Raw genomic sequence first — 142,345 nt, forward strand, 5'->3', positions numbered from 1 at the left:
TAAAAAATAGATTTATTTTGTTTTATATGCATAAATATTTGTCTGAAAATATGTATGTGCATCACATGTATGCTTGATGCTCAGAGGCCAGAAAAGGAGGGCATCAGATCCTCTGGAACTGAAAATATAGGTGGGTATGAGTCACTGGACATGGGTGCTGGTAACCACGCCCAGGGTATATACAGATGCAGCCATGGCTGCTAACTACACCACTCTCTCTCCAGGCTCAAGACTCCGGACTTTTTTTTTTCTTATTTCAGTTGTACAACTTGGTTTGACACTCAGCAGGTTAGTCCTCGTCCGCCTTGACTGTGGGTAGCGTTTTGAATGTGGTGACAGGCACGTGAGTTATTAATGTGTCGAGCTTGTTTGAGGAGTCCTCGTGTTTGTTACGCCCTTTGCGCAGGTGTGCACGGATACAGTATGGAAGATTGCGCGTCCCTGAGCCAGCCCAGATGGCTTCGTGGAGCCTTTATCGACGTGCACGTCTGGAGTCCCGATCTTCGTGGCAAATTTTTGAATTTCTTTGAGTATCCGAGGGACACACGTCTGGAAGCCTGATTCATGAACGCTGTTGTGGATGCTGTCATGGTCTATTTCTGGGGTCACCACCTCGTTGACGACAGAACAGCCCTTCTTCTTTCCACCACTCTTCTTGGTGGGGGCCGCTCTGCCAGGCCCAGGTTGGAAAAGAAGACCTTGGGCTTTTAAAGTGTTGGAGACTTCTAAAGTCTGACTGGATGTACTTTAAATTATAACAATGTCATGAGACTTTGAGGACAAGGTGTAGAGGGCTATGGCTTAAAAGTGATGTGTTTGGGTATCAAGTCGACAAGGAGTAGAGCTGTAAAATGTTAATTATGAACCTGACAGAATCTATTTTTTAATAATTCACTTTTTATTTTCTTTTTCTATTTGTTTTTGTTTGGTTTTTCAAGACAGGGTTTCTCTGTCCTAGACTTGCTTTGTAGACCAGGCTGGCCTTGAACTCACAGCGATCCGCCTGCCTTTGCCTCCTGAGTGCTGGGATTAAAGGCGTGCACCACTACCGCCCGGCACTTTTTACTTTATATGCATTGATGTTTTGCATGCATGTTTGCGTGTATGAGAGTTGGCTCTCCAGGAACTGGAGTTCCAGGCAGTTGTGAGCTGCCATGTGGGTGCTGGGGAAAGAACTTCAGTTCTCTTGAAGAGCAGCTAGTGCTCTTAACCACTGCACCATCTCACCAGATCCCAGAATCTAGACTCACCAGGGAGATGAGCTTCGGGGATGCTTTTGGGGTATTACCTTGCTTGTCTTAATTGGTGTGAGAGGACCCATCTTGATTATTGGTGAGGCCATTCCTGGGCATGATATTCTGGACTGTATGAATCAGAGAGAGCAAGCTGAGCACTAGCATCTATCCATTCCTCTCTTCCTCTGATGCGGATTTAAAGGACCCATTACTTCAAGCTCCTGATGTTCTGCCTTCTAGCCACACAGACTGTACCTTCAACACTGAGCTAAAATAAGCCCTTTCTTTCTTAAGTCACTCCTTTCCAGAATATTTTCTTAAGGCAACAGAAAAGAAAAGAAACTAAGGCACCATGACAGCTGTCTGAGCTTGTGCAAACACAAACCAGAGCCTGTGTCTCCTAGTCCCAAGGCTCAGTGGCTTCTCTGGTTCTTCAAGCAAATCTAATTGGGAAAGCTGGGCTTGGACCCCACTGCTTCATCATCTTTGCCACTTCCCTCCCATTCTGTGTCCTCGGTCCAACCTCGATGTCTTTTCAGTGGCAGTGTCCCCCTGCAGAGGACTCTGCCATTCTACTCTTGGCAAGACTGGCTCTTCCATCTAGCTCAACCCCCTGAAGTGCCACTTCCTCAGAGAGCTTGTCCTTTTCTGAAGACACTCCTCAGAGCTCTTGGCCTGCCACCCCAATCTCCAACCTGTACCTACTGCCTCTCCTTGCATGGCACATGACAGGAATCTAGGAAGTGGAGGTGGCTCCTCCAGAGAGATGGGGCCGTTTCCTACCATGTCTCAGGGGGATGGATCCTTAGGGGACTCTTGGGGTGCTGAGTTGGGGGTGTGGTTTGTGCTCCTAGGGAGTTAGCAGGAGAGAGGCTGCCTTCGGTATAGAGTACAGAATAGCACCGATGACCTGACCCTGGCCAATTGATCTTAGCCTCTGCCGGCAGCTGTGTGAGAAATCCCTTGGTCTAAAGCCAGTCTCTCTTTCCTTCCAAGAGAGAGATCCCTCAGCTGTTGGGCAAGGGGGCAAGACCAAAAATGGAACCACACCTGGCCAAAAACGCGGCCCATGGGATCCAGTTCACTTCAACAGCTCTTCCAAACTTGGATTCATTTGAAAGATTTATTTCTTGCCATGAACAAAGGGAGGCATCTTTAATGAAAGGCAGAGAAAAGGAGGCTGAGCCAGGATTAGAAGTGGGAAAGCTGAAATGAGAAGGAAGCGACTGCCAATGCTGTTGGGAGTGAGCATGTAATTTGGCTCTGAGCTTCCTGGCAGCCCATGCGAAAAGGGAAGCCCGATCAGCTACAGAGTTCGTCTCATTAGTAAGGAAGACTCTTGCTTGTTCCTCGGGGGACATGTAATTTGTTCCAGTCCTAGTTTTTCCAGGCAATAAATCCTGAATGAAATTTCTCTCTTGAGGTTGTAGGAGATATCATTAATTGACGGGATAAATAATATGCTTGTCTTACAGTAAATATGGAAATGACTCCCGAGGGACCTGGAGGGCACCCACCATCCAGTTCGCTGGGTATGGGTATTCTTGTTTGTTTGTTATTTATTATTCATGAGACAGGGTCTCCTCATGTAGCCCTGGCAGTCCTGGATGGGCATCGTTATTATTATTAGATTTCACATTGACTATTCCTTCTGAAGAGCTAAGACTATTCACAAATCCCATCTCAGTGCCTTCACAGGGACAGAGGGAGGTGAGGAAGAACTTGGCATCCTCTTACAAGATGTTGGTGAACTCTCTGTGTGGGATACTTATGGGAGGAAGCAAAGGAGATTCTTGGTTGCTTTGTGGGAAAGAACACTCGCGCGACGCATCAGAGAAGACCTTGCCTGATGGAGGGAGGCTGCCCCGCCTGGGGCCTCCCCCTGCCTCTAACTAGCTGTGTGATTTGAGTTGGCCCTCTCTTGAGTATGCCTCCTTATTGGTAAAATTGATGCTTGCCTTGGATGATAAAGAGGGCCAATGGCAAAGCACCCGATGTGGATGCTACGCATCCTACTGACCTCAGTGCCTGTCCCTGAGATCCTCGGGGAATTCCAATGAGTACCCTCCCATGCACATTTCTGGGATTCAGGCCCATCTTACCCACAGAGGAAAGCTTGAAACACATACTGACCCTGCCTTGGCCACATATCTCTATTGGGGGGGTGCTATCAAATGGTTCAGAGCAGAGTAAACCAGTCTCCAAGGACCACTTAAGTCTCTCCCAGGCCCCGTTAGGTCTTCAGGAGCTGGTCATGGCCATTTTTTTCCCTCTGCCTGTCTGCTCTGCCTCATGCTTTTCACCCACACTGTTTCTGCAGCAGGCACTAGTCACTGCAGGCCATGGGTCAAACCCTTGGCCACTTCAACACCTCCAGGTCTTCACTGTGTGCCTTCCTGGTATGCTGTCCTGCGGATTCCTGGCTCACTTTTGATGTTGTTTCATGTATGGTCTCTTCCCCTCAGAAGAGACAAGTGGCTAGGGTCCTCAGCATCTCTTTGTCGGCCTGACTTCTCCCATGTGTTAGGTAGAACTTGAGGTAGTCATACAGACCTCTGGCTGGCCGGGAGCCTCACTGGGATACACGGATCCAGGTCTTCATCCTATTACCCACAATTCCCAGTGCTTCAGAAAGCTGTAGTTGTGAACACACAGCACCCAGATGTTTCTGTAGCATTACAGCTGTTTCTGGGCTCTTTACACACACCCACAGGGCTTACCCTAGGGCTGGCAAGATGAGGAAACAGGTTCAAAGCTATAGATACTCAAGGTCATACTGCAAGTGACAGACAAGAATCATTTGTGGTATCAAGGTCACGAGAAACAAGTCCTGACGTTCCCTCCTCTCCCAGCCCCCATCAGGCATCTAGGGGCTACACCATCATCAGGAGCCTTGCCCTTGGAAGGCCCTCTGGGACCACCCTGGTGGAAGCTCCCCTGAGGTGACACCTTCTTGGGACTGTCTGGACCTTCCGGGACTACCTGGCACTGGGCAGGCCTTCTAAGACCTCTTATTGGGGTAGAATCCTTTTTGGCAACTTCCAGCCTGAGGTGAGGCCCTCCCATGGCCAGGGAACCCACCCTGAAGCAGCCTCCCCTTGGGAGGGCATTACAAAGCAGGGGTCCTTAGGGTATGGTTATCCTGGTTCCCCATTTCACTATTCACACCTTCGAACGCCCCAGCCTCACCACATCCCTTCAATATCTTTCGTTCTGAGTCCCATTTCACAGATGGAGAAAATGAGGTACCAGGCAAGGAAGAGCTACTTAAACATCTTTTCCAAAGCAAAGTTAGAGAGCTGTCAGTCCCAGTTTTCTACTCTGTCTGGGTACTGTACTTTGATCTAAGCAGAAAGCGAGGCTCACTCTTTAAGCCTGCAGCCCCACATAAATAGTTAATTTTTCTCTCGGGGGGGGGGGGGTCAGGGCCCTTCCTCTTGGTGGTCCGTGGGACGCATGTTACCCAACTTCAGTTGCTATTTCTAAACTGCTGAGCACCCAAAGGGTTAAAGGGGCTCAGAAGGGGACCCAGTAAGGGTTAAAATTATAAACGCATTTATCGCCCTCAGACTATTGGGTTGAAGACCGACTGCATCGAAGCCAGCAGAGTCAGGGGACACCCTCTGATGGGCTTGCGCAAACGCCACAACTTTGCAGTACGACCCCCCGAAAGTATCCCAGGCGCAAAGTTGGCGTAGCCCGCTCCTCCTCCGCAGCGTCGCCCTCCCTGTGGGGCGCGCGGCGGGGACGCGCGAGCTCCCGCGCGGGGCCGGCTCGGGGGACGCGGGGCTCAGCGAGGCCCGGCTCCGGCCCCCTGAATTGGGGGGTCCGCGTCTGCCCCAAACGCCGCTTTCTTCCGTTTTCCATGTCATTTCCTGTACTAATAAGATGGTGGTCAAAGCAGGGGAGGAGAGCAGCAGCGAGTCGCCGCCGCGCTGCCGCTGGCGCTGAAACTTTGCCCGGCCGGGGACCCCGCGCGCGGCCGCCCCGTCCCGCCGCGCCCCGTCGCCCCGGCCCTGGCCCGGCCCGCCGCCCCGCGTGGGAGCCCGCGAAGGTGAGTGGGCCCGGTGGCCACCGTGGCCATGAACGTGAACATGGCTTCGGAAGGCGCTGGGCGGCTCGCCAACCGGCGCGGGGGACGCGGCGACGCGCGCGCGGGGACACTGGGGAGCGGGGCGCATGCGGGCGACGGGGCACGGGCCGGAGCACCGGGAGCGGGGCGGGTCCCAAGGTGGCCGGGGCCGCAGGTCGCCGCCGCCGCCCGTCGCGGGCCTCGGGCGGCCCAGCCTCCGCCTCCTTCCTCCACGCACTCGCCCGCCTTGTTCCACTGTAGCCTTTTCCTCGGCTCCGCCGCGCGCTGACGGACGCGGCCGCCGGCCAATGGGAGCGGCTTCCCCGGCCCGGTGTTCGGAAAGAGGACGTGTAGACAGAGGGCAGGGCGGGGCGAGGGCGGGATGCGGCCGCTGGCCTAGTTGCAGGGATCGGGTCGCCAGTGCTCCAGGGCTGGACTCGGGGGCTTGGGGACTGCGTCCGGCTCGGTGACTAGCCGTGGGCCTGGGGCGGCGGGGGGGGGGGGGGGGGGGGCGGGGGAAGGGGGAGGGCGTGCCTTTTATCTATTTTAAGTCTTGGTTGCGGCGTGGACTCTTCGGGAAATCGCTCCGGAGTGTCGTCTCCGCCCCCACCTCCTCATTCCCTGTCCCCAAGGTACTATGTGATGCAGAAACTGCAGAAACTTGGTGGCCAATGACCTTCCTCCGTCAAGGCCAGCGTGCCCTAGGCAAGTCCCTGCAGGAGCTACAGAGCAGCCTTGGGCTAATAAGGCAAAAAGTTGCTGGTGTCTTCAGCCCATCAGGGTCGGAGCTAAGACCCTTAGAATGAGTTGGCGACCTAGAGGAGGAAAGTCTTCTATCTTTTATTTTTCAGCCATGGCTTTGTGTGGAGCATAGATGTGGACTATAATTTAGAGTGATCTAGAAGAAGCACGTCCAGTCCTTTGTGTGTGGAAACCATGAGCGACGAAGGGCGACTGCTCTTCTTCTTGGGAACCCTCTAAACTTTGGGAATTTTGTATATCCTGAAGCAGAATAATTTTCCATGGAGTGTGATGCCTGCGACGCCCCAGGCTTGCATTGCCCACTTGTCCCCTGCAGAGCAAGGCTGGGACTTTTCTAGGGCTTGATTGATAATCTAGGGTATGTGGGTCTGTTGGCCTCATCTCTGGGGAGCTCGGCATGTTCTCTGCTGGGAACCTTTTGGGCACACGGCCCAGGCCCCTTGGTTTATTTTGTTTTGTGGGGAGGGCATCTTCAGGAACCTTCCTGCGGGGCTTGGACTTGGCAGAGCTGCAATTAATCTCTTCAGGGCAGGTTCTCCTTCCCTACACTGGGCTCAGTGCAGCCGTCTGGGACTCCGCTGGGAGAGCCCTGGGACAGTGAGCTACCTGGCTTGGGGGTCAGGCTTATGTTCTTAGAAGCTAGAGCCTCGATCCTAGGTGATGCTCTGTGAACCATCTTGGGTGTCACAATCGTTTGCCAGACCCCAGCCTGCTCTACCCAGCCCCTAACTGACAGGGCCACAGCTGTTCCCAGAGTGTGGTACCTTCTGAGTGCCTCCCTCAGGGATGAGGGGCTCTTGTCCCCGGAGCCTTTAATCTGTCACTGCAGTCATTACTTCTGGTCTGAGTTACTGGACGTTTCCAGCCCATATGTTTCTTAGATGGGTTCTCTGAGGTATCTGGTGAGTGTCTACCATCTGGCTTACTCTTTACCTAGGTCCAACATGGGGTTATCAGAAAGCCTGAAAGAGGCAAAAACGACTGGAGGAGGCGTTGCGGGGGGGGGGGGGGCAGGCGCGGATAACAGGCAGCCTGTTTATTAAGCTGCCTCTGAGGTCTGTTACTTGGGATCCTAACCTACTGATGGCCTTCCACCAGAAGCTTCTACTACCACCATAGCTCAAGGGCACAGAATGCCACAAGTCCTTATGGGAAACATGCTGTTCCAGGCACATGAGACCCCCGAGATCCCTGCTGACGTAAGGAGTGATTCAGTGCAAGGGCCAAGGGTGGAGACCTGGGATGCTGAAAGTGGATAATAGCAGTGGCTAGTGTTTCCTGAGGGCTTACGCCTGTCAGACACTATCTAAGCAGTCCCGTCCTGTGTAGGTCAGTTTTTCATTATGATGGTGGAACGCCTGAGGCTATATACTATCTGAGGTAAGGGCATTCATTTAGCTAATAGTTTTGGAATCTGAGCGTCCAAACAGCATGGCTCCAGCTTCAGCGATAGTTCCCTTGACAGTGTCTCATTGTGGTGGATAGCACCATGGAAGGGGCACGTGACAGGGGAGATCACATGGTAAGACAGGAAATCCGGAAGGACTGTCTTCAGAGACTTCACCAGGGTTCAAAAAACAAACAAACAACAAAAAACAACCCCCTAAACAAAACAACAACAACAATCAAAACAACCAAAACCAAAAAAACATACAAAGAACCCCAAAACAAACAAGACAAAAAGACTACAGGAGTTCCTTTAAGGTCCCTCGGTGACCCAGGGACCTCCTAGTAGGCCCCATGTCTTCAAATGCTACCACCTCTGTACTGCCACAGAGCCCTTAAGCATGTGACCCACTAGGCTAGCTCAAGTGCTAGCCACTCCCTACCACATCCCTGCTCTGGCGACCCCCACAGAGGTTTCACAGACGGGGAAACCGAGGCTCTGAGAGGTGGGATGAGGAATATAGAGTCCATGGCACAATCAGAATCGGAAAGTGGCAGTTTGTCACCTCCTGAGAGCTGCTTCTTCGAACAAAGGCAGAGAGGATTCTGGGACCCACGTGGATAGGATGGGTAGGATGTAGACAGGAGAGAAAGAAGAGGCACCAGTGTAGGGAAGTGGCCTGTTGCCAGCCTTGGAGAGAGAAGAGTGCATCGGTGGTGTGAGAGGGTGGAAAGAGCATATGTCAAAGATCAAGCTCTGGGAAAGTGTCCTGTGGGGTCAGACGACCCCTTCTGGATACCCCTCTAATATGGAGGTTTGAGCAGAGGCGTACCTGGCCCAGGAGTACCTGGGAGTGGGGCTTGAGGACTTGTTCTGAAGCTGCCTGGTAGTCTCCACCTCTGACTGGAGCCTGCAAGTCCTTGGAGGCCCCAGAGCCCCATGTTCTCAGAGTGGGGCCAGGGAGGGGCTTCTCGGCAGCTGGCCCAGGGGCCATGCCAGAAAAACAAGCTGTGCAGAAAGGGGGTGGGGGGCGGGGACCGAAAGAAAGAAAGAAAGAAAGAAAAAGTGTTGTTATTTTTAAAAAGCCTATTTGCTATTGCAGATTTGTATCTGCTGATCCTGGGAGGGCTGGTGTTCAGCCACACAGTAGAGTGTACCTACCCTGGTGGTGTCCCCGACAAAAGATAGCAGGAGGAGAAGACTGGGGCCCAGGACTGGGTGCCGTCCTGTCCTTCGTTTCTGCGTGAAGCTCCTAAGTCCTCGCTGTGCCAGCCTTGGGACCACCCAGCCCTCGCCTTGCACAGCTCACAGGCCAACACACAAGAAAGGTGCTCAGTAGTTGGGGAATGGGACAGCTGTGAGTCCTTGTCAAGGCACAGTCTCCTCAGAGGAGGAAGCCTTTGGGCTGGGCTTTGAAGGATGGGCAGGATGTAGAGGAAGAGAGAGGGGAAAGAGGAGAGGCATCAGAGCGGGTCAGGGCCTGTGTGGTCAGCCCTGGAAGGAGTGGGTCTGTGGTTGGTGAGTGTGCATGTGCGAGGGGGCGGGAAAAGTATAACCGAGCAATAACCTGGTCCTGCCCTCAGACAAGAGCTCCATCTCCCTACAGTCCTGCACCCCAGTTAGCTCTGTACTGCCTCCATCTCCAGCACCAGGGCTGTCAAAATACTGCCTTCTAGGGGCACTTTCCTGTTTAGAATTGTAGCCGTACACCTCCCAGTGTTGGCTTCCTGCTTTTTCTCTTTAGAACATATCTTATGCCTTGCTTACCTATTTCGTTTGTTTCTCCTCTCAGTTAGCTCCTAGAAAGCTAGAGTATCTGGCGCTTGGTTCGCTCCTGTGAGCAGAGTGTAGGGGTTTAGTGAGTGGCCCGGAAGGTGTGTGGAATTGTGAATGGAGGGAGTGCTTAGCCCTCACAAAGCACTTGCTCCGCACCCATGGTCTCCCCGTCTGTTCCCCAGTCTGTAGTTTGGAACATTGAGGCACGGAAAGGGTAAGCGGTGCAGCTGGGATTTGAGGCCAGGTCACCTGGATCCTGAGTGCTCCTGACTCACCCTGACCCTAGCTCCCAGCTAGGTTGGAACAGTTGTGCTGGCTGAGGAGGAGTTCGCCCACTGGAGGGATTGCAGGGAGCCTCAGAGGGTTTTTATAAGACACGATGACCAGATTCTTGGTCTAGAGTGCACAGGCTGCAAAGAACCAGTTGCCGAGGAGGGTGAACCAGCAGAAGGAGATGGCTACAGGTCAGAGTGGTCAGTTCAAGTGGACAGAGAATCCTAGTGTTCATGGTTTGGTTTGGGAGTACCTGGATCTGGGCCCTTGCAAGGAGATACCGGGTTGGTGGGATTGGCGTTGTGTCCTGCAGAGGACATGGACCTCAGGGTAGGTCCCCTGCCTTACAGTAGGGGTGTCCTTGACAGGAGGAGGCCACTCCCCACAGGCTGGCTGTTTCCTGCCTATAGTGCTCTATGTCCAGCCCAGAGCCGTATGGGCAGCTCCCAGCAAACACTGGGTACTAGTGACTGGTGTCAGGTCAACTCGGAGCCACCTTACTGGATGGAAAGTCACCATGTACCATGGAAGCATGTCCTGGGCATGGAGATGATTTTGTATCCTTTGCTGGGGACAAGGGTACCTGAAAAGGGATGGATACAGGCCTGTGCTCTGGCCATACCCTAAGTTGCTCATTCCACACACTGGCTGCCAGTGAGCCTGTCTTTCTTCAGTTTCCTTTTCTGGCCACACAGATGAGGGTATCAATCCTGCCTCATATTCTGTGGAAGACATAATTTCTCTCTATGTTGTGAAGATGCTGCTCCCCAGGAGGGCTCGGCTGCTGGGAGGAACATGACCTCAGTACCATGGCTCTTGACAACAGTTGCTTTTCCCATCCATTTATGAGAGGGGGAACCTGTGGCTCACAGAGGTCCCTTGACTGGCTGAAGGGCACGCAGTTTCGACTCTTCCCAGGCACCCTGTGAAGGCTACCCCACAGAAGAAGCCTTAGGGGCCACTCATCTAATAATTCCCATCAGGTTGCTTTGGTTCTTTAAAATGAATTTGGTTGGTAGGGTCTTGGCATAGCAGTTGTCAGGACCTTTCCCACCCTGGGAACCTCAGCGTCAAAACACGGAGTCATATTTGGCTAAACCAAGAGTCTCAGATGAAGTAATGATGGGGGAGGGGACCAGACATGGGTGGCTGGCACCTTGCCTCCTGGTATCAGCCTCAGAGTAAAGTGGTTGTGGAGGTCCGGTTCTGTCTTTTCAGTGAGACACACCTGAGCCTCGGGAGTTCTCAATGGCGTGTGGAATTTTCTCTCCCCTCTGACACAAAAAGAAACTCAGAATTCTCGCTTTAGTTCTGCTTTCTTTTAACACCTTTATCCAAATTCCCAAGGCATGCAGGCCAGCTCACAGGACACCTCATTGTCCCATTAAGGAAACTGAGGCGCAGTGACAAGTGGCCTCTGGGAAGTCATGTGTTTTAGAGTGGCCAGACTTAAAGTCCAACCTTCCCCTGTACCCCAGGACCTCACTCTTGGATGTACTCGTAGTAACCAGTGTCCATACTTGGAAGGGTTGGAAGTAAGCATAGGGCGGGCAGGCTACAGGTGGGAGTCGGTTTGGGGATATGGTTTGACTCAGCCTTGAGCTTAGCTGGTGTGGACGTTAGTAAGAAGGTAAGTAGGAAGCCACCCACACACACAGTATCAGAGCTCCCAGATGCTTGGCTCCTGCTTTTTAGAAGTTTTCTAAAGGAAAAAGATGAGGGCCAAGAAAGGGTACCACTGAAGGCTTCCCTGGGTGATGGAGTGCCTGGCTTGGGATACAAGAGAGGTAGGAACTGTGGCTGGGTAGATCCTTGGTTCCTCCAGAGAGAAGGCCTGATACAAGGGAACTTGTCATGAGGCAGCCCACGGGGACCCAGCTGCAGTGGATCCAACATTGTCACGGCCCAAGGTATGGTGGGACTCTGGAGGTTGGGGAGCTGTTGATGCTACCTGGCTCAGACCTCACAGCCCCAGCATAGTCAGGGTGACTTGCCTTGTGTGTGTCCGTGTGTTTGTGCCTGTAAACCCTTCTGCAGGCTAGCAGGGCTCCAGGAAGCAAGTCAAACTAGCCAGGGAGGTTGGTGTTTGCAGAGGATTCAGTGTCACAGCCAGGGGATGTGGCGAAGAGAGTGAAGCCTCTTGGCTCTGCAAGGGGAGGTGTGCCAAAGAGAGCAGTGGCTTAGCGGCTGCCATGGGACTTCTCTCTAAGGTATAGGACTAAATCCAAAGAAATGTGGAGCTTCCCGTGGGCTTCTTCTAAGCCCCAGCACCAGCCATCCAGCCATGCCTGCAGGAGGCACATGTGTATACACAGTCCTGCTAGCATCAGCTGCCCCACCGTGCTGATGTTATTGGATCCAGTTTGTAAAGGTGAAATGGAGGTCCCAAGAAGTGAAGTGTCTTAACCCAGAGTCACACAGATGGGAAAGGCTGCTGGGCCAAGATCACTCACTGCTGTTGTGAGTGCTGTGACCGCTGTTGGTGGATCTTTGCACAGGGTGGCTGGTTACTCCGTTCTTTCACTCCTGCGTGGCTGGGCAGTGCCACGAAAGCATAGGACATGAGGAACTGTAGCCCAGGCCAGCCTGGGAAATGAGGGGTCTTGGCACAAGCGCAGCTGTATTGTGGGGTGGTTGGACCTACGTATCCAATGTTTTGTCATCACATAGTTGAGCAGCATTCCCTTGGGGTCTGGAAATGCAAACACGCTACTGCATGGCTCTCCTTGGAAAGCTAGGCTAGCAGCAGCCTAGCAAGTGTGGTCCAGTGCATGCTGGGTGGGACCCCCTGCCCTGGGTGAGCAGCAGCGAGTTACTCCGCTACAGGCCTCTCACAGGCGTGCCACGGGTCCCTGGGAAAAGTGGTACTCCTTAGAGAACAAACTGAATAAACTTTTAACTGCAGCATGCGGTCCCCATGCCATTATAAATGCAACCGCGGGCCGCCGTTTGGAAGCCGAAACAAAAGGTCTCTTTATCACAGGTAGGTTCAGCAGCTCTGGCTCCCATCCTGACTATATGCGAAGGCAGGGAGTGTGAGCATTGGGCTTGGCAGTGAGAAAAGAGTGCAGCTTCGCTTCTCAGAGGTAGGGGAGCAGCTGGGCACACCTCCAAGTTGTGTGCAGAATTGTATCTGAGGAGGGAAGGGAAAGGCATCTGGGGGGGGGGGCGGGCAATGAGAACAGGTATGCAGAGATGAGCAGTGGGAGGGCCTGTGAGCCATTGAACGGCAGGTGGTCTTGGCGTTTGGGAGAGGGAGGAGATGGCCTTAGAAACTGGAAGGAGTTGCCATACAGGGAGATGGCGATAGTTCCTTAATAGTTAGGTCCTGCAGTTAGTTTTTAGGTTGACAGCTTCTGTCCCTCTGGTGGGAGGCTTGCAATGGAGGCATGGTTATGTAGGGGAGGGACAAGACCACACTAGTGTGCAACGCTTCTTTTTGCTTGCCAGAGAGGCTGCCCTTGGGCCCAGTGGAGTGAGGTGCCAGGGAAGACATATCTGCCCGTTCTGTGGGGCCAGTCTTGACTGGTGAGCCAGCAGGCCCCTGGGGTGAGGCCAGAGCCATCCTGAGCGGGCCTGGTGGGCTGACATCTGTTGTGGTTCCTGGCTGTGGGGAAAGCTTCATTGCCCCCACCTCTAACACCAGAGCTGTGGGGGCGTGGCCGCAGTGGGGTGTCCAGGGTCTCAGCCCACCCCACCCCACCCCCGTGGGGCCTGTGTAAGGAGGAAGGAAGTTGGAGCTTGTTGTAGAGGCTGAGGTTACCCAGGCTTGTGGCCTGCCGATTAGAGACCTGGGGTAAGACTGGACAGTGGCCTGAAGTTTGTTTCCCACATGGATCCCCCGATGGTCAGGTCTGAGGCCTGCATTCCTACCACACCTGGACGCTGGGTACAGCCTGTGCCAGTCCAAAGGAGCGTTACATAGTGTTAAAAGGTTACTCCCTGAGCTCTCTCCCAGGCTCTCTTCTGATCTTGAGGGACCCACCTTGTCCTTGGATTTCTGGGAACAACCCAAGGTGTGCCGGGTCTGCATGTGGCCACAAGCCCAAGGAGGTGGGCTGCCCAGGAGGGAGGCTGTGGGAGCACCCCTCCCACTAGCACCAGCCTCACCCTTCTCCTTGGGGCCCTGTTAAGGGTGCCCCTGGCTCACTCTCTCTTAGGTTCCCAGACCAGCTGGGTCCTGCAGCAGCCGCAGGCTGGGCAGCTGTTGTTCAGAGTCTGCACTCCTGCCGAATGGGGCGGGGCAGGCCTTCTTCACCTGACCCAACTTGGGCTTCAGGCCAACCAGCGCGGAGTCACTGAGGTGCCTTGGTTTTGACAGTGGCTTTGAGCACACTGGAAGAGTGGCACTCTGTGAGAGGAGCCGGTCCTGGGTCAGTGGCCCTGGTCTCAGGTTTCCCCCCTGACGCCCACCCTCCCAAAGCTGGCAATTTCCCTGTCAAATGTCATACTAGACCACCTTGCTGCCCAGGCCCCTGGTTCTCAAAGGACACCCAAAGCCTGCTTGGCAAGACTCCCCCAGTGTAATCCTCGAAGGCTGCACCCAGGAGTCAGGACACGGTCAGGTGTTTGTCTTGTCTCAGGCACCATTTAGTGTCGCCTCGTAACAGCTCCCTCCTCACTTTTCTGTCTGTGTTTTGGTTTTTGTTTGCTTTGAGACAGGGTCTCACTATGTAGTTCTGACTGGCCTGGAACTCTCTATGTAGACCAGGCTAGCCTCAGATTCACAGAGATCTGCCTACCTCTGTCTTCCAAATGCTAGAATTAAAGGCACGTGCCACCACGCCCAACAAACCTGTCTGTCTTGAAGTCCAGGCATTGCCCATTTATTTTTCTCAGCGCCTTGGGTCCCCCTGTAGTGTGGCTGTGACCCCTGTGTTAATGGAGGCACTGTTTTTCACAAGAGGTGGGCTGACATTAACTTACTCAGTCAGCTTGGGAGATGCCCACTATTGGCCCAACTAAGGCTCCCTGGGCTTCCGTGAAGTTGGTAGGTTCCTGTGTGGGTACTCGAAGGCAGAGCTCAGACTCAGGTCTGTTCCTTCTGGCTCTTCTCTCTCCACACTGGAGCTGGCTTGAAGTAGTGATGTCACCGACATTTGACTGTTAACGTGGTCCTGACTTGGGGTTTAGCTGGGGTCTGTTTGGGGTTAGGGCTCTTGCTTGGGTACAGTGTCACAGTCAGGTTCTTGGCGCTGTGGGCACTTTGCTATGTGAGCCTGTTCTCTTCTTTCCTTTCTGACGTTCACCTCCACTCAGAGTCCTCCCAGGTGCACCCTCCATTCTGAGGCACCCCAGAAGCTGGACAGGAGCTAGGCAGCTTCTGGGAGGGATGCTGGAGGTCACTGAAGAAGCTGAGAGGTGTGCGGAAGGGAAGGTTGCTCTCAGTAGGGAGATTGTTCACCTCTGACTGCCTAACGCATTTCTTCTGAAGTCACAGTGGGACCCACACTGCCCCCCTCCAGGGTCTAACGTGTACAGTGCTTCTTTAGAGTGACTCCACGCGTGGGTAGACAGGCCTTTGGCTCCTGCTTCCCTAACCAGGCTCAGCACGGACATCCAATCCACCTGTCCAGGGGTATTAGAATTTTCTGTGATGCTCCCATCATTGTAGGTGATTGTATTGCTGGGGCTGGGGGCTGGGCTCACTGTTTCCCAAGGCAGATCTGCATGTCTTTTAAATTTTGTTGTGCTGAGTTTAACCCTATAAAGAACACACAGCAATATATTTACTGCAAACGTGGAATGTTGACAAATAAGGTTTACCTTAGTAGCTTCCTCATTCCTGACTCCTCTGCATGCCTAGCATCACAGTTGCCATAGCTCTGCAGAGAGCTTTCTGTATACAAACTCATAGCATATAACACATAGGCAGCAGTAGTAGTTGCCTGTAGTACTGATTACTATGTTAACTCTCAACATCCTACCTAGAAAACTGGCTTTTGTGGTGTGTGTGTGTGTGTGTGTGTGTGTGTGTGTGTGTGTGTGTGTGTGTGTGTGTAATGTGCTAGTGCATGTAGAGACCAGAGGCCAGTGTCGGATGTTTTTTCCTCAGTCACTCTCCATCTTGTGACCTTGCGATTGCTAGGGTCTTTATTTTACCTAAGGTGGAGCTCACTGGTTTGACTAGACTGGCTAGCTAGCAAGCTCCAGGATACTATCAGCCTCCCCAGTTTTCAGGAACACACTGGTGCACCTGGCTTTTTTACATTCCGAGGGTTTGAACTCAGGTCCTCAGGCTTGCACAGCAAGCCCTTTTCTGATTGGGCTTTCTTCCTGTCCCCCCCCACCCCCCACCCCCAGCCCCTCTTTGTAATGTAGCCCAGGCTGGCTTCCAGCTTGTTGATTCTCCTGCCTCAGTGTTGTGAGTACTGAGATTATAGGCCTGAGCTGTCACAGGCAGTTTGGCTGTGTCTTCACAGGGAGAACTGCCATCTTTTAAAACAACACCAATGCACAGTGTTGGGAAGTCATTGTTATTTACCCATTCCCCCACTACTGGGCATTTAGGTTAGCTACGGTTTTATCCCAGAGCTTCCTTGGGCCTCTCTAGAGTTGCTCGTGCTGGGTTATGGGAACCAGCTGTGCTTAAAAAATGTATTATCTGTTATTGAAAATTTGTCCCTTGGGAGTTCGTGAAGAACCATATGCCTCCCATGGATGCTGGTTATCCCAGGCTCTCTTCTTTTGAGCTGGATGGGAAATCTGCTTCCCGCCCCCCTCCCCCACCCCCCCGAGTCTCCTCTCCTTCACAGACCCCCTTTCTGCCCTTGTTCCAGTGGCACAGTTCTGACGAGCAGGGGGCAGTGCTGGCTCAAAAGATCAGCGATCTCTGGAATCGGAATGCCTGGGTTGGAGTCTTGACCTGGCTGCCCCAGAGCCACCATCTCCAGAACTATGGCACCTCTGTGGCTTGGCCGAATGCACTGCAAACCAGAAATAACAGCACTCACGTCACTGAGCAGCCTTAAGTGCAAAGGGCTGGCCAGGCGAAGGATAGGTGCCCAGCAGTGTCCCTATCATGGGGTCCCGCCTCTGCCTTAGCTCACCATCACCTCGCTGGGCGCTGAGCCCACATCCCTGGTGAACAGGCGGGGGTTGGCTCTCGCCTTTATGATGCCTCCATTCCCAGGTCAAAGGGTGTCCCAAAGGACACTGCTACCTTGGGAATGCAGTGGGTGATCAGATTTCTACCCTGGTTGGCCCTGAAGGTTCTGGACTGGGGCCTGCAGAGAGGGAACGAGGCTGTCCTGGTCCTTTTCTCTGAGGAGGTGGCCAGGAGCATAGTACCTAATGTAACCCCACACCTTGGACACATTTACTGGTTTTCAATGGGGCTGTTGTGGCCATGGATTTGATCTCTCTTGGCCTGCCGGGTGGGCAGGAGAAGAAAGCAGCTTGGGGCCAGACTTTCCCCTGGGAGCTGGGTGTCTTAGAGCCATGTTGGCTTAGGCAAGGGTTTGCCTCAGCCTCTGGAGCACATCATTCTCCTGGTTCCATGCTGCACTGGAAGAATGGCTCTGGCCTTTGCAAACGGCAGAGTGCTTGCATGCCCCGGCTGTGGCCATCGCCCAGGAGGAGACACCAAGGTTACAGATTCCTAAATAACATTCTCAAAGCCACCCACATGGTTGGCACTGGCAGGGCTGGGAGTAGTACTTATGCCATCTGGCTGTCCATGCACTCCTTTCTTACAAGGCCACCCAATGTGATCCTTTTGGCAGAGGGTGCCCTCTGGGCAGCCTGCTTGGCCTTGCCTCTCTGGGCAGTGGCGTGTGGTCAGCGAGTGCAGACAGCTGGGATTACATTCGAAAAGCAGAGGAGTGTGTGCCTGGCCCCGGCCCAGCCCTCCCCAGCACCGAGCCACACACCCTGCTGCTAGTTGAAGTGGCCAGCTGCAGAGTCTCTGCTCCAAGGTCCCTCTGCCCCGTTGGAGGGAGGACGCCGGGGACTCCCAGAGAAGCAGAGAAAAGCCATCATTGGTCCAGATTTCAATTGGGGAAAGTAAGTCTGTGAAAGACTAACAGGCTAGTGGGTGCTGGTGGGCAGGTGCCTGCCTGCTCTGTTCTCGCTGATGGCTCCTGCTGGTTTGCTGTCGCCTCAGTCTGAAGGTGCTAGCCTGGACCTGCTTGGAGTGGAGGTCGTGAGTATAGTGTCAGAGGGATTTGCCCAGGGATCCAGGTCTCACATCTCTCATGGGTGCTTACCTCTCATGTAGCTTCTGTGAGCCAGATGGTGTTGATCAGTACCTTGTGATGAGGCTAACACTCCTCAGAATAACCCGAGGTGGCTGCCATTGTTAGTTCCCGTGTACAGCAGGGGAAGTCGAGGCATGGGGAGACAGCCTCACCATGCAGCCCGCAGTGGCCTCAAATTCCTAGGGATCCTCTTGCCTCAGCCCCCTACCAAATGCTGGCGTTAGAGGTGTGCCTGGCTAGCCCTCATATCTGTCTCCTAGCACAGGCTTCATAAACAGGGTCCCCATCAGACTGTGGGCTTCTCTGGGAGGCACTAATGACTGGAGGTCGGAGACGGCTCTGTGGGATCCACTTAGACTCTTTGCATGCAGGTTTTGATGGGAAGAGGCCCATGTAGTGCATTTTGAAAGCTCTGTATCCAGGGCCCTAGCCGTAGCAGCTGTGTTCACTCTGGGAGACCTGCAGCTGGTCTGTTCTGAACTCCGTCCTAGGGAGTGGGCGATGCTTCTCTCTCAGCTGTTCATACAGCAGCTCAGCTGCCAGCCCCGGGAATGGGGGCACAGCCTATCTGCATGGGTGGCTGTGGTGTGTGTTAACTAGTGCTGGCTTTGCCTTTCTCTGGAGCCAGAGGGGCTGAGGGCGGACAGTGTGGCCACCTTCACACGGGACGCTTGAGTTGCCATTGAATTCTCCCAGCCTACAGTGCTCTCCTCTGGTCCCCCATAAGCCTATCTTCAGCAAGGCTCAGGAAGATGAGGTAGCTTGGTAACTTAAGTGCCTCACTTGCCTTCCTTCAGAGGAAGCCCCTCCAGTGGCCCCTGTGTTCCCCATGGGTCCCAAGAATAAGAATAGTTACCTAGATGCGAACTAGATCCAGGGTCTCTGTTGGGCTTACAAATGACTCCGCCACATACACCCTTGCATGCAGTGAGTCCCCGCTCCCTCCTAGATTTACTCTCTGGATCTTTGCAATGGCACTCACACTTCTCACACTTGCTGTGTGGCTTTTCGTAAGTCCCTCTCCCTGGTTACTAAGGAACTTCCCTCCACCTCACCAGTGAATAGAACAGGGCTTGGAGTCCAGAGACTGAGGCTGGAAAACACATATTAGGTACGAGGGGCTACCAGTGTCCCTTGTCACACTCACCTGAGGACTAGAGATCAGGCAAAAATGCCAAGCATGGGAAAGCATCCCGCCTCATGAAAAACAGGGACCTGGGTTCTAATCCTGATTTGTTACTTCTCTGTAGTTGCCCAAGTGGCCCCTCTGAGCCGTATTGCCTCACCTGTGAACTGAGGGCACCTAGCAGGAACCCAGGCATATGTCCCACTTGCTGGAGGTTTGCTGCCAGGGAAGAGACAAGGAGAGACTTAGGAAAGCTTTAGAGTCTGTCCCACCAGCCCAGGAAGCTGACACCAGAAATAGATAAGCCCAGAGACAGGGGCTCCAGATGGCCAGGCTGCCCTCTGCCAACCCCAAGCCTGTATATAGTCCCCCTTCCCAGGGCTGGACATTGCATAAATTACTCCTTGGCAGGGCAGACTAATTTTACCTTCTTGGTTTTCATGAATCCTTTCCCATGTGGGAAACCGTGAGAGAAATGGAAAGGGGCCGCTAGTTGGGTGCTGGGTGCCAGCTGCAGTGGAGTGCTGTGTTGGTGTGGAGTGCCTCTGGGTTAGCATGATTTGGTGTAAACAAGCTGCAGTGGTTTTTACCACAGTCTCTTTTGGCCTCTGCGGTGGAGTAGTTTGGCAGGAAGGTGTTTGTCACCTGCTGGTCCAGTCCTGGGAGTTTGCAGAAAGCTGACTGCTTTCCCCTCACTGTAGTCACAGAAAGCCAGAGCAAGCAGATGCTAAAGGAAACCAAGCCCAAACGCCTCATTGTACAGACAGGTAAACTGAGGCTCAGTGCCTAAGTGGAAGAGCTCGCAGGCTCACAGCAGCCCAGCTTGTCCTGTTTCATTTTGTAGAGGGATGATGGGAGGCTTTCCTACTTCTGACCACACCAGGGAGTGCCCTCTGGCACATGTCCTCCCTGGTTCTTCTTGCAGGGACCTGGCTGCCTGTGTTCTGCTTCCCTGCCTCTCCTGTGCTCCTGGGAGCATACAATTGCACCCACTTCACCTCACAGTCTGCAGAGTTCAGTGTGGGGGAGCAGTGCAAAGGAAGATAAACTGGCAGGCTGGATGGTTTCCAAGTTATCATCTGGGACCTGTCCTCAGTCTGCCACACAGTCACCAGCTCAGATGCCAGGGAACACAGGCGGCCGACTGTCCTCCTCCGGAGCTGGGGAGCCGTACTGACCCATCTGGTGGGGAGAGCTCCCCCTTCCCTCCAGCACACTGCCACCATGTGGAGCCACCTGCACAGTGTGACCTGACTGCCCCTTCAGACTGTCCCCGCTTTCCTATGGAATCTTCTCTTTCTTTCCAGTTGGCAGAAAGAAAAGTTGAGAAAGTAGCAGCTGCCAGTTCTCCACCTACACTTCCTTCCTTCCTTCCTTCCTGTCGCCCCAGGGTGGAACAGGTTCCATGGTAATTATCTTGTGGGATCCTCTCAGGAAGCCCCGTCCTCCTGTGCTGGATCCCTTCCTCTCTTGGTTGCAGGTTGTCACCTGTTCTAAAGGCTTGCCAACTGGGGATCGTGGCAAGAGGGTGGTAGGCTTCAGGCTGGTTAGATTGTGCAGCTGCGTTCAAGCCTCTTGACCTCCCTGAACCTCCATCTGAAAAGCAAAGGAAAACGGGCGCCAAGGTCGTGGACTTGATGGAGTACAACCTGGCAAAAACTCAGCCATCGTGCAAAAATGAAATGCCTGTGGCTCAGCTCAAGGTCCAAGAGGATCCTGGGAGTTTTCAGGCGCCGTTGGATGCAGGGGCTCACACAGCATCTTCAGGAATCTGTCTGTGCAGCCTTCTCTGCTTCTGTGCCGGCTCCACTCATCACAGGCGGCTGCAGGGCTGGGCTTGTGGCTGGGGGGTGAGGCACAAACCTGGCAGCAGGCACCACTGTTCTGCATCCTTTTCTCTTTCTAGTGGATTCCTGTGAAGCTCCGTCTCTTCATCCGTTGGCTGGGCCTCCTATCCGTCTGTGCGCCAACCACTGGGTATTGCTGATACAGTATGCAGATCCAGGCTCTGATTGGTTGGTCTCCACAATGACATACTCAGCTGTCCCCAGGACACCAAGGAGTTGGTGCCAGAAAAGAGAAGGGGCAGGGTAAGGCATGCCCTTGGCCATGAGGATGGGAACCTTGTTCTCCGGGTTCCTGGCATGTAGGACAATGCTGGCATTCAGTTTGGGTACCGCAGGAGCACAGGTCAGAAGGGATGAATGGATGGGCACTCGGCACTGGGGTTAGAAGACACCCAGCCATGCCAGTGACACATTAGAGCGTCTTTCCTCCCACCTCCTTCCTGGAGTCCTGTGAGGAAGGTCACCTTCCTGGCAGTGTTTCTGCTCTGCAGAGCCTCTTCCTTCTGAGGGTGTCAGCTCCGCCAAAGCAACCCCACAACCCCAGTTTTTCCCACAGGTGTGACAGTCAGTGCAAGCATTAGCACCCGTGTCACCATTACATACTCAGGTGTCTTAGGCAATGTCATCTCCTCCTCGTCACCCTCATCCATAAGATTCAATAGCTCACGCTGCCTGTCCTTTAGGAAGCAGATCTTGTCCCGCCATCCTTGGGAAAAACACAGTGAGGCGTGAGATCATGCATGCATATAGTAGGTGCCCCTCTGCATGCTGCCAAACCAAGCTCTTTGTCAGCACATGGAGAAATGAAGTGAAAACTCAGTTCCTTATACATGACTCCAGGCTCACAGTGTCAGTATGAAAGTACAAAGGATCAGAACAACTGTATCACCAGCAGCCGAGCGCACAGTGGGATCACCCGCATGGCAGACGGGTCCCCCTGCCCTCAAATCCCATGAGAGGAGGTAATGAAGTGGCAACTCCACATCCAGTGGGTTGCTGTGTAGGGGAAGGACCCAGGGCTGAGGGCTCAGCACCTTTCCTAGCAAGCAGAGAAGCCACTGTCTGTCATGATGCCAGTAGGTGCATGCTCACACTCCCTTTGGCCTACTTTATTACTGTGTCTAGTGGCAGAAATGGTTTTGGGGCCAGAGGACAGGAAGTCCTTACAGACACAGATGCTCAGTGGAGATGTTGCAAGGACGTCCAGAACTCAGGCAGGCAGCCCGCCCCCATCTTGGACATGCACTTGTACAGTCCCTTAAACAAGTCACGTTAGGCCGACTTTGGCTCAGGAAGTCACGGGTGGAGCCTCGGGTTCTGTTTTACCAGCGAGCTCCAAGAGATGCCAACACTGGAGAGTTGTGGACTCGCCCTTTGGAAAAGAGGGTGGAGACACACTGGAGGCCTTTTTATTATGTTTGTTTGAACTGTTAGATTTTAGACCATGGCATAAATACAAAGCCAATAAGAACGGCAGGGATGGGTGGTCTGGACGTGGAGGAGGAGACTTAGGAAGTGCAGGCCAGGCTGGGCCTCCAGTGGGCTGCGTGTACCTGTGCTTTCTTCTCCCAGAGTATGCAGGAGGCAGGGGCATGCTTGAGAGTTCACTGTTAGGCAGGGGTCCAGTCTCAGCACTGCCTCTTGAAGGTCCTCTACATGACTTCCAGGGCGCTTGCTCAGACTCCCAGGGATTCCTCATTAGTGGTGTGAGGTGAAGAGTTGGTGACACTGGAGCCCATGGTGGGGTCCCAGGACTTGCCCACCACAGGCACATTAGTAGTCTATGTGGGAAGCCCTTAGTTATCCTTCACAGGGCCCTCATGTCCAGGCCTTGGCCCAACCTGACCTGTCCACCCCACTCCTTTGCCATCAGTGACTGTGGCTCTCCTGGGTCCAGACCTCTCACGCCTTGCCTCCTGCCCCTGGCTCCTTAGCTTTTACTGGACTCTGGATGGACCATATTTAGGATTCTGGAGCCCTGGGAGGGGGTGTGAGGAATTTGTTTGGACCTCAAGGCTTTCCTCTACAGAGTGGTTGTGGGGGGGAGGCAAGGAGGGAGGGGATGGAGGGGGAGGGAGTTCCTCACTCTCGCCCTTACCCCATCTGTTGCTAGCATTCTGGGATAGCCATGGGGGGGGGGGGAGCCTGGGATTTGCTTTATAAAATGCTTAGTATCAACAGATATTTTTATTATCTTCTGAAGAGTGAATAAGAAATTTCCACATGCTTGTTACCCAACCTCAGTTAACAGTTCCTGGATATCGCTGGTCTATGTTTTAAATTAAGAATGTAGCCCACTGGCCTCAATACAGTGAGAAGCCCCTCTTCCCTGGCTGTTCACCCACCACTGGCAGCTGTCACTGCCCAGAGCCACTCAGTGCACGCAGATACATCTATGTACAAGTCACATTCTGTGTGTGCTACCAGTGTTATCATGTATTTGAAAATAGATTTATTTGTTTATTTTGTGTGTGTGCATGTGTGTGGGTACACACGCACCAGGATGTAAGTGTGGAGGTCAGAAGATAAGTCAGTCCATTCCTTCCACCGTGTGGGGCCCGTGGATTGAACACAAGTCATCAGGGTTGGCAAGAAGGACCCAAAGGGCCTTTGCTTACTGAGCTCCGTGTATGTTTTGCATAACAGCCTTAGATGCTGCCTGGATCCACAGGCCCAGAGAGGGTCAGGCACACACCACCCCCTCCGAGTTGCACAAGAGCTTGAAGCATCGCGGCATGCACCTCTCGTCAGCCGTTCCGTTTCAGATCCCGCTGTCACCATGGAGGAGGCCGTGCACCCCAGAGCCTGTTGTGTGTCCACTATGCACCAGGCCCTGTTCTGGCTGCAGGGGACACAGCAAGGAACAGAACAGATAAGCATCTTCACTTCCTGGAGTCTACATTCTAGCTGGAGAGACCAGGGCCAATCTTATAAATAAAAACTATGCAAGTAGGATGACGATGTTGTCTGCAGAAAGTACAGCAGGAAGGATAGAAAGAGCAAAAGGTGATATCTCATGTACGATGCCCCCAGAGATCTGACACCAGTCAAAGCCTGGAGGGAGGAGCAAGCCATGTGGATCTGCTGGAAAAGTAATCCCTGCAGAGGGAACCGCCAATGCAAAGGCTCATGCGGGAGGCAGGTCGGGCTATGCTAGGGGTAGAAAGAACTATGAGAGATGAGGTCCCAGGTAATGGGGACGGATGGTGTCCTGTATTTATTTGCTCTGCATGAAATGGTCACTTTGTAGGGTTTGAAGCAAGGGGCTCCTTGTGACAAGTTTGCCTTGACCCTGGATGTAGAGCAGGGAGCAACTCTGGAGAGGCTGCTATCTGCTAGTAGCTGAGATCAGGAAGAGTCACTGGGGAGGAGGAGCTTCCTTCTTTAGCACAACTGCCTGATGGGTAGAAGTGTTATGGCGTTCACAAGCCCTGGGTAGGTAGGCTCAGGGAAAAGAAGAGAAAAGGTGGGATTGAAAGTTATATGTAACTCTTAAATGGTTTCATTTTGTGAGACCAGATCTCACTATGTGGTGAGGGCCTGTCCTTGAATTCAAAATCTGGAGAATAGGTGGGAGGCACCACATTCAGGTTCTGTGCATCCTGTAGAGGCCCCAGTACCACAGCACACCCAGTGCTAACTCCCAAGCAAGAGAGAATGCATCTGAACAAGAGATGGTTTTCAAGGTCCAGGTAGAGGCGGGGGGGGGCATAACTGTAATAGATCAGAGCGAAAGAAGCAAGGATGGATGACAGCTGCTGAGAATGTAAACCCTGTCTGCATAGGCTTGAGAGAGTAAAGCAAGGTTCCAGGAAATGGAGAGGCGGGCTGGCTTCCCCACCTGCTGGCCAGCATTCCAGCCTTGCCTATTGAATTGCCGCCCTGAGTATGTCCAGCACCAGCCAGCTCTCTGATCCTCCAGCCCCAACTGTGCCCACTGGTCCACCCATCTCTGACACTGGATTCCCAGACATAACACAGACCCCAGGGGGCTCAGTCCCATGGGATATCCACTTCAGACTCCCCTGTCGAATCCTAGATGTCTATGCTTCTGACTTCTGTAGATCAGAGGCTCTGATTTCCTTGGCCTCCATCATCCACTGGGTTGACTCAGAGAAGTCAGGAAATGGTGTTTCTCAGCATTCCTGGCTTAGTGAAAGTTGCCCAACCCAGACACTGCCAGGAGGAAGAGCTGCCCAGGGGATGGTGTACGAGAGGGACAGGGAGCTACTGCGCCCTCTCTGGGTACATCACCCAACTCGTGACCCACAGTCCCGCAGTGTGTTCACTAGTCTCTGAATCTTACGCTTTTGCCCGCACGCATGCACGCAGGATGTGTGTGTGTGTGTGTGTGTGTGTGTGTGTGCGTGTGCGTGTGCGTGTGTGTGTGTGTGCAGTATGCATGTGCCCCACACTTGAAAGCACATGTGAAGGCTGGAGGTTGACTTATGGTGTCTTCCTCTATTTCTGTCCACCTTAGTTTTTGAAACAGGGTTCCTTCCTGAACCTGGAAATCACTGTTTCAGCTAGACTGGGTAGCCTGCAAGTCCCCAGGATCCACCTGTCCCCTCCCCCTCTGCAACCCTGGGGTTATAGGCACATGACTCCAGGCTTGGATTTTATGGGAATGCCAGGAACCGAACTCAGTTTCTCATGCTAGCACCACAAACACTTTACTCATTGAACATTTCCCCAGTCCCACACTTTTTATTTTAATTTTCTAGTTCTGGTCATGGGATCCAGGGCCCTGTGCATACTCGGCAAATACTCTGCCACAGAATCGCAACCCAGCCATGTTGAGGTTTTATAGGACTTAATCTCTCCTGCTCATTCTCCCCTTACAGATCTCAGTGAGTGAGGCTGAAAGCTCTAGCCTTCTAGCCTTGGGCTTTTTAGAGGCCATCCCCTCCCTACTCTGAAGCTCTCCAGAGTCCCCATAAATCCCCTCATTAGCATAAACTTAGGTGCTGGCCAAAGGACTTCTTATGAATAACAAGAGACATTCCAGTAAGAGGTTGCCAGAAACCAAGGCCAAGGCCAAATACGTTTCTTATTGTACCCTGTGTCCTTCTGCTCTGACTGGCTTCATGGTTAAGTATGTGTCCTGCAAAGTCCTCTGTAGGGCTTGGCTGCCTTGGCTGAGGGCTTGCTGCTCACCGAAGTCCCAAAATAAACACCTTTTGCTCCCTTTGACAGCCCCAAAGTGGGTCAGGTGTCTGATCCAGAGAGGAAAGTCATGTGAGGTGATACTCCTTAAAGGTTCAATGGTGGACACCTTTAATCCCAGCACTTGGTGGGAGGCAGAGGCAGGTGGATCTCTGAGTTCAAGGCTAGCCTGGTCTACAGAGCAAGTTCTAGGACAGCCAGGGCTGCACAGTCAAAACCTGGTTCAAACAAACAAACCAAACCAAACCAGAGAGCTGGCTCAGTGATTAAGAGCACACGGGAGACCATGGGAGTACACCATTGGTTGACATGGGTGGCCCCTGCTTCTGGGCCTGAGAGCAGGCTCAGCTGCTCCTGAAGGGAGGTGTGGCACTTGAGTGTGTCAAATATGGTGGGAAGCAAGCCCACACACAAAAAAATGGTGTCACTCTGAAGAACCTTCTCCAAGACTTGCTCCAACCTCTGCCTCTCGAAGTCCTACAACTGAGAAGAAAGTATAGCACATGTTAGAAGTCCTTTAGGAGGGGCCACCTGGAGAGGACCAGGTGTTCTGCCAGACCCACCCAGCTGTGCTCCACTGATGCTCCTTGGAGAAGCCCTGATCTCCCAGAGCTCAGTTCCACAGCTGGCTGTGGGGCTCTCTTGCCTTCGAGGCCCCTGCAGATGTCTTGCCTTTGCATAAAAAGATACACATCTTACAAAAGCATGGCCGGAGACATTTCTACAAACATACCCATGGAACCAGCACCCAGGCCAAGGCATCAAACCTGATTTAGCACTCTAGGATGCTGTCTGCTGCCTGTTCCACCACTTGGCGCCAAGAATAGCTCTGAACTTGACCTCTGTGCTACTTAACTCCTCTCGTAGATGCGACTCCATACCTAACAGAAAGAATCTGAGGGAGGAAGGCTCTATTGGGGCTCCTGGCTCAGGAGTGGGCCAGGTGTGGTGGCTGGGGCTCCATGTGGAGTGAGGCCTGTTTACACCTCAGTGACAGACGGGCCCTGTTGCAGAGAGACCTCAGCAAGAACCAGTAAACCCCGGGCTTTAGGGTCACCTCTACCTGCTGGAATCCATTGCAAAAGGTTCTACACCTTCCCGCAGACGGTGCCTCCAGCTGGGGACTAACTGTCCAAACCCCTGAGCCTGTGAGGGGACAGGGCTCAGGGACATTGCGAGTTACACCTTAACAGTTCCACACCACAGCTGTCCCTGGTTGTTTAGTTTCTTAACTTTATATTAATCGAATCCCACAGAGCATTCTCTCTGGTGTCTAGGTGCTTTTCTCAGTGTTATGATTCAGCCGTACTGTACATATGGCTGTGGTCCGATCACTCCCCTGTCCCCATACTGTTCTAGTCCCTGATCGATTTTATTTTAAAGCATGAAGCTGGATCCTTTGACACATACATGTCACCTCAGCTTTCAGGAGGATCAAGAATTCAAGGCTACAGAAAAAGGATAAGCAGGCTACCAAGATGAGACTTGATAGCCTATGACCATATAGTGGGGTAGGAGGTGCCCCTCGGTCACAGACCTAGGGGAGGGGAATAGGGTGAAAGCCGGAGGGAGGGAGGAACTGGAGGATACAAGTGAGGGGGAAAACAATTGAGATGTAATCTGAATAAATTAAATAAATAAATAAATACATAAAGAATTCAAGGCTAGCCTTGGCTGCGTAGGCAGACTCTTGTCTCAAAAGCAACAAAACAGAACAAACAAAAACAATCAAGCAAAAACTTAGTGAGCACTGTATACGCCAGGAGGAGTAGGGCAGACTAAGTGTGCTTAGTCTTTTAGGGCTTTTGCTTAGGATGCTGACATCTAGCCAGCCTGTTGATCTGATTGGCACACAGCCTGAATGCAGTGTGAAGGGAAAGGATGGACGCAGCAGGCAGACGAATCATAAAATAAAACCAGGAATGCTTCATGGTGGGAATACCAGGCTGCATCGCTCCACCGGCAGATCCCTCATCCATCAATATATCCAAGGACCACTTTTGTACCCAGCTTCTAATCTGGATCCCTTCTTTGGCCACTCCAGAGTTGGATCTAAGTATCTATTGACAAGTGAAAAGGATTCCTTTAAAGCAGCGCCTCTCAACCTGTGGGTTGCAATCCCTTTTTGGGGGGTGGGTGAATGACCCTTTCACAGGGGTTGGTTAAAATCATCCTACATATCATATATTAACATTATGGTTCATAATAGTAGCAAAATTACATTTATGAAATAACAATGAAATTAATTTTATAGCTGGGGTCATCACAACATGAGGAACTGTATTAAAGGGTCACAGCATTAGGAAGGTTGAGAACCACTGACTTAAAGGCTTCCTTCTCCTAGCCCTGCCATTTTTCCTTTTCTTTCCCACCTCCTCCTCTTCTTCTCCTTCTTTCTCCTCTTCCTCTTCTCTCTCCTCCTCTTCTTCTTCATGCCGAGGTCAAACCCATGCCCTTATCCAGATCTTCAGGTGGGATTGCTTTGTGTGTATCTTTTTCTAGCGCTCCTGGGCTCATTCCCTACTCTACAGCAGTTTTGGACTCACCTCAAAACTGAGGGGGAAGTACAGAGCTCCATGTCCCTGATCATCGCTCATCCATCACAAGGGCATGCATATTGGTTTCAGTTGATGACCTCCCAGTGACATCACTGTCAAAGTCCACAGCGGCATGAGCGTTCTATGGTTCTAAACAAATGGGTGACTGAATGTTATATATATGTTGTCAAAGTGTCTGACACAGTCACTTCATGCCCGGTTTGGTTTGGTGTTCTGCTGCCTTTTCTCTTTCTCCCTATTACTGTCTCCAGATTTCCTTTCTCAGAATGTCATGCAATGGGAGTCATACAACATGTAGCATTTCCTCAGTGGCCTTTTACACTTAGTAATAACTTCCATTTTTCTTTCGCACATGGAGCGTGTGTTTCATGTCAGTAATCGTCCAGCAACATTGCACATTGCCATCCAACGTTCCATCCCATGCTCTGTGTCCATTCCTCTCTGGTTTTGGAGGTTTAAATCACTTCTGTGTGTTTGCAATCCTGGATCACATTGTGGAGGACAGCTCTGCAGATCCATGTTTGCTCAAGCTGTCGTCCTTACAATGGATTCCCAGGGGGAGATTTCTCATGCAGAGGACTGGTCTTGGGGCTGCTGAACCACCCTCTGGAGACACTGTCCCATGTCACACCCCAGCGTCACTCTCGGCAGTCCTCAGCATCACTAAGATTTTGCTGTTTTGTCAGGGTGCTGATGGAGACAGGATGCTGGCAGGGCTGCCTAGCACCAACAGAGAGCCCAAAGAGAGGCTGAGTCCAAGCCAAGAAGGGAAGAGAACTCTGATCGATTAGTGATGTTTACCATGGGTGCCACATTGGAGACTAAGGAAGAGATATGTTTGTCATCTCTGACACCCAGATCCCGAGTGTTAGTAAGCTTCTACACTCTTCCATTGAGCATCTTAATGATTACTACTTCTTTAACAAGTTGCTCATAGTTTTTTATTGAGCCGAGCATCATTATACAGAGAAATGTTTTCTATTGGATGTAGTAACTGCTGTGAGGCTTCTCATCTGAGTGCTGCTAAAGATATGATTTAGGGCCTCACACATGATTGGCAGGTGGCCTACCTCTAACCTATATCCTCAGCCCAAGTCAGAAAAATGTCACCAGCCTCTCTTTAATGTCTAGTACACTTTTTTTTTTTACATGATCTTACTATGTTTCCATGGCTGACTTTGAACCCATGACTCTCCTATCAACCTCCCAAGTATCTGGGCTTAGTTTATTATACTTTTAAATGACACCAGCATTTAAATAAACAATAACAATTAATGTTAATAAAGTGATTGTTATGGGCTAAACATTGTGTGTATAAACCTGACCTGTGAAGCAGAGATGTGTGGATCATCAGTCCCCCTAAACAAGTGGGGAACCAAGACAAGTGGTCATTTGTCAAAGTTACAGAGCGCAGGTATGGGCACACTGGTATCAGTGACAGAATGTATGCTAGTGTAAAACTTCCATAAATTCAGCTGGGTATAATGGCACACACCTTTACTCCTGGCACTTGGGAGGGAGAGGCAGGTGGATCTCTGTGAGTTCCAGGCCAGCCTGACTTACATAGTGGATTTCAGGACATCCAAGGCCATGTAGAGGGACCTTATCTCAAGGGAGGGGATCTTCCATGAATTCAGTAACACTTTCAAATAAATTTATATCATGATGATGTACTCTAGTAATCCTGGCACTTGAGAGACAGTGACAGGAGGGCTGCGAGTTGGAAGCTAACCTCTGCTACATAGCTAACTTGTGCTACATAGCCTATCTTTGTTTCTTTGTTTGTTTCCTGAGACAAGGTCTGGCTGTAGCTCTGGGTGTCCTGGAACTCACTATGTAGACCAGGCTGCCCTAGAACTCATAAAGATCCACCTACCTCTGCCTCCCCAGGGCTGATATTAAAGGTGTGGTCCACCACACCTGGCTCAGACTCTTTTTTTTTTTTAAGTGGGCAAATAGGTTTTAAAAAATGCCTTTTGCATGTCATAGGAGAAGCTACCTGCATTTGCAGGCTTATCTTACATGTCAATTCAAGGAATATTAAGCATTCTCCCCATAAGTAGTGCTTGTTGGGCATAAAAACTCGACTGTTCAGGGGCTGGCGTGATGGCTCAGGAGTTAAGAGCACTTTGCTGCTCTTCCAGAGTATCCATGTTTGGTTCCCAGGACCCACATTGGGTGACCCACAGCTGCCTGTAACTCCAGTTCCAGGGGATTCTACATACACATACACATGTGCGCACGCTTGTGCACGTGTGCATGCGCGCACACACACACACACAGACACACACACACTATAACTTTAAATTCAACTATTCCCTTTAATATTTTCACAATATCCGTATACCCACCGCTGTGGTCTACTGTTTACCGCCATTGGTCGATGGGGTGTGGAAGTGCACACCAGGTCTTGGGAGATTGAATCACAATGAGTTCCACAAGGTTGAGGTAAGCAAGCATCCATTCAGCTAGGCTACATAGTGAAAACCTCCGCAAAGAAACCAACGCGGCTTGGAGAGCTGACTCAGCAGTTTTGAGCATTTGTTCTGGCAGAGGACTGGGGTTCAAGTACCAGCACCCACACCGTGGCTCACAGTCACCTGTAACTCCAATCCCAGGGGATCCAACGCCTTCTTCTGGCCTTCATGAGCAATTCATACACATGGTATGCATATATACACACAGGCAAAACACTCATACACAGAAATTAATAAAATGAAGTATGATGTTAACTCCCCACAAAACGACAACAAAAAAGAGAACCCTGGTCAGATCTTTTCAAAAAGGGGGAACTGAAGCTTAGAGCATGGGCAGAAACTATCTCAGTTTATGGCACAAACAAGCACAAACTCCCAAGACTTGGGGACCTCCAGCCCAGGTCTGTATCTGACCTTAAGTCCTTTTGTTATTTCAAAGAGACATCAGAAGATGCATGGTGGATACCAAACAGAACTGCAAACTCTCATGGGGCCAGACTTAAGGGAAGCCAAGTCGGCACTGCCTCCTGATGCCCCAGCCCTCTGGCTGCCAGGCATTCTGGGATCCTGGCTCTCTGCCAAGGGTGAAAATGAGCTGCAGGCCTCTGGTCACTCTCTCCCCCTCCTCTCGTGTTTGCATCTCATTGCCGAAGGTTGCACCAGGCTTAATCTCTGTGAGCGCAGACTCCGAGGAGCCAGGCCGGAGGGAGCAGTGCCAGCGGCTCAGAGTGCTTCATGAGGCTGCCCTCTACTTGGACAAAGAGGCCGGAGCAACGTGCAGAAATGGCTTTTAGAGCGTCACCTGGCCCGTGCCTTCCAACGCTTGCTGAGACCAGATAGGAAGGACCTGGTGAAGGTTACTTAGTCACATCCTATTCTGACCTATGTCCCATGAGCCTTTAGCTGAGACAGTCTATTCAAAGTAAAGGTGCCTGTGACCCACTTCAGCATTTAAATGCTCAGCACTCATACACATGAGGCTTGGTCATGGTCTCCAGGCAGCTGGGCTTTCCCAAGGATGGAGAGGACCAATGGGCAAGTATGTAGGCGCTAAGGATAGTAAGACAGGGACTCTTTTTGCTTTGCTTACCAGGAAGCTCAGCAGCACAACACTCTGTTGGGTGTCACACGCAAGAGCGTAGTAGGCATAGGACATACTGGTCATCTCTGACCCCTGGAACCTGAGGTCTCAGAAACTTTTTTGTTTCCTAAATGTCCTGTTTTTGTACCAGTTCAATATTCCTAATCTGAAAATCCCAAATCCAGCACAAATCAAAATCTTACGTGTTCAACAAACACTCAAGTTTTGTAGTTTTGGGATGTGGTATAGGGTATGCCAGCATTCCAGTGTTGGGACACTCCCAGGTCTGAGACACTTTTGGTCAAGCATCATATAACCTGGGTGTGATTCTGCAGAAAATGTGAAGTGCCACGTGCAAGCAAACGCTACAAGCGTCTGTGCTGGGAGATGTGGACACTGTTGACTATTTGACTTGGACGATCTGTGTGCCTCTTTTCCTGGGTCCTAGCTATTGCACCTTTTCTCCCTCCCTGCCCCACCCTGACCCTTGCCCTCTCTGGGCTGCCAATGAAATACAGCCCTTATAAAGTAGGGGTACTTGGCTCTTTCCAAGGCCTCCCGTCAGTCTGTCCCAGTTGCTACCTACTGGATGGCCTGGTAGTTATCATTATCCCTGGCTTACCCACGAAGACTCAGGCTTAGCGGGCACGTCCAGCCTTTTGATCTTGCTACCAGTACTGTGTCTTCTACAACACTCACAATCCAGAACCTTGAAGAAAAAAGAAAAAAAAATCAGGGGCTGGAGAGGCGGCTCAGTGACTCATGCTGCACTTCTGTGGGACTCGTGCACTTCCCAGTATCCCTGCTGGGTGACTCACAACCACCTGCAGTTCCAGACCTAGAGGATCCCACAACCTCTTCTGGTCTCCATGGGCACCTCTACTCATATGTACACACACACACACACACACACACACACACACACACACACTCACTCACACGTGCAATTAAAACTAAACCAAAATCAATAAAAAGTTTTAAAAACTACTTTAGATTTATTTATTTTTCTTTTACGCGGATGAGTGTTCTGTCTGCATGTATGTCTGTGCAGCACATGCATGAACTGCCCGTAGAGACTGGAAGAGAGCGATGAACTCCCTGGAATTGGAGCTACAGATGGTTTTGAGCTGCCAAGTGCTGGGAATCAAACCTGGGTCCTCTGATAGGCCAACAAGTGCTCGTAACTGCTAAGCCATCTCTTTAACCTCTATAAACTTTTTTAAAAAAGAAATGAAAATCTCACAATGTTTTAAGTGAGTTTACAGCTTTTGTTAGCCATCTTGGAGTGTGCGTGGCCTGTGAACCAAAGGTTGGACATGCGCAGTAGAAAAACACAGTGGCTTTCTTGAAGCTCGCATACTTTAGGACTTACTGTAAGAACCGGGCTCTCATATTTGTGAATCTGATTCCACTGTGCCTCTCACTGCTGTAGCCCCTCAATGTCAGCCTTGCCACCTTCCCTGACACCCCCTTGTCTGGCCGCATGGGGAAGGGGAGTCACACACAACTCACCAGGCTTTCGCTTTCTTTCTTTCTTTTTTCTTTCTTTCTTTCTTTCTTTCTTTCTTTCTTTCTTTCTTTCTTTCTTTCTTTCCTTCTGAAGCCTCTTGTGGAGCTTCTTATGGGGCCAGTGGGACACAGAAGACACAGTGCTTTTGGACCTGGGTCATTTGATCATTAATTCACTTGGCAGATGTGGACTCTGCTGGGATGGGATGGGGCTGAGACTAGAGTGGGACAAGGCAGGTGCCTAGGGTGCAGGATTAAAGGGGGTCCGCTCGCATGCCCCACACGCTCCCTGAGAATGAAGGCTTCCTTTAAGTTCATGCCCTAGTCCCGGGTGCATATTGTTTTCCTGGTACCTGTTATAGGTGCTGGAAAGTCAGTGGCAAGCCAGAGAGCCCGGTAAAAACATGTGTCCTGCCCTCAGGGAGCTTACTATTACAAGCTAGCTAAAGGCTAGTATTGTCAAATAGGACCAAGGCTAACTAGTAGGGACATTACTGGAGGTAGGGGCAGTAAGGAGATGGATGGAAGTACCCATCTAGTTCCCAGGCGATGTGGCTGGTGGACTACGCAGGGGCCAGAGAAGAGGAGCACTGCAAAGCGGTCCTAGGCTGTGTGTTCTCAGAAAGCATCAGGGGTTGTCAGTGATGGCTAAAAAGAGAAATCCAACCTCGCAGAGACCATTTTAAGCTGCCCTTGTTGTTGCTGCCTGACTATATTCCTAATCAGCTTTCTTTTTCTTTTTTCTTTTTTTAAATTTAATTTTATTTATTTTTGAGTCAGGGTCTCACTATATAACTCTGGCTGCCGTGGAACTCACGATGTAGACCAGGCTGGCCTCAAACTAACAGAGATCTGCCTGCCTCTGCCTCCTGAGTGCTGGGGTTAAAAGTGTGCACCACTGTGGGCGGCTCCTGATTAGCTTTCTATCCTGGAATTGTAGCCTCCTCCAAACTGATCTCTGTCCCTCTTGTGCACCACATGTGTAACTGAATATATCATTAGCCGCATTTGGGTGGAAGGACAGAATGGACTTCTGTAAGTTGTCCTCTGACCTCCACACACGTGCATGTACCCACCCACCCCTCAATTAAATAGATTTACTAAAAGAAATGGGAATGTAGAGAAGCTAGGCAACCTTCTATGTCAGTCAGCTTGGCAGCAATGGCCAAGTATCACAGACAGGCCACAGGACTTCAGCCTCCCTGTTCTGAAGGTCAAAGGTCAAGGTGCATTCAGTTTCACCTATATAAGGATTCTTTACTTTGCAGAGGGGATCTCCCTGCTGTGACCTCACAGGCAGAGAGCCCCATGTCACGTTCCCTATGAGGTCACCTGACCCTAAACGCCGTATCCTGTCTTTGCCTCCTCTCCATATAGTCACAGTGGGATTTGGGACTTGACAGTAGCAAATGATTCAGCCCCTAACACCTGACCCATGGCTGCACAGCCTGTCACTGACACTTGAACTTGGCTCTCCAGAGTGCGGGTTGCTCCTAAACGCAGTGCTTGTGAGACTCCTGCTCTTGCAACTGCATCCCGGTCAGCCTGCGTGACCTTGGGCCAGTCCCTTCTCAGCCTTCAGGCCTCGGCACCCCCTTTCTCCGCGGGTGCCTGGGGAACTATCGCCCGGGCCTGGAGGTGGAGCAAAATGCGGCGATCTCACCCGGGGCGGTGCAGGTGGCGCAGGGCGCGGGCTGCGGTGGCCGAGGTGGGTGTCGGTGGCGGCGCTGCGGAGGCGGCTGCGGGCCGCGCGCAACCGTCCGTGCGTGAACCCGGGGCTGTCCCCTCGGCGGCCGCCCCCGCCCGCCCTCCGCTCGTGTCCTGCGAGCCCCGCGCCCCTCCCGGCCGCCAGCCAACTGCGTGCCCCCGGGGCCGGCAAGAAGCCACATGCCCCCGCAAGGAATGCCGGGCTGCCGGGCGGGCGGGGGGCGGGCTGGGCCGCGGCGCCCCGCCGCGAAGGTGGGTGACGGCCGGGCGCCACCCCCGCGCACACTTTCTCCGCGGGCCACACGGGCGGCCGAACGGCGGCCCCCGGGCTGGAGGCAGAGCTCCGTGTCCCTTGCGGTCCCCTGAGCGCGCCCCCCGCGTCCCGGCTCGCAGGAGGGGCTGGCCGTGCCGCTCCCCCCATCCCTCCCGCTGCCGCGGGCTTTGGGGCCCCCGGTGGGGAGCAGGGGGCTGGTGAGCCGAGGAGCAGGGGTGTGGCCAGCGGGGGCCCCGGGGAGTGAGTCACACACACACTCTGCTCGCCCAGTCCCGGGGCCCAGCACGGTCCCAAGGCCGAGCTACTGCACAGCCCGCTGAAGAAGAGTGTCCTGGGGTCTGGCATGAGGACCGTGGGGAGGGGCTGCAGCCGGGTTCTGTGGTCTGGGCGGTAAGCATGCTCTGGGGACACTCCCCCCTGGAGAGCGAGGTGGGCTTGGAGTCAGGGCTAGCCCTGACTGGCATTCAACCAGCTCCCCAGCCCTGCTTGTACCTGCTATGAGCTGCCCAAGGGGCCTGGCTTCTTCCTCTGGCAGCCCCTCACTCGGGGCCTCACAGGCAGCCATGCAGAGCGCATTTCAGCTTTCCACTCCCTCGGGCCCAGTTGGACTTGTGGGGTCTCCTTCCTGCCCCCCTTTGGCAGAGTTTGTCAGGTTCTTGGGGGTTCCTTGTGTCCTTTGGATTTAGTGTTCAGGCTTTACTTCCCAGGCCTGCCTCCTGGCCTGAGCTGCCCCTGGGCCCTGACCCCATGGGGCTGGTGGCTCCAGTCGTCCCCAGGACCAGCCCGGGATAGAAATGGCATTTCCTCTTGGCCAGGCTACAGCTGTTTTTGTTGTCTGAGTTCTCAAGCGCTTCCTCTGGGGATGGCAGGGAGGGTAACCAGACTCCTAGGGACCCCTGATCTCCCTCCCAGCCACTCACTCCTCTTCCCCTGTCTCTTTGATCTTCTTCCTGTGCTGGTCCGGCCTCCTGTCCCCAGGACAGAATGACTGAGAACATGAAGGAGTGCTTGGCCCACACCAAGGCGGCTGTAGGGGACATGGTGACAGTAGTGAAGACAGAGGTCTGCTCACCACTCCGGGACCAGGAGTATGGCCAGCCCTGGTGAGGCCCCTGGGTGGTGACATGAGGAGAGGAGGGTGGGTGGCTGGGCTGGATTGGTTGGGGACCCAGGAAATGTTCTTACACGATGTCCATTTTCCTTACTGGGCAGCTTCTGGGGTCAGAGGTGAGCAGGCATTAGATGAACTTGGGCAGAGTTTCCCAAGGCCCAACTCTCAGGAATTCGCGTGCTCCACCGCTCCTACAGCGAACAACCAGCCTGTTGGAGTTCTTTGCCCGTCTGCAGCCCCCTCTGCCTCCTGGACAGGTGTCCAGCCTGACTTCCCTTTGGGCTGCCTCTGATGGGCTTCTTTGCTTTTATTTTGTGGGGGCCTTGCCCTGACCAGCTCTCGGAGACCGGAGCCCTCTTCCATGGAAGTTGAACCCAAGAAGTTGAAGGGAAAGCGTGACCTCATTGTGACCAAAAGCTTCCAGCAAGTAGACTTCTGGTGTAAGTAGGGCTGGAGCTCTGGGGGACTCCTCCCTTCACCCTCATACCCCACCTGCCCCCAGACTTCCAGTGAGAGGCATTCACCCAGGAATACCACGGTTCAGCAGCCTGTCTTAGGCCTTAGAGCGCACAGACGTACAGTTGCAATCCCAGCTCAGGCCTGTGACCCAAAGCCATTTCTTTTACTTGAGACAAAAGCCTTGACATTGGCAGCGTGTCCTTCAAACCCCCTAGGGAGTATCGTGAGTTATTGCTTCTGATGGCCCTGGGCCTGCAGCTGGCTGGACAGAGCCAGGGGCTGGGAGACCTGAGCCACACAGACAATGAATATGCTTTCTATAGCTCCAAGTGGTCCCCAAGAACTGCCTCAGCCACTGTGTGTGGGGGGGGGGGCGGGCAGGGGGTCTTCCATCCCACCTCCACTGAGCTCTCCCTCATCCTCACGTCCTTCCAGTCTGTGAGTCCTGCCAAGAGTACTTCGTGGATGAGTGCCCGAACCACGGTCCCCCCGTGTTTGTGTCTGACACGCCAGTGCCTGTGGGCATCCCAGATCGGGCAGCCCTCACCATTCCACAGGGCATGGAGGTGGTAAAGGAAGCCAGCGGGGAGAGCGACGTGCGGTGTATAAACGAGGTCATCCCCAAAGGCCACATCTTCGGCCCCTATGAGGGGCAGATTTCTACCCAGGACAAGTCAGCTGGCTTCTTCTCGTGGCTGGTGAGTGTCCCCTGTGCCATTCCTTGGGAGAGGTTGACCAGGGACTTGGAGGGAAACCGGCAGATGATAATTTATGCCTGCATAAGTGCTCTTCTGTGGCTACCTATGGACATGGGATGATGGCTCTTGCTGTTCTTTGGTGTCCAAGGACCGTGCTAAAGTGTCCCACCTCAGTAGCAAGCAGGTTAGTCATCACCAGGTAGAACTTAAGGCCAGTCTTCCCAAGTACCCTCGTGTGTGCATGAGCATGTGCATGGGGGTGTGTGTGCATGTGGCCGTCCATTCAGTAGTATTTACAGTGACCTCGGCCAACCCCTATTTCAAAGCGGAAGACTTGTAGCTGGGGGCGACAGCGCCACAGAACATGATGTTCAGCTCAGAAAATGAGCATGCCAGGTACTGGAGGGAAGGTCTTCCACAAGACAGGCATGGTTCCTATTTTTGAGAGCAAATGCTCTCTCGGGAAGACGAACATCAAATAAGCATGTACAGGTGATCGTTGCCACCAGAGGGGGAGCACAGCCCACTTTGGGACACCGTGTTCGTGGTACCTGGACCTGCATTGGGAATGCCAGCAAGCTTTGCTGTTTACTGTCTAATGACCTCGAAAGTGTCCCTTTCTTCTCTGGGCCTGTTTTGTGACACAGGCTAACAAGAACCGCTGGTGAAGATGACCCAGGTGGCCTTGCACCCTGCTTGGGACTGTGCTTTCTAAGTTTCTGAGGCATTTGCCATTGTTTGATTGTTTGAGCGCTGGCTTCCTCTGGTCTAAGACTTGGAGCGTGAGTCGCAGGTGGTCTTAGGGTTAGAACCTCGTTTCCATGCCGAGAGAAGAGATAGGACGACGTCTGCCGTGGTGGCAATGGAGGTTAGTGGAGAGGATGGCAGGGGCTGTTCGTGACACGTTTCCCAAGCCTGAGGACTCACGGAAGCTAGTGGTGATGTGGCCAGGTCAGGTTGTGGCACAGAAAGTGTTGCTTTTAGGAGGCTGGGGAGAGGGATTGTGTCAGGAGAGCACGGTGATGGCTTGAACTGGAGGTGGGCAAATCTGAGAGACTCAGGAGGGAGAGCACTGAGGTTGGTGGAATGGGTAGGGTACCAAAGTGAGGAGTAGGGGCTTTCAAAACCAAGGAGGAATGCCTAGGACAGTGGGTGGGGCATAGGATGGTAGAAGAAAGCAGCAGGGCCATTTCACAGCCTATCTATGCCTCTCTCTAAGCATCTCCTTGGTGCCGGGCCCGGGGGCAGGCCAGATCAGGTGTAAATCCTACCTTCCCAGGCAGGAGCTGGAATTAACCGAAGAATAATGATAATGCACATAAAACTACTAGCAGATGTTGGTGAGACAAGAAGCTGGAAGAAAGGGAAGAGCTAGGGGGATCCATGTGGCTAGAGGACAGAGGCGACCTCCAGACACTGAGTTGGCGTTGAAGGAAGCGCATGGATGTTGTGTTAGGGTTCTTCTCTACAGGAGGAACAGAGCTGATAGAACGCATCTCCCCCAACCCTCTCTCTCTCTTTCTCTCTCATATACATATCCATGGGATTGATCCATTACAGTGATTTACAGACTGTGGTCCAGCTAATCCAACACTGCCTGTGCATGAATGGGAGGTCTCGTGAATCAGGTAGTTGTTCAGTTCAGGAGGCTGCGTGCCTCAGCTGGCCTTTATATGCCGGAATCCCGAAGAAGCAGGCTCCAATGCACGTGAAGGAACGGATGTGCTAGCAAGGCGAGGGCAAGCAGGCAAGGGGCAAAAGCTTCCTCCTTTCAGGTCCTTATATAGACTTCTAGCAGAAGGTGTGGCCCAGATTAGAGGTGGGTCTTCCCATCTCAAAGATCCATATTAGAAGTGGATCTTCCTACTTCAAATTTAAAAAGTACACATTGGTGAGGGGTATCAGGTGGGTGGGCTGGCATGAGCAAAGGCCCTGTGGCAGGAAGAGGCACATAGCATGTGTGAACAGCCAACCTGGGGCTGGAGAAGGGATGGAGGTGTACGTGTGTCGTCCAGTGCAGACTTCATTGTTGAAGGATGCTAGGAAGTTTCCAGTTTATTTCAAGTAATGGTGAGTGACCAGATCACTTTAGTTTCTGTTTGTTTATGTATTTGTTTTGCTGTTTGTTTATGTGTGCAGGGTAGTGATGGTGTGTGTGTGTGTTGTGTGTGTGTGTGTGTGTGTGTGTGTGTGTGTGTGTGTGTGTGTGTGTGTGGTGTTTATGTGTGTGCCAATATGGAGGCCAGAGGTCAACGTCAAAGTGTCTTCCTTAACTATTCTCCACCTTATTTTTGAGACAGGGTCTCTCTCTGAACCTGGAGCTCACCAACTCACCAATTCAGCAACTAGACTGGCTGGCCAGTGAACCTCTAGGGATCTCCTGTCTCTGCCTCTCTAGCACTGGGATTGTAGATGCATGCCACCCACGGCGTTGGGTTCTGACCTGGGTCCTGGACATCAGCTCATGACCTCATGTCTACTGAGCCATGTGCCCAACACCACATTAGTGTTTTGAAAGAACAGTGTTGGCCGCAGCCTACAGAACTGATTGGGGGCAGAACATTGGTTAGGAAGCAGGTAGAGTCACTATAATTCCAAGCCTGCAATGGAGGTGGGGGTAGGGATGGGGGCCGGGTCAGAGACCGACTTGAGGACTGGATGGGGGATGAAGGCCATACAGGATAGAGTGGCTTCAGTAAGGGAGCTAAGTATCAAAGTCACCTTAGATCCTCCCTGCTTTGCACCCAGCAGGTGATGCCTTCACTTTTTAAAAATTTATTGTATTAATTTATTCATATTACATCTAAATTGTTATCCCATCCCATGTATCCTCCCATTCCTCCCTCCCTCCCATTTTCCCCTTACTCCCTTCCCCTAAGACTGTGACTGAGGGGGACCTCCTCCCCCTGTATATGCTCATAGGGTATCAAGTCTCTTCTTAGTAGCCTGCTATCCTTCCTCTGAGTGCCACCAGGCCTCCCTATCCAGGGGACGTGGTCATATATGGGGCACCAGAGTTCGTGTGAAAGTCAGACCCGACTCTCCACTCAACTGTGAAGAGCGTCCTCTCCATTGGCTGGATCTGGGTTGGGGTTCGAAGTTTACTGCACGTATTGTCCTTGGCTGGTGCCATAGTTTGCGCCGGACACCTGGGCTCAGATCTGCCCATCTTAATGTTCTAAAGAGGCAATGGAAGAAACTCAGGAATATACAAACAACCAGATGAAAGAAATGGATGCCTTCACTTTTTAAGTGAAGACTGCCAGGTGGAGAGAAGGTTAGAATGATTAGATCCCTGTGTTGATCTTGTTGAATGGTGATGTCAGCAGGCAGGTAGATGTACAGTTCTTGGACGTGCAGAGGCGGGCGGGAGGTGGGTGTGAGGGGGGCGGTCAGTGCTAACTGGTTTGCACTGCCTTGGTCTGCAGCCCACAACAAAAGCTTATCAGTGGCCCCCTGCAAGAGAGGGCTGGAGCTGGGCTCCTGATTAGCATAGAGGTGGCCAGTAAAAGAGCTTCTCAGAAATTTGGTTAGAGCTCAGAAGTGAAGGAAAGAGATAAGAGAGGTGGATGGTGATTGGAGGGAGTCTTTGGGGTCCATTCTTAGGGCTGGCAGGAGGAGCGCTTTGGGAAGAAGCAGGAGGATAGGGTAAGAACACCAGCCTTATGCATTTGTAGCACTTCTAGAAGGTCCTAAAGAGGCCGCTGGATATGGAAAGGGGGTGCATCAGCATATTTTCCATCACCTAAGGGACAGCCCAGGGTAGGTAGGTGTGGTAGGCCAAATAATGGCTCTGTGAAGTTTAGTGTTAATTGCTAACTTGGCAGGATCTGAAGTCACCTAGGAGACAAGCTTCCTGGGATTACTGAGCCTCTGGCATGCCTGGGGAGGAGTTGTCTCAATAGGTTGATTGACCATCTTAGTTGTGGGCAGCAGTATTCCCTAAGCAGGGCTCCTGGACTGTGTACAATGGCGTGGGTTGAGCATAGGTGTTCATTCCTCTCTGCTGCTGGATCATGGATGCAATGCAGCCAGCTGCCTCCAGCTCCCACCTGCCCACGTGACCTCCCCTTCAAGGCAGACTCTGGAACTGTGAGCCAGCACGACCCTTCCTTCCTCAGACTGGGTTTGCCAATGTATTTTATGGCAGAAAAGAGGTTAAGATATAGGCCCCGTAGTGTCCTCATTCTTGTCCCCAGAACCGTCTTTCGGCAGAAGGTGCTAGCATCTGTGGTTACTGTGAGCGTCTTGAGCATCATCTTAGGTTTTCTGTCTAGGTTCAAGGTAATTACAAAATTCTTCCATGGAGGAAGGCAGAGTCAAATCTGGGAAAATGGTACCTGCTGGCCTCCCAGAGGTCGAAGGGACTGGGAGGTGTTAGCCCTCAAGCCCAGGACAAGTGGCTAACTGAGGTGCCTATTAGCATATCAAAGTGGACTCTGGCTGCCAGTCTCCCTCAGTCCCTACCTGCTAATGGGTCCTCTGGCTGGCACACCTCCCCTTGCACTCCGAACTCTCCAACCTAGGGGCTGAGCTAGGTCCCTTTTCCCAGCTTCTCTTCCCTATATAACTCAGCCATTTTGGCTAAGTGATCTCTGTTTCTTGGCTTGCTCCTGACTTCTTGGCTTCTGCTTCCTCTCTCTGTCTCTCCCCACCCCCTCTCATGGCCTTCTTCAGTCTGGACCCTTACAGATGCCTATGCTCTTCTTTATATGTATAACAACAAAAAAAGTCCTTAGGAACAATCATGTCCTCCTTTTATTTCTTCTCATTCAGGAGGGAGAGATGCTGCCGGCCTATAGATGTGGAGAGGTAGGCGAGAAGACAGGCTCTTGATTGGAAGAGTTCTGAATGTATTTGCTTTGTTCAGTGTGTGTGTGTGTGTGTGTGTGTGTGTGTGTGTGTGTGTGTGGTGTCTCCCATATGTCAGGGATGGCTGTTCGGACCTCATTGGGGGAGCCCAGGGAGCAGCTTGGCCTGAAAATGATAAGTGGGAAAGGAAAGAAAAGACCTGGGATCATGATCCTGATTTGGGACCTGCAAATCTGAAAACCCTGCATCATAAATAAACTGCACTTATTGGCCAAATCCTGACCCCCAAGCTCTCCTGGTTACTACCTTTTCCTTAGCCTTTTTTTTTTCTGGTTTCAGAAGCCCTGGCCCCACCCAAGAAAGTATGTTTGCAGAAAACAGCTACAGAGATGGCTCTGTCACTAAATGCTTGCTGTAGAGGCACAAGGACCTGAGTTTGATCCCCAGAACTCATGTCAAAACCAAAACCAAAAAAGTGCTGTGGTGGCTAGCTCTTGGAATCCCAGTAGTGGGGAGGTAGAGGCCCGCTGATCCCTGGATCTTCCCAGCTAGCCACTCTAGCCAAAAAAGTGAGCTCTGGGGGCAGTGAGGGACCCTGCCTTGAAAAAAATAAAATAAACAAATAAATAAATAAATAAAAATGAGAGTAGTCTTGGGGAAGGACACCATTAGTTGACCTCTCTGCCTTTCACACACCCCCACACACTACTTTTTGTGCACCACAGTTCAATGATCTGTGCACATGGCACTCCAGTGGGATGGGGCCTGATTATAATAAACACAATCCTTAGTGTTGATTGAGCCACTTACACCTGGTCAGGGGTGGACTGGGCACTAATCACATTGCTCCTCTGATCCTGCAGTGTTCTTCCTGTCACACAATGTGTTGTCATTCTTCTGGGGGGGAGGGTGGGGAGGGGAGAAATGGGCCATTGCAATCAAAACTAAGCAGCTAGGCGGAGCCACACTGGGCTTTGGGTCTGTTGCCATATGGTTTCAGAACCTGCCTCCTCTCGCTTCTTGGTCCTCTCCACCTTCTTTCCTTCTGTGCCTCTCGATCTTTTTCTCTCCTGGCCCAGCATCAATTCCCTCTCTGATTCTACTCACACAGAAGGAGAGCTGTGCCCACGGTGTACACGGTGCAAGTGAGGGCCTGGGTTCCCAGGGACAGAGGGCCCACTCTCCACTGCCTGGCCGCCCTGACATGAGTTGTACACTCAGTTCTGACTATTTAGACAAGATACGCCCCCTTCCTCTGCTCTCTCAGCCCAATGGAATTTATCATGTTGTAAATCACGATCAAACCACCCCTTCCCCCCCCCCCCACCGCAACCCCAATCCTGCAGGCCAGGACAATACAGCCCGCGCAAGGTGCTTGGTGCCACTGTGTAGCACTGTGGTTTGGAAAAGAGGCAGAAGAAAGAGGAGCCAGCAAAGCTTTCTATTTTAAGATTTCGTCCAGTCCATGTTTTATTCCAGAGAGGATTCAGGGCAGCCTAGCAAGGTGTGTAAAATGGACCACAGTGGGGCATTGCGACTGTGAGAGAAGAAAGAAGAGGAAAAGTGGGGTCTCATGATGGTGCTAGGGGTTAGCAGGCTAGGTCTGCCATCTGGTGGGGGGGCGCTCAGGGAAGCACAGAACCTCAGGCTTGACCAGTGAGTATGGAGGGAACATTTGAGAGTTTGGGGTATGTGCACGTGGGTGTGTACAGATGAACAAGAGCTTTAAGAGCGTGCGTGCGTGTGTGCATGCATGCCTGCAGAAGCCAGAGATTGACTTTGGGTGTCTTCCTTGATCTTTCTCCACCTTATGTTTTGAGACAAGTGTTTTTCTCTTCCTGAACCCAGAGTTCTCTGATTGGCTCGGCTGGCTCACCAGCCCTAGGCCTCACTCCTGATTCCCCAGCAGTACACAGCACACAGCTTCTCTGTGGGTGCTGGGTGCTCACACTGAATTTTTCGGGCTTGTGTGACAACCACTTTACCGACTGAGTGTCCCCATCGTGAGCAAGTGCTGTATGTACTTTTTAAATCTAACTTCCACTAATCCTTAACTATGAAAATTTCAAAGAGCATAGTGTGGTGGTGCACACCTGTAATCTCAACACCCAGGGGGCTAAAGCAAGTGGATAGCCAGAGTCCAAAGCCAGCCTGGGTTACATATTGCAGTCCTGTATGACCAAAGCCAAAACCCCAAAAAGCTTTGCAGAAACATGTAAGACTAGTGTAATGAAGACTTTGCTCTTACCATCGCCTGTTGCTACATCTTAATAACATTTATGCTTGCATTTATAGAGATACACACACACACACACACACACACACACACACACACACACACACACACACACACACACACACTCTTTGGACCTCATTGGGGGAGCCCAGGGAGCAGCTTGGCCTGCAAATGATTAAGTGGGAAAGGAAAGAAAAGACCTGGGATCATGATCCTGATTTGGAACCTGCAAATCTGAAAACCCTGCATCATAAACTGTACTCATTGGCCAAATCCTGACCCCCAAGCTCTCCTGGTTACTACCTTTTTCTTAGCCTTTTTTTTTCTGGTTTCAGAAGCCCTGGCCCTACCCAAGAAAGTATGTTTGCAGAAAACAGCTACAGAGATGGCTCTGTCACTAAATGCTTGCTGTACAGGCATGAGGACCTGAGTTTGATCCCCAGAACTCGTGTCAAAACCAAACCCAAAAAAGTGCTGTGGTGGCTAGCTCTTGGAATCCCAATAGTGAGGAGATGGGAACCCACAAATCCCTGGAAAAAGAAGGGGAGTAGAAGTGTGTGTGTGTGTGTGTGTGTGTGTGTGTGTGTGTGTGTGTGTGTGTGTGTGTGTGTCCAATGCACACCTTTTACAAAGTAGTTTAAGGGGCTGGAGGGCTGGGTTGGCAGTTATGAGCATTTGCTGCTCTTCCAGAAGACCCAAATTCAGTTTCCAGCACCCATGTCTAGCAGCAGCTCATGGCTGTCTATCACTCCAGCTCCCTGGCTGGTCTCCAGCACCTTCTCTGGCCTCTTCAGGCAACCTCACACATGTGGCATACACATGTGTAAAAATAAGTCTTTGTTTTAAACTAGTCAGAACCCACAAAGCACCCAGTTTCTATGCCCACTGTCGTTCAAAAGCCGCCCCAGGTGACCCAGAAATGAGTGAGTGTAAAGTGTGTTCCAATCCAAGTTTATTGAGGGTCTACAAATATGAATTGTATGTGATCTCAAGTAAAATTTGAATTTCATGTAAATGTAAAGACCATAGAAGTAAAAAAGTTACACGGAGAAAAATACTTCAAAAAAACATTTAAACACTGTTATTTCTAAAGGTGCAAAAACCAATCTTAGTTCATATGGGGTATGTGAAAATGCAGTAGGTGCATGCTGGATGTGACCTGCCATCAGTAGTTGGCTAGCCTCTGTCATATGTCACTTGCGGGTTCTTACCCCAGGCATGCCTCCCATGTTCAGTGCTGTCTTGCCTCTGTTCCACATTCAGATTTGCCCAGCTGCACAAGTAATGCCCTTTATGAAGACCCTCCCCTGGAGCCATTTAATGGCACACACGGTGTTGGTGGTAATGTTCCTTAGCCTCTGCTTTCTCCTTCCTGATAGTGATGCTTACTAAAAGGGTGTGGCCAATAGAATGTCTATAGGACGTTCTGCAGTTTCCATTGATCTCTTCACTTCCAACCAACTCAGATCCCCAACAGTAGTATCATGTCTTTCTCATTGTGGGGTACTGGGAGGGAAAGGCAGAGTTAAAAAAAAATAAATTCGCCAATAAAGCGACTAGAATGAGTTTGCCCCACATAGTTGAGACCAACAAAATAATTTGAACGGGACACACCATAGCTTCATAGGTAGTGTTTCTGTAGTCACCCAGGTTCTCTGGGGTTGGAATGCTCACACCTTCTCTTGGATCACATGTCTCCTGCAAGGACAAATGTCCTTAGAGCCCTCTCTCTCCCTCCCTCCCTCCCTCCCTCCTCTCCCCTCCCCTCCCCTCCCCTCCCCTTCCCTTCCCCTCCCTCCCTCCCTCCCTCCCTCCCTCCCCCCCCCCCCCTCTCTCTCTCTCTCTCTCTCTCTCTCTCTCTCTCTCTCTCGGCCAGAAGCAGACATCCACTGTCTTTTTCAGTAGCTCCCCACCTCTTTTACTGAGACGGGGTCTTTTCCTGAATCTACAGCCAGCCCAGCTTCTGCCAGAATCCTCTGGCTCTACTCCTGAGTGCTGCCATGCCTGCCCAGTTTTTACATGGAGTCTGGGGATGTGAACACCACCTGTGCAGCAAGTGCTTTATCCATCGAGCCACCTCCCTAGCCCCTGTGGCCTCTATGTTCCCTATGTTTGTCCCTGGCTTTGATTACTGTTGCCACCACAGGGATCTTTGCCAGAAGGCAGTATTTATTTACTTAGACACCCTGCATCTGTCCTTTGGTCACTGTCTAGTGACAAGTAGTAATAATTGATAGTCCAAAATCAACTCTTCTGTGACACTAGGCTACTTCAGTGTCATGAAACACAGCCAGCATGTTTTCTGGAAAGGGCCAGATGGGAAACTCTTCCTTCTCATGGCTCACAGTGTCTCCTGCAAGGACAGATGTCCTTAGGATGGTGCTATGTCCTGATAAGCTCAGAATGTACTCAGGTCACCTCCTCCCCCCAGCATCCCAGCTTTATGACACGGTACTCTGTGCCGGATAAGTTGTCCCCTGTGACTGCAGAGGTGCCAGAATGTGACTCATTGCTTTTGGAAACCGTTTTAAGCTGCAGGATGGGGTTTCACATTCGTTTTTTTGCTCTTTCCTCTGACCATTTCACTTTACACTCATGTTGCCTCTAGGGCAGGCACATCCATCTGGGTTTCCCACCTTTGCTCAAGGCTCTTCCTGCTCCAAGCCAACCTTGCCAATCCCACCTCATATAATTCCTGAAGTCCACTGTTGGACCTGAAGATGCCCTTTGCTTCCCTGGTAGGCCACTCCTCACCTTAAGGAGGGGATGGGTGGTTGGTAAGGACACTGGTTCAGTAGGGTCATGCCCCTAACCAAGCAGAACAGTGGGAAGCACTGTCTGAGGTAGCCAGAGGGCTCTGGATAGTTTAGATCCTGGCTCTTCAGCTGTCTAGAAGTATGGCTTTGAGTTTGTCATCTGTTCTCTGTGTGCTCCAGCTTCGATGTGTGAAACAAGCACACAGCCTCCGGAAGACACCCGGGAGTAACAATTATTGATGTTCAGCGGGTACTTGTGGTGATGGGCAGGTGACAGGCTGCTCTGATTGTCCCTGACCAACTTTATGTAGCTTCAGGAAGACCTAGAGAAGGTGAATGTGTCAGACTTAGATGTAAGGCCTGGGTTCATGTGAATTAGGCCTCATTTACCACATCTTCAGGGCCATGGGTAGGTAAATAGATGATAGATAGAAAGATAGATAGATAGATAGATAGATAGATAGATAGATAGATAATAGATAAATGGATGATTGATAGATGCAGATAGATAGATGGATGACTGATAGATGATAGATGGGTGGATAATTGATAGAAGATAGGTAAATAGATGAATGGATGGATGGATAGATAGAGAGATAGATAGACAGTTGAAAGATAGATAGATGGATAGATAATTGATAGATGATAGATAGATGGGTGGATAATTGATAGAAGATAGGTAGATGGATGCTGGGTGGATGGATAGAGAGATAGGTAGATAGATAGGTGAAAGATAGATAGATAGATAGATGATTGATAGGTGATAGATGGGTGGATAATTGATAGAAGATAGGTGGATGGATGGATGGATGGATGGATTTATAGATAGATAGGTGAAAGAAAGATAGATGATAGATGGATGGATGAATGATAGATAGATAGATAGATAGATAGATAGATAGATAGATAGATGTTGCCAGTGGCAATGGATACACAGAAGTAAAGAAACCCACCTCATAACAGTCAGTTCTAGGAAGATTTGGAAACCACCAAACTCCCAGAGGCAGATTGAGAAAGGCTGGCAGTTTCTGAGAGCTGGGACACAGGGAAGCAAAGCACAGTCAGAGGGTACCAAGTGTCTATCATGTAAGACAACAGGCCCTCAGAAGTTACTGTAGAACTCAGGGCCTGGAATGCACAGTGCCATGTCAGAGTGGCAGTGGGCAGTGCAGATACTTCACAGAGTCATAGCAACAGTGGCCGTTATGGTGGAAACGGGAGAAACCCACGGAGGTGATGGGCATGGGTTGTGCTCATGTATCATGATGTGTACCTATTCCCATCCTCATCAATGGCTGTCTGTTACACATGCACATAGGTGAGTGTGACAGTCAGCCTCTGGTAAGGTGGGGTTACAAACAGAAATGTGATAAACAGCAGTCTTAGAACAGTAAAAGGAGGTACTTACTGCTTTATTGGAATGATGATAATGGACTAAACCTCTTAAACTCTAAGCAAGCCTCCAATTAAATGCTTTCTTTCATAAGAGCTTCCTCGACCACGGTGTCTCTTCAGAGCGACAGAGCAGTGACTACGACAGAAGTTGGTACTGGGGACTGGGGTATTGCTTTGGCCGGCTGGCCGTACTGTTAGAAGAATATGGAAGCCTTTGGGACTTTGGACTAGAAAAGCGACTGAATGCTTTAAATGGGGCTTCATGGGTCACTCTGGTAAGAGCATGGCAGACAATACTGGGGGAGATTTAACCGTGGGAGCTCAGATCGAGACGTTTTAGCAGGGAAGCATACTAACACATGCCCCATAGACCGTTCCTGTAAGATTTTGGCAAAGAATGTGGCTGCTTCTGCCGTTGTCCTAAAAGTCTGCCTGAGGCTAAACTCAAGAATTTTGGATTAGTGGTGCCGGCAGAAGAGATCTCAAGGCTTGATTGGGTCATGTGGCTCTCAGTAGTCACTCTTACGCAGACCTATACTGAAGAGGAGCAGACTGGACAATAAGAAATAGGAAATATGCAGTTTGAGGAGAAAAAAAGAGCACCAGGAGATGTAACGTTGGAGCCAAGACCTGTGCCCAGGGAGATAAAAAGTTTAAAGAAAAGCCTGATGCTGAAAGTAATAAAGGGGATTGGTGACCTCAGGTGCAGACCCCACCCAGCTAAGGAAATATGAAAAGGAAGTAAAGTGTAAGCAGTGAAAGAAAGCATCAACAACTGAAAGTTGATGCACATGTGATTGAGGGAGGGGGCCAAGCTCCATCCCCCATCAAGCAGCAGAACTTGGCAGCCTTGTTCACGTGGTTCTGGCTTTAGAGTCAAGGATAGAAGAAAAGGGTTACGGAACAGCCCTCCTTGGCTAGGAAACGCGGCTGAGGCCAGGCATGTGTCAAAGATGTCCCCGCATGGAGGCCTAAAGGGGCCATTGTGCATAGCTGTGAAGGCGAAGCCTGGATTGCCTCGGAAACCCCGAGATGTTGGAGATGTCAGAGCTATAGCATACCTCCGAGGAACGCTGCAAACAGGGAGTGGACTCGGCCTGAGGGAGAGAAGCGTGATGCAGTCAACAAAGCAGAAAGGAATTAGAGATCTGAAGACTATTTTGACATCAGGCGTAGAAATGCAGAATTTGGAATTCACCCTGAATAGTTTTGGTCTTGCTTCGGTCCAGTATTTCCTCGCTCTGCTCTCTTTCCTCCTGTTTAGAATGGTAACGTGTGTTATGTGCCACTGTATGTTGGGAATATGTGATCTGCCGGCCATACCCTACAGCAGGTAGGGACTGAGGGATACTGGGAGAACTTGGCTGCTGGGTTTGCTGTGATATGTCAAAGAGGCACTTCAGCCCCCATCCCAGGGTTTGATACTTAGAAAGACCCAGGTCTTCGTGGTTGAATGGCAACCACTTTACTGACGGAGTCATCTTCCCAGTGTCCTGTTTCTGAGATTTTTTAAAGCACAAAGGCAGCTTGGGCTCGCGCACAAACAAATGGGAAGCAGTCTCTCTCTTCTAGCAATATAGCAGAGTTGAATGTTTGCAGAGCATCACCCAGGATCCCTGCTCCTATAAGCACGGTCATATCTGTGTGCTGGTGTGTAACCACCTGCTGATAATGGTGGGGAGTGAGTGCATGTTGATTTCTGGGGTGTGATGCTCTTGACGTGCCTTGCTCCAAGCTCTTCCACCTGTATTCCCTGAATGTGGAGTTGGGAAGAAATGCTTTGAATGTGGTGCTTACCTACACAGTCACAGAGTATGTGCTAATTAGCTTTGATTACTCCACCAAATCCGAGTGAGTGTGTGGTCTTGGGAATGGAACCCAGGGTCCTATGTGTGTTAGCTAAGGGCTCCACTGCGGCGGTATTGCTGTAACAGAATATGTGAGCCAGCCAAGTTGAGACCTGGGCTCACAGCTTGAGAGGTTTCAACCCTGACCACTTGACTGCTTTGCTTTGGGGACTGCTTCAAGGCAGTGCATTATGGAGGGGAGCACGGGAAAAGCAAGCTGCTACACAGTGTGGCCTCCCCAGAAAGAGGCTGGCATTCCATAAGCACCTTGAAGGGTGTGTCTTCATGACCCAAGACCTCCCACTAGGTGGTGCCTCTTAAGGTTCCATGACCTTTCAATAGCGCGGAGCTGAGGATCAAGTTACTACTCAAGGGCTTCAGGAACATTCCAGATCCAAGCTGTAGCCAAACAGATAATAGTCAAATGTAACAAAACAGCTGAGGAGTCGAAAGTTATGTGTGGTATCTTCTTTTGGTTTGGTTTTGCTTTTGCTTTTGGTTTTTGAGATAGAGTTTCCCTGTGTGCAGCCCTGGCTATCCTGGAACTCACTTTATAGGCCAGGCTGGCCTTGAACTCACAGAGATCTGCCTACCTCTGCTTCCCGAGTGCTGGGATTAAAGTTGTGTGCCAGCATGCCAGACTCTGAGTGTTACCTTTTAAAAATGTGAAGTTTGTTGTCTTGTAAATTTTGATGATGGCTGTATCTTGCAGCTGGTTTAGGAAAGTCCAGTAAGTCAACAGTCGGCCCCAGTTAGTTCTGACCGGCTCCGTGTACCCACTCATTGCTTCCGTTACTAACATATCAACACTGTCAGGTCCCACCCCACCCCCCCTGACTTGCTTTTTAGTTAAAAGGCTCTTTGTTCCATCATCCACCAATCAACCAGGATTCTGCCATATATATACAATACATAAGGCAGTGGGGCCGCTACTGTGGGTGGCAGAGCCCTGTGCCTTGTCTCCATTCCTTTAGACCTGGTGAGGGAGCCTCTCCTTCATCAGGCTCACAGCTAACAGATGTAGCATCAACAGAAATGTTCTTTGTCACTAGGGTATTGAAAGCACTCAAAGAAAGAATAAGCAGGCTACCAAGATGAGACTTGATAGCCTATGACCATATAGTGGGGGAGGAGGTCCCCCTCAGGCATAGACCTAGGGGAGGGGAATAGGGTAAAAGCAGGAGGGAGGAAGGAACGGGAGGATACAAGTGATGGGATAACAATTGAGTTGTAATCTGAATAAATTAATAAAATTTAAAAAATTTTTAAAAAGAAAAAAGTAATAAGATGGCACAGAGCTAATGGGGAGGCCAGGGCTGTGGCAGGAGAGAGCTAGCTCAGATCAGGAGGGCCTGCAGAAGTGACATAGTCTGAGACCAACAGGTCAGAAGGGAGCAGGTATTCACAGCTTGGGGAGGAGAAGTTTGAACAGGATGTGGTCACTTGGAGGCCATTTCTGTGAACTCTCAACATTGATTACTGTTGCCTGTCTATAATCAAGTACCTAATAGAAAAGAGGGAAGGAAAAACTGCTTATTTTAGCCCAGGGTTTCGGAAGGATTTCAGACTCTCACAGCAGGGAAAGGCTGCCAGAGTATAGCATGGTGGGAGCACGCGCTGAAGACACCCTCACATCTAAAGCCAAGTGAGAGCAGGAGCCAGAGCCGGACAGCTGGGCCCAGAGCCGGACAGCTGGGCCCAGAGCCGGACAGCTGGGCCCAGAGCCGGACAGCTGGACTCAGAGCTGGACAGCTGGGCCCAGAGCCGGACAGCTGGGCCCACTCCTAAGGTCTTTGCACCCTTCAAAAGAGCGCCACCAGCAAGGGACCACACTGTCAAAGCATGAGCCTGTAGAGAACATCCCAACTAAACTGTAACATTTTCTAGATTTTTGCAAAACAGTATTGCATGTTGATTTTAGAAGAGGAAGATATATGTGGCAAAAACGTGGCAAGGGGGTCCCTGTCAGCTTCAGGATGTGGTTATCCTTGGAGGGAGGAAGTGGAGGAGGTGGAGGCTGAAAGACATTTGTTTGGAATTTATAATTTTTATTTATTTGTAGTTGTGTGGATGTGCTGTGTGTGCAGTATGTGTGTCTGTGTGTGTGTGTTTGCTGAGTGTGTGTGTGTGTGTGTGTGTGTGTGTGTGTGTGTGTGTGTATGTGTTACTCAGAGGACAGCTTTCCAATCTCCATTTGTGATCTGGGGATTAAACTCAGGTTGTCAGGCCCAGGGCCTAGTTCCTGCACCCACTGAATGACCTTCCTGTCCCAACTTGAGTTTTTTTTTTTTCTGAAGCAAAAGGAAAGATCTGAGGTGAAAATGACTGGTCTGTACTTTGTTGGCTCTTGCCATCAGCCACATTATCCTCTTACCATTTCTGAGTGTTTGAAATGCCCCATAGGTATGATTCTTGTAAGAGTATGGAAAAGGCATTCTGGGCATGGACCCAAGCTGGCCTGACTGCCCCCTCAGAACAAGCTGCAGTGAAGTGAGGAGCAGAGAGGGGCTGGGTTAGTTACATTGCTCCTTACTATGACAAAATACCTGGCATAAACAGCTAAAAAAAAAAAAAGAGTTTATTTTGGCTTATTGTCTTTAAGGTTCTAGTCCATAATCTTTGGTTCCATTAATCCTGGGCCTGTGGTGAAGCAGAACATGGTAGTGGGAGCCCGTGGAGGAGAGTGTTCACCTCATGGTGAACAGGAAGCAGAGAGCAAGGAAGGACCCCCTTTACAGTGCTCTCCAAGTGCATCTTCTTTCTGAAGTTCTCAGCAACTCTTAACACAGCACCACCAGCCAGGGACCACGTGTCAGTGCAGGAGCCTGATGTGCATACTTCATATTCAAACAGGCCGAGGTCAATCAGACCACTGGGCAGGGCTCAGCGTACAGGCCTGGAGGTTATGACCATAAAGGTGAATTTCACCAGAAGCTCAGTGGATAAAACCTGGAGGTGACGTGAGTCACATGGTCTGATTTGTTCTGCCATTCTGAGGAGATGGCAGAACACGAACACCACTGTGCGGGGGCTTATGATTGCTCTGCTCCACCAAGGCCTCAAGGAACTATTCTTGATCGAACACACATTTGCACAATCAGGAAATCAGTGTTCTATGCTAATTGTACCTCAGCTAAGCTGTGGAAATGTGGGAAAGGGAACATGTCACTATGAAGCCCAAAGAGACAAATGAAAAAAGACAGATCTTCAAAAAGAATCACTAATATTGGAAGTGAAAAATATTAATCAGATGAAAGGTACTCATTAAAAAGGAAGCAAAGACATTGGCATGGTGGTGAATGCCTGTAATTCCAGCACCCAGGAGGCTGATAGAAGGATTGAGAGTTCAAGACCAGCCTGGGCTACATAGTGAAGGTCTGTCTCAAAAAATTTTACAAACGAAAATGAAGAAAACATTTTTTTAAAAAAAAAGCAAGTAAGAAAGGAAAACTTTGGTAAATGGAAGAAACCGGAATAGACAATGAGACAATTAGTGGATCGGAATAGAGACAGTTTCTGAGAACTTTTCCTTGACACTTCTCCGAAAGACAGGGTAAACTATGACAAGGTAGTTAAAAGACGTGGGGGTTGAGAGGACAGTTCAGCCCTGCCCTTCTCTGCTCCCTGCGTCCTTACAGGCTCATACCCAACACTGCATAAACAGCAGAAAGGCACAGGCATGTACGGTGGGGGGGGGGGGGGGTCCAGAGCTATTCTATGTCTATTTAATAGAAACTCTAACAGAAGAGAATAGAGAAAATGAGAGGTTGTACTAAAAAACATAAAAGCTGAGAATTTTCCAGAACTGAAATGTGGAAGTGCTCATTAAGTAGTGAAGAGAATTTCATAATCTTCCCTTCAAAAACACAATGGAAAATGATGTCACGTATTGAACAAATGGAAAGAGTGTGGACTGAGTATCTGCAAACGATCACAGTAGACCAGCAGGCGGTTGCTTGACTTGGGTCAGGAAAGAACCAGAGACAGGACTAGAGAAACCGACACACGTGCTGTCTGTTGTAGCTTCCTTTCTGAGTGCCTCTCTTTCTGCCTTAACCTTCAAGCTTAAAAATCTGTATCAGAAATGTGGTTAGATGAGCCCTGCCCTCCAAAAAGAAAGTAAAGGATAGCCTAGAACTCCATGTCTCACTAGACCTCGATGTGCAGAGTGATTGTGGAGTATAGACATTTGGACACAACTCTATCCCAATCCCCAAGGGTCTTGACTATTTGAACTCTGGGGAGAGGAGGAGCCCTTTCAGACCACAAGTGCCTGGGCCCCAGGGATGACCTTCATCTCCTACAGACCCAGCAGAGAGAGAGAGAGAAGGGCAGCTTCAGCTTTTGTCTTTCAGCCCGCTACCTGTGGGGACTGGTGATGGCCCAGGATTCCAATTCCATCAGCACAGATGATAGGGATGTCGCCATCTCCTCTAGGGGCTCTCAGAGAACGGGAGTAGGTGGAGAGAAGATGGCAAAGATTCTTGACCCCGGCTGGGGTGACAGTGAGGACAGTGTAAGAGGACAGAGGGGAGACGGGTGAGAGTGAGGATGGAGCTGGGCTCTGGGCCTCAGGTAAGGAGCTCAGGCAAGTGAGAGCCTCTCCTCTTATCCAGTGCCCCATTCTAGACAGTCTCTCTGTTTTCCAGATCGTGGACAAGAACAACCGCTACAAGTCCATTGATGGGTCGGATGAGACCAAGGCCAACTGGATGAGGTGAGTCCCATCCCTGCCAGCTCCAGTGAACATCGCCAGCCTCTGGGATGGGCCAAGGGAGTGTCTTGGGCCTCCCGGCTCTCAGCGCTCTCCAGGCTGCTCCAGAACTGCGGTTGGCCGAGTCTAAGAACTCAGAGGTTCTAGAGGAGAGCCTGTGGCCAGACCAGTGGGCTACAGGAATCAGGCTGCAGGCATGGCTCCTGATAGAACTCCTGCAGAAGAGGAAAATGTCCCCAACCTAGAATGGACCAGTGACATTTTCTGGGGAAGACCCAGAAGTCATGCCATGGTTGGGTGGGAGTGAAGGTTGACATCTCCGGCTCCCTTTCCCATGGGGCTCATGAGCTTTGATTGCTGACAAGCGTGGTTCTATCCTGGCCCAGGAGTGTGTATCGGAAGGGCCCTTATAGTTTAGCCAGAGAGAGAAGAGAATTGTACAAGGGTCATTCCTCGGGTGGATACATTGAGTTGGGATCCATGCTCAGAGCTGGCCTATGTGGTATGTGTGGATCCTACAAGTGGGTGTGTATTACGGGGAAGGTCAGTCTAGCACCAGTACCACTTGGTGGTCCCTATATGGGTCACCAGTGGTGGCAATGGGGCATTTAGATCTGGTTGGGAGGAAAGGGAGGCCTTCAAGACCCAGGGACCCACCACATCATGGGTCGGAGGTCCTGTACAGTTCTGTGAGTCTCAGATTGGTGACTACTGGGGACTGATGGGAGGAGGTAGGGACAGCAAGGGGTGTCTCAGGCAGTCTGAGCACATGAGAAGCTAGGTGAAAGTGAGGAGTCATGAAGAGGTCCCATGTGTCCCTCTCGGTGGCCTCACTGCCACCAGTGTGTCCTCAGAGCTGCAGCAGGCTTGCAGGGCAGTTTGGGTTCATCCTTATGTTAGGGGGTGCAGCTGTTTCCCCTGCCCTGAACAGGTGCAGAATCAGCACCCACACATCACCTCCTCTTATACAAGAAGCTGACCAGCTCTCCTTGAAAGTGGCACAGGGCACTGGGCTTGACATCTTCTTCCCCCTCTCCAGCCCTCCAGTGTCTCATATCCCTTGTGCTGAGCACCGCTTCTGATCCAATACAGGCTGGGCACTTGAGAGAAAGACAGTTCAGCCCTGCTCGGCTCCGCCCCCTGAGCCCTTACACACTCATACCTGACACCACATAAATGGTAGGAAGGCAAAAGCATGTATGGTGGAGGACCAGATAGAGTAGGAAGGAACATTTGATATGGGCCTTCAGAGGAGCCAGGACTTTGTTGAGGACACCTGGAGCAAGTGGGCACAAGCCTTGCAGAAAGGCTGGCAATGGACAGCACAGGCCAGACAGACCATGGCTGGGCCTTTGCATGGGTCACTGCAGTCAGGTCCAGCCAGCTGAAAGAGTGAATCTGATGCATCCTGGTGTCAGGCTTTTGTGCTGTCACGCACAAAGCTCCAGGAACTATGCCTTAGAGAGCTGCCCTGCTCCCATGTTTCTTCTCATTTCTGAGCTTTTAGCTGGGGGAAAGGGCTGTCCTACAGCCCCTTAGAAGATGGTGCCTCACCTCAACCAACTCAGCCATTGCTTAGCATGCCAGGGTTGCTGATGTAACTTGGTTGGGAATGGGTCCGGGGCATCGCAATTTCACAAGCTCTTTATAGTGACCCTGATGTGGCCACTCAGGCTGGCGGCCATTGCTCTTTGCTGGTGGTCATGCCCCGGGTATGAACTGAGACCCAGAGCAGGGCTCATGTTCATGTTCATCTCATCCGTGGTAAAAGGAGGCCTGGGGACCCATGTCTCTGGACCTGCAAGCCACAGTTCTTTCTGCTTATATACAAGGGACCTAGCATAGCATGGCTGTTTGTGGCTGTGGGTGGGTGCAGTGGGCTGGAGTCTCCTCCCACCTTTATGAGCATGATTTTGTCCTGCTGGTACTAGCCTGTCCTGACCCCAGGTGGCTCCTGGATGGTCTTAGCTGCTGTGTCCTGACTTGGGAAGGTTCTAGGATCCAGTGGTTGTGTTTGTGTGTGGCTTTGCTTTTGGGAGCTATTGTTAATTTACAGACCCTCTTAGTTGTGTTGCCACTGGCCAGGGGCTTGGGTGTGATGTCATGGATCGACATCAGTGACTTTATGAAATTAGTGGTGGGCCAGCCAAAGGGTAGGTATCCATGCCTTTAGTGTTAACCGATGCAATCTTCGCGTTACGTGTGCTCTGCGTGCAGTAATTCTCAAACAGAGGCACTTGCGACATGCGTGCCCTTGGCAGTGCTTTCAGACTTTCTAGATGGGCACAGCTTCATGCATGGGCACTCCTGACTTGTAGGGATAAAAGGTAAGCGTGTTATCGAACATTCCACACTGTATAGTAATCTTCTGCTCTTCTAGCACAAACTCTGAGTGCCCATGTGGCAAAATTAGGACCCTGCAATTAGGAAACTGCAGGCTTCACCCCAGTTATACTGAGGCTCCATGGTCCCCAAGGGTAGTCACAAGTCTGTCTGAGTGCAAGGCCTCTGTCCTAAGCTGGGTACTGAAGCCCCCAGCTTTTCTTTATCTGATTACACTCTGTAGGCTAGGAGACCTGAGATATGAGGTTGGAGGAGCTGAGTACCGCTGGTCCCCCGCTGTGGTTTTGGAAGCATCCAGAGGTATGGGCTGGGATCGGAGTTTCCATCAGCACCCTGGTTCCTCCTGGGTGGAACTAGAGTTTCAAAGCCATAGTGAAAGGGAGGCAGAACCACAGTGTGGAAAGATTGACTTCCAAAGCCAGAGAAGTTGCAAGGTCAGGTTGAAGAGCCTCAGCAAAACCAAGGTTATCCTGGTGTCCTTCCAAGGGTACCGTGCGGGTGCTCATGGTGCCTCACACGGCAGCCACCCCCTGAGGAACTGCTGGTGGTGCCCCTGAGGGAGAAGAGCTTGTTCTCCTCTACACACACACACACACACACACACACACACACACACACACACGCGCGCGCGCGCGCGCGCGGGGAGGTAGGGATGTGAGGGACCGTGGAACAAAGGAAACAAGCCACAGGTGACAGAATAAGCTTTCTGTGGCTGCAACATGATGGACACCAGCAGCCAATGCCTCAGGCCACTGCAGTCCACTGTAGGCTACTTTTTTTTTTAGATTAACTTTTGATTTTTATATTTATATATGTGTACGCACATACGCATGCAGATGCCCACAGAAGCCCAAAAAAAAAAAAGAAAGAAAAGAAAAAAGAAAAAAAAGAAAAAGAAAAAGAAAGGGGGGGAGAGGGGAGGACAGATCCATTGGAGTTTGAATGACAGGCATTTGTGAATTACCTGATGTGGTTGCTGAGATCCAAACTCTAATCCTCAGAGAGAACTGCAGTAAATGTTCTTAACCACTGAGTTGTTTCTCCGGTCCCTTAAGTTGTCAAAACTCTTGTACATAGATGGAACCCTCAGAAACCGGTGTGGTTGGCATCCCCACTGGGGATGGGGAAAACGAGGCAGCAAAGGTTGAATGAACTTGAACTGCCTGGTGCTCTGGGCTGAGGAGAGAGGTAGGGGTTAGCCCTGCCCTGCAGTCACTAGGCTTCTCCCACCTCCTTCCTGCCTTCCCTCTGAGGAGGAGGGAGGGAAAGGCATCACTGTAGGAGGAGGGTGTGGTGGGGCCTAGGAGGCCCCAGGTGCTCCCTGGCTTCCCAGATGGGACCTGTAATTAGAAAGGAGGAGGACCACCCTCACTGACGGTCATTTACCCAATTATGCTTTGTGGGATATTCAACCCAAGGAACGTGTTGCCCCTGGCCGAGCGTAAGAGGAAGCCTAAGTTCTCCAAGGAGGAGCTGGACATTCTGGTTACAGAGGTGACCCACCATGAAGCGGTTCTCTTTGGGAGAGAGACCATGCGACTGTCCCATGCCGACAGGGACAAGATTTGGGAAGGCATAGCTCGGAAAGTCACCTCCGTCAGCCAGGTTCCCCGCTCCATCAAGGACATTAAGCACAGATGGGATGACATGAAGCGCAGGACCAAGGACAAGCTGGCCTTCATGCAGCAGTCACTGTCGGGCCCAGGGATCGAGGGCCACACCCATCCTGTTATGCTCACTGCCCACGAGAGGGTCATCAAGTCAGCACTGCTCACTGCCAGGCCTGGGCATGGCTTCCCCGGAGCAGAACTGGATGGTACCAACAGCCCTGCTACCAGCTGTGAGTATCCCTGCTTGTCCACGGCTTGAGTGTGGGGGTATTGCTTCCTTATATGCACCCCTTCCCTTTCTAGCTCTCAGCCCTCTTTTTCTTCTGCCCCTGCTACTACTTCTTGTGTGTCCATTCTGGGCCAGAAGCTGCCCTGGGAGCAGGAAGGACAGAGCTGCATCTAAAACCTACACAGACACTTGTAGTGCTACACAAGCTTCAGATGTATCCAACCTGTGGCCTGAGGGCTTGCATGCACATAGCTACGAAGGTGGCCTAACCCAGATTCATAAGCTTGTTTTTCAAATCTTACAATTTTAGTTATTTGTTTGTTGGGTACCTGGGGCAGGGACTTTGTTGGTAACCTTGTTGTGTTGCAGTGTCAACCAGTTAGACATGCCTGCTTGAATTAAGATTATTGCTTACCTTAGAGGAAGGATAAGTAAGGGCTGACCCCATCCAGGGCATCCCAGTCTTAGCTGTGTGTGATCTCCGGGGCCCACACTGGGTCTGCTGCTATGCAGCCAGTGGGGCCCAATGTCTTCATCTGTGTTGGATCTGCAAAGCACATGGCAAGCTGTAGAAAAGACCAGGCCAAGCCTGGCTGAGGAAGAGGTTTGAAGGGCGAGGAAGAGTTAACCAGGCCTGGTGCGAGGCGCAGAGGACAGGAGGGGAGGGGAGGGCGAGTAGGGCTGGGAACAGCATGTACAAGGCCCACATCAGGAAGGCGCTTGGCACGTTCCAGGAACTGCAGAAGCCAGGGAAGCCCCAGCAAAGCCGGCAGGGGGAGGGGCACCCACCACAGCAGCCAAGTGGCAGGGCTGGGCCGGGGAAAGACCTTTCTCCACAATTGCCTGGTCACTCTGTCGGCCTAGTCCTCTACTCTCCAGTCTTCTGCGCTTGATCTACTTCCCTTCTGTCCATTCATCTTGGCGCTCACCTGAGACTGGCTAGGCTCCCTCCCCCATTCCCTTCAGAATCCTCTGCCCCACCCTTTCTGTTCCCGCCCCCACCTGCTGCCTCCCCCCACCTCCACCCCCAGCCTCCCCGCCCCCTGGCCCCTCCCCCGCTACCCACATCGCCACCCCCCTTGCCCCCCCTACCCCCCCCCTTGTCCCGTCTTCTTGCTTCCAGGGACTTTAGCATTGCCTTTCTAGTTGCAGTTCACCAGAAGGGGGAGCCATCCGAGTCCCTTCCTGAAGGACTCCACCCCTCCCCTCCCGCCGCTTGCACACCCACACCCGCTCCCCCCCATCTGCTGTCCTCAAAGGAGTCTGTGAGCAGGTCAGGAGGATTCTGTGAGGCGGTGGGGTCCAGCACCCAGCCAGTGGGAAGGTGGTTCACAGTGTGCCTTCCTCCCTGGCGCTGTGCCGTAGGGATCTGCTCATTTCCTGTTTGGCTGAGGCCCCTGACAGGTGGCCACTCACAAAGTCAGCCTCAAGAGCAGCAAAGAATTGTTCATGATGAGGCAGACTTCCTTGTTAGGCAGCTGAGGAAAACAACCTTCCAAAGAACAGAAGTGGCCCTGAGACATCAGAACCAGACCTGAGCCTGGATCTGCCAGGGTTTGCTGAAGCCTCCGGGGCAGGCAGCATCCAGAAAAGCCTATCTCCTGAATCCTGCCCTGTTTACTCATCCATCTCCTAGAGATATAAGATGATGAGGTTAGCAGAGGTAGCCTGGGCTACAGGATCCCCCACACCTACTAACTGTCAGCAGCTCTAGAGTGGCTAGGGCCTTGGTCTGAGAGCTTGGAAAAGGATAAATGACAGCTCGAGTGCTCCTTCCCACCCTCTCTGGCATCCCAGGATGATGGCTGATGCTTACTGAGCATGCCCAGGAAGCAGTAGGCTCTGACTGTGCCAACTCTCTGAGACCCCAGCGATCTCTGTAATCAAGCACTCATGGGTGGGCCATGATGTGCCCGACCTCACAGCCCACCTCAGGGGACAGCGGGACTGGTGGCTTGTCCCACATAAGGCTGCACCAGCACTTCCCTCCCATCTTCCACTATTTGGCATCCCCCTGGAGTGGTTTTTAAGTTAGGATTCCAGCAAGCCACAAGGTGGCCCCCCAAGCAACTTTGAAAGCGCCTCCCTTGTGGAGACTGGAGCTCACAGGAGAGCAGCTTAGAACCTCTCACAGGGTGTAAGTCCTTTCAGTTCTGCAATACACTGTAGGATCTGGGATCTCAGAGCCCAGCTGACAGCCCAGCCAGGGACCCCAGGGGTTCAGCAGGGCAGTTGTTCCTTTGAAGTGAAATGCAGTCATACCGTCAAGGTTATGAGCCCTTAGACTGGCATGGCTGCCCCTAGGACTGCAGTCTCCCAAGTCCTTAGACTGCCCTCCATCCCTGGAATGTAGCTGCTTCCATGGAAGGAAGGACACCGGCTCCTGCTCACCCTCACCCAATGCTTGGCCTACACACGCCAGGGACTTAGGAGCTGGTGTTTTCTTGTAGGCGGTACCAGTGTAGGCTAAGGGGTGGCAGGGGGTGAGGCCATGACCAGGGATGCCCTTTCCTTCCTTCCTTTTGTAATCATCTGTCCTTCTCTCCTTGTATGCCCCAAGATGACGAAGATGATGAGGCTCCTGGGCCCTCACGGCCGCCTCTTCAGATGCCTCTACTACATTCTCCAGAGGAAGAGGCCCACCTGGCTGGGCCCACGCTGCTCTGTTCATCTTCCTCAGACCGGTCCGAGATGTTGGGCCCTAAGCCAGAGGTCCTGTCCCATCCCTCACCCCAGGCCCAGGCCTGCAGGACCCCAGAGTCACATCCCAGCTCACCTACCATGGGCCTGGACTGGCATCTCCTCCATGCCCATGCCCACCAGACTGGAATGTTCCAGCAGTTCTGCCAGGAGCTGGTGACTGTGCACCAGGACATGGCCGACAGCATGCATGTCATCAGCCAGGCTATGACAGAGCTGAACAGCCGCATCGGTCAGATGTGTGAGACGCTGATGGAGATCCGGGATGCAGTTCAGGCATCTCAGCGTGGGCTAGAAGGGGCAGCCCCCATGGACTCTACTTCCCAGGCTCAGGCACCCCTGCCAGAGCCTACACCAACTCCCCTAGAACCAGCCCCAACACGGACTACCAGGCCTCGGAAGAGAAAACACAATTTCTAAGCTGGCCAGTTTGCTCATGGAGGAGCAATAGCAGTGGTGTCTGGCCTTGAGATGGAGGAGTGTCTTGGGTCCAGAAACAAGATTGATGACCCTGGGGGCACAGTCATCTCCTCACCTGGTGCAGTCCAGCTTCCCGTGCTGAAACAGAGCACATCCCTTTATCTCAGGAAGATGCTCAAGACACAAGAGAAGCTGCCTGCTTGCTGCTTGCTTGGCCTAGAGAGTTGCTCACCTCATGGCCTGTATCCTGTATCCTGTGGAGCAGGCCTTGCTGGGGCAGGGGGCAGCATCCGACAGAATCTTGCTTCCAACTCAGGGCTGCAGCAGAGCTGACCTCTCAGGTCCTGATTCTGCCGGTTCCCAGGTGGTGCTGCCTGAGGGTGGGCGGGGCTAACTCGGCCGGGTGGGTGGGGCCCAGCCTAGACCTGTGCTTGCCCTGCATTGCTCAGCTGCTATGCTTGCCTTTTGTGTAAGAAAGGGGGCTGATGAGTGGGAAGAGACTACCTTGCATTCTTAGCACACTGTAAGCTTTTCCCCAAGCCTGTACATGGCAGGCCATCTCAGGGAGCTTTCTGAACAGTGTGGAGGCAACCAAGTCAGTCTTTACAATCACTGATTACTGGTCGTTCCAATTATTGCCACATATCTCAGGGGTCAGAAATGACACAGCCATGTAGTGGGGACCAGGACTGTGGACCTGGCCAGCTTTCTTCAGGAAGCCAGATATGAAGTGCTTATAGACGGGGATCTTGCCCCAGTTCCTACAGTTGGAAGAGGGAACAAAAACAACATGGAGATGAGTCTGCTATCCTGCCATGGCCCTGAGTCTCACAGGTAGTGATGGGGAGGTCCAGAGCCCAGGCTTCAGGAGCCAGCAGGCTGACTGTCCATTTCCTGGCTCCTAATAAGGCCAGAGCCCAATAAGGCTGTGTCTGGTCCAACTCCCAGCATGCCTTGCCTCTGCTTGCTTGGGCTGTATATTCACTTAGCCATACACACTTCCAGCTTTGTGTTTTGCTTAGGGGGCGTGGTCAGAGAGCTGCGTTCTTATTGTTAGGGAGAGAGACTAAACCATAAGCTTAACTGACCTAGGTGCAGCTTTGTCCTCGCTCCCTGGCCTGAGGCTGATCCTGGCAGACCTTTTGCATCCTCCCCTCTCCCTCTAAGAGACTAAGTGGGCCTGGAAGCCTATTGGACCCAGTGCCCACTGATGCTGTTGCTAGAGCTGTTTATAAACACACACCATGCTTTGTCCTACATGAGGCAAGTGGATGGATGGCACCATCCCTGTCCCTGGGCCCTAGGCCCTGGGCTCCATAGCCTCAATTTGTGGTTCTTTGGGGGTTCCTGCCCCCTCAAAGTGAGCATTGTCTTATCCAGTAATAGTCTGGTGCCTGGAATTGCCCTGCCTGTCCATGCTGGAACCCAAGAAGGCCTTCTAAAATATTTTTGTTAAGATGGCAATAAAAACAAAATGGATGTCACACTTTGAACACAGCCAGGCTCCAGGATCTTTTTTTTTGGTGTGTATTTTCTTTCTTCCCAAAGAAACCCACAAGCTTCCAGGGCAGGGATTAGTTGCTTAAGGGAAAGTGTGTAGGGAAGAGGGTTGGCAGGGACTTACAGGGCAAAGGCAGCTGATCATCCATGGATGCCAGATCAACTGTACATTGAAAGTGACATGGCTCTCAGTGAATTTAACCCTATTCTCCTCGAAAGTGTTAGGGTCTCTAGGGGGAGAAATAATTTCTTGCTGGAGACTTGAGAGGCTCCTGGCTATCCATTAGGGGCCATCCTGGCACACATCTTTATGGTGGCTGCATCCCCACTGATCTTTGTATGCCTGTGAAAGGCAGGGCTCTGCCAGCCAAGACCCAAGCCTCTTCAGAGGAACCAGAGTGGCTTCCTCTGGCATTCACTGGAATGTGTCCACCACAGAGCAGTCTTACTTACCTGGCTTGCCTCTATCTAGTCTTGGAGAGAGCTTCCCTGAGGCAGGAATCCCCCAAATTCTAGCCTGTAAAGTCCTTTGGTTTCGTAGCTACCTTTGACTTTGGGATCCAGATCATTCTCTTAAGTTCCTGGCCAAAATGCATGACCTTGGAAATCAAGATTGCAATTTGCAGGGGATGCAGAGACCCCATGTAGCTGGCCTGGCTCTCCTCTGACTCCCAAGATCGGTGTGACTGGTTGGCCTCTGCTTCTGGTCTTGGCGAAGAAGAGGCCAAATTAAAGTCTGTATACCGGTAGTAAGGTCAGAGTCCAAGGGACAGTGGTCAGTTTGAGATGGAAATGATTTCCGTTTTGGTTTCTTGGTGGCAGCAGGGACCAAGACGTCAGAGTATTCAATGGGAATAGGAAATGAATGGGAAGCCTGTGCCAGCTTCCCAAAGGGAAGCCTTGAAAGGAAGTCCATAGCACATGGGGGTGGTGTTTTACAGAGGCTGGGTGACTGCCTGGATTTGGGTACCAGAGAGCTAATCTGGTGACATCACAGGGCCTAGGCTCTTCTTGTCTAGCCATCCCATTTCTGCCCCCCTGGGCAACTTCCTTTCTGTTAGAAAGCTGTGTTGGCCAAGCCAGGCTTTTGTTGGTCCCATTAAACAAAGTGGACATCTCCATGGGTCATTTTCTTGCTTGAGTCGGAACCCATAGTCATTTCCTGACCCAGCTAGAAAATATGGTATACTAGATAAGACTCAGTGGGTGAGGCCTGAGAGTTGTCTCCTGTGCTTATCTGTCTAGTAGCCAAGGCCAGAGAGGAGACAGGATAGAAAACAATGTGTTATCTTCTAAAAAGATTCAGTCCAGGACCCCTGCCCTCCCCCTATTGTCAATCACCTTTCAATGACTGAGTCTGAACTGCCAGACATGAACTCTGTCTCTACAGGGCAGCCTGGACCAGGCATTTCCCACTCTGTTCTGTACTCCCCACAAGGGAGTGAGCAGGGAACTCAGACCCTCTTGTAGACAGCTGAGCTTTATCACAAGGAAGAATAAGATCGGTCCTGGAAACTTTGGGGTCCTTGGCCATGTGACACAGGACAGTATTTCATAAGAATGAGGACAACAGGGTTCTGAGAATGGTCCAAGTGTTACCACTTTAAAGAGAAGGGACCTAATTAGAGGCGATGGGTGCTGGGTCTTGGTCGGATGCAGCTAACTTTCTCTTGAAAGTTCTGTCACATAAACACATCTTGTGGTGGGGGGCGGGGAGGACTGGGTGGCTGTGACTCACCCACAGTTGCCATATGTATCTCATTTCAAAAGCCAAGTTTTAAAACAACCAAATGCAAGATGCTCAACACATTTTGATCTGATGCTGAAAATACTTTGTGATCTGTATCAAGACTGAGGGTGCTGTCTCTCCCCGAATGCCTGCTCTTGTTGGGTTGAAGGACACTGTGGGTGGGGGTGGGGTGCAAAGGGAAATGGATGCAAATCATTTGAAATGTTTAGAACCATTCCAGACCTTGCTGTTTTGAATCAACAGACGTGACTTGTTCCTCGTCTACCTTTTTCTCTGGCATTTAGTATTTGATGGCTGGCCAGAAACCGGAAGGGGAAAGGGAGATGGTACTGTGGTGTGTTCTGTGAGCCCAGTGATTCCCAAAAGAATACAGGAATGGGATTTCTGCCTTCGGGATGTTTCTGGAACAGGAAAGCTTGGAACTACATTCACTCTGTGCCCTGCTGACTGTTAAGTTGGTTGTTTTGGGGACACCAATCTCAGACTTCTGCTAATTTGGAAACTTGGAATTATTTGGCACATGCAGAGGAAACCTCAGGAGCAGAGTTGAGCCTGGTCCTTTGAGCGGAGACATAAGGCTGAGTGTGAATCCTGCAGTCTTGGGGTCCTGTCTTTTGCCTTAGCTGATGGTGTTGTGGCTAGGTGTATAGAGATTCCCATGAGATTTTCACTGTTCATGGAGGCTCTCATACTGATGGGAACACAGGTGTGCGGAGGCTAAGGTCCTGGCCGAGATGTCTGGCCCAGGGCTGTAAGCACTATTGATGTACAGACTGGAGCTGTTGGCTCTTCCACTGGTTTAATCTTCATCTATCCAGCCTATGACACATTCTGTCACCAGAATGGACTGTTGCCTGCTGCAGGGGATGTGTTTGTAAGGTGCCAGCTAAGTCAAGCTGGGTCTGCAGGGACCTGTCCAGATAAAGCAGGGTGGGGTACATGTGAGGACTGCAGGCACTGCCCTGGGGTGGAAAGGTCTCCAGTGTAAATTCTTGGAACCGCTGGCTGGCCCCATTGTCCTCTTGCAAAGGAACTGACTGACATTTGTGTGAATAGTTTCTCTCTGCCTGTGGGAGAGAAAAGTAGCACAGACTTTACTGGGGGAAACATGGAAGGTATAGACAGTTCCAGAGGTGATCCGCCCAGAACAATGGTCATGGTCCAAACACGGGTGTGTTTACTTCAGGTTGCCCTGCTGAGCAAATGCATTGTTGGAGCACAGTGTCAATGGCTTTGGCTCCGAGCCGCCTCACTTTGCATCACAGCAGCATGGTTTTGGAGCTGGGTAAGGTGATACTAGGAAGTTGGAAGCGCCATTTGAAGGAACTGGGGCGAGGGGTGTGGCTTCTGAGTTGGGCATTGCTGAGTTTGGCGTTTTCCATGCCCACAAGGAGTCCATGAGCTGTAGTTGGCGGGAAAATGTAGGCCACAAAGTCGCATCCCCCATCAAGCAGCTGCGGCAATGCTCTGAGTCTCTCTGAGCCTTCCGTCCTCATCTTAAGCCATTTAGATGAAGCAGATGTTGGCGATCTTCTGTTACCTCCCAGTTACCTTTCTCCTTTGTCCTCTTTGGACCAGCTGTAAAGCTGCTGCTCATTAACACTGAGCCATCATTAGTTACTCTCCGAGGGTGAGAGTTATTTCTGCTAAGCCTAGTAAAACATGGAACTAGCCCAAAGCTTCCCCCTGCCCTAACTGCCATCAGAGGCCTGAGGACTGAAAGTCAATGAAAGTGGAGCTAGAGCAACGGCTCCACAATTAAGAACACTGGCTGCTCTTTCATAGGACCCAGGTTTGATTCCCAGCACCCACATGGTGACTCACAACCATCTGTAATTCCAGTTCTGTGGGATTTGATGCCCTCTTCTGGCCTCTGGGAGGAGTATATTCATACAGTACACACACATACATGCAGTCAAAACACACAAAATATTAAAATACTTTTTAAGAAAGATCAATGAAGAGAAGAAGGGAACAGCCACCTGCTGTTGAGTCTAGTCTTGACTGTAACCCACAAGGTTGACAGGGCAGATATCATTTCCAGTCTTGGGCAAACAGATTCTTAAGGTCCAGAGAACTTGCTAGACATGATGCAGAATAGAGATGTGGGTAGAAGGACCAACTCTAGTTAACTGCCTCTAGGTGAAACAGCAGTTCTCCTTACATGCCCACATACCTTAGCCACTTGTGCCCTGCACTAAAGACACTCAACCAGGCGTGGCCCATGGTTCTCACCTGTCCCCTCCCCACCAGGTACGTGGTCATTTCCCGGGAGGAGAGGGAGCAGAACCTCCTGGCATTCCAGCACAGCGAGCGCATCTACTTCCGGGCATGCCGAGACATCCGGCCTGGAGAGCGGCTGCGGGTCTGGTACAGCGAGGACTACATGAAGCGCCTGCACAGCATGTCCCAGGAAACTATCCACCGCAACCTGGCCCGCGGTGAGTATGGGCATGGGCAGGAGTGGGCCCTCAGGGCCAGAGCCACGCCCACAAAACTAAATCCATTGGACTGGGTCAGTACTGCTTGTTAAAGGACACACCCACTAAGCTAAGGTCACGCCTACAGGCCCAAGACCACGCCTACATGGCTAAGGCCATGCCCACCAGGGAGGGTCACCCCGCTCTGAGCCACAGAAGCTCAGAAGTCTCCTCTGGGAACCTTCCAAGCAAACCAGTGAGGAATGCAGTATTTAGCAGAACAAAGAACCAGGGCAGGCCAGACCTCAGCACAGCAAATCCGTGGCCACCGTAGGGAATTCATTCTCTTCCCTAGGAGGCAGTCCTGAGAGATCAGCAAATCCCAGGCAAGTAAATCAGTTGAATGAACACCAGTCCTGTTCCCCCAACTCTAGCTGATGAGAAGACACTCAATACCTAAATAAATATAATTCCTGTGCTCTAGCTAGGTTTCTTACACATTGCCGTGTGATCACGGTAACGGGCACTAACCCACCAAGATGCTCTGAGAATCCATGGAGCAATGTACTTACCACCATTAACGCAATCTCTACCTCAAGCATCATTAAGTTTTTCGTGTAAAACTCTAATCTAGTGACTCCTGTGGCATCAGCCTCACCATCATTCAGATGTCCAACCTGAGCATTACAGAAATTCAGTGGCTTACTCGGAGGTCACATGATTAATGAAGCCAGAGCTAGGATTCCAACTTGAGGTATCTTATGTGAGGGTCTAAGGTTTTGTTCTGTTTTTTTTAAAGATTTTATTTATTTATTTTACGTATGAGTGCCCCATCTGCGTATACACCTGTATGCCGGAAGAGGGCATCAGATTCCAGTATAGATGGTTGTGGCCACCATGTGGTTGCTGGGGATTGAACTCAGACAGTGCTCTTATCCGTGGAGCCATCTCTCCAGCCCGCGGATCTAAGTTCTAAGCAACAGTGGCCACCAGACCAAGCCAGCCTCGGTATTGCTGATTTTGTTCCTGGCAGATGATATGTGTATCCAGATGATACACAGCAAGAAAGAATGGTTTCACCCGAAGAAGGCTAAAGGGCTTGGGAAGATGGGCTCAGGCTAGGGTCCCGGGTGGGTTGAGTTATCCATCCAGGCTTCATTGGAATGAACCATTTCAAAGGAGCTTGAGCCGTGCCCTGCCTCTGGCCCTCTACCTCCTCATGCCATCCTCAGCCTGGCCAAGGTCAACTGGTGCACACAGGTCCCTCTTTTGAGAGCACCACCTTTGCACAGAAGCCACACATCTGCACACCCAGAGTACGTTTAGTCCTCAGCTAGGGCCACGCCCAAACCCTTCCACACCATCTTTTTAGCTGCCTCTTTGCTGGAGATAGTCTTGTTTAGAAGATGGGCGGAGGAGATGGAAGCAGGTGACTGGTTGAAATGAAGCTGACTTGGAAGACAAAACAGAACAGGCCTTTGGGTGCCCAGAAAAACCATGTGGCTTAGTCAAAAGCATCTGGCAATCGTGGGAGAGGTGAGAGACCTGAGGGTCAACTCATCTCCTGTGTCCTTTGGGACTGAGCTTGGGCCACGCTGCTTCCATCGGAAAGGCATCCTTCTGTGATGAGGGCTGTCCACCATTTGACCTCTTCCTGAAACTCCAGAAGTGTTCATCAGACCTCAGCTGCATTGCTAAAAGCAGAAGTAAATGAAAACAGCCAGGGGGTTTCCCGAAGAATCACACTATCCAAAGAAAAGAAAACCAAGAGAAGTCACAGCTGCAGCACTAGTTTCCTCACTTTCCCACCATCTTGGATTCTTCTGGAACATTTCTTCCCATTTCTTCTCCAAAGCACCTCAACCTGCATCATCCTCAGAAAGTCCTGAGACCCCAGGAACAGCTCAGAGAGAGGAGTGAGTTTTGGAGGGAATGAAGGCTCACAGGAGGCTTGAAAAGAGAGAGCAAGCCTTAGAAGTTATAGGAAGAAAGTGTGCATGACCAGTTGGACTGGAGGGTACAGGAGAAAGCCAACAAGCACAGTGGGCCAGCCGGAGCCATGATGAAAGCGGTCCTTGAGAGTGACCATGGGGCTTGGTTGCTGATTGATGTATATTAGATGCTAGGTACCGAGTCCAGGGCCTTTAAGTGTCTTGGATGGCCTGTCAGCCCTGCTCAGAAAGGTCCCCTTTGCCCAGTCACTTAAGGTATTATAGGTTAGCATGTATGCGTGCCCTCCCCCTCCCCGTGTGTGTGTGTGTGTGTGTGTGTGTGTGTGTGTGTGTGTGTGTGTGTGTGTGTGTGTGTGTGTGTGTGCAGGTGCATGCATGTATGGGTGCATTTTCAAACCAGATGTCAACCTCAAGTGTCACTTCTCAAGAATCATTCTCCTTGCTTTTTGAGACAACTCGCACTGACCTGGAACATGCCAAATGGGCTAGGCTGGCTGGCCAGTGCACCCCAGGGACCTACATGTTTCTGACTTCTGAGCATTGGAATTACAAGTGCCTGACACCATTCCTGGTTAATTTTTTAAGTGTGAATTCTGGGGATTGAACTCAGGCCCTCATACTTGCAAAGCAAACACTTTACCAGCTGAGCCATCTCCTTGGGCCTCGTTCCGCTTTGTGAGGTCTCATGTATCTCAGGCTGGCCTCGAATTCTATATGTAGCTAAAGCTAGCTTTGAACTCCAGAGCTTCCTGCCTCTACCTTCCAAGCATTGGGATTACTGGTGGGCGCCATGTACCTGGCTTTTAGAGAGCAGGGCTCCTTCATGCTGGGAGGCTGTCTAATCAGGTCATAGGTATCGCTGTTGTTGTGGAAGAGTGTTGTTTGGAGCCCAGAGTTTCTGCAGATAGTGTAAATTATTTCTTCATGGTTATCTTTGAAGGATAGGAGTCAACACACTTAGGTTGTTGTGATTTGTATGGGGATATTTTCTTTGCTCTGGTTTTATCCCTGAATGTCATGGAGGATTTGGAATAGAATTCATGGTGACCTTTATTAAAGGTCATCTTTGGACCAGGGGGGTTTACGGGGAAGCCACAAGTCCAGAAGGGTTTTCTGCTCATCCTAGGAAATATGTATGCTTATATCTGTGATCACAGAGACAATGGAAGTCGGCCATGATTGTCACCCTGACTTCCCAGCATGCTCAGCTATCTGATGTCTGAGGAGTCCGTGAGGAGGTGAAAGGACACCTCTGGTTTCAGAGGTTCAACTTGGCGAGCACCAAGCTGTTTTGTGATGCTAGCATAACATTTTATTTTATTTATGTATAGTGTATATGGGTGTTTTGTCTACATGTATGTCTATGTACCATGTGTGTGCCTGGTGCCCTTTGAGGCTAGAAGAGGATGTCTCCTGGGTACCCTGGGACTGGACTCACAGAGTGTTCTGGGCTGTCATGTGACCTGGTACTGGGAATTGAACTCTGGTCCTTTGGAAGAGCAGCCAGTGCTTCCAACCTCTGAGCCGTCTCTCCAGCCCACACATTTGCATGTTCAAAGGGCTCTCATCTCATTATCACCGAGCCTTCTGTGGTTCTGTTGGTATAGAAACTGGGGTCTCTGGAAGCTGACTGAGTGCCAGGAGCCTGGGGTGGGGCTGGTGCCCGAAGCAGCTCCTTTGAGGACAGAATAGAGACCTGAGAGGCTTAGCCCCTGCTGTGCTGTTATCTGTGGGAGCCTGGAGACATGAGGAAAGAAGCTGAGGGAAGCCCAGCATGGAGCCTCCTAACTTTCACCCAGGGCCTATGAAATCCTCCCGCCAGAAGCCTAGACTCCATACAGAGGCTCAGTGTTACAGTGTTACCCTGCCCCTGACTCAGGAAGTCCTTTGAGATTGCCCAACCCCACAGGCTGGCACACCTTTCTGAGAGCAGAGAGACTCCTCCGCTTTCTCCCTCAAACACTGCCCCCCCTGCACCCCCCCCCACCCCCCCCCCCGGCACACCAGCACTTCTGTAGCACTCTGTGCTATTCTGCTGGTCACATTAAAGAACCTAAAATGCTTACTATTGGTGAGCTCACCAACATTTCAAGGTCATTAAAAACGACAGAAAAAGAGGCGTCTTTTGTTGGGTGGGAAAACAGCTGTATTTGAGAATGCTCTGGGTCTCATGGCCACCTTGCCCCTATCTTGAGGGAGGCTGGCATTTTGGCGTTTTTAGGAATCTCTCCCAAAGCATCCCAGCTTCCTTTTCCAACCTTAGCCGTGACTGAGAAGCACAGGACTTTCAACCATCCTTCTCTGTGTATCTCCTGTCTTTAGACTGCTGGGAGAATAGAAAGACAGAAATTATAGGTTGGCTATAGTTTCTCTCAGTTCTCCAGAACCATGAGCATGGAGGGAAGGGTGGCCTGTGATACCCCCATGCCACTGTACTAGGCTACCCCTATGCCCCTGTGCTAGGCTACCCCTATGCCACTGTCCTAGGGTGCCTCCATGCCACTGTCCTAGGCTGCTCCCATGCCACTGTCCTAGGCAGCCCCCATGCCACTGTCCTAGGCTACCCCCATGCCACTGTCCTAGGCTACCCCCATGCCACTGTGCTAGGCTACCCCCATGCCACTGTGCTAGGCTACCCCCATGCCTTTTATGAGGCACAGCAGCCATCATGTAGTTTCTAGGTCTAGAGGGCAGCTTGCTCATGGTGGGTAGGCATTTCCTTAGCTCTGGGGCTTGTTGCATTTTCCAGATGGGGTGGGATACTGTCTTCTAGACCCATAGGATGGCAAGTACCATCCCCCTGGGATGGCAACTTTTTTCTATTACCCCCTTCAGACATATCCCAACTCACAAGTGTAGCATTTATCCATGTGTGGGTTCTTCCAAACTGCCTGTTGGTAAAGGTCTTGTCCTATGACTCTAATCTCCATGATCCATTCTTCTCTCCATTTGGGAGATGGTCAAACCCGGATGGTCAGAAACAGGGGGGATGCATCAAGCAACCTCCTAGCAGAAGGCCCGTTCTGTTTCCTGTTGCTATCTCCATTTGGGGCTTTTCCCGACGTCCTCACGCCCTGGTTTTCCTTCCTAGGAGAGAAGAGGTTGCAGAGGGAGAAAGCTGAGCAAGCCCTGGATAACCCAGAAGACTTAAGGGGTCCCACTCAGTTCCCTGTGTTGAAGCAGGGCAGAAGTCCCTACAAGCGCAGCTTCGATGAGGGGGACATGCACCCTCAGGCCAAGAAGAAGAAAATAGACCTCATCTTCAAGGATGTACTGGAAGCCTCCCTCGAGTCCGCTAACGTGGAATCCCGCCAGCTGGCCCTGAGCACCTCTCTGGTCATCCGGAAAGTCCCCAAGTACCAAGACGATGACTATGTTCGGAATACAACTGCCATGTCACAGGGCATACAGAACATCCGCAGGACCCAAGGGGAAGGGGACTGGAAGGTCCCCCAAAGGGTGGCCAAGGAACTCGGCCCGTTGGAGGATGAAGAAGAGGATCCTACATCATTCAAGGCGGACAGTCCCGCTGAGGCGTCTCTGGCATCTGACCCCCATGAGCTGCCCACCACCTCCTTTTGCCCTAACTGCATTCGCCTGAAGAAGAAAGTGCGGGAATTGCAGGCAGAGCTAGATATGCTTAAGTCCGGAAAGCTGCCCGAGCCCCCCATTCTGCCACCGCAGGTACTGGAGCTCCCCGAGTTCTCAGATCCTGCAGGTAAGTTGCTGAGGATGAGGCTGCTGTTAGAGGGAAGAGTGCACAATGCGCTGCCTCCCTGCGCAGGGTGGCCCAGAGCTCTCTGTCGCAGCCACCTGCCAGGACACCGGAGGAGTGCAACACAGAGGCAGCCATCTCTGGGGGTGGGAACCCACCCCCTCAGGTGCCAGAGGCAGGCTGGCTTGAAGCTCTGGGGGGGCGGGGCATTGCATGTGCCAACCTGTATCCTCCTTGTCAATAAAGTATGTCCCATCGCAGGAGGGCTGTGTGCTGTGTTCTTGACCTGTGGTTTTCTCTGGGGGAGGAGGGAAGAGGGGCCCACTCTTGTCTCCCCTGGCCAGACTTCTGTCTCCCCAGTCTTGAACAGGGTGTCTTCTGGGAGCTTTCACAGCTCCCCAAACTCAGGCCAGGAGCACAGCCTTGTCCGCTTCTTCCAGACTCTGCCCTGCCCACAGGGTGCTCAGTTCCCAGCCTGGAGTTCTAAGAAGGACGAGGAACCAGAGAACCTAGGGCCAACAGCTGTGTGACTGTCCTTTTTTGGCTGGCTGCCTGGATCTCTTCAAGTTGTTGGACCATGGAGGAACTGGGCATCTATTCCGTGCAGATCTGCAGCTAAGCTGGATTGCTTCCCCTCTGGCTTTCCTCCCTTCTCAGCTGCCCTCAGAGTGGGATGGGGTAGACATCAAAACTACATTTTTGCCTCAGTATCCAGGCTGCCTTCAGCTAAGAGCCACATGCTTACCCTGACTATTATCAGGGGGTGGGGGATTCCAGTGCCAGGTCCCTCCAGTGTAACCTGAATGTGTGACATCAAACATTCTGCCTCTTCTAGAACCTTCCACCCTAGAAGCACCTGAAAGTCAAGGCTGAGCTCAGGTGCAGGCAGCTTGGAGCATAATGAGTAGTGTCCAGAGACCACCATGGGCAATCCATGGGGGAAGGAAATCTCAGTGTGGGGGCAGGAGTACCCTCAAATCAACTTCAGGCTGAGTTTCCATCTCTGTGGGGCCTGCTCTCCAGCAGTGTACCTTGTTGAGTCTGTGTCGTCAATAGCCTGTGTGAATGTCTCCCTTCCCCCTCTTATTTTCCAGCCTCAGAGAGCATGGTCTCCGGCCCCGCCATCATGGAAGATGATGACCAGGAAGTAGATTCTGCAGATGAGTCTGTCTCCAATGATGTGATGACGGCAACCGACGAACCCTCCAAGATGTCCTCCGCCACGGGACGCCGCATCCGGCGCTTCAAACAGGAGTGGCTGAAGAAATTCTGGTTCCTACGGTACTCCCCAACCCTCAACGAGATGTGGTGCCACGTGTGCCGCCAGTACACGGTGCAGTCCTCACGCACGTCCGCCTTCATCATCGGCTCCAAGCAGTTTAAGATCCACACCATCAAGCTGCACAGCCAGAGCAACCTGCACAAGAAGTGCTTACAGCTGTACAAGCTGCGCATGCACCCGGAGAAGACGGAGGAGATGTGCCGTAACATGACCCTGCTCTTCAACACTGCCTACCACCTGGCACTGGAGGGCAGGCCTTACCTGGACTTCCGGCCGCTGGCAGAGTTGCTGCGTAAGTGTGAGCTCAAGGTTGTGGACCAGTACATGAACGAGGGGGACTGCCAGATCCTCATCCATCACATTGCCCGGGCGTTAAGGGAGGACCTGGTAGAGCGCATCCGTCAGTCACCCTGCCTCAGCATCATCCTGGATGGGCAGAGTGACGACCTTCTGGCTGACACGGTGGCTGTCTACGTGCAGTATACCAGCAGCGACGGGCCCCCGGCCACAGAATTCCTATCCCTTCAGGAGCTAGGCTTCTCCAGCACGGAAAGCTATCTCCAGGCGCTCGACCGGGCCTTTGCTGCCCTGGGCATCCGCTTACAGGACGAGAAGCCGACGGTGGGCTTGGGAGTGGATGGAGCCAACATCACTGCCAGCTTGCGCGCCAGCATGTTCATGACCATCCGCAAGACGCTGCCCTGGCTGCTGTGCTTGCCCTTCATGGTGCACCGGCCCCACCTGGAGATCCTGGACGCCATCAGTGGGAAGGAGCTGCCCTGCCTGGAGGAGCTGGAGAACAACTTGAAGCAGCTCCTCAGCTTCTACCGCTACTCGCCCCGCCTCATGTGTGAGCTGCGCTCCACGGCCTCCACCCTGTGCGAGGAGACTGAGTTCCTGGGGGACATCCGCGCCGTGAGGTGGATCATCGGTGAGCAGAATGTCCTGAACGCCCTCATCAAGGACTACCTGGAAGTGGTGGCCCACCTCAAGGATGTCAGCAGCCAGACGCAGCGGGCGGATGCTTCGGCCATCGCGCTGGCCCTGCTGCAGTTCCTCATGGACTACCAGTCCATCAAGCTCATCTACTTCCTGCTGGACGTCATTGCCGTGCTCTCACGCCTGGCCTACATCTTCCAGGGTGAGTATCTCCTGGTGTCGCAGGTGGATGACAAGATCGAGGAAGCGATCCAGGAGATCAGCCGGCTCGCGGACTCCCCCGGGGAGTACCTGCAGGAATTCGAGGAGAATTTCCGAGAGAGCTTCAATGGGATTGCCGTGAAGAACCTCAGGGTGGCCGAGGCCAAGTTCCAGTCTATCAGGGAGAAGATCTGCCAGAAGACACAGGTCATTCTGGCGCAGAGGTTCGATTCCCGAAGCCGGGGCTTTGTGAAGGCCTGCCAAGTGTTCGACCTAGCCGCCTGGCCCAGGAACAGCGAGGAGCTCCTGAGCTTCGGCAAGGAGGACATGGTTCAGATCTTCGACCACCTGGAAGCCATTCCTACCTTCTCCCGGGATGTGTGCCGTGAAGGGATAGACCCCCGGGGCAGCCTGCTGCTGGAGTGGAGAGACCTCAAGGCTGATTACTACACCAAAAATGGCTTCAAAGACCTCATCAGCCACATCTGCAAGTACAAGCAAAGGTTTCCGCTCTTGAACAAGATCATTCAGGTCCTTAAAGTCCTCCCCACCTCCACTGCCTGCTGTGAGAAAGGCCGCAGCGCCCTCCAGCGGGTCCGCAAAAACCACCGCTCCCGCCTGACCCTGGAGCAGCTCAGTGACCTGTTGACAATTGCTGTGAATGGACCGCCCATCTCCAACTTCGATGCCAAGAGAGCCCTGGATAGCTGGTTTGAGGAGAAGTCCGGCAACAGCTACACATTGTCAGCTGAGGTCCTCAGTAGGATGTCTGCCCTGGAGCAGAAGCCCATACTACAGGCTGTGGACCACAGCTCTGAGTTCTACCCAGACATGTAGGGAGCCTGCGCTGCAGAGGTTACAAAGCCGGTGAATATTTTTTTAATCCATACTCATAAGCTTTGATATATTATATAAATATAAATATATATTATATTATATTATATATATATATATATGTAAACCCACACTGAAATTTTTTTAAAAACTAAGGTGATGTGTCCACCGGAAGCTACTGGCAGCTTTCAGAGAGGAGCAGTGTCGGCAACTGACTCTTGTCTCTGCACTTGGCAGCTGCAGCCTACGAGGCAACTCATCTTCACTCACATGAGCGTGTTTGGGGGGGGCGCGCGTGTTCCCACCAGACAGTCGAAAGCAGCATAAGCTAAGTGACGATTCTCTTCGTCACTCATAGTCACGTGCTCTGTTTCTGTTCTCATGTATTGGTCGAGGGGCTGGGGGCTGGGTGATGCTCTTGCCTTCTCCTTTTTGGTATGCTTCTACGACTGGGAGCTTTATGGTCTCCTCATTGGCATTCTGGTCCAGATACATGGCGTCCGGGTTTCCATGGGGTGAGTTGGATTTCTGGATTGGATTATCTGGTCTTTCTCCCCTCTCCTGACTTCAACTTGGGAGATCTGTCTCTGTTCATTTACTGATTGATTCCTTCAGTTATTCCACCAACAAATGCATCAGTCTCCCTAACTGTGAACCCACCGCACTCCTCCATGCCACCCTTCCTATCCCTAGGCTGTTTGTTCCCTTCTTCAGGCCTCTGGAGGTTGAAGACATTAGCTGTTACACTGAAGGCGACTTACACACACACACACACACACACACACACACACACACACACACACATTTGACCTTGAAATCTGGGGAGCAGGAGGAAGGATAAGCTTTGTGCCGCTTTCTTTTCAGTGGAGGATAAACCATTATATTTCCATCCAGATCTAGAGCTATTGGGGAGATGAGCCAAGAAATCTAAACCCCAACAGGCTTATTGTTTTCTTATGTTTTGTTTTTGTTTTGTTTTTTTTTAGCAATTTTTGGCTAAAAACAAGTGAAGTGAAAAGCGTTTATTCAACTCAACTTCCACAAATTATTATTATTATTATTATTATTTTGGTCTTTATAATTGTGGAATGCGTTGGGGGATATGAGTTTCTTTTCATACTCAAGGAGCAGCTGTTTTGTAGTTCAAGGGCAGGATCTGTCAATGCAAGTCATGCTCTGGGTTATACAGAACTCAGGGGAGAGTCCCTGGAGAGGTTGCTCCTTTTGCAAAAGGCTGATGATATTGCTCTTCAGCCTGGTGGGAAGGCCACAGGACAGCAGGCAGTGCTTCCCTGCCTGTGAACTCTTCCTATTTTGAATAGAGTTGGGGTGTCCTAAAGAAAAAGAGAAAGCAGGAAGTGAGGTGGGGCTCTCAAGGTACAAGCATGTATGTACACACGTGCGCGCGCGCACACACACACACACTGCAACCACATATAAGCTTTACAGTGCCACTTGCCTCCCCATCCCCAGAGGGGCAGACAGTGGTTTAAGCCAGAGGAGTCTGACCAATGTTCATTTATCTACTAGTATACCTCGCAAAGAGTTTTCAGAAATGTGCATGAGCTGTTAAAAACTTCTCTCCCATTTCCACATCCGGTCTGCGTGGTCTATGCAGGTCTCAGAATGTGGATACGGGTTGTCTTGGGGAAGGGAGGAAGCTCTGAAGTACCTGCCCATGCTCAGTTCTGCAGAGAACCGTCCCTCCCCCTCAGCGTGGGTATTGGAGATCGAACCACAGGTAAGGTCTCCATGCCCTCAACCTGCCTTGTTGGGTCTATAACTACGTGGTAGCTTCCTTCCTTCTGGTTTTGTCTCATCTCTGAGGCAAAATGTCATTAACACTGAACATGTTGCTACCCTTTCCTGGTTCTGCAGTTTGTCCGTCCTCCCTCAGATCCTCCCATTGCCTCCATGGTCTTGGTGCTAAGATAACTTTAGAATCATTGCTGCTAGCCAATAGCTTTTCATGGTATAAATATATTATATATATATATTATATATATTATTTTTGAAATGTTTTTTTTTCAACAGTGATGTAGCATGTAAAACAAGAAACAAAACTAAACAAACAGACAAAAAGCTGGGTGTTTCCAACTGTCCCACTGCCGGACCTCTTATGCTGCCTTCTTCAACAAGTCGATACACCCCGCCTGGTGATTTTTCATTCCTCACCTTACTCTGGTCCCCACCTTATCTCCCTGCCCTCTGAGGAGGGAGAGTTAGCAGGAACTAGGTAGGAAAACCCAAAGCTCGTTTTAGAGGCTTGGGAATCCCCAGCCTCTTCCCACTTGCCCTCTCTGAGCTGGTGTCTCCTTCCAGCTGCCCCTCGCACCCAGGCTTGAGCCCAGCTGGAGCCACATGGGCCACTGTTGTGAAGCACAAGGCCTCCCACCTGCCCAGCTCCTGCCCTGGCACCTCCTCACAGACATGGAATTTGGTCTGGGGCACTTTCAATGAAAATTGAATGGACCAAGGTGGTTCGGAGTAGGGATGGTTTGCAAGGCGGATCTCCCATGGGCAGCCTGCAGCCATAAACAGTGGCCTGGGCTTTTCTTTCTTGCCAACAGTTGCCTTACAGCTCTCCTTCCCAGTGCGTGGAGCTTCCTCAACCAGGAAGGGTCCTCTCCCAGATGGCCCTAGGCTAGACATGTGAAACCAGAGCTAACTGTTGTTTCCCAATGGGCTATGGCTGAGTGAACTCAAGTCCTTGGCCATAGAGGCAGATTCATTACCTGAGTCTCCTCAAGACACCCAGGAGCCGTGGACCTGCCCTGAGGCCTAAAAGAATGCTCTGTTCTGGCAGCATGTGGCTGCAAACAGTCACCCATCCCCTGGTCCTTTGTCTCCCCACCCCTACCCCTGTCGTCTGTTGCAACGGCCTCTATTTGAAAGCCACTGAGACACTGAGCTCTCCTGGTGTCTTAGAGTCTTCGGCCTCTGAAACTCTGGGTGATGGTGACTCTGGATTCAGCCAAGCAGGGCTGTGACAGATGCGCTGTAGGCCACTTTGCCTTGGGACGATGAGTGACTAAAGGGCCATGAGCATGAATCCCATACAGTCTTTTCTCACCTTGGATGCTCCCTGGGAGGGGCCAGGGCTTCTGCCCAGTAAATTCTGTCTGTGATGCCCTGTATTTTGGAGAAGGGCTTGGGTTGGCCAGAGAACTCTATGCCTGGCTCACCTCCAATCTTGGCTGCTTTAACAGACTGGGAAGGCAGACCTTGCAGCAGTTGTCCCTGATGGGGCAGGGACTGTAACTCAGTCCCTGGCATAGAATTGACAGTCATGGGCATAGAGTGAAATGCATCTGTGACTTATTCTCTCTGGGGTGACTAGTGGTGGCTTTCGTTGGCTCACAGCAACAGTAGACAGTGCGACGGTGTTGAAGACTGAGGCGTGTGGCTGTTATGCCAAACGGGTACCTTGTTGAACCATATGGTTAGAAGATGCTCCTGAGCAAAGGGAAACAATGAGCACTTAGCGTGTGTGTGAGACAGGAGGACCACTCAGCCCTGTGGGCAGCTACTGCCTAGGTAGAATCTCTTCAGGGACATCAGAGTCCAGGCATCAGAAGTGGAGGAGGTTTTGTTTTGCTTTTGCTTGTGGCATCTGCTGACGGCAGGTACAGCATCCTTGCCCCATCCTCACCGGGGAACGAGAGCCCACTGAGCTCCAGGACCCTGTGTAGCCAAGTTCTGCCTGGAGCCTTTGGATCATAGGTGCCTGGAGCCTCTGCCCTCTGCTCTAGCTGTGTGTTCCCAACTTGAGTTCTTCTGCTGAGGTTTCTCCTTGGCTTCTTCATCCCAGACCTTTGGTTTTGAGCAAAGACCTTGGAGTGACTTAAAGCACCTTTTAAATGTTTTTCATTTGTTTAGAGGAGGAGGAGGAACCAGGGGAAGGTGTGGAGAAGACAGACATGGTCTTAGAGAGGTAGAAATGGACTTAAGATGTTACTCAACCTGAGCTTGAGGACTGGCACCCCATTGCTGCCCACATGGAGCCAGGTCAGGGCCAGGAGAGGCCAGATGGTTTGAAGTCTAATTTCTGTCTTCTGGAGCACTCCTATATTTTCACTTCTGCCTCCTTAAAAGGTATCCCCCACCTGTTTTCAATGTATGGTCTGGGTTGGATTCTAACTCAGATTTGTGCTTTTTTTTTTTTCTTTTTGTGGTCCATGCACCCTGTTTGGGCATAGGCCCCAGGTTCATGGGAGCTCATGTGTACCCTGGATGCCCTTTAAAAGTCAACCCAGGCAGACTGGGCTAGCAGCTGAAGCAGGGAGAGAGGGCCTCCAGAGGGAGGAAAAGAGGACACAGCAGGCAGTCACATCAGGCCACTCCTTGGATTCTAATCTGATGGGTCCTCCAATCCTTGAGGGAGAAAGTGCACCAGATGTGCACCATCCTTGTACTCAGAGGAATATGCCCTTTTCTAGTCCTGTGTCGGTCAGGGTTGTTTTAAGAGTCCTTGAGGTAATCTTTGCATGTTAGTCAGAGGGAGGAAAAGTGCCCTTTGGAGAGGAAAATAGTATGGTCCTCCTCTTCCATCTAGCACTCTCTCCTCTTCCCCCCAATCCCTTCAAATAGTATCACCCTAGAAATACCTATGCAATCCAGTCTCCCTGGGAGGCTGTGCATGGAGGCAGGGGTATGTGCAGTGTATCATACTGATGCTAAGGCGTATCAATTGTATATATGGACATATACAGTACGTATACACGCAGAGTAAGAGATTAAATCACGTCTATATATCTATAAATAATATCCTATATATTTATACATTTCTATGTTTTAAATAGATATAAAAAGATAGTCTATAGAGCTGGAAGGGTGGTGGGGAAGCCTGGTGCTGGGCTGGGCAAGGGGAGGGGACAGGGCTCTGGAGGGAATGCTCATCAGGATGGGTTGCTGGCCACTGTGCGAGCATCTTTCTTGGGGTATTGGAGAGGAGGGTAGCTGGGTCCAAGCTCTCTCCATGCACTTTCTCTCCTTTCCTAGCAGTTCGGGCTGGGGTTGTAACGAGATATCCCCGAGCTCCAGCTACAGTAGCCCTTACCTCCCACTACCACCAGCCTGCACTTAGCTGGTCATTGCTGTTTGGCAGTAGGGGGTTGGACTTGGTTCCTGACCCCTAGTGGAGGGACCTCTGCACAAACTCTCCAATACCACCCCCCCCCAATCAGAAATGAGCAGCGTTGATGGCAATAGGAAAGGAGCGCTTTGAAACAACAGTTGCCGTCCCCATTTCCCAGATGCTTCTGTCCGCCCCCTAGAGGCCAAGCCTCTGAAGTACAACCGTCCTGGCCGCCTTCACCCATTCAACCACTGTCTCTAGAGCACTGGGAGTTGAGGAAGGCAGCTTGAGCTTCTAGTAGCGCTCCCTCTCCCCATCCAGAGGCCCCACCTGGTGGAAGAGATATATCTGCACACTGACATTATCAATGGCAACTCAAGTTCAGGAGCAGGGCCTTGGCCCAGCCCACTCTGCGCAGCTGCAGCTGCTGGCTGTACTCAGGACAACGTCGTCCCCTCTTCCCAAATCAACCAAGCAGCCCAACCAACCTCCGCTGTGACAGCAGGTTTATGTTTAGTTCACAAACACTGTTCTCATTCTGTGACTGATGCCCGAGCCCACTCTCTGGGAAGGGTATCTTCTTCAGCTTGTCCCCAGGCAACGCCATCCCTCAAACTGGGTGGGGATGCCTGGGGCCGCAGGGAGTAAGATCACCTGTCAACATGACAGTGGGCTTGTGCCACTGAGGTGGGAGCCAGAAACCCATTGCTCCCAGCATCCTCTATCCTCTCTCTCTCTTGGAAGCAGAAAGGGTCTGACGACAAATGCCCTCCCTGCTGTCCAAGGCAGCCTGCCTTTGGGCTCCACAAACACACTCATTTCCCATACCGAGCCTTCGCAGGTCTCTCCCTGCTCTCCTCACCATCCTACCAACGTACCTCAGTCTCCAGCAGACCCGTCCTGCACCACAGTTGAGACCAGGTCTGCTCTGCCAATGCCCACTTCCTTGAGCCACAGCTAGCTGCCAACTGGGCTGAACACCTTCTAGTGCCTGGCTCAGTGGAGTTCAGGACCAATGGCCCAAGCCTTCATCCCACTACAGTGGGTCAGAGCCTGGCCAGGGGATAGGCATTTCTCAGTAGCAATCCCACAATGCACTGTACCTCAGAGAGAGAGAACACTCCACAGGGCATCGAGAGGATTGGCCCCCATGCAGAGGGGGCAACCGCTCACAATACTGCTCATGAGAAGACAAAGGCCAGACTGTCCTAGGGCATCCCTCAGTCTACCCTTTGGCCTCTCCGGAAGAACTAGTAGTCTTTTTCAGCCCTGGTCTCTCTCCTTCTCTCCACCCCCAAGCTGCTGAACCATTTTTCATATCAATCACAAAGGAAAAAAAAAATTAAGTGGGGGTGGGGGGATTCCTAGGAGCCTATTACCACATACATATTAATATGTTAATACTTTCTTTCTTAAAAACAACTCTCAACGTTATTATTTGGCAGACTGTGCTTTATAGTACCTGTGTGTTGGGGGCTAGAACACTGGATACAAATAGAGCTATGCTGGTTTATAATCTGTATGCCGTCTTTCCTTTTGTCACATTATCCTCGTAATGTAAGAAGATTATTAATAAAAGCATTTAAAGTGACACACCAAGCTTGGCTCCTTGCTTCTGTGGCAGGCCTCAGTAAGTCCCACAGACCCCATCAAAGGGCTCAGGTGTGGAGTTGGAAGCCCCCTTGAGTCCTCTTTAGCTGCTCCCTGCTTTTTCCCACCACAGCTTCATTTTCCCATTGCAGCCCACTTCTAGCAGGAAAGCGCTGAAAGGTGTCAGTCCACCCAAAGAAGTTATGCCTGAAACCATGTAAAACCCCTAGCCCGTGAACACTAGCTGGCCCCACAAGAATCTCTCTGGGGAAGCATCCAGGGCTTCTACAGATCAACCGGCTCCAGCGCTCCTGCTAACTGCCTTTGGTGGTGCTCCACTTGCAGGCCCGGTCCCAATTTAGAAAAGTCTTTCTTAGTATCTTGCTGATGGCGCTGGTGGCAGTGGGTGATGAGCAAGATTCTCCCCGCATGTTTGTGAGGAAGGAGGTAGACAGGTATTGCTCTAAGTACAGGGTTTTCCTCTTGAGATGCTGAGGCCTCCATTCTCAGTCCCTCTCCTGATCCAAAGTCCTCACAGTGATCTTCCCTCTAACTTTATCTTTACTTCTGCCTTCTTAACATGACACATTTTCCTTTAAGCTCAGAATCATCATCACCCAGGGGTGACAGGGGTGTCACCAAGGTGGCTTTTATTTCTGGAGAGATGTAAGCAAAAGTCTTCTCAATCCAGAGAAAGAACCAGTAACAGACCAAAGTAAGGATACCACCAAAGTCTGACTCCGTGAGACAATGGGTTTGTTGGGGCTACTTAGAGGAGTAGGGGTGAGGATTTATTTACAAAAGCATGGGTGACTCAAAGGCAGCTACATTACCAAAAGCCCATTCCAACACACGTGTTTATTCATGAAAGCTGAAACCCTGGCAATGTCTTGGCAGCTTGCATCAACTCAACAGGTAGGAGATTCTGCCCATATTGCTTATATAGCATTGGAGAGGGAAGGACCTTGGAAATCTGACTAAGTTTCAAGGACTTCCTTGGACTTATGAGTTGTTTATTTCCAGAGTCTTAAGACCGCATTTAGAACCTTTCAAGTCCTAATGAGCCTCTATTCAAGATACAATATTTCAATTCAGCTGAAATGTTTACTGGACACTCTACCCATTCTTCCAGTTCTCAGATACTTTCCGTTCCCTGTCCATGGTGTTCTCTGAGCCTTGGAGCAGTGATGTAGAAGCTTTGGGCTACTCTACCACAGTAACAGTCTCTTGCTTTCAGGACCTTTACTGGCAGTTATTAGTCTCTGCAGCTTACCATCACTTGTAAAGGAAACATCCCATTATGACCAATTGCAGTTGACAACGCTGCTCATGGCTGTCCTAAGCACAAATATTTAGAGAGAAGTTTTGACAGAGCCATATCACATCCACGTAACAAAAAAACAGTATCAGTTGTTTCCCTCCCCAGCCACAGGTTTTTGTTTTATTTTTTGTTTGTTTGTTGTTTCAAGACAGGGTTTCTCTGTGTAGCCCTGGCTATCCTGCAACTGTTTCCATAGGCCAACCTGGCCTTGAACTCAAAGATTTGACTGCCTCTGCATCCTGAGTGCTGGAATTAAAGGCACGTGCCGGCCAGGAGGGGTGGTGCACACCTGTGTAATCCCAGCACTCGGGGAGGCAGAGACAGGCAGATCAATGTGAGTTTAAGGCAAGCCTGGTCTACAAAGAGTCCAGTACAGCTAAGACTATACAGAGAAACCCTGACTCGAAAAATCAAAAGGGGGGAAAAAGGGTTGTGCCACCACTGACAGCTCAGCCAAGCCACACAGGTTTATGTCCTAGATTGCAATATCAGATATGAATTCCTTCCTGTGGAGTGGACCTTAAACCCAATTAGAAAGTCGTTCGTTGAACCCTGAACAGTCCGTGCCACTGTTGTACCTATAGTCACATCTTTCTTGGCACTATGATAGTTTAGCTGCAGGGTCCACAGCCAAGTAAGACTTTTGGTAACAACTGTCCCCTAGCAGGCTACACTGTACCTTCCAACGTTATGAAAACAAGCCAGGAGGGAGTGAATATTCAGTTCAGCCCCAGCATTGTATCTCTATGTCTTGTAACCATGCACTGTCTTTATCTATAGGGTCATATTATCCAATTCTGGCATGTGACCAGCAGCAGTGGCAATGACCTTATCATTTTGGGGGTCACTGGAACCTGGCCAACAGCTCCCCATTCTGAGCTTTTGTTCCAACAGCCCTTTGACTTCTGTGAGTGCTTTTTCTCATTACATAATATGTTTTTGTTTAACTTAAGCACTTGCCCCTACTGCTCTTTCACGAATCCTTAAGACACTTAAGGATTGGCATTATGGAGCAAAAGCCTTTTTACAGAGTGTTACAGGATCTCTAAAAGGCCACCATAATCTACCCTGGATTTTTTTTTTAATGCTACTTGGTTTTGGTCAGCTAAGGGGATGATTTGAAAAAATAAAAGTTGGCAAGGCCCAATACAGTGTAAAAGGATCTCATGACTTTTTTTTTTTATCAATTCTTTAGTCAAAAGAGCAGTGTTAGGTACAGTGAAACGAACAGGAGACACTGCCCCATTTGGCCTTGTGTGATCCATTGACATTTCCCTTGATCTGTCTACCTGCTCATCCTGGAATGATGCTGTTGTCATGGGGACCCTGTGCATCTCCCAACCCCTAATGGTCTCAGTGGCCGCCCAAGGGCTTCACTCTAGCCTGCCAAGCCCATTGCTGGAGCTACCGTCTTGGTTCTGACAGGCTGCAGACCAACAATGAGGTGCTTGCCTCAGTCTGGGTAAGCAATCATTAACTCCAGAGTACTTCACAGTACATACTGTGGTGTGTGTGTGTGTGTGTGTGTGTGTGTGTGTGTGTGTGTGTAGGGGGATAAGGTGGACCCCCATTCATTGAGGAGATATTTGACTCCATACCAAGCAGAGGAAGATGGCTGTCCTGGGATTTCCCTCCACTCCTAGACAAGTCCATCTTTGTTATGTATCCTGTTGAACAGCTAATGAGCCTTGCAGCCATCACTACATTAAGGAGGCACAACATTCCATTCCCCACAGGGGAAGGGTCACCATACTGAGGACTTCCTTCACGGCATTCCACCTTCACATTCGTCAGCCTCAGTTGTATGTCTCAGCATCTCCTGCAGGGGACATGGCAGCCATACACACTCCCGTTCTTCAGCTCATCTTTGGTTTTGTCAGTGCTTGCTTGGATACCAATTGTGTTGTGTGATACTATTTTTGAGGGGAGTCAAATAAACATTTTTTTCACCCTAGAGAGGGAACTAATAATAGAGCAAAGTAACAACAATCCAACTTGGTGAAACAATTTTATTGGGGTTCCTTACAGTAGTGTAGGTGAGGGCTTATGTGCAGAAGTGTGGATAACTCGCAGGCAAGTTGCATCACTAAAAGCCTACCCCAGCAGAGATGACAACTTATGAAAGCTGAAACCCTGGAGCCTTCTGTGCAACTTGCAGAGTCCAGTCAACTCCTATTGTTTATATACCCTTGAACAGGGAAGGGCCTTGTGAATCTAGTCAGCTTCAGGGACTTCACAAAACTTGTGAATTGTTTACTTCCTGGCTCTAAAGGAGCCTCTTTCTGGGGTTGAATATTTAAATTAGGAAGAGGCTATTACACAATAATCCCCAGATCTGGAACATGATAATTTTATCACCAGGAAACAAGGGAAGGAAAGACCCCCCGACACACACACACCTGACCTTTGGCTATGAAGTCATTCCCAAAGAGTGACTCTTGGAGGATGTAGTGACACTCTCCAACTTTCTAAGGTCCAAAGGACAAGTTGAAGCCACTTCAGGAAGAAGCCTCAGGAGCCTGGCTAGTGGTCTGGGACTGGCAGTGCTTCCTGTGTTTCTGTGACAGCTACTACAGTAGTCTTTTTAGAGCAGATCTAGCCGTGGTGCTGACTTAGCATGACACCTAGTTTTCCCAGTGGAAATCATCTCCGTTGCTCCAGTCCCTGCCTGCCTCTTTGTCTCATCATGTCCTCTGCCCTCTGCCAACATGTTTTTTTAAATCTATCTGAGAAACTTAGATGATACCCTGATCCCTATGCCTGAGACAGCTGTTCCCAGGATGGCAGCAGGTTGTGGGAAAATACCACATTTTCATTTTCACTTTATATTCTCTCTCTCTCTCTCTCTCTCTCTCTCTCTCTCTGAACATCCTCCCCAATCCTAAGAAATGCCCATGAGGGGAAATTAGAGGCATTTAATTCTATGGTAGGTAGTGCCCATCACCAGATAGGCAGGTAATGGTGTATGCTGAAGGATGAAGGAGTGTGAGCAGCTCCTGCAAGGAATCTAATCCTAGCACCTGCTCTGGCCACAGCTTGGGTCCTCAAGTCCTCCTTGTTGCCTATCTGTCTTGGTTTCCTCATTCCATCATAATGACCCTGCACTTGACCTCTGGTGACATCTGGCCTTGACCCAGTCCCTATCCTGCAAAGTGAGAGGTTGTTACACAGTTGGCAATTTTGCCTATACTCCTTTTTCTTGCCCTTGGATAGATTCCCAGCCAAATCAACAAGCATCTCCCAGTCCTCTAAGGAATATCTTTCTAGCTCTTTCTAGATTAGCCATGTCTGCACTCTGTAGTTCTAGGTAACACTTGGGGACTATAACCCATACCTCTAAGTGACCTTCAAGAAGGGATGTGTGGCTCCTGGATATATCTTAAGAGTCTTGATTTTAGGGCTAGGCAGTGCCACATTAATGTCCCCCAGGCTCTTAGAAGCACATGACCTTGGACAAATCATGGATCCCAGTCTGCTTCTTCATTTGCCCAGTACATAGCTGTGGTCTGCTGTGAACAATTATCTTCTCACTGCTATTGTGGCCTTTTTGATCTGGATGAAGTGGGGGCCAGGAAGTAGTGGGGTTCTCGTTTCCTAGTATCACTGGGAATACCTGAACGTTGGATAGCCTGTACCTTAGCCTGAGTGGGACCCACCGTTCTTTCCTCAGAGAGAGTGCTGGTGTAGGGGACCTTGGAGTCAGCTCAAGTTCTCAGCACACAAAAAAGGAAGATTTATTTTCTCCAGAGGGACGAAGGACAGGGAATAAGAGGCAAAGACAGGAGATAGAGGGTGAGAGAGAAGGAGAAGAGGACAAGGGACGAGGGGAATGAGTTTCTGTCCCAGAGCAGGACAAAGGACTTCCTCTGGATAGAGAGAGACAGATGTGGTCCATAGGAAAATGGTGGTTTATAAAGGTAAGTGAGGAAACCCTGAGTTAGGATGAGGTGAGCCAAAGAGGCCTTTTGATTGCTAGACTTTAATACTTTGATGACTAGACACTAGTAATCAGCCTCAGGAGGAGGAAGTAGCCAAATAAGGGAGTGGACTCCTGGTGGCTAGCTTTAGCCACCATGTAATCTAATGTTATTTGCAAGGTAGAGAGAATAGAGGAGAAGGGCAAGGCCTGCCAGAGCCATGCTTGCCATGCTCAGGCTGGCTGTAGTCCCTTCAACTGGGGCTTTTTCCTTAGCTTGCATCTGCTCATCTTACCTGAACCTCCAAGGGAGAGGAGCTGAAGAGAAATTTGATTTGTTACTTTGGGCTAGAAAAGCAGGTTTCCCCTTGCTTGTCCCTGGATGGCATCCAAGTTTCTGAAGTAAGACTTCTACCACCCACATTTGCAGACAAGCTGTCTCAAAAATCTCTGGAAAGAGCATCAGGAAATTGAGGACACTTCCAACAAGTGACAAAGCCCAACTGAAGACCATACTCCATGGGAGCTCTGCTTTAATCTCAGTGGTCACACCCCCCATACTGGTTGCCATGACAACATCCATTTCACAATACCAAGACTGGCTTGACCCCTTCACCTTGGGCTGGTAAAGTTACTCAGGTCCCACCAAGAAACATCTGTGATGACGACGACTCACCTGTGAGAGACAAAGGCAGGGAGTGGGGGTGGGGAGGAACATTCTCCAGCACCAAGGTGGTACCCAAGCCCTCCACCTCTTGACTTCATCCTTAGCAGATGTCCAATTTGGAGGGAAATGGACATGTGCTCCAAATAAGATCTCCCAAATGATGGCATGCAATCGGCTCTAAAACATAAGAACTCTTGAGTGGAAAAGGGCCAGTGCCCAGCAGCAGTCAAACAGATGAGTCCCAGCTCCCTCAGGGGAGCACCTTCAGAGAGACTGTCAGAGGATGCTGAAACCTTATTTTAGCATGGGGCAGAGAGGGCAGGCACCCATCTGTGTAGGTTTTTTTTTTTTTACTAAAGACAGTAAGCTAAAGATGTGTGAAAACAAGGTTGTTACCAGTCTATGTTGGCTAGTTTTATGCCAACCTGACACCGCTAAAGTCATCTGAGAGGAAGTCATCTGAGAAAATGCCTCCAAAAGATCCGTCTGTAAACATGCAAGCCTGTAAGGACATTTCCTCCATTAGTGGTGGATGGGGGAGAGCCCATGGCCATTTTGGGTGCTGCCACTCCTGACTAGTGGTCTAGGGTTCTATAAGAAAGCAGACTGAGCAAGACATGGGGGCCAAACCAGTAAGCAGCACCCCTCCACGGCCTCTGTATCAGCTCCTGCGTCCAGCTTCCTGCTCTGTTTGAGTTCCTGCCTTAGATTTTCTCAATGGGCTCTGATCCGGGATATGCAAGCCAAATCTAAGCCCTTTCTCCCTGAGTTGCTTTTGGCCATGGTTGTTTCATCATAGCAATAACCCTAACAAAGACACAGAAATATAGAAAGTTAAAGCTGGGAAGGGACCTTCAGGTCATTTAGTCCAAATTAATGTTACAGACACAGACACTGAGGCCCAGAGGCAATCGACCAGCTTGGGGAAGTGGTGGAGGATTACAGGGCCTCAGCTCTGACTCGGAGCTCCAAGGCAGAAGTGAACTTTTTCTGTCAGAGCATGGTTCACTGTTGAGGGCTTTCACTGGAAAGCCAGGGGATTCAGCAACCAGGAATCTCCACTGTTTCTCTTTCCTGTGTAGCCACAAGCAAATGTTAATTTGGGGCTCAAGTGGGCTGTCTTCACAGTTGCCTGTGGACTGTGGTGTATAATGATTGGCTGTGTGGAATGAAGCCCAATTAGCCCATTTTATCACAGAAAGACCAGTGCTCCCCAGCCACCATTACGATGTGAAAATGGATGTGCAAAGTAAAAAGAAAGGAAAATATCACGTCTGTTTTAGGGGTTGTTTATCCTAGTTAAGAGCCTTCCATTTTGATTGGTCATGGTAACACATCTTTTTAATCACTGCACTTAAGGAGCCGAAGCAGGCAACTATCTGTGATTTCAAGGCCAGTTTGGTCTATACAACAAGTTCCAGGACAGTCAGGAATACATAGACGCTGTCTCAAAAATAAGATAAGATGAACTCTCAAAAAAATCAAATAAATAAATAAAATTCAGGCTTGATTCTTTCTTTAATCTCAAGCCACCTCCATTAGAGGCCAGAGCTGAAGTGGTCACCTTGAAGGCCTAGGATGACAGGATTCCAGGAGCCCCTTTGTCTCTGCCTGTCCTCTGCTTCCTTGAGCCTCCACTCGTGGGGTTCTGGGGGGTAGTTTTGAAGAGTCACAAAGACCCATCTGAAATTTCTTACCAGGAATGAAGTTAAAGCTCCAACACACCCACACCCACACATGCACACACACACACACACACACACACGCACACGCACACGCACACGCACACGCACACATGCACGCACGCATGCACGCACGCACGCACGCACCCACATGCACATATACTCATACGCATACGCACACACACATGCCTTTGTCCTAGCCATTCCACTCATTTTTCGACACATCTCAAAGAGACTATGCATGTGCATGGGAAACATGGATAATAACATCCGCAGTGGCAGTTCCTATAAAGTAACTGCTGAGGGGGAACAGAGAGATGTCAATGTACATCAATAGAATGGGGCGTGGTTGGTCCATACAGTGGAATATTACACAGCTGTGACAAAGAAATTAGTTAGAACCACATGAAGCTTAAAAATCCTAATGTTGAACAAAAATAGTGTGATGCAATTTAATCTTAGAAACACAGAGATGCTCTCTAGTGTCAGAAGTCACATGATCATATAGTAAAAATATGAAAGATGCTCGGGATGTCAAATCAGAATGCAAGCTCCTGGTCTCAGCATAGGACACTGGAAGGGAAGTCAATTATAGAGGTGCATGGGTGCTTAATGCACTGGCCTTTTTTCCTGAACTTTATATATCTAAAACATTAAGGAAAGGGAACAAAGAGAAACACTGGGCTGTCAATCCTGTTGGAGATGATTTATTTACCACTGTAAGATTTGTGCTCCAAAGTGTAACCAGACATGTGACCACAATGTCTCATGCGTCTTTTTGTGCTTTGATTTGGGACCGTTTAATGAACACACAGCATCTAACAACAGGAAACACCGAGGACAGAAGCACCCCCACAGGGCTAAGATTCCCACTTCAGTTCAGTTCCAACACTGCCCCCTTCCACTGGGGCTCCTTTACATCTGAGAGCAGCTGCCCTGAACTGCACTCCCAGCTCCTGGTACCTGTTGCTTCCATTAGAGGCATGTGCTGCTCACTCAGCTCCCGGAGTCATCTCCAACCAGAATGGACAGACACATGCAAGGTCTTGGTGGGAAAATACTCAACAAATAGACACCTAGTGACGTTGGGAGGGAATTCACAGAGGACTGGGGGTTATCTCCTAACTGCCCAGCAAGCAGCCTAGCTTGAAATGGCCTCTCACTTTATTTTCACCTATTGCTAGAAAAAACGCTCCCTGGCAAAGACTTAGATTCCTTCCCCAACCGATCCCACGTGGTCACACAGATTCAGTGACCCTGATGCAGAGGCCACTGACTCACAAGGATGCCTGGAAACAAGCTAAGCCAATGTAAAAGGTGACTGAAGAGTTTTGGTTCTTCAGTCCGACATATCTGAGTAATTTACAGAGGACGTTTTTTGAGAGGAAACACAGCCTTGAGAGGATCTAGGAAGTACCATCAGTTAAGTAGTGACAATGTATGTCAGCTAACTAGTTGATGGCCTTCTGAAGTTGGACTGGCAGGCTCCCACGACATCGGTGCAATGCTATAGGTAGCCACACTGAGGCGCTGTAACCGACAACGCAAATCTGGCTCACAGGTATCTATCCCTGCAGCCGCTTCTAATTACTAGATGGGCATCTATTGGAAATATCAACAGAGGCAGCCAAAACCTAAATTCTTGTTATTTCCCAGTTAAAGGGACATGTCCCCCAAACTGGAAGGAGGCACGTTTTCAAGTGGCGACGTTTCCTTTTTAAAGTTGTCATCTACCTCCTTATTCACATAGCCAGATGGGATAAGCCAAGCTCAGGGCTGCTTCCTCCTGAAGTACAGGCACACTGAGAAGGACAGGTCTGTCCCACAGAGCCAGCTTGGTGTGAGACGCTGGTGGACGTAACAGCTAGCCCTCAGAAAGCAGCAGGCACCTCAGAGGATCCCACCAAGGCTTGCCAGGGAAAGGGTTCCCTAGATATGACAAAAAACAAACAAACAAAACAACCCCCACCCCGACTTCTTAAATAACACAGTCAATTCAAGAGTAGGATTCAAAGAGAAAAAAAACTATTTTAAAAAAAGGAGAATTAAAGTAAGCAGAGAGTTGCCGTTCTCATACTGCCCTGGTGATGGAACTCCTAGAGGACAGTGGTGGAAAGGCTGCTGGAGAGGGTAAAAGGGTCTTGTCAAGTGCAGCTCCCACCTGCTCTCCTCTAGAACCCCTGTGCTTGCTAAGGATCGATGCCTTTGTGTCTTCCACTCAGATCATCAATGTGGCCTGCCCCCCCCACACACACACACGCAGTGGCCCAGGGACCTGTTGGCCAGCCAGTTGTTCTCAACCGTCCTAATGCCGAAACTCTTTAACGCAGTCCCTCATGTTGTGGTGCCATTCAACCATAAAATTATTTTCATTGCTGCTTCATAACTGTAATTTTTGCTACTGTTATGAATCGTTATGTAAATACTTTTGGAGGCAAGAGTTTTGCCAAATGGGGCACATCCTACAGCCTGAGAACTGCTGCTGCTGTAGACTAAAGTGAGCAGGGACTGCCCACAGAGTGGACCGGACACACATCTTTCTCCATAACATAGATGAGCAAGACACAGTCTTCTGAGAGACCCTGGGGTGTCAATCACACTCACTGTCCTGGTGACTCCACTTACTTTTTAGTATTGGGAATATAATAAGATAGAAATGAGGTCCTGGCCTCAGCAAACACGTCTGCATCTGTCTTTGGGTGTAGGCATGTGGACAGGGCAGGAGGGGGATGACTGACAGCTGAGCCTGGAGGATGACTGTGTCCAAAAATGATGGTTGGTGGCTGGCAGCTGACTACAGGTGCAGTTGGTGCCACATGGCGATCTGCCGGCGTGGGTTTTTTAGCATCTCCTCCCAGTGGCTGCGCTCAGAGCCCGAAGCATGCAGGCCCAGACTGCAGTGGCCTAGCTCGCAGCTTGGCCCCTCCTCGCCCTGGCCCAGCACCTCCAGCTCCACACTGGATGCCCGCAGCAGGTCGTCCGGTAGTTCAAACATGATCATCTCATTCCACACAGGGTTGATCTTGTGCTTGGCCCGTTTTGTCTGTTTCTTCTTCAGCTTCTGAGCTTGGTGCTTCAAGGTCACCTTGACAGAGACATCTAGGGGTGGGTACAGATGGAGGGGAACAAGTGAGCTGCTGGAATCTGATCACACCTGGATTACTGCTCCTTCCTGGGGTTTCCTACATTTCCACTGGACCATGAGACCACTCAACAGGTGTTATCTACCAGATGGCAGGAACTGTTCTAGATGTAAGAAGACAAAGTTGCCATGCCTGTAACTTGCCCTAGAATGTGGAAGACTGACCATACAGGTTGAGTATCTATCTGTAAGGCTTGGGACCATGAACATTCAGGTTTGGGGTGTTCTTCAGACTAGGGGATATTTGCATATGCATTGTGAGATATCTTGGGGATGGGACTCAAGTGTAAGCATAAAACTTCATTTAACGATTCATTTTTCTTGAACCTAGGGGTTTACACATTCTAAGCAAGCATTCATTCTATCACTGAGCCAAATCTCCAGCTTTCTTTTTTCCATTTTCTTTAGAGACAGGGTTGCACCAAATCACCCCAGTTAGTCTTGAACTTTCTCTGCAGCCCAGGTAGGCCTAGGGACTTGAGGTCTTCCTGCCTTCACAGAAGCTGGAGTCCCAGGCCTGGACCCCTGGGGTTTCACACTCATCCACATAGTCTGAAGATACTTTTTTTTTTTTTACAACATAAAGGCAAATTTTCATGGAGTAGGATTCCCCACCAGCGGTCAAAAGAGCCCAGATATTGGCATTCACTGGATTTTGGATTTTCAGATTAGATACACATCAGCAAAACCTATGAGGTCAATGGGGTCTCTGATACGAGCACGTCAGATGGCTTCTGAGGAGCCACCTTAGCTGTATACCCAAGTGACTTGACAAATCAAGTCAGGGACAATGGCTTAGATGTTTTCCTGTTTGATTTCAGATCAGACCAAGTCAGGGACAAGGGCTTGCGTGGCCCCCTAGTTTGATGTTAAATCAGACAGGAAAAACAATGCCCTCCCCACCTTCATCTTCATTCAACAGTCAAGCCTTTGTGTCCATGGTTAAGATGGTGAGTGCCCTCCCGGCTGGCTGAGTTCTGTCCATGTGTCTTTTTTCTAAGTTTTCCGTGAGGATTTGGGTTTCCTGTGGATAGGGTGAAGGCAGGCTCCCTGCTGGCAGGTCCCTGGGAAAATCCATAAGTCAGCAGGCAAGCTTCCACAGCTTAGGACATTTTGTTTTCATTAGTCAAGGTTGCCCAAGCTAATGTGAGAATAATTGTTGCTTTGTATTTATTGCTATCGTTATCGCCCCTGGGTGGTTAGTTTGTTATTTCTACAGAGATATTTCAGACACAAAGTGCTCTTCTATAATGGTCCTGATGGGAGCTATTTGAGGGGGGAAAAAAAGGCAAGACAGAATTTACTGGAAGGGATGAAACAAGGCATCTGCCTTTGACCTGTGGCTCAGACTACCTGTGGCTTCGTACACATACACGGTGGCTGCTGCCACCCGTGCTCGGGAGGTGTGTATGGGAAGGGGGCATTTGGCCAAGGTTTGGAATGGAGAACAGAGTGGGAAGATGTGGGACCGCTAGGAGAGATGTGACAGAATTTAAAGGCATGAGTGTGCCTGCCAGAACTAACTAGATGTTGAGGCAACAGATGTTGAGGGTGAGTTCACAGCTGAACTTCTGTCACCTTCCTGTTCACCCATCTCCATTTTATGCTAGGTACCACTGCCTTCTGCACGTATCTCAGGGCTGGGGTACCCTGCCTGTCTCCTTGCACCCTCACTTACCCTTGCCCAGAAGCTCCTTGGATTGGTTGGAGTGGAGATTCTTGGCTTTAATCAGCACCACCAGGAGACGATTGGCAGCTGGGAGGTAGCTGATTGACAGAAGGACCTCCCCGGTCCCTGCAGATGGCTCCTGAACACAGAAGGGTAGAGATTTACACTTGAGCTTGGCTTCTGACCTGTCAACTGAAACCGAGTGCAGTCACGCAGCCCTCGTACACCATAGACATTCCGGGATCCACTCACCTAAGGCTGGGTTATCTATTACTGTACAAGGCAGCAGGGCCCAGAGGAAGGGGCTGGCATGTGTGGCAGAGGCAGTACTTGATCTACCATATGTCATCTTTCTATGTTTATTCACTTGTTTATTTTGATACAGGGTCTCACCATGTAGTCCTAGCTAGCCTGGGACTCATTATGTAGACCAGGCTAGCATTGAACTCAGAAATTTACCTGCCTCTGCCTCTGCCTCTGCCTCTGCCTCTGCCTCTGCCTCTGCCTCTGGTGTGAGATTCAGCATAAGCCACCACACCCTGGTTCATGTTGTCTCCTTAAATCCAATTTATAAACAGAAAAAAGTTCCCACTCAGGCTACATTAAGGGCAGAAAGTGGGGGCCTCTCCCCTTCTGTATCTTTTGTCTAGACTCTGGGGGTACCTTTGCAGCTCTCTAGGATCCTAGAGAACCCAGTTTGAGAGTCACAGCGTGGACCCATCATCAGGCTTGGGGTGGGGGGTTGAGATTTCTTTCTTCTATCTCTTTCATTTTGTTTATTTTTGATTATGTGCATGTCTGTGCGAGTATGTGCATGTGTGAGCACAGGTGCCCTCAGAGACTAGAAAAAATAATCAGATCCCTTGAAGCTGGGCTTATAGGTAGCTCTGAGTCATCCAAAAAGCATGCTGGAACTTGGGGCCTTTTTTAGGAATGGTAGGATCTCTCAGTGGCTGAACTGTTTTTCTAGGCCCAAGCTGCCCATTTTTTTTTGTTCGAAGACATAACTCCAGCTTTGCAGGCCAGCATCACCAAATGAAGTGGCTGTCCTAATGCTTAACAAGGACTGGATTTGCCAATGGGAGCCAGCAACAACAGGACCAGGTTGGGGCACCAGGACAGAGTGGCAGCGGTGTAGTCAGAGGGGCCACTGATCCTCTAGGAAGACGCTCTATCTCGCCTGACCTGTGTGTACTGGCTTCCTGTGTCCTCCATCAACCTGCTGTAGGAGTGAGATGTGTCCTTGCCAAGTCCTTTGAAGGACCTTTCCCTGTCCTGTGGCACAGCTCATAGTGGCCAGGTATTGACCCATTTTTTTTGCTGCTCAGTGAGGGGATTCAGGGAGCCCATCCCCCACCGAGATACTGTGGTCACTGGTGAGTATTCACAGAGCCATTACTTCCTTCAGTCACACAGAGCCCAGCTATGGATGGGGGGAGCCTGCTGCGTGTTCTGAGCACACCCTCTGCCTCAGAACCTGCCTGTCATCCAAGACAAATGGCTCTACCATGACCCTGGTGGCTCGTTCTTCCCAGGGGACTCTTGAAATCGTCCTTTGCTCCTCATGGAGGAGCCAGTTCTCCATCCTATTCCATTTTATTCCTCTAATTGCTTCTCCCCTTCTGAATTGTTTCTAGGTCTAAGAGTTGGAGAACTTACAGGCCATTTTACCTCATGTTGGGAACCAAACCCCACAAAGCAGTAGCAATACCCCTGCAGAGAAGCAAGATTACCTCACCCACGCTTACCTCACCCACAAGTGTCCTTCCTGTGTCGTCCAGGTACTACCGTCAGGCCAGGAAGGCAGACCGCTTTCTTAGGAGGTTGCTAGACTTGCCACCCTCCTGAGGTAGCACAGGGAACCAAGCCTTCCTGCTCTGTCCCCACTCCTTGCCAATTGGACCCTCGAGGCAGCTAGTGCTATACCCTGGTCTGTTGAGGTGCCCAGAGGCAGAGCTTGGGCTTGAGATTCCAGTAGATGCCTAATTAGATACAGGTGGCTAGTCACATGACAAATTGATCTGGGCGTCTCCGGGACTCTTGGGTTGACATGAGTGCAGACAGCCAAGGTCTATTAGACAAGAGCACTGTGCTTCACGCAAGTGTGTTGCCTGTCCCACCAGACTGCAGGTTCATTATATATCCCGGCACCAGGCATACACGGGACACAAGATAAATGTTTGCCAGAAAAAAACTCAGACATCTCTCTTAATCTTGGCAGTGACCTTGAAAAGGGCACTGAGATTTTCATTCTTGGCAGGAGAGCTAGGTGGGCTTGTCCTCCTGGCTCGGTAGCTATGACATAGCAAATCTGCGACTCCTACGGAGTATACACTAAGGGAGCCCAAGTCCCAGGTCACTGTTCTGGCTTCCTAGGTGGTCTCTCTATGGTCATGCTCTCATTTCACAGTGAAGGCAATGAGATCTGGAGATGGGTGGCAAGCACACAGCCCAGGAACAGCAGAGCAGGCAAGGTCACCTATCCACAGCTCCACAGCTGGCCTGTTGTAGATAGCAAGGCCTGAGGCCTCTGCTCCCTCCCAGAACAGTCCTGCACCTTTGCCCTCCTGAAGGGCTTCTCAACATGTGTGTGAGTGAAAACCGGAGCCAGCCTTGTGGATTTCATCATACAAGAGAACTGCAATAACACCCAGCCCTGCGTTGTCAGATGCTCAAAGCATCGCAAATGAAAACCAGCCTTTCTTTCTTCTCCCTTTTCTTGCCTCTCTCCCCACCTCCTTTCCTCTTAGATGCTCAATGAATCACTCCAGGCTGCCCTCAGCCCTCAAGAGTGGGATGCTCTGTTGTCCCCAATGACGCACATGCCACTTTTGGCTAAATGTCTTCCGGCAGGAACTGGGGCACTGCTGCCACCTCTGTTAACCCATTCAGGCCCAGAAAAGAAAAACCATCTGGGTTGCAGTAACTGAAGACTCCCTCACCAGCTTCAAATCAGCCTTCACTCTTCATCTGGGCGGAGCTTCCCGACCTGGCCCGAAGCTTGATGGTTGGTTCCCCACACCACTGCCCAGAGGGAAAGAGATGTGCCTGGCTAGCTGTGGAGTGGTGACAGCTGCAGCAAGTGATGACATTAAGATGGATGAGCCTGAGGACAGACTCCGCTGCAGCTGTGGCATGCTGCCTGGGACACAGCAGGGGTTGGGTGAGGTGCTTGTGAATGAGTGATTGTTGTCTTTCAGGGGATAGACAGAAGCAGGCAAGACTCCCAGGATTCTGTCTCAGTGAGGTAGGTTTCAGCTCTGCTGGGGTCGTACCAAAACAACCAAGCCCAGTAGGCAGACCTCCTAAGCTCCAGAGAAAACCAGATTATTAGTTGAATAAGCCCACATGTCTTCTCTGCCATTAGGGGCCCCGCATGTGGCCCCACAGCACCCTAAATCACATACTCATTAGAAAGTGGGTTTTGAGACAGCAGGCCTCAAGGGTGGCTGTGGTTTTTTCCTATAGATTTTCCAACCTGAGAAAAGGCATAAAAACAGAAAAATAATGACCCAAAGAGCAGCAGGCAAGGAGTGGAATTCACTCTGCCTCCTACAGCTCAGGCTTGAACAGGAAAGACACCTGCCCGTCATCTGCTCTGGCAGGTGCATGGCAGGTGAAACAGCACCCAGGATGAGTCAGAAGGACATGCCATGGAGGCGGAGCTTTCTGCCCAGTCTGACCTGCTGACTTTGTGTGGATTGCTAATCAGGTATGCCTCAGTTTCCCTGTGTGAAGACAGGGTGGGTCACAGTGTTGCCCTTACCTGGCTGGTTTGGGAAATGGTGAAAAAGAAGAAGAAGGAGGAGGAGGAGGAGGAGGAGGAGGAGGAGGAGGAGGAGGAGAAGAAGAAGAAGAAGAAGAAGAAGAAGAAGAAGAAGAAGAAGAAGAAGAAGAAGAAGAAGGCAATGACAATGACATGACACTATTTCTGACCTGAGCCACTTAAGCCATTGAGATGGGGAGCACAGAAAGTGTCCCGATGGGCAGGTGATAGGAAAGGCTTTCAACTTTGTGGACCTTGCAAGCTGATCCAAACTGGTCCAACCTGTGGCCCATGGGCTATACTCAACCTCATGGACCAAAGATTGCCACAAATGCCACCCAATGCAAAACTATAAACTCACTTAAGTCATTCTGGGATTATTTTGTAATATATATATATATATATAAAACACTTGATTGCATGGTTCTTGATGGTGACCTTTGCAAATGACAACATCATGGCCCAATGTCAAAAGGTTAGACACCTCTTAGTGATGTCGACCAGCTAATTGACAGATGAGTTGTCATTACCAGAAGCTCCCAGAAGGCTCCTCAGTGGCAGGCTCGCGGATGCATCTGAGGACCTGCACACCATCCCTGCCCCACCCTGACCACATGCTGTCCTGGCATGTGAGGAACATGGCTTGCTCCCTAAGGAGCATGAGGTCTCAGCAGCCTTCACAGTGTACACTACCCCAGACCAGTATCTGTGCAGACCACTGACTGTGCTCTGCTCTGTACAGAGCCCAGGTAGCTCATTCCAGAGCTCTCTATCGGAGCACATGTGGGCTCTTCTCAGACCACTCGGGATCTAACTCCTGTCTCAGGTCAGCTGTTAGCAGCCATCTGTATCAGTTTGCCCCCTGCCCAGGTCTGCATGCTCTGAGAGCAGAGGGGCTCTGCTGCCTTCCTCTGTTCACGTCTGCAGGGCTAAGCTTGGAAGGAGTGTAAGAACCAACCACAGCTGGATTTAGGTGAGGACAACTCTGCCATAGCACAGGAGCTGATGCCAGCTCATCATGGTACTGGCCCTGGCGGCAGGGGTGTCTTCTTCAAACAGTAAGAAGCACCCCTTGGAGCAGGTGCCAGAACCCCAAGTTTTGGGCTATGAATCTACTCCAGCCTCTGATCAGGAGCCAAAGTTGCCTTTTGCCTGAGCTGAGAACGTCTGTGTGCCTGTTTCATCCTCCCTGCGGTAGACTCCCACCCTCTGGCAGCCAACTCAAGCCCTCTGGTCTGAAAACGCTCCTACCTTTGCGGTGGTCTTCAGCTCACCCCACTGTGCTGCGCCCAGGGGTACAGATGCTCCATCCAGGCCCAGGCAGAGCTCCCCAATCACACTATGGCGAGAGAAGCGGTCACAGGTCCGTAGGGTAAGCGTCAGGGTGGCTGTGGGGAGCTCTTCCTCGCCCAGAGGCAGGGCCAGGCCCTCCTCCCAGGTTGTGTGCAGCTGCCTTTTCTTCAGAACCGTCTGTGCCTCCACGGAGCCGGTCTTGACAGTCACGCTGCCTTGGATGTAACAGTCACAGCCTCCTTCGTGGTCACTGGTGACAGCTGCAGGCAAGATTAACACAAGACAGACCTGGGACTTCCCAAGGATGGAGGGGAGTAGGGCCCCTGACAGGGCTACAGAACACAGATGACCTCAGGTGTCCGCAGGACCCTGGGACTGACCACTACATTGCATCACTGTGAAACTATCTGGTGGGGAAACATTTCAAAGTGAGACATGATGGAGGGATGGGTTTTCCTTGTCTGACCTCTAGATTCAGACATGTCCACACTGGTGACAAGGCCCCTGAAAGGCTTTTTGTTAGGATAGCTACCAATGCTACAGTGACTCACGGATTTCTGTATTTTAAATATTTACCACACAGCCACTTGCAATCTGAATCACCGGGCTGCTGCCTCATGAATGTTGCTTCCGATTCTCGACCTTGATGTTTTGAGTGCGTCACACTGTGGATTGTGTTAGTCAGCTTTCTGACACTGTAACAAATGCCTCAGAGAATCAACTTATAAAATGAAAAAGTTTACTTGGCCTCATCGTTTCAGAAACCCTAGTCCCTTATATCAGTGGCTACATTACTTTGTAGGCAGCATGTCATGGCAGAATTACATGACCGAGCAGGACAAGTCACATCATGATCAGGAAACAAATGAGTGTGAGAAAAAGAGGCCAGTGTCCTGGGGAGGAAACAAATGAGTGTCAGAAAGAGGCCAGTGGGCTGGGGAGCAAGTGTTAGCCACATGCACCTTTGGGGGCAGTTAGGAACTATGGTATGGCACTTGTGTGACTCTCTTAGCAGGCATTTAGCCAGTTTGCTTGGCCTTGGTCTTTAACCTCACCAGGAAAGGAACCTGGGTCTCCCACACAGTGTGCCTGTCCTGTGCCACTAAGCTCCTCCCCTGCTGACAGGTATTTCTAAGTGTCACAGCATGGATGTGTCCTTTGGTTCCTCTTCTTCCTAAGACAGCCTGATGACTGTCCCCTCAGGGAGGAAGCAGACATTTCACAAAGAGACAAATGTTGAAGGATCCCTGTTTCCACACACGAGGCTTGAGAACCCGATGTCCCAACAGACAAGAGCATCCTTCTGAGCTTCAAGGGGCTATTTATTTCCGACTCTCTTACTCATTATCAGAGTAACCTGGACCCATCAAAGGAAAGGCTGGAACTCACTTTCCTAATCTGTAAAATGGCACTTCCCTGAGGACCAGGTGTACTAAAGTACATGGCCATGCTTAAACATCTTAAGCAACAGTAAAAGGGGAAAATTCTCACTCAAATAAGGAAACCAGGGGCAGAGAAAAAGCTCAGAGGGAGGACACTTACTCAGCATGTTTGGAGCCCTGGTTTCCACCCATAGGGTCAAGTTCAACACAAGATGGATGTGGTGCACAATAGTTAGCTTTGTCCACCTGACTGGACCTAGAATCACCTAGGAGACAAACCTATGGGCATGCTCAACAGGGAGCGTATAGATGCAGAAGGCACACCCAATTCTGGGAGGCACTCCAAGTCTGAGGTCTTAGGTGGAATAAAAAAATTGAGCCCTAGTGTTCGTCACTTCCTGCTTCCCGTCTGTAGACAGAATGTGACTGGCCCCCTCAAGCTCCAGCTGCCACGGCTTCTCCACCACGGTACATGATGGGCATGAATCCTCGAACTGTGTGCCAAAACAAGCTCTTTCTCTTTAAATTGCCTTTGTCAGGATGTTTTATAACAGCAACTAGACAAGTAACCAATGCAGGTTTGGACCTGCAAAGGCCGTGGGGCTGAGGGCTTGACCCCTGGTTGGTGCTCTAGCAAGGTGGGTCTAGTGGGAAGGAAACCTGTCATTGGGCATGTTCTTGACGAGGGTATTGGGACTCCCTTGCTTCTTTGTCACTGCAAGGCGAGTGGCTTTGCTCAGTGTGTGTTCTCTGCCACGTCATTCTGCCTACTGTGGCGCTCTGCTCACCACAGACCCAACGTCAAGAGAGCCATCCACGGCCTGAATGAAACCTCTGGCACTGTGAGCCAAAATAGCTCTTTCCTCCTTTTAAGTCCCTCTCCTCAGGGTTTTTGTCACAGTGATGGAAAATCGGCTGACACAGAAACAAAGGAAATTAGGAATAGACAAACAGCACAGCTGACTCCCTCACTCATCACCAGCCCTGGTTTCTTAGATGTGCTGTTAGTGAAGTGGTCCCCAGGACACCCTACCAGACAGACTACCTGATTCTCGGGGAAATCTCAGAAATGTTTCTGCCCTTTGAAAGAGTGTTTTTTGTTTGTTTGGTTTGGTTTGGTTTTTTTTTGGTCTGCCACAGAACCCGTTCAATGCCAAAGGCATTGCTGGCAAAGACTCAGAGCTGTTCATCAATCACTTGTCTCCTCATCCTCTTAGGCAGCCTGCCAGGCCAATTTCCTAGGATCCCTTGCCACAAAGTGCGGCCAAGTGACAAGGCTCCAACCAATGAGATGTGAGCAGAAGTAACTCATGCCATGGCCATTAAAGCTATTACAGAACGGCTGTGCCACCTTCTAGGTCTTGTCTCATCAGCTAGAAGCACCTAGCAGAAGGCCTGTAGAGAACCACAGGTGGAAAGAACTAGTCTTTGATTTCACCATGCAAAGGAAAGATCTGCCAGCCAGGAATCCTTGATTTGCGTGGCTATAGGAGGGAGGGAGGGGATCTCAGCATCCTCTGCATCCCAGCATCGTGCACCAGGGACTGTTTGTCAGAGTGCTAGCCCTTGCTCTCTCCAGCTGCAGACCCTCCCACCCCACCTGCTGGTCATACACTAGTCCCTGCCAATCACACAAAGCAGTACCTTCCAGGCTAGTCACAAATAACTCAGCCTTCTTCTGGTCATAGTCCAGGCGGAAGTGGAGTTTGGGGGCCTGGTTCCAGCTGGCAGCCTTCTCTGGGTTCCAGGTCTCCATGACACAGACATCCTCCACCACACCTGGGAGACAGACAGGGTGACCATGGCTGTCATGTTGGGGTTCTGCTTCCCTGGTCACATCATGTCATCACTGCCCTCTAAGTCCTATATAGATCCAAGCCCAAAACTGTTCCCAAAGGGAGCTATGGCACTACACCTCAAAGGACCACTAGGGTCCAGTGGCCACTATGTAGGCTCTGATGCCATACTTAAGTAGCCACATGGTAGCCCTGTGTCCTTTCTGGGATGCTCTCTCAGCTCCATGATTGGTCTTTAATGAGCTTTCCATAAGGAAAACTATCACATGGTTCTTATCACGAATGGAATTGTGGGAAAATCTCAAAGGAACAAGTTCAGAAGAGATGCCACTGGCAAGGATAGTGGCTTTGACTTTAATTTATGTGCACTCAACATTTTCTGAGTGAACAGAGGTTCTTATCTTTAATCAAGAAGGTCCTAAACCACTAATAAAACTGTCAGCTGGCTCTGCTGTTCTCTTGAGCTGGAGCCTAATGTGTGAAAGAAGCAAGCCTAAAAGGAGAATTAAGAGGCCACAGTGGCTGCCGCAAATGACACTTTGAGCAACCAGAGCTGGACCGCTGATCCTCAGAATGAATCGGAGGGCAGAACTCTAGAGGACCATTAATGTCCCCAAGGGCTCATTATTAGATTCCTGACACAAACCATCCTCTAAGGAGTAGGTTGACCATGGTGAGGCCAAGACACACATGTGTGCAGCATGCACTTGGCTCCCAAAGCCATCCTGAGGATAGCCGACTGAAAAAGATGGGGCTTACTGGTACCTAGTGCTCTAGGAGCTCATGTGGCCTCAGCCTGGGGATGCAGGCCCAGTCCTGGCTCATCTGACATCTCCTATCCCTGGCTAGGTATCTGTTATCTGCTGTTCAGGGACAGCATCCACAAACTTCGCTCTGCAGCTGTTCTTCCTGAGTGGCCAAGGGACAGTACAGTGTGAGTGACAGGAATGGACTCCTTCTAGACTTGGGGTGTTAGCACTATGGTGAGGGGAGCAGTGGGGTTGGGGGGTGTCAAACACACTCATTGCACCATGAGGATGTTGGCTGACATGGCCAACACTGCTAGCTGTCTGTGCATCAGAACCAGGCTGCTGCTGTCTGGGATGGGAAGGGAAAGAAAGGAGTCCCTGTGTGCTGGATTCTCTGCAGCCAAGCACTGATTAATTTGGTGGAGGGCTCTGTCCTGGTTCCATCCAAGGACATCAGGGACTCCTGAGAGGGGATCTGACAGTGGGAACCACCCCTAAGCATACTCACACGCATCAGTCTTGCCTGACTTTCCATTTGCATGTCTCCAATTTTGAATCTATTTAAAATGTGGGCAGGGCAGGGGAGCCTGAATACTGACAGTCAAGAGGAACAGCTCATTTGCAGTGCAGACTGAAGTGGTTTCTGAATAGCCAGACTAATGTGCGCTGCTGGCCCCTGTGGTAGGCCACCTGTCCACCGGCCAACAGGAATCCACATGAACCCAGGTCAGTATCAAAGCTGCTGTTTCCTGCACTGCCACATGCAGCAAACCTGGGCCGTGGAACTGGCTGCCTTCTTAGTCTTGGGATTGTCTTTCCTAAAAGCTTCTGTATTACTGTGGGTTAAGGCCTGTGTCTCAGCTCCCCTGCTGTCACCCTGGCTGCACCATGCTGGCCACCTATGGGTGCTATTTTCTGAAGCAGACTGGTGCTCACAGGAAGAATAGGGACAGTGACAATAGCCATATGTTTTGATGCTTTGTGCTAAGTCCCGGTGCAAGCATTTTCTTTTAGTAGTTATTTATATACATCTCACAGTAACCTTCACAGGTAGGTGACACAGTCCCACCTCATCCATGAAGATAAAGTCCCAGAGAGGCTTACCAGTCTGCTTGATGCCACACAGCAAGCATATAAAAAGGCAGAGAATTAAACACATAACTCAGAAACCCATTTTTAACCTTGTTGTTGTTGTTTTTTTTTTTTTTTAATCCTTTATGTAATTACACAGGAAGATCTGAAAGAAACTCTTCATTTCGCCCAGGAAAGCTGGATGCCAAACACTAGGGCCCACCTACCACACCAGGGCTCTAGACAGCCTTGGCAAGTGACACACTGCATCTGAAAACACTGGCAAGACCCTCCCTGTCCCCTATGTGGCCCACAAGGCGCAGGGAACCCTACCATTCTGAGGAAGGATGAACAGCTCCTCTGTGACCTGCCTCTTGAGGCGACTGTCACTCTGGGCCTGGGGACTGGCAGGTGCAGCAGACTCCTCTGTCGTCTCCAGATTGTAGTCTACATAGTTGATGACTTCCGGGGCTGTCACAGCTGGCCGGGGACCATAGATGTCCGGGAATTTAAGGAGAGGTCGGGGTTGGACAGGCTCCGTAGATTTTTTTACATTGAACTACAAAGGTGAATAGAATTGTTTAGTTGGTGTGAGCAGAAGGGTGTAATGAGGACTATCTCCACCCCAAGAAGGAAACATGAGGGGTGACTTCCTGAAGGCGACATAGCCTGGGAAGGGAAAAGGTCTTGAGAGTAGTGTGTGTGTGTGTGTGTGTGTGTGTGTGTGTGTGTGTGTGTGTGTGTACCATCATTCACCCTTCACTCATCCCTTCCCCATCCATCCCTCGGTACTGTCAGGGTTCTTCCATGTGCCCTCCTTTGTGAGTTCCCCGCCCCTCTCTCTCCTTTTCATCATTCCTTCTCTTTGTCCCCTTCTAACGGCTGAGCTGTGCCAGTGGCCCCCCCCCACCACACCTATAACAAAATTCAGACCCCATGTAAGAGCCTTGCCTGACCCACTGGATTCTGGAAGTCCCCAAATCTGTCCTCCTCCCTTCTAAGGCCCCAAAGGCCATCTCTGACCCACCCACCACTCATCTAAACTACACCCGCCTCACATTCCCACCACACCTGGTCTTTGGCTCACAGCACTGGCCTCCTCCCATAATGTCTTAGTTGTTGGTAGCCTGGCTGTGGTCTGTCCCTAGCCCTAGCACGTCCGACTAATGAGCTCAGCAACTATGTCCTGCTGGTCATAGAGGCAGAGCTGGGCCACTTTAGGGTGGTCATTTTGCCTCTCTGGGTTGTTGGCCTTACGTGACACATCTGAGCTGTTGTTTCAGGCTGGAAAGGGGTAGGCAACACTGTCCTTTGGGGAGCTATCCCAAGCTGTTCAAGAGACGTCAGCAGGTCAAGGGCAGGGCAACATGTGATCTGCAGGTGAGTAGAGAACCTGGAAGTGAGGCTTGACCTTGACCTTGAAGGAGGGAGGTGTGGAAGAGGCAGAAGGACCATTTTCCTGACACCTAGTTGTTGCTGCCTCCTACACATCTCACCAAGGTGTGATGTTCCATCTGTTTTACTATTTCACAATGGGGAAACTGAGACTCAGAGTCACATGGAGCCACTAAAGACTTTGACAGGATTTCACTCCATTCACCTGTTGGTATCAGTTGTCAATTGGCCACTGTTGGTGACCAAATGGCAGTTGCAGTACCCTGTTCCAGTCTCAAGTGTCTTTGCTCCTCAGCCCTGAAAGAACTCCTAGCACTGTCAGGTCTCAGCCTTCCTTGGCTCAGAGTCAGCCTGTCTGCTCCATATTGGGACCAGAAGTGAGGCTCTTCGGATGGCATTTGATTTTATTCCAGCTCACTTGTTTTATAGAAAGGCTGGGTTTGGTTCTTGGGCTTGTTTCATGGCTGGCTGAGCCTGTGGTTTTGGTTGGGGACCCATCACTGCTCCATGAATGAACGAGGTTCTTCATGGGGGCCTTCACAGAGCTGGGGTCTGATTTCCTGCCTACCCTGAAGACCCATCCCGACTCCCCTCCATCTGCTTTCCACAGTATCGCTTGGTTGTTTGGGGCCATCTTCAGATGCTAGGGTGTGACTGCTTGCTCAGGCCCTCCTTTCCATGCCATTAGCTTGGTGAGTTTTCCTGTTCTGAGGTTGGACAACACCAAGCTTAGGGAAGCCAACCCAGATGCTATGGCAGGCATGATCTCCAGACAGAATATATTCCCACTGGGCAGAAGGCACATGGCCCTGTCCTGTGACTGCAAGATGAGTCAGAGTTAGGACAAAGACAACACCATGGACTGAGGAATGAAGGACACAGAGCCTGTTTCTCTGGTGTTAATATCATTTGGCAACCAAGGCCGGCCACCCACCCTGTGGCCTGGTCACCTTGGCACACTCACAAGTGGTGATGTTCTAACTCTTGCAGCTGGTTTGAGTTGAGAATTTCTGCCTTGCAACCCAGAGCATGCCAAATGGATGCCCAGCACTGCAGGAAGCCTCTGAGGGGTCACCAGCCTGGCGTCCACTCAGCCCCCTGGAATCTCTGTGTACCTAGCCTATGGCTTCCTCACTTGGTATTGATCCTTATCCTGAGGGCAAACAGTGGTCTTTTACAAGAATGATTAATGGCCTAAGCTGGGAGCAGACATGCTGTCCGTCTTCAAGGACTCAAGTCTTCAAGGCACAAAAGCACCAACCACCCATCTTGTTCTGCATTTCAGAACCCTGGTAAACATGTTTGCTGCTAAATCTGACAGCCTGAGTTTGATCCTCAGAATCCACATGATGGAAGAAAAGAATTGACTCCTGTGGGCTGACTTCTGACCTCCACACGGGCACTGTGGCATGGGTGCTCTCTACATACACATAAACAGACAAATAAGTAAATAAAAAATAAATACATGTAAAAGGTTTCCTCTTTCTATTGCATATCAAATAGCTGAAACCTCGCCGCTCAAACTCAAGTCATAGAAAAGAGGTTTAGGGGAACAGAGAGAGCCTGAGAGAGAAGTCTGCATGGGGAAGAAGACCATCCAGAAGGGATGCTGAGACACCGGTCCTGCAGGCACACCTGCACCCAGGTGGAGGTGAAGAAGTGGCACTCAGAACCAGAGCTTCTGGAGCCCCTGGCCCTGCAGCCCAGGACAGAGACCTGAGACAGTGGATACCAATGCGCCAGGAAAGGTGTTCAGAGGGACTGCAATTCAGCAGTTAGGATTGGATGTCTGTGGAGCCAAACAGACAGGAGAGGCACACACACAGGGAGGACCCCTCAGAGGAGCCCCTTGGAGTTTCCCAGCCTCATCCAAATCCCAGTCTGTTAGCCTCTGGCTCCAGGCACTATGGCTAGCTCTGCAGGTACCAGGTTTATGGTGAGGGGGGGGGGGGATGGGTGTGGGTACCACAATGCCTGGAGGCATGTCTGGTCTCCTGCAGCCTGCCTCCTGCCACAGGGCTGAATTGGCCACTCAAAAGCCACAGTGGTGTTATAGAGTTCTAAAACTCCATGGGGGAAAGTCAGCGTCAAAAACCCAAACTACTCCATCCCAAAGCAGATAAAGGACATCTGTGGTTATTTTCCATAGAGGAAACACAATTACTGCTAAGCAAGGTTTGCTGGATAGTTTCTGTCAACTTGACACAAACTGGACCATCTGGGCAAAGGGAACCTCAATTGAGAATGTGCCTCCATAAGATTGCCCTGTAGGCAAGTCTGTGTGGGATTGTTCTTGATTAATGATGGGTGTGGGAGTGGCCAGACCACCTGGGCAGGTGGTCCTGCGCTATATAGGAAAACAACCTGAGCAAGCTGTAGGGAGCAAGCCAGTAAGCAGTGTCTGTCCATGGCCTCTGCTTCAATTCCTGCCTCCAGGTTCCTGCCTGAGAAACAGACAGATGGAGGGAGAGAAAAAGAAAGAAACGGGCAGCATATGCATTGAAACACTACTCAGCCCAGAGAAAGAAGGATTTCTGGTGTGCTACAATGTGCACAAACCTAAAGTACTCACTGTAACTGAAAGATGCTGGCTGGGGGGTGGGGTGGGGGGAGAGGTACTGTTGAAAATGGACAGAAGTGCTATGGAGATGCTGGGTCGTCACCCATCGTTATGAGCATATCTAACACCATGGGCCTACATATGCACTCCTCACAAGGCAGATTTCATGCCATGTGTAGTTAGCACAGTAAAGCATAGTGAGCCCGGTGTGTTGGGCAGGTATGATGGCACCTCACGTGCCTGTAATCACATCAGTTGGGAGGCAGAACTAGGGGAGAGTGCCACAAACCTCAGGTCAACCTGGTCTGCATTAATGAGGTCCAGGCCAGCCAGGGCTAGGTACTGAGAAATTCTGTTTCAAAAAACCCAATACATGCACAGATTCACATACATACAAACACCCACACACATATGCATACATATACACATACACATATATATATACACAAAACACATATATACGTACACATACACACATACATATATACACATACATATACATACACATATATACATACATAAATCGAAGTTGGTGTGGTGATTCACCCCTGTAACTGCAGCATTCAGGAGGTGGAGGCAGGAGGATCACAAGTTGGAGGCCAGCCAGGCCTATAGAAGTAGGAATCTTCCACAAACATCTACCAAAACATTTTTTGGAAGAAAAAAAGAAAGCCTGTAGCTCTGGGGAGGGAACTTGCCTAACTGTGAACTTCTGTTTTTCTTCCTCTTTGTCTCCCCTCAACAATGTCTTTGGAGCTTTGAGGTTGAAGGTGACCCCTGCAACCCCAGCTGTCACCCTGGATGCTAAGTGGAGGCTGCTCTCCTGTGTGCCTGCCTCGCGCCCTCCCTCCCAGCCGGAGCCTCACTTCCCTGGCTCTGGCTTCCTAAGGCAGCAGTCTGGAAGCCTCAGGCTGTCTGTATGAGCTGTGGCAGGCTGGCAGATGGCTTGGGGGCAGGGTGGGAGGACCTGGACTTCCTCTATAAATGAGCAAATATTGATGGAGCCTCACCTCAGGCCAGGCCTCACCTGGCATGAGGGTGCCAGGAGGGATGAGATGGATGCCCTCGCCGGTGAGGTTTATGTTTAGAAAGGAGAAGTTAATTATGGAGCTAGTGGTCTGTGACAGGCTCACCTTACCTGGAGTTCTCAGAGGCCCAGCTGGTTATTAATTTGGGGTTTGGCGCTGGGACATCCTTCTTAAAGTAACATTTGAGGGAGCTGGAGAGCTGGCAGGCACACACACACACACTGGTACACGTGCACACATACACACACGCACACAAATGTGCACACACATAGTCACCATCGCCACAGGGGAAGACTGCCTTCTACAAGCTAAGTTTGTAGTCAGAACAGCCTCGCTCTCCTTAGAACTTAATTTGGTCAGGAAAGACTGCGTAATCTGTGACAAACAGTCCCCCCACCCCACCCCCACCCCACCCCCATCCCACCCCAAGTTTAGTGGCTAAGCAATTTAAAAGCAGATTTTTCCAATCTGAGGGGGCTCTCTGTTTCTCTTCTTTAAATCAGGTTTCCAGCCTTTTCCACTCCATGGTTTTGCCTATCTGTGCCCTACGCTGACCCATGCAACCTTTCTGAGCCCGCTAAACCTCCATAAAGGAAATTCTGGGAGATCGATGCCATTTTACTGATCCTAGTTCCTTGTCCAAAGTCATGGTTGAGTAGAGAGAAGTGAGGGCGCCCTCCAACCTAGGCTATCAGTCCAAAGTTCTACCTCACTGCCCCCTACTGGCTTCAGTCTGCGGGGCAGGAATATTGGAGGAGCCAGCCTGCAGACATCACTCACACAGATTCCCAGGCCCCAGCCTTAGGAACCCTATTTAAAAAAAAAAAAATAGATGATAGGTAAATAGGTAGATAGGTAGATAAATGATAGATAGATAGATAGATAGATAGATAGATAGATAGATAGATAGAAATCTGTGTGTGCACCAATCAGGCATCAGACATAGGTCTACATATTGTGCAGGTTCTAGGGATTCTGTGTATTTAAGAAGCCTCCCAGAATGCTACTGGAGTGATTGGTACCTGCATCTTACTTGAGCCCACCCCAGATTAAGGGAGACCCCAGAGACACAGGTATGGTAGATCAGCTTGGCTAATCTGGGGCGAGTCCACAGGGTCCTGGTGAAAGAGGTGTGTATTTCAAACTGCTGAGCAGAGCTTCACTTTGAAGAAACAGCTGGTCTTCCAGTCCTGGCGCCAAGCAGTGTTTCCATGACGACCCTGCAGCCAGCGCCACCTCCTCTTCTGTGTATTCCAAGCCTGTGTCCCAAATCCCCTTCTCTAAGGACTTACCTCTTCCTACTCTGTTTTCCCTTGGAGGTTATTTTTAAACCTAAAAAGGCTAGTTTGCAGGGGGGGGATGCAGGGGGGGGGGAGGCTGAGGATGTGGCTCAATTGGTGGAGTATTTGCCTAACATGCATGGGGCCCTCGGTCCAATCTTCAGCAGTACATAAAGGAGTGATGCCACACACCTGTGATCCTAATGCTTGGGAGGTGGAGTAGGAGGATAAGGAATTCAAGGTCATCTTTGGAAATATGATATGTCTGAGGACAGTCTAGACTCTATTGAGGCCTTGTCTATAGGCTGACAGACAGTTAGATAGATGATAGATAGATACATACATAGATACATAGTCAGTCTAGTTTACACTGGACCTAACCCTCTAGCCAGTACTACACAACAGACTAGGAGCAGGGTAAGAGTGAGGTGAGAGCCTCCTTCAGTGGCAAGTCTGTGACACAAATAGAGAGGGCAAACCCTCTCTCTGCACTGAGCCACCCATCCAGCTATTCACTCAACACTGCCATCATCTCTGGGGCCAAGGAGCAGTACTAACAGTCTCTTTAAGTCAGTGTCCTCATGGGGAGAACAATCTCAGCAGACACCAATCTAGGTACCAGCAGTCCTCAAAGGCAATTTGGGTTAGAAAGAAGTAGCATTAAGACCATGGCAGGGGGTAACCGAGTGAGGAAGAAAGGGAATTATGTCCATAAAAGCTTGAGTGCCAAGAAAGCCTTCTTAAGCTAATATCTGTTAAAGACAAACAAACAATCTGTGTGTGGGGCCTCATGAGCATGGTGGCACACACCTTTAATCCCAGAAATCGGGAGGCAGGGGCACATGGATCTCTGTGAGTTTGAGGCCAGCCTGGTCTACAAAGTAAGTTCCAGGACAGTCAGGGCTGTTACACTGAGAAACCCTATTTTTAAAAAACCAAAGGTAGGTAGGTAGATAGATAGATAGATAGATAAATAGATAGATAGATAGATAGATAGATAGACAGACAGACAGATAGAAATCTGTGTGTGCACCCATCAGGTGTCACACATGGGTCTACACATTGTGCCTGAGGGACTCATTTAAGCCTAACTACAACACAAAGAAAGTGACACCGATCTACCTGCTTTCCAAAAGAGGAAACTGAGGCACAGAGAGGTAAGTCTGAAGTCCCGTGGTTGGTGAGACACCAGGCTAGGATCCAGGTCCAGGCACGTGACTATAGAACCTGTAGACTAGTCTGTTCCTCTGCCACCAGTGGACTGGCATCTCCCCAAGGCTGTGGGATGATGTAAGAAGCCAGCTGGGGGGAGGGGGAGGAAGTCCCTCCTCTGTGTTCCTAGGCTGGACATTCACTCATTCATCTGATCAGACATGGTTCACCATTGAGAACATTCTCTGTGAAAGAAGCCCTGGCAGCCACTGGTCTCTGCCCTCCACATGGTCTGCCCACGTGTGACAACTAACAGGGGGTGCTGAGGGGTTGGGGGGGATAGGTAGGCGGGTCTATTAAGGCAAGCTAGCCAGCTGAGGGAGATCACTGTCTCCCCAAGGGAAGACTACCTTCTACAAGCCAAATCGATAGCCAGAAGGGCCTCACTCTCCTTGCAACTTCATTTGGTCAGGGACGACTACGCGCTCTGTTACAAGCAGCCTCCCCACCCCCACCCCCAGTTCAGTGGCTAGGTAATTCGATTTTTCTGAGGGGGATCTCTGTTTCCCTCCTTTAAATTCAGGCTTCCAGCCTTTTCCTCGCCATGGTCCTGCCTGCCTGTGCCCTACACTCTCCCATGCAACCTCCCTGAGCCCCTCTAAACCTCCGCAAAGGAAATTCTGTGAGATTGGCGCCAATTCTACAGCTGTTACAAGGGAAACTGCTGTGGCAATAAAAACCCAGCTAGACCATGTGGCTGGAATGGCAGAGCACCTTGAGAAAGGGAGGTGTGGGGGGAAGGGAGCCATGCAAGAAGATGCTCAGGGAACCTCACTTTGGACTGGGCACCCCAAAGCATGAGTGGCAGCTTGACAGGCAGAGATGTGGAAGAGGAGCATTCTGGGGCACGGCAGTGGCTGAAAGTTTGCACCCAGAGAGCAGTGAGTGTGCACGTGCGCCTGTATCTGTGCACTCGGGTACACATGTGTGTGCAGGCATGTGGAGGCAGAGGACATGCCTTAGTAGTTGTTTCTCAGGTGACACATCTACTTTGTTATTTTGAGGCTGCGTCTCTCATTGGCTGAGGACTCATGGAGTAAGCCTGTGTCTGGCTCCTCATCACTGGGTAACAAGTGTAACCACACCTGACTTTTATTACATGGGGTGGGGGCGATTGGGGGGGTGAGGGGGATAGGTAGGTGGGTCTATTAAGGCAAGCTAGCTCACTTCCCTTGACACCAAAGCTAGAATCTTTCTCCAGAGCAGCCAGAGGAAGTGTTGAGTCTACACTCCTTGCATAAATGATGACGCCATGGGCCACGGCAACAGTTTTCAACCCTGTTATTGTGCCAATTTATTGAAAAACATAAGCTACTGGAACGGGATTGTTTTTACCCATGAAATGACGGGTGCACTCGAGATCATCCTGCTAACAACGCCTGCTGTTCACAGTTGCATCCTCAAAGCTTTTCTCCGTGTTAGAGGAAAAAAAGTACATTTGCTAAGTCTGTCAAGCGTAAAAGATCACCAGTCAAAGGCGACACAGGGTGGAAAAAGTGCAGAGAGTTGCAAGTCCTCAGGAACAGCCGTCCTCTTGGTCCAGTCATGTGGAAGGCACGGCAGTCTCTACCCGGGAGGTCTGAGTACAGCCGGGAGGGTGGTAGTGTGGTGGCAAACAGGTGTGCCTTCCTCGCCGATTTGGGCCTTAAGCTTCGATTCTCCTCATTGGGTTAGGGTCTGCTAAGTCATCCCACGCTTGTTTCCTAGCTGTGTATTCGCCCAGCCTCTGCAGCACGCATGAGCAAGAACCTACTCTCAGCAAGTGTAGTGAGGGGCTGGAAGAGAGACTCCGCAATTAGAAACAAGGAAGTGCTTATGCCACAACTCCAGACATGGCTAATCGATCAAAGGGTTCTTTTTTGCTGAGCTCAGGCATCCCTGTGCTGTGTCAATGGATAATCACTGATATGCAAGAGGAAAGATATTGGCTACCCTGGGCGCATGCGTATAAGAAGGTGAACAGTAGCCTTTCATTTTTTGGCAGTTCTGGGGATGGGAACCCATGACCTCATGTGTGGGAGCAAGCCCATTACATCTGAGCTACTCCCCCAGCCAGTTGAATGTGGTCTTTTAAAAAGTAAGGGTTGTTTTTTTATTTATGTGTATGTGTCTGTGTGTGTGCCGTGGGGAGACAGGTGCCTAAGAGTGCCAGAAGAGAGCGTTGCACCACCTGGAGCTGAAGCCACAGGCAGCCGTGAGCCACCGACAGAAGTGCTGGGAACCGCACAACTCCTCACCCTCAGTGTGATCCGAAGGAGGAGGGCGGCTTCAGCCTAGATCTGAGGATGATGAATGGTGTAAGAGACAGAGGCATCTCAAACAGGGATGGCAGTAACCTGGATCCAGACACGGGCACACCCATAGTATGTGAGCATGCCAAGGAGGAAGAGGAGGCTGGGAAATAACGTGAGGCCAGGCCAGGGAGCGCCTTGAACAAAGGTTTAGAATTCTGTTTTAACAGCAGGCCCTTCGGACAATCTGCGACTGGAGAACGGCCTGAACAAAACTTATTCCGGCAACTTACACCAGCAGATGCCAGCAAGAAGGACAGAAACAGAAGAAGAGAGAGGTGGAAGAAGGAAGAGATATGGTCGGGTGGGAGAGGTCTAGGAGTGAGGAATCTGAGGCATCGGGAACTGAGATGAGGGAAGGAGTACCAGGTGAGCATCTCCAAGGACGATGGGCTGCTTGGGGGTGGAGTCAGGATTGAGCCAAAGGAGTGTGTGCAAGAGAGCTGCACTCAGGAGGAGCACTTCCGGTTTTTTGTTTGTAAACTTTCCAGGGAGAACTATTCCTGCGTGTGCTGCTGCATGACTGTCCACAGTAGGACTTGAAGGACAGTCAGGGTCCTGCCTTAAGCCTCATGTCCAGTCAGCAAGGGATGCCCTGTGCCTAGCTTATTCTCTCTCTGCTACCTGTCTCTGTTTATCTGTCCTGGTAAAACGGCTTCCTCACTGCCCTCCCCCCCCCCCCCCCCCCCCCCCCCCCGCCTCTGCACTGCCACTTAAGTAGCTTCCCTTTCCTCTCTCTTTCAAACATGGGCACTTCCTTCTACAAATTAACTTTACCTTCATTGTTTGGGATTAAACACCACCACACCTAGACCTAAGCTTTTCTTTATTTGAAACTTGCTCTATACCAGGCTGTCCTTGAACTCAGATCTGTTTGCCTCTGTCTTCTGGATTAAAGGCGTGTTTGTATTCCGACCATATCACACAGACCTAGAAGGTCTTTGGATGGGATCTCTTGCCAGAACAGCCATGTTCTAAATTAAAATTCCTCTACACAACTGTTCTTCCATTTAAACTAAATCCAGACCTATTGCATCTCCCCCACCAATGGAACAGGCCTGCAAAACATTGCAAAAATACAATTAGACTGTAAAAGGTCAGTAGTATCAGAGCAGCTGGCTTCCAATTGCTATAAACTTGGGGTGTTTTAACTCAGGTCCTTGCACGAAATGAGAACCACCCTGAAATGCCATGCTCCCAGGTGTTGGTTGACAACAGGTATTAAAATCTGTGGGATGCACAAGGTACCAGCTGGATACTGGATCAAAAGGGAAAATGAAAGCCAGTGCTAAAGGTTGGAACCTTGTGTGACCAGAAGTATCTTTACGCTTGGTCCCCACCTTGCCAGCTCCATTGGTACCTTCTCCGGACTGTCCCTCCTCTCCTGGCTGATTCTCAGGGTCTGTGATGAGGTTAACTCTGACTGAGCACCCATTGTTAGATTTGGGCCAGAGTACCTGGTACATTTTACACTGGATGTTGGGATGGAGATGGGGGGGGGGCACTGGATGGGGAACCTTTCATTAAACACTTACACTAGTGTAGGGTCGAGGCATCAACATGAAACATGAATGGTGGAACCCCTGGGCCAGCAGGATCACTGACATCCTAGGTATAAAGGGCTTCTGGGTAGGGGAGGTGACAAGACCCAGGGCAGATAGCTGAGTGAAGACATTTCCCCTGTGGAGAGTTGAGCCCTTCAGTTACAGGTACAGCAGCCAACCTTCAGCAACCTGGCAGGTCTCCTTGAGGGTCCTCTTTAGCCAACACCACCTTGTTCTACCAGTGAGTTGACAGGAAGAAGCCTCCAGAGCCTGAGCATGAAAGGATAGAAAACAGAGGCTGCTCCTGGCAGAGGTGGGGATGGGGTAAGGTTGGAGCTGGGTCAGGAGGGCCAGAGAGAGGCCTTGAAGGCAACAAGGAGCAGTCTTTAGCCCAGCACTTACTGCATTCTGGGCACCATGCTTAATGCTTGCATGTGTTACTTTTTGTGGTGGTAAAATGTCAGATAAAAGCAATTTAAGGAAAGGTTTGCTTTGGCCCAGGTTGAAGGTCCAGTCCACCTTGGTGGGAAAGGTGTGGCAGCAGGAGGGAGGCAGTTGGTTGAATTGTATCCCCAGTCAGAAAGCACAGAGATGAATGCTGTGCTTAGCCAGTTTTCTCCTCTTTTAATCAGTCTGGGACCCAACCCTTAGGATGGTCTCACCCACAATTAAGGTGGTCCTGTCACCTCAATTAACCTAACAATACAGACCCCACAGGAAGGCCCAGGGGCTTGTCTCCTTGGTGGTTCTAGATCCTGACAGGTAGACAATCTATATTAACCACCACAGCATACTACCTAGACCCCAAGATGACCCAGTGATGAGGACACAGGTGACCAGGGCAGGGCGGAAAGCTTAGGTCACTGGCTGGTGTCAAAGCAGAGGGAAGGGTAGATCTGCTCAGACGCACCATCCCTTCCTTCATTCAAAGACTATACCAAAATCACTCTGAGAAGGGCCTTTGAAGGCAGCTTAATTATTCATACTATTTATTAGCCCAATTACCATTCCATTTACTGTTGCAATTAGCAGCCTCCCAAAGCGGCCTGTCTGAGTCCCTGAGCAGGGTTTCTTCCAGCTTAGTCAGCCTCAGCCTCAGCCTCAGGCACAGCCACCTTTCTGTGCTCCTGAGGAGGCCATGACCCTAAAGTGCCTGCCCAGGGACAATCTGCAGTGCTGCCTCAACCCATTTTTCCAGATTCCAAGGCTTAGGTATAAGCAGCCACTGTGAGCCACTGTTAGTGCCCCCTGTAGGACTTTGCCAGGGCTTCAGCAGCTACACAGACAAGAGGGATTCTGGAGCCTTCTTAAAATGAAGGAAAATTCTAGAAAAACACTGTGGGACAGGTTTAATGGGCATTTGCCTCCTCTGCGGCAGGCAGCTCGCCCTCCTTTGTATGGGCTGCAAGTATTTGAGTTGTCCCCTAACACCCCTCCCCCCACTGAGGCCCCTACTCAACCCATAGGGGATGTAAAGGATGTGTTGTCCATTCAGACTCTAGTGGGGTGGTGCTCTCAGGACACCCTGAGACACATGGTGCACTCCACCCCCAGCTTTCCCTCATCCCAGCTGCAGGCTGAGCTCTCCTGCCCCTAATCCATGGAGCCTCCAACTGCCTTCACCTCCCAGCTTCCCTACTTGACTCTGTTGTCTATTGTTTCAAGAGTGCTGTAGAGTCTAAAGACCCCCTTGTTCCTAGTCCTTGTCCTGGTGTCGTCTGGCAAAACTCTGACCTTGAGTCAGCCGCTGCTGACACTCTTACGCACGTCTTGACCTTAAGTGTTTTGCACAAAGGGTTCCCAGTATGTGCTGCTTTGAGGATCCTCTCCAATTGGCCAGTAACAGATGAGTTCTTCAAAGGACACAGTCCACAGCTGCAGGATAGCCCCACCGTCGGGTTGGATTTTTGTCTTGAAATAACTCCACCTTCTCTGTCTGATAGCCTCGCCTTCCTTCCAGGTGAAGGAGATGAGCTGGAAATGGAAGCATGCCAGCTGCTGCTGCAAGGCACTGAGAGAGGATGCTATGGAGCCAGGAAAGTCAGGGGTGCCAAACGCGAAGGAAGGCTGCCTGGCCTGTGACCGTTTCCACCCGTTCATCTGCTGTTCCCTAAAGTGTTCTCTCCTACCCTCAGTCCTCCCCGGATCATTCTTCTTTAAACATTTCAGACATCACTATCTTGGATATTTTGAGACTGAGCTTCATGTAGATCAGGTCAGTCTTGAACTTACTATATGCTCAAGGATGGCCTTGAACTCTTGGCCCTTCTGCCCCTACTTCCCAGTGCGAACATTACAAGCATGCACCACCATGTCCTACTTTTTTTAAATGAGTGTTTTAGTTAAGTTTCATTATAACATTTTCCTACATATGTGTCATTTCTGTACCCTGTGTATATTTGCCCTTCCAGCTAGCTTCCCCTCTCTCCTCGACCAATCTTTGGATGCCCTCTTCCTTCCCAACTTCCCTCTACTTTTATATGTATATGAAAATCTCCTTGGCAGAGGAGAGAAGACAGTTTGTCACAGTCAGTTGTGTCATCTTCCAGTCATGTTGTCTTCTTCTTCCTTTTGTGATATACTGGGGACTGAGCCGAGGATCTTCCTCTCCTGTCATAGTCTCCCTTCTACTTCCCTATCATATACATATGCACACATACATGCACACATACATATGTGTGCACACACACAAACTTACATCCACAAATACACACATTATCATGCATGCACAAACACACACATGTATACAAACACATATGCACACATGCACACACAGGAATATGCATACACACATGCACACGTGCACACACACACACACACACACACACACACACACACACACACAAACACCTTTCTCCCTCACTGCTGTCCCATCCCACCCTCACCCCCATCCCCCATGATGCCTGAGCAGCATAGCCACCCTAAGCAGTTTGGACCCCTTGTCAGGCACAATATGAACTTGCCACCTGTGAACCTGGTGAAGATCTAGTGTGTGTGCACATGTTCATGTATGTGTAGACACATTTGCATTTGTGTGCATGTGCACATGGAGATATGTGGTTCTATAGCTCTCTGGTGTTGGGATTATAAACACTCACCACTATGCCAGGCTTTTACATTGGTTCCGATGACTTGAACAGATTTTTTACACTGGCTGAGAGCCAGCGCTTTACAGACTGAGACAGCTCCCCATGCCCACAGGTGAAGATTTTACCTTTGCCCTATGCTAACCACGTGAATGAAGGCTGAAAGGGAGGGGTGCCAATCTGGAGTGTGACTGCCCATGCTCCCCAGCTCTCACTCACCCTTGTTATACCAACTGGCAAGTGCAGAGCTCGCCCGTGAGCCTGCAGCCCACCTTCCTCCCTAGCCGATGCTGCGAGTATGCTGTGGCTGCCGGCAGCTGCTCATCTATTCCTCATTCATCGCTTATCCAGCCCCCAACCCAGTCATCCACTCAGCCTCCCTCCTCACTTGTGCCTGTTTCTAAGAAAGTAAAGTACACCTTGGCTTCAGTGAGCGGAAGTGGAGGCAAAGGAGATCAATGAAATATATCAAAAGGCCCTGGTGGACTCGATCAGCGCCCTTCCTTGCTTTTGCTCATTCATTTTCACATGTGTAAGTGCCCATCATGACTTGATCCTGACTTGTTCCCATAGAGCAATTTTAGAAGGGCAAGAAAAAAAATGGGGAAAATTCATAATGCATTCCTTGTCCACCCTAAAACCTCAACCGACCTCTTCAGATAATCTCGGGATCACGCTGCAGTGCTGTGTGAAAATCGTCTAAGACCTTTCTGCACTAGAAAGGTACAAAAGCCCTTTAGGCAAGGAATTAGCAGTTAGTGAAAGTTGTGGTGGGAAGGCTTGTGTGCACAGCACACCAACCCCATTGGGGACATCGCCAAAGCTCCTCCTGGCACTGCTGTGGCCTGTCAGCATCAAGACATAAGAACAGGGCTGGAGAGATGGCTCAGTGCTGCCTGCTCTTCCAAAGGTCCTAAGTTCAATTCCCACAACCACATGGTGGTTCACAACCATCTGTAATGTGATCTGATGCCCTCTTCTGGCCTGTGGGTGTACATGCAGGCACAACACTGTATACATAACAAATAAGTAAGTAAATAAATAAATAAATCTTTTTTAAAAAGACATAAAAAGACATAAGGACATTATATATGGAGAAAAGCCTAGAGGACACACAAGTGTCTGGGTGAAGCATCGGGAAGCTTGCTGGGGTTGGGGTGAGGGACCGAGGAAGAGGACAATGACAACAAGCGACAAGTTTAAGCAACACAGTGACGGGCACAGACTTCTGAACTGTGTCACACCCCACTGCTTCTGAGATGCTCATGTCTCAGATGTACCTGTGAGGCTTCGCTTCAATAACCACCGGGTGCAGCCAGCAAATGGCTGTTAAAAACCAGTGAAAGAATTTAAGTGGGTAAACCAGAATGAATGCGCAAGAATAAGTTTTAAACTAGTGTTTCCACGAAAGGCTTAGACAAATTCTGACACGAGATACACATGTGTATTGTTACTTCTCTCACTGCCATGACCAAGGCCGACAAGAAGCAACTTAAGCGAAGAAGGACTTATTTGGGCTGACAGTTTTAGGGGATAGATACAAGGCATCATGGTGGGGGGAGGCAGGAAGCCAGAGGGTGAGGCCATTGGTCAGATTGCTTCTGCAATGGGGAAACAGAGAGCAGGCAGGCCATGAGGTTAGGCTGTAAAACCTGGTGACCCACTGGAGTGACCCACTTCCCCTGGCAAGGCTCTACCTCCTCAACCTTCCTGAAATAGCACCACCAGCTGGGGGCCCGGTGTTAGAGCAGTGAGCCTAGGTGGGGCAGGGGTGGGATGGGGTACAGTTGACATCCAAAACACAGCTTCCCAGTTGCTAGGGTAGCCATCTCAAAAGAAGGAGAAGGAGGAAAGGAAGGAAGGAAGGAGGAAGGGAGGGAGGGAGGGAGGGAGGGAGGGAGGGAGGGAGGGAGGAGAGAAATTCAGAACTAATGTCATAGAGTTGCAGAATTTAGCTCCTTGAGTATCGCTGGGGGAACAGAACATGGCAGTATCTCCAGAAGGCAGTTTGGCTGATCCTCCAAAAGTTAAATATAGAATTGCCATATGACCTGGGAACTCAACTCCCATGTATACTGTGTTCCCTAAAGAACTGAAGGTAGGAACTCAAACAAACAGAGCTGGACCATCCAGGGCAGCAGGACTAAAGAAAAGATAAGAGAAGGGATGTGGGAGGGGTATTGACACATGCTGTGACACCACAAACCTTGGCTGTTTTAAGTGGTGGGGCCGGAGAGCTGGCTCAGCAGTTACCATCTTCTGCTGTTTTTGCTGATGACCAAAGCAGGGTTCACACTACCCACACCTCACAGCTCACGGGCATCTGTCACTTCCCATCCAGACAGTCTCCTGCCTCCAAGCGCACCAGTACGCACATGCTCAGACATACATTCTTTCTCTCTCTCACACACACACACACATACACATAACTAAAAATAAAATAAAGCTTTAAAAAAAGAGAGACCGTATGCTGACTGTAAGACGCCAGACACAGAAGGTCACCTGTTAAATAATTCTATTTTTTACAAAATGTCCAGAACAGGCAAATCCAGAGGGACAGACACAGATGGGTGTTTACCCAAGCCTGGGGAGGAAGATGGGCAAGAGGCTCCTGCTCAGAGGGTGTGGACTTTCTGCTGAGGTGACGAAAATGTTCTGGAACTAGGTGGGGTGGCTGTTACTTAACCATGTAAATGCACTAAAGGGCACTGGTTCATGATTCATGCTCTTTAAAATGGTTACTCTTGTGTGGATTTTAGCCTAATTTAAAAAAAAAAAACCACATTGGAACTAAATAGAATCCGTACAGTACACAGAGGCATGACTACATACTGAGCATGTGCGAGAGAATGAACCTGACCACAGGTGGCAATGGGCTGCTTGCCTGAGTTTCTCTGACCCTCCAGCCGGACCACAGATCACTTCACACAGGCTGGCCCTTCCTTTGACTCTTGTCCTGCCCACAGCACCGTATGTTTTATGAGGATAGAGACTGAATGGGTCTCTGTGTTGCTGGTGAGGGAGCAGACACTACTGTGTGTACCCATCCACCCAGTGTTGAGCCTGGCACACAGTATGCTGCCTTCAGTAAATGTAATTAAAAGGATAAGAAAAGAATAGAGGGCTGGATGTGGTGGCACAAACTTTAATCCCAGTGCCTCGGAGGCAAGGGAGGAAGAATTTCTAAGTTCCAGGCCAGTAAAAAACAAAAAGCAAAAACAAAAAAACCTTGCTTCTATATAATAAGTTCCAGGCTAGCCTGGGCTACATAGTTAGACCAGTGAGACCCTGTCTGAAAGCCCAACTCTAAGACGGAGGAGGAAGAGGAGGAGAAGGAGGACTGGAGATAGTGGAAGGGAGAGAGGACGGGAGGGAGGCATATTCCCCTTCTTCTGTTTTCCCTTCCTCTCTGCTGGCATGTTAAATTCTACAACTTGGTTTTGGAGCCTTTTGTGTGCTCAGGTGTGCTGGTTCTGATGCCCAAACAGAGAATGCCTTAGCTATTAAAACTCAACTCTACTGGGGCTAGAGCGATGGCTCAGTGGTTAAGATCACTTGCTGCTCGTGAAGAGGACTTGGGTTTGGTTTCCAGCATCTATATGGTGGCTCACAGCTGCCTGTAGTTCCAGTTTCAGGTGATCCAATGCCCTCTTCTGTCTTCTGCAAACACTTGCACGCACACGGTTCACATGTACTCACACAGGCACATGTGTACACACATAAAAATAAAAACACTTGCCTCTGTGCAGCTCTTGTCCTCCCCTCAAGGGAGCAAGAAATGGGTTCTGTGGGTTCTGAACACTGAGTCACTAAGGTCAAGGGGGAGGTGGACTGTTGCCCTTTGGTAGAGGAATGTGCAGAGAAGCTGTACTCAGCTAAGTAGGCAAGAGGGAGCCTCAGCCTCAGTGCCTCTGTCGTATAGCGGGTGCCTGGAAAGAGCTCCTGTCTGTATATTCTGTTTGTTCCTGAGCCCTGACTCGGGTGCCCCTGTCTTCCCTCGTCTTTCTGGGTCTTCACCTGCTGGTCTTTTCCTTCCCTTCTCCCTTCGGTGTAAGCTCTGCTGGCTTCTTTAGCGACTTCCTCCCACAGGGTCCTTCCTTCTGCATTCTCAGTTGCCTGAGCAGGCCACAACAGTGTTTTCCATATGGGGTCCACTAGGGGACGAATCATGAACCTGACTCTTAGTTATTATTCCTGTTGCTGTGATAACATGCCTGGTAGAAAGGGGCAAAAGGCTGTACTTTGGCTCACAGTTAGAAGGGACAGAAGTGAAGTCGAGGCAGCAGGAGCTTGGAGCAGCTGATCACATTCACAGTTGTAATAGGAAAGCAGAGGGCAGTGAACCCCACACTGCTGTTCAGCTCCCCCTTTTCAGTGTTTAGTCTGGCATCTCAGCCAGGGAATGGTGCCATCCACAGTGGACAGGTCTTCCCAACTTGATTAACCTAATCAAAATAATCCCCATGTGCATGCCCAGAGGCCTAACTCCTGAGTGATCCTAAATTCTGTCAAATTGATAATTAACACTAATCATAGCACAAACTAATCTATATACTGTACCAAAAAGAGAACCTGTGGGGCGGGGAAAAAGGAAAGTGATAAATTGGGGCCTGCCATTGGGAAGGGATGCTAGGTCCAGATACAGAGATGTGCTATGTGAGTACTTTGAAGAGCTTAGCACATCCTGGGGTTGTGTGCTCATCTCCCTGAAATAATTTATGCTAATCTCGTGATGAAAAATTCATACTGTCTTTGTTGTTGCTAAGCAACCAGCCCAAACATGTTTACTGTGTAAAATCTCTCAGGAAGGCCCTGGGCTGTACTCAGTGCCTGGAGCTGATGGGTGTACAAAGCAGAGACTAATCCAAGCATCAGGGGAGGTTTTGGAAACTGACCTGCAAAGACACAGGGCCCTGTTCGCCTGTCTGGGGAAAACAGCAGCCTGAACAAAATTTTGACTAATGTTTTCTTATTAAGCTCTAGCTAAGTGATCAAATACGTTGCTCTAGAGCCAGACTTCATAAGTTTGGGGTCTTAGAATATGTTACTATGAATATGATGTGAACATGTCACTTAAGCATTCTAGATTCACATTTCTCATCTGTAAAATGCAATTGTCTGGTGCCTATAAAGAACGTACATAGATGGCATTGCCAGGCCTGATGTTTACTATTTTGTGGATGTGGGCCTTTTGTTGTCGTTTGTACAGTTACTAGTCAAGGGATTTACTAACAACAGTCCTTTAAAAAGATGAGAGCTGGGCTGTGGTGGTCTCGGTAGTGCCACATGTGCTTAGCCCGTAGGAAGCATTGGGCTCAAGCCTCTCCCTCCTGCCACCAGCAGCTAACAACAATAGGTAAGTAAAAGGCTGAGAATCTATGGAGATCATCCCTTCAAGCAGCCAGAGTCCAAGCAATTCCAGGAGTGGGGTTAGCAACTCACAGGGCCTCCAGTCATCAAGAACCAACAAAGGGGATGCCCAGAGAGTGGCCACTCAGAGCTGAAGAAAGATGGACTTTAGACTGTGAGTGGCATTGCTCCTGCTCAGCATTTCTCGTGGCTCCCTTTATCTTTCCCATCAGGCAGCACCATCACATGCTCTGGGGCAACTGCTGGCTGCACCTTCTGTCTCCTCAGGAGGAGCGTGTTTGCCTAGGATGAACTCATTACCCTTTAATGGATGATGTGATCAATGTGTTGGTGCAACAGCTGTGTTTGGCCCATCTCACTCATGGGTGTAATGGAAACAAGCAGCCGGAGAACAGTCAAAGGGTTTCTAGGGCACCATTGATGGCATTGTGGCCCCAGTCTCTAGAATCAGCCTTTTATGATGCAGGTGGAGAAACAGTAGCAAATGGATAGTGCCAAGAGGCGGCTTGTGGTGGAACATGTCCAGGAGGGTCTCAGGCCTAAAACTCCCATCATGAGCGTACTGGCCTGGTCTTCCATGATGCCCACAACCCCTATGTCACAATAAGATGACTTAATAGGAGCCATGCTGGTACACAGCTACTTACAGGAAAGCACACAAACAGTAAGGCTAGGTAACTTCTAAAGGAAATAAGCCATGCAGGCAGAACTTAGATTAAGAGGCAGAGCAGGGATCGAAACCCAGCAGCTACCCATTCCCTATTCAGCCTGTCCCTTACTTGCCTGGCAGGGTGGTACCACGCATGCCTCAAGCCTGGCTTCAGGTCTCCTGTAAATGGGAACTTGCCTGTTTGACCTACTTTGTGGTTTGTCCCTCCTAGTCCATGTTACATATGAAATGTTTTCGTTCAGTATATACATCCAGGGGTATCACATGACCTGCTTCCCAGCCGACGTTGTCAGGAGTATGGGAAAAGTAAAGGACACACCCTAGACCTTGTGAGGAAAGGACCCATTTGTGCATATATTATTTGACATAAATTCAGCATTTCTTTGTCCCTTAAAAACTTGGAGCTAAGCTTCGGCTCTAGGCCATCATGTTTCAGGTCTGATGGGATGGGAGAAGTGAGTGAACGGGGCGCTGGTGACAGTGGGTAGCGGGGTGTGGATGGCAGAGTTGATGAGTACTGCTGAAGGCCAAGCAAGGTCACTAAAGTCTCTAGCTACACACTGCCTTTGAGAGGACAGGCAGTAAGTACCAGGTCCTCTGGGAACCCAAGTTACTTGAGAAGGTCCACTTGAGGTCCCAGCCAAGTAAGTGTCACATTAATTGAAACACGACTGTAAAATGAAAGTGTCTTGACCCCTTAGGGTCATGCTAGGAGATGACCTCTGGACGATTAGTGGGGAGGGCAGCTTCTCCGCTCACCCAAGAATGCCAAAAGGGATCACAGAAACCTGAAACCTGAGAAGAGGGAATTCCGTGGAAGGAAGTCAGGGAGGTCTGAAGGCAGCTTACAAATAAATTCAGAGACAGCTGTGGAGAAGAGGGAAGGGTCCTCAGGGCACCTCTCTGAGGGCCACCTCCCTGACTATTTCTTTTTCAAGCCACAGATCAGCTGTAACCAAACTTCCTGGGGTGGACTGAGGTGTCCCACCAGCCCTGGAATGGCCTCTGTAAGAAGACTGAACTGCCCGCATTCCCCAAAGGCTGGGCAGAAGTGAGGTGGGACATTGTCCAAGTAAGGTAGAACAAAGGGACCTGAGGCCAGCCCTAGGGCAAAACTCTGTGACGTGTGACCTGAAGCCAGCAGGGCACGAGGGGGCATGGCACAGAGTGGTCACCCTCTGCCACCTGGCCCTCAGCAGGAGCTGCTGACCACTCGTGCTGTGACCTGATCCCTTCCCTAACTCAAGAAACCCTCAGATAAATCTCCAGGATGCTTAAAGAGGAGAAAGTAAAATCCACAGGCTGTACAGGGACAGTCAATAGCATATACCCAGGAACCGCTACATGTGCGGTCTTTTATTAATATAGTAAATCACAGGATGGAGCAGGGGCTTTAATAAACACCGTAACTTAAAATGGAGTGGTGGTGAGTATAAACGACAGCGGGAGTGTCTGCCACCCCAGCAGCATGTTTTGGGCAAGCTATGATTTTCCTTGAGGCTAAAGTCTTGAGGACCAAGAACACACCCATGCTTTCTTGTTTATAGCCCCCCCTTACAGAAAATGTCAAGTTTCAATTTGAGTTAATGGTGACAAAAACACGACCATTTCCCCCTACTTAAGCCCCTGACCCCTTTAAACTCCATCTGCAGACTCCTGGCAGATTTTTAACCCCTGGGAAGACCCCCAGGCTCTTTTTCAATACCAAGCTTAGTTTTGTTTATCCATTTGGGACATAAATCAGATTCCCAAGGCTACCCTAGAACACCAAAGACATTTCCCAGCAACACAGCCAACAAGATTTGGAAGCACGAGGCAAGAATGCTGCACCTTACAAACACCAGTCCTCACTGGGACACAACTAGCCGCAAGACCTCTGTTGGAACCAGATAGTTACAGACCCCACCCTCCTCCAGCATGGCGTCCTCTCTTTGAGGAACATTTGCAATGAGCATTGCTGACTGTCCTTCAGTCACCTCCCACCCTGCGCCTGCCTCCTTGGCTTCCTTAAAATCAACTGCACTGTCTTTGTTGCTTTATCTGGGTCAGTGGATGAATCAGAGCACAGTGGCCACCAAGACACCTTGAGCTCTCAGGTCCTCATTCTCACACCTATTGATTTAGCCTTTACTGTCAAATTCCCTGGCACCAGAGATGAGCATCATCCTGACGCATGAGCATCACATATCAACAGATATTCATGGGCAGACATCACTGAGCCTCCATAGAACTGGCCCTGGGTTGCAAAGCCACAGCCCCTGCACCCATGTCCCACAGAAAGAAGGCTGGGAGCCTTTGTTTGCTGTGATTTCTTATTTCACAAATGCCAGCTTCTAGGTATTAGGAATAAATAATACGCAGGTGGCTAATATGAATGACAACCAATGTGGTGAGCGCTGCAAAAGGCTTTAGGAGTGATATGGCACACGCGGTCATAGGCATGTTTGTTTCATGGTCCAGTAAGTAAAATCCTCCCTTGGAAGATAGCAGGAAAAGATCTGAACAGAAGCCATCTGTGTGGGAAATGAGTCGGGGACAGAAGACGAAGAAGAATCATCAAGCCAGAGAGGCAAAACTGCAAAAAGAGTAACTGGGGTGAGCCTGGCTGGAGAGACGGGCACCTGCCAGACAGAGGGGGTAGGGGGTTGGCTGGAGGGGCTACTAGCAAGGACTCTAATATCAGACTAGCTTAGGGACAGCCGGGTGGCCTTGGGCAAGTCACTTGCCCTCCCTGAACTTGCGTTTCTGAATTTGTAAATAGAGCTATTCCCTTGTACCTTTGTTGGGCTGTTAAAAGCACAAATATATGTGAAGGTCTTACCAGTGCGGCAGCGAGGCAGCGTGGTGGTGACTAAACCGTGGCTGGCTTGCTGCCACTTATTCTAATGAGGCATTTGGGGGGTTTTAAGTTCTGAGAAATAGTTTGGCACGTCTTTGGCAGATAATCAGAACTGCGTGGGCTACTGGGGGTCAGTAGGACAGTCAGGGGGTCAGTAGGACAGTCGGAAGGGAGCCTGGAGGCTGTTTACTCTAACTGCTCCCCAGTTAGGGACAGGGCTGGAGGGTCACTGCTGAAAGGCAGCAGACTACCATCTGTCTCTCAGGTGTCTCTCAGCCCCGCCAGATGGGAGGGTAAGGCAGCCAGCCACACCCTTACCACTGGGGAGCCCACTGTTCCCACTTCCAGACCACTCCAGGCTGTCATCCCATCACTCACCAGCTCCTGTTTACCAATGACATTGTCACTTGCCTGGGATTCTAAGTGCCTCAAGGACAGCAGCCATTTCCCTCTACTCCCACTACAGTGACCAACAACACAGGCTCCACTCTGGGACCTGGGGGGTGGGGTTCTGAATAATTAATTTACTAGTAAAAGGAGGACTGGCTCAGAGCAAGATCCTCCCAGAAGGCTAAACTCAGGAAATCTGGAAGGTCATGGGAGGTCCTTGATGCATATCTGACCCATGGCCAACCTTCCTCTGGTGCTCCAAGGAGCACTGTCCTCCACCTGAGAAGCATTCTGGAGGTCATATATCATGGAAAAGGCTCTTCCTGCAGACCCGGCAGACTCTGCTGCTGTTCCTGCCTGGGATGCAGAGCCCATAGCCCATTTCCATCTCAGAGGGCTCCGAGGACCACAGATGGAGGGAATAAAAGCTCTCCAATCTCCAGAGACCTCCGGGGATGCTGAGGCTCAGCTGCTAGGAGAGGGGGGTCTTGCCAGCTCCTCCTTATTGGCTGCCTCTGGACTGAGGCATCCCTACTGCCCCTGCTGTCCAGCAGGAGGGACACATAGGGAGGAGGTGCCACCTCCCTTCTGATTATTTCTCAGCCGTTTGCCCTACAGTATCTCTCCCTCTTTCCTCTGGCAGACCCCTCTATGCTTGTCCCCTATGTCTGCAGGCTTCCCCAGTGTCCATCAGAGGATGCCTTAATCCTGCAGCTTCCTCACCCTTTCCAAAGGTACACAGCCTCTCTCCTCTCTGCACACAGTTTCTCTACCCTTATTTCTTTCCCAGCCCTCTCAAGCCCTCATCCCCCATTCTCTTCCACCTCTCTCCCCCATCCCTGGGGGCCACCATGACACGACCCCTGTTGCAGGTCTGCTGTCCTCCTCCCTATCTGGCAAAACATAAGGTGGCCTGGCCATCCCACCTGGCCCGCACTCACCTGTTGGGCTGGCCTGAGCAAACCGGGCCTCGCCTTCTCCGGGTCCGGCTCGCGGTCCCGCGGCAGCAACCCCTTCTTAGGGTGCATATGCCTGCACAGACAGGTGACCCCACACAGCGCAAGGATGCTGGTGGCAGTGCCCAGCGTGGCGCCCAGCGCGATCACAGGCACCGACAGCACCATGGTGCCTGCTTCCCGCGGCTCGCCCGCTTCCCGCTTCCCGCCGCCGGCCTTCTGCACCTCGCGCTCCCGCCTGGCTCCAGCCGTGCTCCAGACTCCGAGGGCGGGGACGCAGCCAGCCGGGAGGGAGGATGACTGTAAGGACGTCAGAGGCGGAGGCTGACCCGGAGGCGCGTCAACAGCTACCCCCTCCTAGCCACCATGTGACCCGCCCCCTATCTCCTATCGGCCAGCCTCAGGTTTGTGCAGGGTCCGTGCCTAATGATCTAAAGTGTACACGCATACGCGCGCTCACACACGTACATACATATATACAAACACACGTACACACACATTGGCAGGTGATAGCCTCAGAGTTGTGTGTGGGTCATTCCTGTTTCTCTCTCTCTCTCTCTCTCTCTCTCTCTCTCTCTCTCTCTCTCTCTCTCTCTCTCTCTCTCACACACACACACACACACACACACACACACACACAGGTAGATGATAACCTTGGGACTGTGTGGGACAATTCCTAGAGTTTTATGTACACACATGTACATAGACACAGATATGCACATACATACACAGATAGATACACTATGTGCACACACACATGTACGAACATACACACATTGACATGTGATAACCTCAGGGTTGTATGGAGCCATTCCTAGTGCTCTACGTATAAACACACACACACACACACACACACACACACAGAGAGAGAGAGAGAGAGAGAGAGAGAGAGAGAGAGAGAGAGACGTACATACACACAGAGGCAGGTGGGTAATCTCATGTTGTCTGGAGTCATTATTAATGCTCTGTGCACGTGTGTGTATACACACGGGCAATTGGACCTAGAAAGGCCTGGGGCTCACTGAAGTCACACAGTGTTAACCTGAGGAACCAGAGCTTCACCCAGGACCTGGAACTCATTTGGGTCACCTCATCAGACTACTAACGTTGGACTTGCCACACCGCCCCTAACCCTGGCCCAGGGCTGCTAAGGAGGCTGGAAAGTGGATGCTCCAAGCTTTGCAAGCACCCACACAGGAGCAGAACCGTCTCATTTCCTGGGTTCCCAGTGGCTTGTTTCTTGCCAAGGACAGATACAGACAAAGGCTGGGAGGGGAGTGGGGCGGGGATGGGGGGGGGGAGACAAAGAGAGAGATGGGGGAAACTGGGGTGCAGCAGGGACTGACTGAGGTAGTGTGGTATCTGACTTGAGGTTCCTATGTACTGGTAGTTATTCTAGGGCTGCACTACAGCTCCTGTGTATTATCTGATCTGATCCACAGGGACCTGACCTCCTACATAGTTAAGGATGCTGAGGGGACACAGGGCCACTGGAAACACTGTCACCATCCTGAGCCTACACTCAAGAGATATTTGCTGATTCCAAGTCCCAAGGCCAGTAAGCATCAGAAGTTGCCGCCCGGGCACACAACTCACAATGTGGAGAACGTGAAGAGGGAAAATGAGAATGTGTGCAGGAAAATGACTGTCTTCACTCTAGAGAGCTGAGCTCTTGGTGGTTTTCATTATGCAGAGGGTTTGATTCGTTGAGAACTAGGTGTGGTTTGCGAGCTCTTCGTGTGCTGAGGGCCTCTGAGAGGGGGCTTGGCAGAATTTAATCCACAGCTTCCATGCAGCTGATGACTCTGGAGTTGGAGACGCCCAGCAGCTCTTGTCTGTCCACCCTCAGGTGTGGTCATTGCCTGGGTCCGCCTTTGCCTCCCCCTGGTTTATCACTTACCCACCGCACAGCGCACCGCCATGACTCTGCGGCTCGGAACCGTTGTTTCTCTACAGAGCGTGATTCTGGAGGTTGGCTGGGCTCAGCTGGGTGGTTTCTGCACAACAGTCTTCTGGGACTGCAGTTATCTAGGGGTCCAGCTGGTGCTGGGCCACCACAAGAAACAGTGGGCAACCCCAGCAGGCGCCCTTGGATCTCCTCCACATGACCTCTTGATGTAGCCAGAGGGAGCCCAGGTTGGCATGCCAGCATGGCAGCCAGGTTCGAAAGAAGGAAGCCTCAATTGCTAGTTCTCCTAAGGCCTGGGCACAGAAGAAAATGTCTTTGCTCAAAGCAGCTAACTTCTTTTCCTAATCCTTTCAACATCTACCAGAATTGATGCTTCTGAAGCCTGTGGTGGAGCCTGACTGTCACATATACAACCTTTCAAAGGTTCTCCATGCATAGACCCCCCAGGGGTGACTTAGATTCAAACACTTTGCTACATGGTTGCTCCTGCTAATCCCTCTGTTTCTCCTCAACTGTCCCCAGCAGATTGCAGATTCATTCAACAATTCAAAACTTAGAGGCTCCACACCACCCATGACTGCACACAGCAGGCACTCAATAATTGTTAAGCAACTCCTCACATGATCATCTCCCTATGGGTTCTAGCAGCTTAGAGGGAGTTCCATCTTCTGTATCAACTCCATTTTATTATATTGATTTTCCCCCCACAGTTATTAGTTATGTGCCTGCTGTATACCAGGGGTGTTTTCCTACTAAGCCCTATTTGTTTACAGCTGTGAAGTGTACTTCTTAAACCCCCACCCCCATCTCCGCTGCTCTATTTAGCAGTCTCTCCCATCAGAACTGTCCTGGGAGGTTCTCTTGGCTCCTGAGTCTGACAGTGCAAGGCATTCTGGGGAGATGGGAGGCTTAATTAACACAGTTGGCTGCAGGTCTCCCAGGCCTGTGCTGCTCCCCTGAGAGACTCTTAATGCCACCAGTCAGAATAAAATCTAAGAGGGGCATGGATGGAAAGTGTCTGAGGGACATCAGACACCTGCCTTGTGGTCCACTGTTGCTATGGTTACGAGGATGCTAGCAGCTGGTGGCCCCAGCCTTGGAAGAAGAGCTTACCTCTTATCTGTTTGATATGCAATGAATCTACTACAGAGGCAGGAGAGGAGCCCAAGACAGCTGAAGCCCAGGGGTTGTCTGGGTGCTGGAATGCCTTTGCTATCCAACCAGACAGCCTTAAACATCCCATCAAAGGGGTAACTTACACTTCCTGTGACTGATATCTAAGAAGTGGCCTTTAATGAAAAGGCATGGCTGGGTTTCTTTGACAAATGAAATCACGTGGTCTGATAAAAGTGGTCGACAGAGTCATCCTGGAAGAATGGATGAGACAGTCTGAAGAAGAGGTCAGTGGATAATTGGGAATGTTCTGTCTGCCAGGATGCCAAGGTCAGACAAGGGCAAGATTCTGGGGGGGGGGGGGGGCGGTGCATCTCAAGTAGAAGGAGGGTCTCCAAGGGCTGTCCCTACCCCCACCCCAGCCTCTGGATGAAATGTTGTCATTGTTATTTTGATGGATGCTTGGATGTTTAAATAGTGGGAGGAGTGACTCCTAGTCTCTAAGATCCTGAAAGGCTATCATCCTGGAGGAGAAAAAAGAAAAAATCAAATGCAGTCACATGGCTTCTCACCATGAGGTAGCTTCTGAGACTCCTTCAAGCCACAATCCCATCATAGGATGTGCTTACACAAAACCAGAGCGCACAGGTCAGCTGAACCCTGTGGTCCCTGTATGCAATTAAGGGACACCATGACTATGGGCTGCACAGAGGCTGCATCCAGCACAATACAAATATTGCTTCACAGTGGCCATTTAATAAGTATAAGGAATGCATTAGAAAATACTAATAATAGTAAGTGCAGTACATACCCAAACCAGTAGCGGCAGTTTGTTGTCAGGACCAAGTATTGTGCTTGAACACAACTGTATGTGCCATGCTTTTCTGTGACTGGTGGTGTAGTATGTCTGCTCCCACAAGCATGGCCACAGACAAGAGAAGAATGCATCACAGTGATGCCTGGTCAGTTCCACTGTCATCTTATGGGAATACAGCATCGAATGGATGGTCACTGGCCACAGCATTCCTGCAATAAAACACACAACACTGTAGAGTGTCAAATATGAGTGACCATGGCCCAGGAACATGGGTTCAGGTTAACCACAAATGTGCTAACTATTTAATGATTTCTTTTTATGGAGATGCTTTGAGTCCCTTGGTGAAAACAACAGCTTTGGGGGTTTTAGCAACCCTGGTGTGTTGGTTTGCATGACAATGTCCCCATGGGCTCCCATATTTGAAGACTTGGTCCCCCAGTTGGTGGTGCCTTATTGGAGGAATTATGTCACTGGGGCTGGCTTTGAGATGGTATAGCTTTGTGCCACTTCCTGTTCTGGATTCTTCAGTTCCCAATGTGTGGCTGAAATGTGACTATCCAGCTTCCTGCTCTTGCTGCCACACCATGCCACACTGTACCTTCCCTGACATTATGGACTCTAACCCTCTGATGCCCAGAAGCCAAAATAAAGTCATCCTTAAGCTGCTTTTGATCATGGTATTTTATCACAGCAACAGAAAAGTAACTAATGCCACAGAGATCTCGTAGGCATGGGTCCTAGATGCCCTCTGGTGGTGTGCTTAGCTTTGGGGTCTCTGGAAGCTAGTGGTTAGTATATCCCAAGGGATTTTTACCAGATAATCACTAGGATGTCAGGGTTGACACGGTAGTGGGCAGCAAATACAACTGCTAAGAAAAAATAAAGGTTGCTCGGGATAATTGTCTCTGGGCCTGCAAGTTTCCAGGGCTCAATGGCACACACATTCTAGCCAGTCAATCCACCTCGGAGATGCTGTTTGGTTTGGTTTGAATTTTGTTTTGTTTTGTTTTGTTTTCTGGGAACTTGAGTTCACAGCTTCCCCCAGCTGACCAAGTGTCCCTTTTGCATGTAGAGGCTAAATACTGGTTTTTGGTTTTGTTTTTTTGGTGTTGATGTTGGTGTTGTTCCATGGCACTGCATAGGCTTATTCCTACAATCTGATGAACCAGAATCAGGAGTGATAGGAAGACAGTCTGAGAGAGAGAGAGAGAGAGAGAGAGAGAGAGAGAGAGAGAGAGAGAAGACAGAGACAGACACAGAGAGAGAAGTCAGAGACAGACACAGAGAGAAGATAGACAGACAGAGAGACAGAGACAGAGAGAAGACAAACAGAGAGAGTGACAGAGACAGACAGAGAGACAGAGAGACAGAGACAGACAGAGAGTTGGTAAAGCCACTAAGGGAGAAAGCCCTGGACCACATAAAATTTTAACAGCCATTATGATTGAGATCTGGTCTTCCCTTCTTTCTTCCTTCCCTTGCCCTTCCCTCCTCTACCATCTCCCCTCCCCTCCCCTGCCATCCACCCTCCCCTCCTCTGTAAATGACATACTGTTTACATGTGACGTATACTCATAATAGGAGTATTATACCCACAAAGGAAACAATCAAGAACACACTATGGGATGAAAATATAAAGGCAGAAGACAGGGAAACAGACACTTTAACCAACCAAAAGCTGTATTTTAGACTAGATTGATCACGTCTACAGCTCCTTGTACTTTGTTTACTGTTATTTAATGTTTAGACTATTCAAAATAATTTATTGCTTTTTAATTTTAGTTTTCTAAAGTTTAAAGTTTGATGGTAGTCCTTAGTGTAGTGCTTAGTTTTAATTTTAGAAAACATTAATCTTCAATATCTAAATTATTGTATCTCCTATTTGTGACTAACAATTTCCTTTGTTCTACTACATCATATTTCAGTTAGGGAGGGGAAGAACTAGAAAGTCACACTGGAGAAGAATCCAGAAGGCAGTACAACACCATTTCCAATTTATTTTTAGAAAAATACATTTTAACTTCTGTTTTTCTTTTTCTCACTTGGTGGTTCCTTCAAAACGTTTTCCTCATAAATGTTAGGAAATATTTCATTCCTAGAAATAGCCATATTTCAATAAAAATCCAAGAAAGTTATATCTAAGACACAGAAGACATAGACATTGTATATTCAATATTTAAGTTATAAATAAAGCATAAAACACGGCACATTTTTGTGTTGTCTTGGCGCAAATAATCTTTTTGTTTGTTTTTGTTTTCTGTTTTTCGAGGCAGGGTTTCTCTGTATAGCCTTGGACTCACTTTAAAGACCAGGCTGCACAGATAACTCTTTTTATAATTTATTTTACACAAAAACCCCTCTTTTTGCATTTTACAAATGTTTTTCATTTCTTTTATATTTGGATCATCAGTTAATGTGTTTCTGTTTAAAAGATTTTATTCCTTTTTATGGCTGAAGGCCCAGAGATGAGCACAGTGTCTCCGATGCACTGTGGAAAGTGAATCGAAACTACCAGTATCATTGTTAATGTGTAAGCCCCAAGCAGGCAAAATAAAGGCTAACATTTTAGTTTTATAATGACCATTAAGACAAATTATTCTTAAAATTTTACAGTTGTATTTTACCCAGGCTTGGGCAAAATAAAGACCTTGAAAATCCCGTTTTTCAAAAAAGATTAGAAGTCAAAAATTATGCCCAAAATGCTCACAGTCACATGCGTACCTGCACACACAAGCATACATACACGCACACAAATGTCCACATGTTTACACACACACATACACACACACACACACACACACACACACACACACACACACACATATACCTTAAGTTAGGCACGCCAAGAACAATACCTCTAGTGCACAATAATTTAGAACTATAAAATGAGGTGCCCACAGATTTTGTCACTGTGTTATCAGTTAATTTTAGAGGTAGAATGCGTTTGGTCTCACGGTGTCTTAGACACAAAAGGGAGCCATAAAAATGGTCATGGAAGCAGTGATCCTGAACACACATCACATGGCATCAATAAGTCAGCGTCTGTCTCAGGAAGATGAAGTGGAGAGCGGAAAGGCTGAACAAGAAGATCCCCAGGGAGACTTGCCACACAGACAGAGAGGAGTAAGTGTCTCTATTCTGCAGCCACAAGGCTGAGGGTGGGGGGAGAGTGCCTCACAGATACAAAGTTTATCCTAGAGCAGGCTGCTAGCATCTTTCCCTCTGATACAGAATTGCATTCTGTCCAAGATAAAGAGGAAGAGGTACAGTCAGGGATGGCCAGGTGAGAGGAAGGGGTTGAGAAGAACTAAGCTCCTCAGACTTTAGCTCTGGCACAGCCTCCAGAATTTTCTTTTACATCTTTAACATCTCTTGTTAACTTAAATGTAGTTTTCAAGGCACCCGGGGGGCGGGGGGAGGGGCTTCCACAGTCGATCATTGAATCATGTCCAGACACCATGTGAAGAATCCCAATGGATCTCAAAGGGCAGCTTAAGTTCAGGCAGGTGCCTTATCTCTATGCTGCCCCAGCCTGCAGCAGGCCCGTTCCTGAAGCAAAGATGCTCAGATGACTCACTTCAACAAATGACTGAGCCAAGTAGAAGCTAGAAGAACTGCCCCACTGAGCCCAGCCAAACCCACAGAACATTGAGCTTTATCAAGTAATCAGCTCCTTACAGCCAGGAAGTTTTGGAGTATTTGTTACACAGTAAGAGCTAATTGATACAAAGACCTGATGTTCCATCGTTCTTGGCCATGGTGAGACAGGTAAGACTCTTTTTTAAAAAAATTTGTGTCTTTTATTTTACTTTTATTACATGAATGCATTGCCTTATATGTCTGTTTGCTGGTCCCTGTAGAGGTCAGAGAGGGCATCGGATCTCCTGGAATAGAGTGGCTGTGAGCAACTGTTTGAATGCTGGGAACCAAACCCAGGTCCTCTACAAGAGCAGCCAACACTACTAACCATTGAGCCATCTCTCCACCCCCGCCTAAAGTTCTGTTTTGTAAGTTACTCAGAACAGAGCCTTTAAGTTGCATGATTAATGCCTTTGATTATTTTTCTTACTGGCCAGGGGCCAGCCTTACAAACAGATGCGCGCAAGAATCAATCTTTCAGATCCCAGCATTCAGGAAGTGGATAGTAATACTTCCCAGACCTGACCTCCACTGGTCCCAGTTCACCGTGGCTACAGTAGCAGCTGGTGCCCTGCATCCCAGTCTGTTCTGATGATGCCCATAGCCTACAGCTTGTCCTATAATTGCCCTCACTCTTCTCCCCTCAGCACTGTCTTCCACCTATTTAGGGACAGCTGTTTTCACATCCAGACTTTTTAAAATATCTGTTGGTCTCATTATCAAAACATGTTTTAATTAATTGTGAAGTCAAACCAGACGTCTGGAGAGTCTGTCTTAGGAAATCAGGATGGGTGCTTTGCCCATGCCCACTTGGTAATTGGCACCTTGGTGGAATAGGATGAGATATCCATAAAAGGGGTAGGAGAGATGGCCCCATAGTTAAGAGGATCCGAGTTCTGTTCCCAGCACCTATGTCAGGTGGTTCATGCCTGTAACTCCAGCTCTAAAGGCATCTGATACCCTTGGCCTCCTTGTGTACCTACAGTCATGTGCACATACTGCACAATAATGATGATGATGATGATGATGATGATGATGATGATGATGATAATAATAATAATAATTATTATTATTATTATTATTATTATTATTATTATTATTATTATTTTAACAGACTGGGGGAAATTCCAGCATTCTAGGAATCTGCCATCAGACTCCAGGCAAATCTTCATGTTCTCTCTTTCCTGTAAGGAGCAGGGGACAGGCCAGGAATCACAAAGGAGGCTCTGTGGGTGTGCATCAGAGGTGGGGCTGACAAGTCATTAAGTGCTTCCTACCTGTCAGGCACACTCTGAGCTTTCTGTCTGTACTAATTTATTACATAAAATCTGAGAAGAATGACAGCTCTTGAATGGGGGTGGGGGGCAAAACAATACAACTGTGATTTAGATTAAAATTAAAGTTTAGAGTGTGGGCGTCATTGTGACTTATAGGTCCCAAGCATGTCACAGCGGGTTCCTGTAGTGTGGGCACCCCTGTTTACCACATCAGAGAACAGTAATCACTCTAGGAGCTCTTCAGGTTCGATGTCTAAGATGCCCCTATGTTTGAAACCGTTTTAGACAGAAATTGTTTCTTGACTAAGGAGATGCTGCCCCCTAGAGGCCATCATAGCAATTGTTCTCTCCCTGAGTCTGCAGCAAGCAGGACCTAAAACATCTAAAATCGCCAACTCTCTGTTCCATCAGCCCATTTCTTGGTCCATCACCTCCTGTTCCTCTTTCCTGCTTTTCTCTTCCAAACTTTACCACTTGTGCTATTCAAACTTCCCACAGCGTGCTGCTTATCTGTCTTGTCCATGTTGCTGACTCTTCTCAGGAAATAAGGCCTTTGGAAGGCATTAGTATATTCTCAGCCCAAGAACACAGCCAGGCATACTACATCTCTCTATAATGACACAAACTGGCACTGAGAGCACGTGTCCCTGCCCCACAGCCCTGTCTAGGCTTTTATTCAGAGGCCCTGGGCTCTGCCTGCCTCTATGCACAGACCTTGCAGGTTTCTCTATGTTCCCCATATGCGGAGGCATGGGGTGGGGTCGGGGAGTGAAATGAATCCCCTGACACTTTTAGGCCTCTCTGGGACTTGTCTAACTAGGAGGAGCCTTGGCCAGAGCGCCTTGGCATCTCTGGTTTGTGTCTGACAGCAGTTAAGCAGACTGGGGACTGTGTTGTGCTTTTGTCAAGTCAGAGGAGAGTGGCCTCAGTCAGCCCAAGTGAACATGGGTCCCACTGGGAAGCCTTGGACAAAACACAGCCATGAAGGCTCAGTTCAGTGTCTGAGACTGAGAGTGAGGCCATGCAGCGGACACGGAGGTTACGCTGAGTGCCTGGTATGTGATGGGCAGTAGACTTAGAAGGCTTGCTGCCAATAAAACTATGATTATAGAATGTGAAAGGGGTCTTCTCAGGGTGCAGGAGGGATCCCAATCCCAGTGACAAGTGGAGTCAGAAACAAGGGACAAGCTGCTTTAATGGAGGAGCGTGAGAGCAGAATCATTCGGACTCTCCTTGTCCCCCAACATCACCCCCCACGCACCTCTCAAAAGCACCAAAGGCTCTATGAAGTCTGTATGAAACCCCTGGTGGTTATTTGTGCCCTCATTGTATTGATGGGGATGCTGGAGTGGGGCTTGATACAGTAGACGGAAACCCTCTCCCAGGGGAACTGCTCTCAGAGCTTTGCAGCCATTCCTGGTCTCATCAGCAGCCCCCACTGTACTCCACATTGTGCTGATGACATGGGCTGCTGAGAGGTGCCAATTTCATAGAATCCAGTGGTCCCCCGGGAGCCTTGCTCTAGCAGACATGGGGTAGGGGGATGGGTGAAGGGGGTAGGGAGCGTGGGTCTCCACCCTGGCAGCTGCTGATGGCTTCCTCAGAATCGTGTGCCTGCAGCCAAACGTATGAACCTGGCATCTATGACCCAGGCCTCAGCACCCACCCTGCGCTGCCCAGGCTTGGGACCCCTCCTCTAAGATGTGGTGACAGGAATCACTCATGCTGACTCAGCCTTTCAGACATTTGTCCCTTTGCCAAGCTACACTGTCAGTCATGTTGATCACACAGTCATTCAGCAAGGATTTGCTGTAGTTTGGGGATATATCAGTAAGCAGAAGAGACAGCAGAGACAGAGATGGCTCAGTGGATAAAGTGCTGGCTTCACAACCATGAGGACCTCAGTTCAGAGCCTTAAGACATATGTAAAAGTCTGGCACAGAGGTGCATGACCGTGAAGAGCCCTAGCAAATGTGACTCCATTTTGTCAGCAGGTACCATCTTGAGCCTGTCCCTAAGTTCACCTCTGCTGCTGGAAAAACCACAAACTATTCCAAGAAGGAACCATCCTAGGCTAGAACCAATCAAGTGCCTAACACCCCCCAGGTGTTATAGATAGATTGCATAAGCATTTCACAGGCAGGCTTGACCAATCCCCTAGCGCCAACCCAACCTTGCTAAATGTCAACCAATCTTGTAACTGCCAATCTGGAAACTCCTGTTCCTTGCTGTAACCACAATGAAAACCCTGCCTAACAAGGGTTCAAGGCTCTCCCTACTGATCCACTGCATCAGTAAGGCTAAAGGGCCCTTCAGCTCAAGCTTGAATAAAGGCTCCTTGCTTTGGCATATTCGGACTCCTGGTGGTCTTTGGACACACACACACACACACACACACACACACACACACACACACACACACACACACAAAAATTTAAAGACAGAGTGGATCCTCGTGGGGCTTGTACTATTGCTTG

The 142,345-nt window shown here is 50.3% G+C and overlaps 2 protein-coding genes and 1 long non-coding RNA gene across 10 annotated transcripts; 1 reads left to right on the top strand and 2 right to left on the bottom strand.

Moving 5' to 3' along the window:
* Positions 1–4,929: 4,929 nt before the first annotated feature.
* PRDM11 (PR/SET domain 11) lies at positions 4,930–77,482 on the top strand. Of its 7 annotated transcripts, none has more exons than XM_084775617.1 (8): positions 4,930–5,289; positions 36,427–36,551; positions 36,896–36,999; positions 37,454–37,716; positions 55,412–55,479; positions 68,282–68,469; positions 73,492–74,118; positions 75,210–77,482. In XM_084775617.1, the coding sequence occupies exons 1-8, from the start codon at positions 5,101–5,103 to the stop codon at positions 77,372–77,374; spliced, it is 3,729 nt and encodes a 1,242-aa protein (XP_084631743.1). In that variant the 5' UTR covers positions 4,930–5,100; the 3' UTR covers positions 77,375–77,482. The 7 variants fall into 7 exon arrangements, with proteins under 7 accessions (XP_084631743.1, XP_084631748.1, XP_084631749.1 ...); XM_084775618.1 differs by lacking the exon at positions 4,930–5,289 and adding an exon at positions 35,050–35,175; XM_084775621.1 differs by lacking the exon at positions 4,930–5,289 and adding an exon at positions 35,085–35,105.
* Positions 23,325–36,413, bottom strand: LOC311594145. 2 transcript variants are annotated; one of them, XR_014777979.1, is made up of 4 exons: positions 35,941–36,413; positions 32,581–32,667; positions 28,389–28,529; positions 23,325–23,518 (listed from the first exon to the last, which is right to left on the bottom strand). It is a non-coding gene; the product is annotated as an uncharacterized lncRNA (long non-coding RNA). The 2 variants fall into 2 exon arrangements; XR_014777980.1 differs by lacking the exon at positions 23,325–23,518 and adding an exon at positions 25,083–26,325.
* Positions 77,483–92,315: 14,833 nt separating the features above from the next.
* SYT13 (synaptotagmin 13) lies at positions 92,316–131,412 on the bottom strand. Its single transcript, XM_084777157.1, has 6 exons — positions 131,099–131,412; positions 106,826–107,051; positions 104,521–104,655; positions 101,453–101,754; positions 96,445–96,574; positions 92,316–94,723 (listed from the first exon to the last, which is right to left on the bottom strand). Exons 1-6 carry the CDS (start codon positions 131,279–131,281, stop codon positions 94,419–94,421), a joined length of 1,281 nt encoding a protein of 426 aa, XP_084633283.1. The 5' UTR covers positions 131,282–131,412; the 3' UTR covers positions 92,316–94,418.
* Positions 131,413–142,345: the final 10,933 nt, after the last annotated feature.

The sequence above is a fragment of the Acomys minous genome, assembly GCF_964271855.1.
Source record: "Acomys minous genome assembly, chromosome: 3".
In the NCBI taxonomy this organism is placed as follows: domain Eukaryota; kingdom Metazoa; phylum Chordata; class Mammalia; order Rodentia; family Muridae; genus Acomys; species Acomys minous.

Excerpts from the sequence above, each read along its gene's own strand:
- SYT13 (XM_084777157.1), bottom strand. The coding sequence starts at position 131,281 with ATGGTGCTGTCGGTGCCTGTGATCGCGCTGGGCGCCACGCTGGGCACT. Across the intron at positions 104,656-106,825 it reads GTTCATCCTTCCTCAGAATG|GTGTGGTGGAGGATGTCTGT; the intron begins GTAGGGTTCCCT and ends TCTGTCTCCCAG. Across the intron at positions 96,575-101,452 it reads AGCTGAAGACCACCGCAAAG|GAGCCATCTGCAGGGACCGG; the intron begins GTAGGAGCGTTT and ends TTCTGTGTTCAG.
- PRDM11 (XM_084775617.1), top strand. The coding sequence starts at position 5,101 with ATGTCATTTCCTGTACTAATAAGATGGTGGTCAAAGCAGGGGAGGAGA. Across the intron at positions 55,480-68,281 it reads ACCAAGGCCAACTGGATGAG|GTACGTGGTCATTTCCCGGG; the intron begins GTGAGTCCCATC and ends CCTCCCCACCAG. Across the intron at positions 68,470-73,491 it reads CCACCGCAACCTGGCCCGCG|GAGAGAAGAGGTTGCAGAGG; the intron begins GTGAGTATGGGC and ends TTTCCTTCCTAG.